A 124656-nucleotide genomic window follows, 5' to 3' on the forward strand; every position below is an offset into this window, starting at 1 on the left:
GCATGGGTGGAATTTGTATTAGCTGCAACCGAGCAGCTAGTATTGGTATTTTCCAAAAAAATATTAAAAAGCTTAATTTGCCATGCCATAGTAAGTGCTAGAGACATGACATTTTACACTGATAGATATCTGGATGCCAAGGCATCGCAACTAACACACCAATTGGCCAGATGGTGGCGCTAATAGTCAAAATATATAAGGCCACGGTATAACTTGTATGTCTGATTGACACTACACTTCATACACATATCCAGATACCCTGAATTTCCCCAAGGGGATTAATAAAGTATCTATCTAGCTATCCTTGATCTACAATTGACCCATCTCAAACTCTGCCCTGTTTTCTTGATCCATCAATCACAACTATGGGAGGATCAAGAAAAGAGGGCGGGATTTGAGATACATTTTGCATTGGGTACATTTTGCCACTAGATAAATGCATAAAGATGTCTAGACGTCTGGTTGAATCACATACCAAAGCAGCAAGTACCAGTAACAATAGGGGAGCTTCCTGTAGCCAGATTGATCGCAGTCTATCACTGCATGTTTATTCATATAGTTTGACCTTGAGTCAAACGTTTTCAAAGAAAATAGACAAATAGCATTTTGACATAAAAACACGAGGAAATGCAGTGTTTTGGCATGTATTTGTACGTAGTTATTCAATACATCCAAGAATATAACAAGATCAAAAAATATTTTTTCACTTCATGGGGTCTTTAAAAGACCCTTAAAAAAACAACAACATTTAGGCTTGAGGAAACCATACGAAAGTTCATCATATTAAATGACATCCAAACCCTAAATAGAAGTAAATTTGCATTTATTTCCATATTAAACAGTGTAATTATAAACATCTCATTCAATTACACTAAGCATGATCAAAATGAAGTAAAAATATTACAATTTTTTAAAATCTACAAGTTTAAAGGACAGCATGTATTTTCACATCTGCTTTTGTGTCTTAATTTATCTGCTCAGCTAATGACTGATATGTTGCTCTTTACATCGACTCAGCTTTAAATTACAAAATGAAACCTTATTACCTACAACTCAATTACATAATTTCCCATTTACAGACAAAAAAAATACATTTATATACATCAGTACAATTCAACATTAAGTTATACTTCTCAAATGTGCAAGATTTAGCAAATGTATACTGTAGTCGAGTAAAACATAAGGATTTCTTTAAATAAAATCGTTCAAGTTTAACTGAAGCACAGGCTGCTGGTTTTTCTTTTTTTTTCTCTTTTCTTTTTTTAAACAGAAGTTAACAATGTATAAGTAAGATACAGTGCCCACTGTAAGGGAGGAAAATGGCTGCCTATCCACAATGTGAATAGCAGCAGTTCAATAGATCACCAATGACAGAATTTCAAGGAGTCCTTGACAAGTCACTAAAACGGAGAGCTATACAGGTACTGCTGTGTATAACCCAGTGAGTCTGGAAGAACTGTTTTGTGATCAACTGTACATGAACATAAAATACATTGAGAAAACTCCTCTCTTTCATCTGTTACCCATTTGAATCATGTCACTTTACATAAATTGATCATGATACACACATACACCCCACCCACCCCTATTTTACAGTCGCCAATACAATGGTATGGTCTGCAAATTATATAAGATTGTTAGATAATGTCCACAATTGGGGGGGGGGGGGGGGGTAACTTATGCAGGGACACCGGTTTGACACAGTAAACAAAAACAAAAAAGTGAGCAGGCAAGTCTGCAGTGATAGTGAAATTAACTACAGTATAGCAGTTCTTTTTTGTTCTAGCAAATCCTTGCAGAGTTTAAAGTCTTTACTCTTTACCAAACAAATGCTGCCTTGATCACTACGACATCCTATGAACTCATACGCAAATCTCAACTCAACAGTGACATTGATTGCACATTTGTCTTACAAACACCTCAATTACATTTTCTTTTTTCAACATTCTGACACATTTCTCCTCTCACTTATTACACAATCTCAGTCACTAAATTTGTGGTTTTAAATTTTGTAGTGATATTGAACAGGGTGCAGTATCTTTACAGTAACATAGGCACTGTGAATAGTGCCCACTGATAAATAATTAGGACAATCCTGATACCATTAAAGCCACATGCAATATTGAAACCATGGCCTGTGGCACGTCTTATACATAAATAACTTATTTCTTTTCCACTGAATTTCCTTCTAAATGTATCTAGCGTGTAAGGCTGTTGACCATATTCCCACGGTGACCATTTTGCTCTAACGGCATACTCAGAATCCCATCCTGAGTATGACGTAAGAGCAAAATGGTCACTGTGTGAATGCTGAACCTTTCCGTGTCCTACAACACCTACCCGTCATTACAGAGAGATGTGGAAATGTTACAACTGTTCCTATAGCAACACACAGGAAGTGACATCAGTCAATTAAGATGCGTTATTAATTAAGTAAATGAGTGAATCATCCAATGACTGAATCGTCCAAATCGTTAAGTCTTACCCCTTTCATGGAAAAGCAGCTGTAGAAGCTCAATGTACAGACCAGGGCTGGGTAATGTGTTCGTTTGTATCAGTTATCTTCTAGCCGTGTTATTGCGCCAACATTTCCTTTTGGTATTTTGAGTTGTGATACACAATCCTGCCATCTATTTTGCTAAATTAATGATATAAAAAAAAGTGAATATTAAGTAAAAGTTCTCACAAAATAATTTCTGAAATATCAATTGAGTGCCAATTGAAAATGACAGTTTCAGTTTGATAATGCATCACACATCCAATTAATTGCAGTCCGATATGATGAACATATTGGAATATCCAACATGGGATTCTCATTACCCACGCAGATACTGTGATATAGTTAGCTATAGATAAAAAATTAAATGTCCCTCTGAATACCATGGTATTCATTATTCCATATTGCCCAGCCCTAGTAGTCTTCAGCTTATCTCCCAGTAGGAGATCGTGAAATACACCTGACAAGAGGGAAGGGATACAACAAATCAAAGTTCCAAAAAGGCAACTACCGTCATAATCGCACAACATTGTGAAAGAGCAAAAACAAACAAAGTTACAACCTCGGATCTTGAGTTTAGAGTTTTTAGGTCTGCAAAATGCAAAGAGCTTATTCCTATTTGGCTGCAGACACAAGCTTGCCAAGCCCACCATTTTGACTTCTGTTCAGTTCACTGGTTCAGGGCTTAAAAAAGTCTAGTCGTTGTCTCTTTTTCTTTTGTGGCGACACAAAAAATATCCTCTTGAGAAAGGAGTGCATTAACCAAGAAACAAACACAAACAGAAGAGGCAGCCAGACACTTGGAATGAGCTTGATGAGTCTTTAAAGCAAACATTAACTTAATAACTAAGAAGCTAGGTCCGTTTGCATTATGTTATGTCCGTTATGTTTTTCTTTTTTTCTCTCCACTGAATTGACCCATCCCAAACCCTGCCCTCATTTCTCCATCCTCCAATCACAACTGTTGCTTTCCCTCACTGAGGAAAGCAACGGTTGTGATTGGAGGATCAAGAAAAGAGGGCAGAGTTTGAGATGGGTCAATTGCACTGATAGGACACCACACTCGTCGATGTGGCGGGAGAGAGGCGATGGCTCAGAGACCAAGACCGGGCCGCGTCATCGTCGCTAGGAGGAGTTCTGTAGGTTTAGGGGAGAGTTGATGGCCATCTGTGTTATATAGTACAGTAGTCTTCTTCATGGCCACCTCCATGGGAGAAAAGAGCAGTTATGCCTGAGAGAAGCAAACCATGTCATCTGTCCTTAATTCAGCTACTACATTCCTGAACAGTGCGGAACACAGGTCCGTTCCTTGACAATTTGAAGGGGAAAGGTCCCTTCGCTGAGCAGGCTAGTCCTTCTCCCCATCTTCACTGCTCCCTGAGGGGGACACAAGAGGAAGAGGCAAAGAGTTAGGAGTAAATATGTCACCTGTGTGCGTCTAATACATACAGGAGTTTATTAAGTTAGTTAGTGGAGGAGATGGAGGATTACATAAAATGTGAAACTGTAAAATATACAATGTATAACTCAAGAAAAGAGGGCGCGGCTTGATAGGTCAATTGTATTTATGTTATTATACTGTTATGATGACATTATAACAAGCAAAGAATAAACATATGACACAATATTTTGTCCGTTTCGCCCCGCGCCCTACTCTAGAGAATGTTGGATGTGTCTGGAAGCTCTGCTTGCCTCCTTGTTCAATGTCAGAGTCTGTGACATGTGTGAGGGAGAAGCTGGCGATGCTGGCCGGGGAGATGGAGAAGCGGGAGTAGTTGGAGGAGGCGCTGGTCCAGCTGGGCTCCGTGCTGCGGCCCGTGGCGAGCGGAGGAGAGAAGAAGGTTGCAGACGAGGACATGGCCTTGGACAACGCCAGGTCCTTCGCCGCCTTGGACAGGAAGGAGGGCTCAGGGGAGGTGAAGTCATCGTCCCACTCAAAGCCTCCGCCTGTAGAGGGAGCAGCGAGAGCTTGTTCATTTAGCTGAACGCTTTTATCCAAAGCAAGTTCTGTACAACAGGTCAGCAAAAGGGTACAACTCTGGCAGCTAAGTAACATTGTTCATCAAACAGTGTTAAACTTGGGTGCTACAGTGTTGAGTGCATAGTAGTATAAAACGATTAGCATAGTAGGTAGTAATATATGCATGATAGTAAAAGACAATATATATATACTTTTTTTTTTCATTTCAGATATTGATTAAAGAAGTGTGTTTTTAGTCGACGGCGGAAAATTGGGCGTGTTTCGGCTGTCCTAACTGTGGTGAGAAGTTAATTCCATCATTGTGGAGCGAGGACAGAGAATAGCCTGCTTCTCTTTGATGATCCCCCGCAGCTCGGATAGGAGTGGGTCTGAGGTGGCCAGAAGATGTAGAGCGGATGGGTCTTGAGGGTGTGTAGTTAGAGATCATTGACCGGAGGTAGGAGGGAGTCATTCTCCTCACTGCACGGTATGAATGGGTCAACTATACAATGAGTGATGCACACTGTTGTCACTTGCTCAATAGAGTTTTAAATACGTTTTGGTCTCAGGCCTTCAAGCGCAAAGGTCCTGACTCATCATAGGCTGATTTACTCCACCAGCGCACGTGTCACAAAGATATTTATTCAGGTGTGCAAGAGACTTCTGATGACCCGTCAACTTGAAATGGCGCAGATGGAAAAAAGCAATATGGATATTAGGGGTGTAACGGTACACAAAAACCACGGTTCGGTACGTACCTCGGTTTTGAAGTCACGGTTCGGTACGGGTTTTCGGTACAGTGGGGGAAAGTTTGTCTTTCCATGTTCCACTCAGGGGTGATGTAGTGTGCAGTAACTGTTAGGTTAGGTAGGGCTGTCAACGAATATTCTATAGTCAAATGAATAACTTGTAAAAATGTGTAAAATTATAATAATATTAGATTGTGAAAAAAAACAGCCCCCGGTGGGCGTGGCCTGAATGCGCTGCATGACGGATAGGAGATACGCGACATCATTGAGCTGAACAACGTGCGCGTTTAATGAACAACAACAACCGCAACCATTGGTCGCAAAGACAGTGATTTGCACTCTGAGCATCTCAAGCCCCAGTTGGAAATACTTCAGATTTTGATTAACTTGTGGAACCTCGAGACAGTTTTATGCAAGCTACAGTATGTAAACTACAGCTGGCCTACCTTATTTTTTATGCTAACGCTATTTTGAGAGTTCTAGCGTCAAGAATGTAGCCTACTTTTTACTACTAATTGTAAATCATCCCTCAGGGTAAAACTTTATTGAATAGAGACAGAAGCGTCATGCAGGTCCCTAATGGTTTCATTACTATTTCCCGTTTCATGCCAAGGAAAATATATTGTTTCATGTTTATCACACCTTATTCTAAGGCGTATTGCTGTGTATGAATGTCCGTTCTATATGCCATAAACTACCATTATTAATTTGATCTCCAAGAGACAGCCCCTTCTCAATCTAGCACCAATTCCACTTCACGCAGAGAGAGAGAGAGAGAGAGAGAGAGAGAGAGAGAGAGAGGGTGTGTGTGTGTGTGTGTGTGTGTGTGTGTGTGTGTGTGTGTGTGTGTGTGTGTGTGTGTGTGTGTGTGTGTGTGTGTGTGTGTGATGCTATGCTAAATTACAGGTAATCTCTCAGTGTGTTCTGCATGTGCGAACCAAAGGTCCAGTACTGAAACTGTTCGGTATGGAATACGTGTACCGTTACACCCCTAATTGGATATGTGTGAGATGCATACTAAGTCCCAGATATTTCCCTAAACAATGGTATATGGGCACAGTGCTACTATGACTCACCGCCACCTAGTTACGACTCGACACCATCTTCTCTGGAAAAGTCTGCATTGTATTTTGATGAAGTACCTCTTTAAGTTTTACAATTACCTTCTTCATCTGTAGAGCTTTCAGAGTTGGTGAACCTGTTCAGATAGCTGGCAGTGGGCACTGGGCTGCTGAACTCTGATACCTGGCTATTCGAGCCTGAGTGGTCTCCTAGTTCCTTGGTTGGGGTCTCCTGAAATTAGAAAGAGTTAGTTGGTTAGTGAAACTGCACAATGTGAGATGGAACAATCTTGATTCACCACAAAGAAAGGCAAACTACTTCATACTAGCTATAGCCTACATAGAAGATAAGTCTGATGGGTGTCTTGACATAGACAATACTGTACCTGGTCAAACAGATAAACAGTGACATCATCGAAGAAGGACACAGCTCTTCGGGAGTTGTCTGCGTCTGCACCTGCGGGTGACAGGGTGGGTCTCGCTGCGATGTCCAGGGAGGTGGGCTTCAACAGGCTCTTCAGATTCTTTGCGCTGCTGTCTTCCGAGACAATGAGTGGCACCGGGTGCACGGCATCGTCATCGCTGTCCTCGCTGGAGCTGTGTAGCTGGTACGCCCGCATGTCATCGTCGGAGTCATCGCTGTTCTCGTCCTCTTCGTCGGCGTCCATCCCATCCTCCAGTCCGTCTGTCCCCGAGCCATCCCGCCTCCCCAGATAACGCCCTTCCATGTCTGGCTCTTTCATTTTGGGACCGTCGCTGGCGTAGGTCCTTGTTAGTTTAGCATGGAGCATGTGTTCTGGCAGTTTTGCTGAGGTAGCAGAAGAAGGTGGAGCCGAGGGTTCCTGATCTTGTGACTGTTGACTGGGCTCTGGTTGAGCAGAGGAAGCAAAGTCATGGAAGAATTCCAGTGTGTCCGTTTCTTCCTTGTGGTCAGCAATAGACTCTGGCATCTCCTTCTCAGAGATCTCATCAGTAGTTAAAACCAGCTCTGGCAAAATGCTCCCATCTTGGGGAACAGGCGTTTCATTTACATCAACCAGTGCTTCGGGAACTACATGAGATTCCTGCTGAGAAACCAAGGAATCCAACACTCCTTCCACTGAAACCTCAGCTGATGGAGCTCCAGTGTCCCCACGGGCCTCGTCATTAGAGTTCCTCGTCCACGAGACTTCAGCAGAACTTCCCACGTTAGCCTCTTCAGACTTCTTCTCGGGTTCCGATTCATTGTCCGAGAAGTAGGCAGAGTCTCTGTAGTTACCACCCATGAAGGGTTCCTCACCGGGAGCTATAGGCTCTGGCTCTTGGTCTTCCTCGTTCTCCTCCTCCTGGGCATTCAGCCCACTCTCCACTTCAGAGACTACGATTTCTGGTGGAACCAGTATCGTCGTGGTTGTGGGCTCCCCCATTTCCTCTTCTTCCACAACACGTGTGCCATTTTCCACCAAGGAGTGGTCTGTGTCGATGGGCTGGGAGTTCCACTCAGGAGACTCTAGGTTCTCCGTCTCATATCCACTGTCTGCTATTTTGTACGGAGGCTGGAGCTTGTGCGGAGCTCCTGGAGTGCTCAGCTCTTCTACCTGTGCTTCTAGCCTGTGGATGTCCAGAGAGTCCAGGGAGTCTGGGGTCTCAGCAGAGTTCTCAATTGTGGGCAAAGTGGTGGAGACACTGTCTTCCAGTAGGCTGTCCTGGCTGATCTGGTCCATCGATGGCCCCGAAACCATCAGTGAAGACACGGCAGGAGGAATGCCATCATCATCCACAATGGATTCTTCGTGGTCAGAGAGGGCAGTTTCAATTTCAATCTCTGCATCGTCAATCAGTTCACTGAATGGATCATTGCTTGTTAGGCCTTCACTGTGGCCATTGTCTGGAGGGGATGCATGCACTTCAAAGTCAGCAAGCTCTTCGATTTGCACAGGCTGTACACTATCCTTTGAGGTTCCAAGGTCATCTTCAAGGCAGGGGATTTTGGCATCTGTGCACAGAGAGTCTGTTATGGCACTTTCAGAAAGCATGGGGGATTGGTTACTACTAGTTGTATTGACAGGAACCTCGATTCTCTCTGAGGCAGAGTCAAAAGCAGAGTCTATCCCAGTGTCTGAGGAATGCGGCAGACCAAGGTCTTCACTGAAAGAACTATTTCTAACTGGCAGCTGGTTGTCTGAGAATTCTTCTGTAACCAGTGTAATGGAAGGCACCAGTGTTTTGTTTTCCACCAGAGGTTGACGGAACTCCCCCAAGAAGTCCACAAGTTCCACTTTTGGGGATGTACTACTTGCTACAGGTTTTAAGTGGGTTTCTGCTATGTTTAATCGGTCTAAGTTCTCCAGATTGTCCCACGAGCTCATTTTGAAGCTTTCCTCTGGAACATGGGCTAGCCCAGGCGAAAGGAAGTTCTGCTGTAGACTCATACTTTTCCCTGATAAACTAGAGTCATCTTTCATCAAGTTATTCTCTTTGAGGAACAGGAAGTTGTCAGATAGTTTCTCAGTGTTCAGAAGCCTCCTCATGTCTACCTTCTTCTCCTCCAGACGAGTGGCTTCTGAACGTACCCCTAAAAAAGAGTCCCCTAAGTTTTTCTCTGTATCTACCTCATGGGCTTCTAAAGATGCACCCTGCTGGAAAGGGTTCCCATTGCGTTCCGGGAGCTCCATGAAGCTTGTTCTCCAGGAAGGAGTATCTTCCTGTTTGGAGTCACCCTCGCTGAAGATGTTGGTATGGTAAGGACTGTCGTTCTCCAGAGATGACCAGACGTGGCTGTCCGGTAAGAAGGAGTCCTTGGAGTCAATACTTTGGTGGAAGAAATCTGCATCGGTGCTAGACTCGTCAAGGCGGACATCTTGAAGGACAACAAACTGCTGCCTGTCTGATGTCGTGTCGACGTCCAATCCTCTGTTCTCGTTTCCCGTGACAGTGCTCTCCCCTTGCTCTTCTAGCTGGATGTAATACTCATTCCCATTGGAGGGTTTCTGAGCATCAAATACAGGCAAGATCCCGGGAATTCCCGAAGGAGTGCTCCCAGTTTGTGTGCCCCCCGTTTTGGCGACAGGATCTGGGAAATGGGCCTGGATGTCCTCACTGGAAGCTGGGAAGAACATACTGTGGTAGTTCAGCGTGGTATCCATAGCCGAACGTCCGTGGCTGCTGTCATAGTGGTCATGCTTGGCTGCCTCCCAGACATACTCAAAGCTGAGGCCTCTGCTGGTTTCAGTGACAGTGAGAACCTCGTCGATCTCGGGTCGCAGGGCATCTTCGGCGAACTGCTCCAGGATGGGGTAAGAGGAGTGGCTGACTGTGGTCTGGCGGTTGGCGGGGTTAGGCTTGAGAGCGTCCCAGCGTTGCTCGAAGTCCTCCTCCATGTCCTTCTGGCCCTGCATGCGCAGGTAGGTGAGCAGTCGATGGACTTCCTCCGCCGTGGCCCGCTTGTCAGGGGACAGCCAGCAAAACTGAAGCACCTCATACCTGCAGTTACAAGAACGAAGACAGTAACATACTTTTACAATGCACTAGTAGGCACAACATCAATCACTATGCACTTAATAGAACCTATACATACATTTCGGGATACAATTCTATGTTCGAATTTCATTTAAGCCAGAGGATCGTGGTTGGAAAGAGTCTCACCATCTGTCCGAATAGGGAAGCTCCAGCTGTGGCTTGAAGAGTTTGATCTGCTGCTCCCTGATCACATGGTTGAGAACCTCACGGTTAGACATGTGTGGATAGGGCTGGGCCGCACTTTCAAACAGCTCCCAAAGCGTCACCCCCAGTGCCCTGCACACAGCCCAGAGGAACACAGCTGTTATGGTTCATTGGAAGTTTCTCTCATCAGTGAATGTGTAAATCAAAATTGTCTGCACAAAAATGTGGTTAATTTACTTCCAAACTCTGAATGGGAAATCGTGTTACTTTGCAATTGAAACGACGTGATTCATAAAACAAATGATAAACGGCGGTCATAACAGGTGCCAAACATTTTAATATTCTCGAAGCGAAAGGCGAGTCACTGCTTACATAAGGAACACTCTTGACAATTAAACATATCCTTATTCAGGGGTAAATCTGGTCTAACTAGACATCCCTTATGTAAGCTTGTGATTTACGACTGGGAGACATAAGGGCACTGAGCCATGAGCTCATCAGGGAGGGGTTGCAGGGAGTGTACAGTGCGGGGGAGATGCCTGCAGTGTCAGGGTCTTTTTCCCCCTCTTCAGACGATAGCCTTACCAATGGGATTTACAGCCTAAAAGAGAAAGCAGTTTGAGGTATCAGCAAAGAGGGCTCATTTTCAAAGACGCTTGTAACTTCTCCAGCAATAGGCCAGGAGGTTTACTGCAGGGCCATTACTGTAGTGTTCCGACGAGGGTTCCTTCTATGTATAGATGAAATTACTTGGGCTGGAATATCCCTTACGCCTCGCAATGTGCAATAAAAGCGGTGTGAATATTCGTGGTATTTAAGCTCAGTGTGGATTATCCTGCCTCTGCTCCGAGTACCTTCATTCAGAGGAGGCATGGGAGCTTATTTTATGTTCACATACGAGAGATCTTGTATGAGTTCACGGCAGCATATTTCTTTTCCCCCTCATTCCACCACTGCTACTGTAGCTCTTTGTGTATGCCGGTCGTCAGTGATGAGATGTAGGCGTGTACCCACCACACATTGCCAGGCTTGGTTTGCTCCATGGTTATCACGCCCCCGTGGCGCTCACCCACCAGCTCGGGGGCCAACCAGCGCAGGGGTGCGGACACATCATCCTCCGTGATAATGTAATCCTCCTGCGAGGACGAGAGAAGGGATTCCAGTCAAGCATTGTAAGATACCACTTTTACATACTATGGAACTTTCAGACACATGTTAGAAATTCACACACGGCCTGCAAAATCTCCACCTCATTACAGGATGCTTTAGAACCGGATCAGCATCAGAAATAGACGCATGCGTGTGCATGCACCGACACACACATTCTAATGTGGGCCACAAATAGAAGTGTTTGGTGACCTTATCTTATGAACATAACGTTTAGCCAAATTGACCTCAAAGTATCTCAAACTCTGCCCTCTTTTCTTGATCCTCGACAGTCATGATTGGAGAATCAAGAAAGGAGGGCGGCGATTGAGATTGGTCCATTTAGACGTCAGCATTATTTGAGGAATGCTGTGGGGCAGAACTGCCTTAGCTCGTATGCCACGTTTTAAGTTACACTTTGGTTAGGTCTTAATTCTTCAGCAAACTATGTCAGGGGTCAAAGACCACTGACTGTACACCGCCCCTCCCCACCCCCACCCCCACACACTGGATAATGCACATCTCCTCTCTGCTAGCTGCTCTGGTCTTTAAAAGGTTAAGCTAAAGCCCCTCCGGCATGGGACAAAATACACAGATCCAAACTCATATGATAACAATAATAATAATAATAATAATAATAATAATAATAATAATAATAATAATAATAATAATAATAATAATAATAATAGCAACAATAATAATAATAATAATAATAATAATAATAATAATAATAATAATAATAATAATAATAATAATAATAATAATAATAATAGCAACAACTATGTATTGTAAACATAGTTTGAATTAGAAATGATCCTCTTACTTTGTATCTGTAGGGTCCAATCCCATAGTCCCCCACTTTGACAGTAAAATCCGCTGTTAGATAGCAGTTCCTCAAGGCCAAATCACTGCGAGAGGAGAGAGAAGCAGGCAGAGGCATGAGACGTCGGGATATTTATAGCAAAGGGGAGGTTAGGGATTCACGGTGCTAAATCTGTGCCACCATCTTGAATTGATTATCACTTTGGTTATAAACCTATGATAATTATTGGCAAAGGCACACTTTCCTGATGTTTTCATGTCCACCAACAGCACCAAGAACAACAAACAAGTTGTCTTTGTTTAGTCAGCTGTGGTCGACTATGTGCTGCCCTCCAGTGGTCGTTCACTGGAACTGCATTTTGGACGAGGGGACCGGGGCTATGCGACCCTACAGGTTTCAACAAGGTCCATTGTTTGATTGTTTCCAATCTTGCAAACATCAACAAGGGGTTTTAAACCTCTCGTCATTGATCTCAAAGGCCACGAACAAGAGCCCGGGAACAAGACACCCGAACAAGGGTCACAAAATGGAATCAACCAAATGGAATCGCGACAACAGGTGTTTTCAGTCGCTTCTGCTCTCCCCCTTGCAACGAAATCACGGATGTTGGAGTTTTTCCCAACTCACTCACACAGCAGCAGGATATGCTACTCTGGGAGAAGCCCTGGCTGGACAGACTACTAGTGGCAGGCTGGCCAGGAGGGGGCGTGGGGAGGTATTGGGACCATATGGTAGCTCATTCACACCGAGGGAGCGGTAGGCTCCGGTTTCCCCATGGCCCAGTGGCATTCCCTGTGCATGAGTCTCAAGAGTGTGTCGCTCTCTCTCCCCCCTCATGTCCGTGGACATCGCTGACACTAGTGGTCTTGCTTGCAGACGGCCGAGCTACTGTCAGGCCTACTGAAACCCCTGCAAGATAAATGGAGAGATATTTTAAACTCTCCTGTCCCCGGTCCTCAGCTATTGGCAAAGAGCCCAACATCCAGTAACACTGGTGGGTCACTGAGAATCGTGTCCAAGATCTTAACCCTACAAGGCAAATCTGTGGCGAGGCAGCGACACCAGTCACGGACTGAATGCTCTTTGGTGCTTTTTGTGCAAGCAGATTCTTGGCCTCTTTCGGCCACTAAGAACAAATGAAAATAGCCCACTCTCGTACAGTTATTTAGAATTATACGACTCCAATTCAAATTAACTCTAATTAATTAGGCTCAACTCTAATAAATACAATACATTTTCACAGCATTAAAGAATATCTGAGACGGAACAAAGCAGGAATTCCCTGAGACATCAGTATTGTGGTACTGAAGGGGACACAGGGTTATTCTGTCTGAAGCTGCATCTGGGTATCCTCTCTGAAACTAGACAGCTTTATGCGCACAGTCATGGCAAACGACATGGGATCATTGCACCACTCAAAACTATCAAAACAAAATCATGCACAAACAAAACCTGCCAGAGGGGTGTAATCCACCATTATTATTACATACATGGATGACTCGTCCTTCTATCAATCTTGACTTTCACTTTCGCTTTTGAAATGTGTATTGTGTGTAAGTAGGGGCTTCAATTACGACATGGCGACGTGCCATTAAGAGAGGGCATGAATTTGCTGGGTACTGAATTACTGAGTGAGTTAGTGATGGTGTGTGGCCCTGTGAGATACAAGCTGATCTGTCATTGGACACAGCCCCCAATGGCCCTGTGAGATACAAGCTGAGCTGTCATTGGACACAGCCCCCAAAGGTCCTGTGAGATACAAGCTGAGCTGTCATTGGACACAGCCCCCAATGGCCCTGTGAGATACAAGCTGAGCTGTCATTGGACAAAGCCCCCAAAGGTCCTGTGAGATACAAGCTGAGCTGTCATTGGACAAAGCCCCCAAAGGTCCTGTGAGATACAAGCTGAGCTGTCATTGGACAAAGCCCACAAAGGTCCTGTGAGATACAAGCTGAGCTGTCATTGGACAAAGCCCCCAAAGGTCCTGTGAGATACAAGCTGAGCTGTCATTGGACACAGCCCCCAAAGGTCCTGTGAGATACAAGCTGAGCTGTCATTGGACACAGCCCCCAATGGCCCTGTGAGATACAAGCTGAGCTGTCATTGGACACAGCCCCCAATGGCCCTGTGAGATACAAGCTGAGCTGTCATTGGACACAGCCCCCAATGGCCCTGTGAGATACAAGCTGAGCTGTCATTGGACACAGCCCCCAAAGGTCCTGTGAGATACAAGCTGAGCTGTCATTGGACACAGCCCCCAATGGCCCTGTGAGATACAAGCTGAGCGGTCATTGGACAAAGCCCCCAATGGCCCTGTGAGATACAAGCTGAGCGGTCATTGGACAAAGCCCCCAATGGCCCTGTGAGATACAAGCTGAGCTGTCATTGGACACAGCCCCCGAAGGCCTTGTCTACACTTGCATAATTTCTAAGGGTCTTGTTTTGCAAAAGAAAAATGTTGTCGAGTGGTTTTCAAAACCTTTGATGTGACCTGTACAAAATGTATGTTAACGTACAAGGTACAAAAACCACAAAGAGCTGATCATTGGAACGTTAACAATGACGCCCCAGAATGCGCATTCATAGCAACAGCAACTAGTCCATCTGAGAATTACAATCCATATCGATCCTTCCTCAATGCTAAGCTAGTTGAAAACTTCACACCCATCAATACATGAATTCACATGAATATGGCGACCGCGACAGATTAGCTTTAGAGATGAGTTTGGACAACTTTTTGCAACAGCATTTTTGGACAATTGTTGCAACCTACACACCCGCAGGTGCAGCTAAACCCCTTCAATAGTGTCCTAAAGGTATCCGGATCCACCTCCTGGACGGTTCAAAGGAAAATGTTACACAACGCCTCAAAATGGTTCAAAGTGTAAGTGGTTATAGCGCCAAAGAAACTCACAACCATGTTTTCGGGACAAGCTTCGTCAAAACTGGGCTGACAAATTGGAATTATAACTGGACCCGTGTGTGTGTGTGTGTGTGTGTGTGTGTGTGTGTGTGTGTGTGTGTGTGTGTGTGTGTGTGTGTGTTCTTCTGGATCCCCCCCCCCCCACACACACACATTGCTAAGCTAAGACCTCAGCTTTGGAGTTTGGCCAGATTCACACTACCCAGAGTCCCAGAGGGCTTTGCGCTCACTGCACCATCCACAGCTTCCCTGTGGGCGTAGCCAAAGGGCTGCCAAAAGGTAAATCAATTTGTGCGTTCCTCAAGGAAAGTGCCACAGTAATACTTTTACGGTGGTCATTTGGAAGCTTTTGTACAGTACAGTGACATGGATAAAAAACCTTCAATATGAGGCTATCCACTTACAGTCAAAGAGCAGAATCATCATATCCCTGTAGCAGGTGACAGCTGATACCCAGGCAATGCGTGGGAGCTGTGTAATTGGAACCCCTGGGGCTTATTCTGAGCATGCAAAACAGAGCCCATGAGCTGAGCGTCGTATGTTACAGAATCCTCCCGTTCCCAACCCCCAACCCACCGGCCCGCTGGCCGCTGGTAGCGAGACACCCGCTAGGGGTAAAAATTCAAACGGAGCCCTTTTGCCGCACACCCCTTTTTTGGAGAAAGTCCTGAGATTGGTTGGACAGTATAGACAAAACATAAACACAGTAGGCAGAGGGCTTTCCAACTATATATACCATAACATTTAATTTAAAGGCTGAGTCCCAATTAAAAGGCAGAGTCCCTTTTACTCGCCAGATATGCCTACATGTTTTGACAAATAAACACCGGTCTATTTTAGCCGTTTAGAAGGTCTAAACTAATTGTTTTTCCAGTTACAACGGGTATAGTTTTGTGTTTCTTTTGCAATCATACGTCCAAAAATGTGCGACGGTGGCTCAGGAGGTAGAACAATCGCCTGGTAATCTGAAGGTTCCCGAAATCTCCTCCCGGCAGTGTGTCGAAGTGTCCTTGAGCAAGACACTTGACTCCTAACTGCCGATGAGCAGGTTGGCACCTTGTGTGGTTGCCTCCACCGTCGGTGTGTGAATGTGAGGCATAAGTTGTAAAGCACTTTGGATAAAAGCGCTATATGAATGCAGTCTATTTACCAAATACAGCAGCAAGACATTTCTCTCTCCAGTACGCTCTGTATATCCCTCTCTCTCTTAACACGCTTACAATACAAAACAAATCCATCTACCGTGCACCCGCACAGTGTACATGTAGAGCCATCATCCATGATTTAACACTGATCCTCATCATCACAACACAATGCGTGCTAGTGTATATTTAATGTTAACTCAAAAGATATAGCGTGCCTGCATGACAACTGTCATTTTACTCACCATTAGTGACAACATTTATACAGAGTGAAACTTTCAGAGAACATCTCCACTCCTCCCGACTGGTCTCTCTCCATCTCTCTCTCCCTCAGATTGCGTGAGGTTGACGCTACAAGGAGAATTATCTGTCTCTATCTCCCTCTCGCTCTCTCAAATGAATGATTTGCAATTGATATGCAATTCATTTTCATACAGGTAATATTCATACCTATTTAAATAAACAATATGATAGTATTTCTCATCTTTTGTGAGTTTTGGGTGAAATTAATTAAAGGCTGGCTATATATATATATAGCTACACAACAGGTTTAAGATTGGCCTAAAGTATTCATTCAATAAGATTTAATCTGTTGATGTCAATCTTACTTGAGTATTAATTTAGTTAAATATCAATAGAATATCTAGAAATGTGATTTCATTGGATGTGCACTGACAACTAATGCTTGTATATCTTATCGTGTGTTGTCATGTTTGTTTATGTGTTTGTTTAAAAAATAATAAAAAAATAAAATACAAAAAAAGAATATCTAGAATTGTTCAGTGGGCAAGGCGCTCACCACGAATACTGGAGACGCTGGGTTCGCCTGTTCGAGCCCAGCGCTCCACATTGCTTTCAGTTTAGCTGGTTGTCCGTACTAATACACATTGGCAGTATTAGGGGGTGGGAAACTGATGGGTGGGGATCGGGCGTTGTGGACAGCGACTCCTACAGGTCGGTTGGTGCGCCTGCGCAGTAGAATCAGGAAGCGATGGGGGCGGCGCCCCTCCAAAGCACAGACCCCTGACGCTGAAAGATCGCGCCGCGCAGGTGAAAAGATGAGACTGCTGTTACCTCGAGTATCGGAGGGGATTTGTGCTATGCATGACTTAGTCCACATTGCAGCCGGCTTGTGGGAGGCAAGAAACAGCGTTCGAGACAGGGGAGGGTTGAATTGGATGATACGAAATTGGGATGGGAGAAAAATAGAAAATGGGAGAAAAAGTGGATAAAAAAAATATATATATATCTAGAATTATCACAAATATATGATTCCTTAAATAGGTGTAACCCAACCCACCAAACAAACAAAAGCCAGGACATAATCATTTACTTCATGGTATCAGCACATTTGATACGCAATCAATCAAACAACCATACGACCAAACAACATTGTTTGCGAATTTTCGGTCTGGAAAAAGTCATAAAAATGTCAGCACCATGACAACAACTATCAAGTACTAGAACTAATGTTCTACTGTACTGACGTCATCCTTCCATGTGTAATTGTGTGTGTGTGCGTGTGCGCACGTGTGTGTGATGACTTGTCGTACAGAACAACACAACTCATTAAGTCTGCATTTGTACCTCATTGTCTTTCACTGTACTTAGGTTGTACTTTAGTTTGTATATTGTATTGTATATTGTATATATTGTATAGTGTTATTCCTCCTTTACTTTTTTTTACTGTATGAAGCACATTCTCAGGGGCTCATACAGAACAAAGCATTTCACTGTGAAGTACATGTACGTTTACAAATAAAAACAAACTTGAAACTTGAACTTGTAAGTCGCATTGGATAAAAGCGTCAGCTAAATGACTAAATGTAAATGTAAAATGTGTGAAAGGGGGTGTTGGCATGCAGGAGTAAAACAGAGCAGAGAGCGCCTGTCGTCATACCCAGCCGGAGCATTGCTCTGACGAGAGCTGCATTATTCAACAAATTACAGGGTAGGTACTTTAGACAAACATCATATACTGCTTAACTGTGGGCCTAGCTAAGTCCCCAGCAAACTGCCAGGGGAGTGTTGCAGGTGTGAAATGCTACCTGTGCAGGAAGTTGTGTTTGTGGAGGTGAGTGACACCGGCAGCGATTTCACAGGCCATCTTCTGCAGCTGCAGCAGCTCAGCATTTCTGAACATCCAATCCTGCTGAGACAGGTAGCTCCGCAGGTCGCCCTGGAAGAAACACACAAATGAAGAGTCCACCCGTCTAGAGAAGAAACCACAAACAATATCAAACATTTAGCAAATGGTCATTCTAGTACAATTGTGTTAGTGTGCCCAGTACTAAAAAAATAAACAGCAGCATTGGCTAAACTAATGTAAACATGCAGTGTGCAAAGGCTGCCACACAGGGGCAGTCAACTCTCTCTGCCACTCTCGTCTCTTCAGCGCTTCTCTTACTGCTGATAGGGGAGAGCACCAAATAAGGGTAAGGCTGTTTCATAGACCTCTATGCTGTGTCACAGATATTTATAAATACAAACAGCCCAGCTCAGGTCAGTGGAAGAGAATCGTGCCTCGCTACTGGGTCAGGAGTCCGGGGCCATGATCCAAAGCCTAGTTTGGGATGGGGGTGATGGGAACAGGCGGTGTCGTGAAGAAACATCTTAATTGTGCCCTGACCAAATGCTCACACAGTGTGAGATAGAGGAGCTAGTCCCCATGCCAGGATGGAACCAACACACTGACGAAGTCCGTACACAGATAGCTTCATCTCTATTCAGATCGGAGGCCGTCCGGTACACAGTGGTGACCGACTCCTGAGGGAATGCACGTTTTGCATTGCAACAGTGGTCTCAGCTGTGCGTGGGATCATGCAGACCAGACTGAGCGCCTTTGAAAAAAAAAACTATATAAATCCGATGTATTATTAAATAGGTGTGCATTGTGCAGCAGGAAACGCAAAATGCACTGCTATCGTCGGGCTCACCGCTGGGTAGAGTAGCCGTAATCCTAAAGCGTTCTAACATGACTCAGAATCAGAATCAGAAAGGTCTTTATTTGCCAAGTACCGGTAGTTTTCACATACAAGGAATTTGCTTTGGTCGTTTTCGGTGCGACATTAGTGGACAGACATTAACAGACAGATAATACAATAAAGAGGTGGAGTAGGATCAAATGAAATAATGAACTAAGTTGAGCACAATAGAATATAATATAATTATGAAATAAAATAAAATATAGGCCAGGCACCAACCCAGAGTTGAGCTGCATTTTGGCGGTGCGTCAAAGTGGAAGACGTGGTTTACAGGTAGTGAGTGGTACATCAGAAAGACACGTAGCCCCACCTAGTAATAATCTCAAAAGGGGACAAAGCTTTGCATCTGAAGATCATGCTTCTGATTGACTCCTCAGTCCTCCCTAGTGAATCTGTGTATGTATGTGTGTGCGTGTGTGTGCGTGTGTGTATGTGTGTGCGTGTGTATGCATGTGTGTGTATGTGTGTGCGTGTGTGTGTGTGTGTGTGTGTGTGTGTGCGTGCGTGCGTGTGTGCGTGTGTGTGCGTGTGTGTGCGTGCATGTGTGTGTCAGTGAGTGAAGGACCAGGTACTGCAGGAGCACCTCAGGGATCATGTTCATCCCCACGGGGGCTGGTCCCAGGAGACTCCCCCCGTCCCCCGGAGCAGAGAGCTCCCATGTGGAATGTGCTCGTAAAAACACACACACACTCCACAGGGTCTCACATAGTATATGAGTCGCTTTCGGTAAAAGTGTCAAAGCCACATGACTCAAAAGTTAGAGTGTGGGTGTGTATGTGTATGTGCAGGGGTGTAAAAAGTACCCAGAAATTATACTTAAGTGAAAGTAAGGGTACCGTCTCAAAATCTTATTCAAGTAAAAGTATCTGGCTAAACTTTAAACTCTAAACTTTTTTTTATTCCGGGGCAATGCAATGTTCCGTTTCGTCCTGTTTAATCAAATATCCCCGATTTCTAGTCTTGCACAAGGACCAATCAGCATGGGTATGGGCGGGTTAATTTTCCATTGATGGGGATTTGATTGGCTGTTTTTAAATAAAGTGCGGCCGCAGGATTAATAACGTAACACATATAATAATTAAAATTGTTGGACCTGCGAGATTTGTACTTTGTAGGTCTGCATTTTAAATGTAAGGAGTAAAACGTATGTTTTTTTTCTCTCTTACTCAATGTAATTGAGTAAAAGTACAAGTATACAAACCTAATAATACTTGAGTAAAGTACAAATCCCCAAAAACAGTACTTAAGTATTGTAACGAAGTACAATTACTCAAGTACTTACACCCCTGTGTGTGTATGCGTGCATGCGCGTGTGTGTGTGTGTGTGTGTGTGTGTGTGTGTGTGTGTGCAACGTGAACGGGTGCTTATGTGTATTTACAAAGGGCTCACTCCCCCCCCCCCCCCCTGGCTATGTAGCGGCTTAGGACAGTTCTGACGTAAGCACTATTAACTCCAGTTTCTAACCACGCTCGCTTGCTAACCCCCCCCCCCTGTCCCAAGTCCCTGTCCCAAACGAGAAACACACAGCTCTGAGAAGGGTTCTTCATAGAAGAGCTATAATAACGCATGCGGTAAGTGATATGCTTGGCCTGTCTTGTTCCTGAAGACTCCACAGCAGCTGGCTCAATCTTGCCCTAAGGGGAGGATCCCCCTTGTTAACCAAACAAACAGCGTCCGTAGGTACGAGGCCAAAACAATTAAACCTTCCGACTTAAGTGGCGGACAAGCATATTAAAATACTTCCCTCTCTCTCCCGGCTCCGTTGGATTAGTTAAAAGGGGAATGATACCCGTTTTTTATTACTCGCATAATGTTCTTCCCGTACCCCGGGACAGTTCAGTCAGTATTCGTGAATATGGACCTCTTTCTCCTAAAGCTATAGGCATCAGAGGGAGTATCCTCAGATTGGTGATGGGACTAGGGTGTCAAATCTGGGAATGCTCCATAGACAATGAATGGGGCTCTGACTTTATGAGGCTATAAAATATTATTATTAATAATAATAATAATAATAATAATAATAATAATAATAATAATAATAATAATAATAATAATAATAATAATAATAATAATATTGAATACATTAGGTTTGAATGATGGTTCAGACCTTCTAGCAATGATTGAATATGAACCTCATTTGGGTGTTAGAGCTCACACAAACATTTATGGCCACATAAAAGTCAAGAGCTCCATTCATCGTCTATGGGGGAGCCACAGATTTTACATCACAGGTTGGAGGGTTCTTTCTCTGACTCTCTCCGATTTTGAGCTTCAGGAGAGAGTGGTGTGTCTTCACAAATACTGAACTGTCCTGGGGCACAGGAAGAACATAATATGGATTCTTAAAATGGGTGTCATTCCCCTTTAAGATGCTTGGCTTTTTGATCCTTTGATCTCGTACGGCTCAACCACGTCTAATCTAACTGTAAAAGTAGGAATCTCTGCGTGTCTGTGGTATGGTCTGTCTGTTTATATCTCTGGAACGCTTTGTGCTACCGCAACCACATTTGGTGGACATATATATGTAGATATGATGCCTGAGTGACCATGACACATCTGGTGCCATTTGACCAATAGGTGGCGCTGTAGCAGCATCATAGGTTTAAATGCTCGTGTCTGCACCTTTTGAACGCAACACTGCCAGCAGCACTTCCTGAGGCCGAGCGGTCGGTCTACTTCTGAACCACGCTTTGAACGGGCACTCGTTACTACTCAATTATATAAATACCGTCTGGACTGGACTGTATAGGACTGTGAAGCTCTGTATCCCCCCCATGCTGCTTTGACACCTGAATTTCCCCAGGAGGATTAATAAATCATCTTATCTTATCTTAAAAGGTTTTCAAAATAAGCTGTTAATTTGTGGCCCTATGATAGATGGTGATACTAACTAAGGTTATAGATATTGATGTGGAAAAAGGATATCATGATTTGGTAAATTATTTTGGGACACAAAGGGACCTTTTCTGAATATGATACTGACAAGATACACTACATGACTAAGATACCCATGTACATGTCAAAATACTTCCCAAAGGTCAGTGAATACCACGATCACAACACCAGAGGGAGCTCCACAAATCATGTTAAACCCAGATTGGGCTCAAACAAGGGACTAAACACTTTTCGCAATTATGCCACATCAATGTGGAATGCCCTACCCAAAGCTGTAAAGGAATGTGAATCACTACCCACTTTCAAAACCACTCTCAAAGAACACCTACGGGAGACTGCAATTCGAAACTGGCCCCTGTAAATGTCCTAACCCAACCCCCTCCATTGTACAGTAAATGACCTAACCCAAGAATACACGAGACCCTCTTCTTAGAACCTAGTATGGTTGTCGATATTCCAATGTACAGTTTTGCTTGTACAGTTGTACAGTTTCCCCCACCCACCCCGCCATGTTAGTATGATGGCCGGCTCACATGTAAGATTTTAATTTATTTTTGAAGCTTGCTACACCTCTTATGTCACGTATGTCACTTGGAAGATAATTCCATGCCCCGATAGCCCTAAATAAAACTGTCCATTGCATACTGTTAGTATTTGCATGGGGTAGAATAATCTGCCCTCTACTTGCCCCTCTGGTAAAATGCATGTGCACATTTGAGCTGTAAATTATTTTATCCGTGATATATTTAGGACTGTGGGTTGTGATCACTTTATGAAAACAAATTAATAAGTTGGCAGAAAGTCTTTTCTCAACACTCCGCCAACTAAGACGTTCATGCATTTGAACAACACTAGTCCTATATGAACAACCAAGAACGAGTCTTGCTGCCTTATTTTGTACCACTTGTAACCTATTTAGCAACTGTTTTGAAGCAGAAGCCCATACTACAGAGCAGTAATCCAAGTGGCACAAAACCAAAGCACAAACAATCTGATTAAACAATGCAAATGGAAGGAATGGTGCACATTGCCTGGCAGTAGCAACAGCTCTACCCATTTTAAAAACAGCTTTGTTTATGTGATCAGACCATGATAAAGTACTATCAAGCCAAAGGCCTAGAAGCTTAGTTTTTTCAACCTGCTGTATAGGTTGACCTGCAATTTGTAGAACCAATGTAGGTTTACGTGCCAATCTTTGATTGGTCCCAAAAAAGCATACAAACCGTTTTTGATATGTTAAGCACCAGCTTATTTGTTTTCATCCAGTCATATAAAATGTCCAATTCACCAGCCAAAACCTGATTAAGCTCAGAGTTTGTAGCTGCAGCATAATAAAGGGTTGAATCATCAGCATATAAAGTCAGACTAGCCTGATGAATAGAAAAAGGCATATCATTAGTAAAAATAGAGAATAAGAGGGGCCCCAGGCAACTCCCCTGTGGGACACAGCATTCTAACCCTCTGCTGCCTGACAAAGCACCATTAAAATAGACCCTCTGAGACCTCGAGGACAAATAACTCCTGAAAAATAAAATTGCTAAGTTATTAAAACCATAGCAGATGAGTTTTTGTATTAAAAGATTGTGATCGATCACATCAAATGCGGCACTGAAGTCTAACATAATAGCACCCACCAGCATTGAACTATCGATAGCTGAAAGCCAACTATCAGACATTTGTGTCAAAGCAGTACTGGTCGAATGACCGGCCCTGTATGCATGTTGGTGTACAGTTGTTATGTCATTAGCTGAAAAGTAGGCCTGGACTTGCTCAGACACAATCTTTTCCAGTAATTTACTGAGAACAGGTAAAATGCTAATAGGCCTACTGTTGGGACCTCCAAAAGGTAATTTAGCATCTTTAGGAAGTGGAATGATCTTTCCCTCCTTCCATAACAAAGGACACATGCCACTGATTAAACACCTATTAAAAATGTGACAGATTGGTGCACAGACCCGGCGCCATGGGCGGGCATTAGGGGGCCGGGCCCGCCCACTGAGTCAACTGTGCCCACCATGGTAAAAAAAAAGAAGAAAAAAAATTGTCAATCAAAGTCGACGATCCAAATCCTTAGTCGGGGACAGCCCTAGTGGGCACTGATGTCAACAACAACACTACTGAAGCTAGCACGGCACTCTGTGAGAATTCGTTTTCTACCCTCAAGAACGTCTTTACAGAACATCGCCTTACTATGCTTCATCGACGCAAGGCCAATTTAATTCAGTTGGCATTTGAGAAGGACTTAACAAAAAAGTTCAGGAATGAGTGGAGAGGGGCAGTGTTTTAAGAAGATTTCACTCTGTCCCCAAACGCCACTTGCCGCTCTACTAATGATGGTGAGTAGCCTGTGGAGGAATTTTGTTTGCTTTTTTATGCACCTTATTTTTGTCAGTTCAGTTTGTCAGTGAATTCAGAAGTGTTGAATAAATGGAGACTTTTCAAAGATATAGAATAGAATAGAAATGTATTATCCTGAGGGAAATTTTACACTGCAAATCACTCAACATTAAACAGAACAAGTCACGAATAAGAATAACAAAACAAATGGCCTAAGAATAGAATAAAATGAAATAGAATAAAAGATACAGTAAATAAATACAGTAAAAATATACTGAAGTCTACAGTAGGTGTAATATTGCACAGTGCTGGAAGATGAAAACTGTCACTCTGTGCTCAGTGATGCAGTGAGGCACAGTGATGCATTGTATAGTCTGATGGCTGTCGGAATGAAGGACTTCCTGTGCCGTTCAGTGCTGCATTTAGGTAGTGTGAGCCTATAACATGCTCCTCCTGTCAGCCAAGTCTGTGTATAGTGGGTGGGAGGGGTTTTCCCTGATGGCCTGGAGCTTAGCAAGGCTTCTCCTCTCCGCCACCCTCGCTAGAGTCCAGCTCCACCCCAACCACGCTACTGGCCTTCCTGACCATCTTATCCAGCCTGTTTGTGTCCCCTGCTCTCAGTCCACTGCCCCAGCAGGTCTGTTATATATATCCGTTCAGTCTGTTTTTGTATAAGTGAATGTTCTTAAGATAGAGAGAAATTAGATTTTTCAATTGCCTCTCTGCTGTTTAGTTCAGCACCGTGGGCAGCGCCAAGCAAGCCACAGTGCCGTTGTCCCAGCTGAAACGTATAAAAGGAAACTTGTGTTGAAAAACCATTGTGCCCCCCGAGAACATTTTATGCCCCCCCACTAATTTGTTTCTGCAGCCTGGTCTGTTGGTGCAGAGATATGAGACGCAGCTATTCTCAACAATTTGCTATCCAGGTGGTCATTACCAGTGGATTAGATAGAGACTGGTAGAGAGCGCAATAGCCTATCCACAGTCACAATATCCACCTGTTGGAATTCAAAAACACAGTTTTTATCCTAATGTTCTTTTATCAACACCTCAGAGTTGTTAGACAATATTATCCATTCCCTGCCTAAGCTTGGACACCTTGTTTACAAAATAGTCATTAAAATAATCAGCAATGTGAAGAGGCTTAGTCAGATAAATACCACCATCTGATCTGATCCCACAAACGAAGCCAGGGCAGATTTTTTACCCATGATTTCATTCAGTATATTCCAGAGTTTTTTACTGTCCCTACTGCTTTCTGAGATTTTCTGCTTATAATAGGTTCTCTTACTTAATCTGTTAATTTTAGTAACCTGGTTTCTTAATTTACAGTAATGATTTCTATCTTCAATTAGACCTGATAAAAACGAAATCTTCTTGGCCTCATCTCTTTGCAACATTAAGTCCTTTAAAGAGTTATCAATCCAAGGAGCACATTTAGCTTTGACAGTGAACTTTTTTAAAGGGGCATGTTTGTTCACAATTTTCATTAAATAATCCATAAATATATTTAGAGCTACTAGTGGCGAGCGCCTTGCCCACTGCGCCACTCAGCCGCCTTCCAATGTACAGTTTCTACGTCAAATATATACTCTATTTCTTTTACTCTTTTTGTATCACAAACAGTACTGTATTTGCAAATCTGGTATGTCATAAATGTATAGATGTAGCAGTACTGTCTATCTGTATGTCATATGTTATGATGAATTGAAAATGGGGGACCCTTATGTAAACAAGGTCTTTCTCTGGTCTGCATCCCCTTAACAATTGTGTGTATTGAGCTGTACTGTACTGTACCCATTCTGCAATCTGTTAATAAAGTTTTCAATCAATCAATCAATCAATCAAACTAGGCCTAAATAGTGTGAGTAAAAGAGAATCCTAACAAGGATGTAGGTATCTTACATGAAAATAGTATATTGTCTTTGAAGTACTTTGTTAATTAAGAGGTACACAGGCACCATCCATACAAGTATATGCATGTATTATTATAATTTCTTTAAATTTTTTAATTATTATTATATTTATTTTACAGCTGACTTTTAACACTTTCAGTGCCACTCACAAGTTTTCTCGGGTTTCCGATAGTTATGTTGAAAGCCACTCACGAGATTTCTCTGATTTTTTTTTATTTTTATTTTTTAGCGATCTGAAATCATATTGCATCACGCGAGCCTACCCTAGTATACCCGAGCGCCGCCGGCGATCAGATGTGGAAAAAAGCGCCCCCTATCGTCTCCCAGATGACATAAGGGATTTTGGAATGGACTCAATGAAAATGGATGGGGGAAAAAATCCTGTACTCCATATTTTCCAGTCCACTGATGCAGCCGGGGTTATCACAGTTCATTCTGGAGCCTCTGAGACCCGCGGAATCATGTACTGCACTGTACACACTTTGGATCCATACACTTATCGATTTTTTCGAATGGTGATCAGGAATTGGAATATACCAGTTGGATACCATCTGATGTCAGGTAAGGAATCTATGTTATCAGTGTTAGGATAATCAGACTCATTTTTATGAAGATATAAGCTGTTTTGTGAAATGAGCTCTATCGGTTTCACTGTAAAGATCCAAGAGGAAATTAACACGGCGATTATCCGTGCGCGGCTCTAATGTGCCTGAGTGCACGTATAATATTGATCATCTAGCGTTTATTTGAAAACGATTCATAAATAGGCCGACAAATATCAACGTTCTGGAATATTCCAGTAAAAGACGATTATCATAGAATGTCCAGAATGGACTGTTTTTTACCTCAAAACAGGTGCTTTTTAAAATGCTCTCAAACGGAAATGAAGCGATAAAAAACCAATCTGCCTTGACAGCACTGACTGGAAAAGGATTCTTTGATAAGCGACAGGCAGATTAGACACATAGCCATAATTTAAAACATAGATTAGGCGATATTAAGCGTAACATTGGCACCGATGGTGGCATTCAAGAGCTAACTCTGGCACCACCTCGTGGCACTGAAAGTGTTAAAAGTAGAGGTGGGCATAGATTAATGTTTTTAATCTAGATTAATCTATCTGCAATCCTGGATTTAATCTAGATTAATCTAGATTAAAATGGCAAAAAAAAAAAAAAACTTCAAAATATGTGTGTTCTACCCAAATAATGACCCTTACTTAATGAGTCCTTACTTTTTCTTTCCTCCTTATGTTTCTCAGGCCAGGTGGCCCATTACACCATGAGCCCATCTCCCGTTTCCAAAATGCATTACAGACTGTTTGAAAAAGCTGTTTTGCTATGATAATTGGTAATGAAATATCAAAATAATGTTCAATAAGATGTACTTGTGTTTAATAAGTTGTTTTATTCAGAAGTTAACACAAATAAATAATATTACCAGTACAGTACAGTATCTAGCACACTCTCAGGAGCAAAACAGAAAGAATCATTTCAAACTTGAACTATGTGACATGGCTTGAATCAACTGCTCCAGTGGAGTTGCTCAGTGGCCAATGGTGTCAACTGTGGTTGTACTGGGCAGCTCCCAGGTATGAATGGAACTGTGTGAATGTGAAGCAGGGTGTTCCTGAAAAAGAGCATCTGTGCTCAGCGAACCTACCCTGGGTAAATAAAGGTAAAAAAAAAAGAAAAGGTATAAAAAAAAAAAAAAAAAAAAAAAAAAAAATTAGATTAATGCGTTAATTATATTATCGCGCAATACTAGTATAGCGTTAATGCAGCACGTTAACGCCGTTAACGGCCCAGCTCTAGTTAAAAGACTCCATTTGAATAGAATCTGGCAGACTGAAGTTAGATTTGAAGGCAGGTATGATGGTTCTGATAATTAACTGCTAGTCATAATGTAAGAAACCCGTTGGTGAGACACTAACCAGTGGCACTGCTGTGTATACTGAGGACACACAACAGCCCATTGGGCGCCTCTCTCTTATCTAGAAATATAGACAAGAGCCTAGCTTTGGGCTGACAGCCACCCCACAAGCATGCCAGGGTAGGGCTGGGCGATATAACGATAACGATAAATATCGCGATTGTTGTGAAGGGCCAGATTAAAAGCTGAGAATCTACATTTATTGTTTTATATACCTTGTATATTATTTATATATACACGTTATATCCCTTTAAGCCTGCGTTTGAATCCCAGTAATATTCACTTTCCTCATTGGATAACGTTCTCGGCGCCAGGCGGTGAGCCCCCAAAGTCAGGTTCAAAGGCGAGTCCATGTTGGAACATGCCTGGAGACGGCGCATTGATTCGAGACGAGAACTGAGGTTCGGCACTAGAAAGCCACTTAAGTATATATATCGCGGCAGGTGCGAACAGTAGCTGTTCATCAAGTTCAGTGTGATTCTAATGTAGTGAGAAGCAGTTCGTCTAACAGAGCGTTGAGAACCACGTGCGAAGTGAATAGTAAAAGTGTCAGATTTAATGCAATAACGTCAAGTTCGACTTAGCTTAATGTGAAGTAAAGAGTCGTTATTTATTGTGTATCGTGCCAACAGCAGTTCGTTCGTGTGCAGCATTACCCAGCAGTTCGTTCGTTTAGCTAGTGGAACCTTAGCCAGTGTGCGTGGACTAAATACATTGGTGCCAGTACACGAGGAGGGCCTAGTCGGAGAACTTACTGGACATGTGCATATTGGAACCGACGGCGGCGATTGCAGAACCAGTATTGGTTGGATTATAGTGATTGTGAAACGTACTACCCTTGGAGAAGAGCATCGTTAATACCCACTGTCGTTTGGATTTAACCACGTGAGGATCTACTTCGGGCTGGCTTCGTGGACCGCAGCTAGCTGGCTATCATCATTGCTATCGTGCAATTGGATTACAGTTATTGCTTTGTTGCTGAGCATTTGGATTACAAGGACTGGATTCTGTACGTGAACCCCCTTCTTCTTCAATTGAACAGACTGAGTATCCGAACATTCTTCTTCCCTCCAGAGCTTACATCTCTGGGAGGAAACCCCTTGTATCCAGCGGTACTAGCGTTTCCCCCTATAATTGCCATCCTACGCCAGGCGGCGTTAGCCTAGTACCCCATCGTAGGAATTATTCTATTCCCACTGACTTTTGCTACTGACTGACTTATGCATATTCTTCGCCATACAAGCGCGACCTTAATTCTCATATCTGTACAATTTGCTGCATAATAATAAATACCCTCAATGATATTTCTTTGTCACCGTGCCGTGTTATTATGAGTGTCTGCCATAATTAGTTGTACTGTCTGGCAAGTAATACTAAGTACATAATTAGCAGTGGTTTAATCTATCACAATCTTTAATACAGTCAGGGTTTTGTAACCCCTCAGTTACAGCGATATATTTTAATAATCGATATCGAATATCGAAAAGAAAAAAAAATCGATATTTTATATATATATATATATATATATATATATATATATATATATATATATATATTTTACCTGCAACAGGGCAGTTTTAAAACCAGAGACAGTGGACAGACTTGTCTTTCTTGCCTGCAACTTAAAGTAATGGCTTTGCTTGTCCAAATGACAATACTGACCAAATTGAGATTTATTTTTCTCGTCCATTTATTTTGTTTGCTTTCTAATTTAAAATACAGTTTGAAACCGTCTGTACACAGTAGGCTATGTGTGCTAGCAGAACTAGACTCCAGTCACGAGTCACGGTGCACATGTGCGGTGGTTTGTCCACCAAAAAAGCGCCAAAAGATCGAAAATAAACTAGCAGAGCCTCCCCTGGAGCCACAGCCAGCAGAGAAGCCGGTTTACTTTCGCTTTTAAACCAGCTGCAGTCTGAGAACTGGAGTGTGAGGGGATGTAACACTAAAGATGGCGGCAATGACAAAGAATTGCTGCAAAATAAACATACATATGTTGTTAAAAAAAAAAAAAAATTATACTTATAACAATTCGATAATTATCGATATCGAGAAATATGATAACATTATCATATCGTTATTGCGATATGATTTTTTTCCATATCGCCCAGCCCTATGCCAGGGTACAGGTTCGTAGCGAGCCTGCCAGTCATGCTTTTTTTTTTTTTATTGGTCTTTTTCCCCCTCCATTTTCCTCCAATTTTCTCCCATCCCAATGTTAGTCGTATGCCAATTCCCAATCCCTTCCTGGTCGCTGCGCACTTACCCCCCACAGTCAGATCATCTAAGAGAGTGGAGGCTATCACGTGCTTCCTCCGACACACGTCCAGCCAATCACCGCTTCTTTTCACCTGGCAGCGCGGATTCTCACTGAGAGGGTGTAGCGTGTGGGAGGACCACACTATCCCCCTCAGGTCCTATCCGCGCTTAGCAGGCGCCCCGACCGAACTGTAGGAGTCGCTGTTTACAACGACCCGGACCCACCCCGCCAGCTTCTCCCACCCTCTAATACAGCCAATTGTATTAGTGCGGACGGCCAGCCAAGCTGGTGACAACCCCGGAGCTGTGAGCTGGATTCGAACAGACGAACGCAATCTCCGCTCGGCCACCTAACCGCCTCGCCTGCCAGTCATGCTAAACCGATGGAGCCTGCCAATCCCTATACCTTTCCTAACCATGCTGGGTCCCTCCCCCATCAGGCTCCCCACTCCTCTCTTTCCATCTATATCCCTAACCCGGTATATTGAATCAGAGTATGTTACATAATTTATGATCGTTGCGATCGATGTGAAATCATTATTGGATCAAAGTAAGATTGATGTCATATAGTCCTTACCTTTACTAGGACGTATCCCAAAATGAATATTCCAATCGCGATTTCCAGTATTGATGTCCATCGGGTCCCTGACATGCATTGTCACAAAATATGCATCAAGTGTGTTCCAAGCGTTCCAAGTTGCTCGAATGAACCGTTTCACTTGCCCGAAGCCAAATTCTCCGCCCGGATCATATAAGATGTAACACACAGTGTGAAATAAGGTTTCAAAGGGTAGGCGATACTGCCACCTAGGAGGATCCGGCCGGTATTGCACTCTCTGGGTCTCAGAATGAGTTCCAATGGTAACACCGAGGTCCGCGAGAGAGTATAGCATATTAAAATCGAATAAAAACAATCTAAAAACGTAATATTACATTTTTGGCGCTCAACGGTTGGCGAGCAAACACGTAATATTACGTGATTGGCCGTGAATGAGTTAAACGAGGCTTCACCCCCTAATTTTAGTAGCTCTCATATGACACGCACTTCCAAAAAAGGAGGCTGAGTTGCTCTGATTTACAACTCCAAACTCAACTTTCTCCTACATGAGCAGTCATATTAACACCTCCACTGTCCCAACTCTTGTTAAATGCCTCCCAGACACCCTCTCTCCCTTCCTCTTACTCTGGCCCCCTTGATCTCTTCACAGATAAACGTAATGCCGCCCTTCGTAGCACGCTCGACAATGTTTCTCCCCTTAACACAATGGGGACCAGCCACGTATATACACGGCTTTCGGTGCCATGCGTTGTGGACCAGAGGCACGTACATAGCCGTGGCAAGTTGTTATTGTTTTATTCCATATTAATAACCAGATCAAGGGCGGCTACGTGGCGTAGTCGGCAAGGCGCTCGCCACGAATGACGGCGACGCTGGGCTTGCCTGTTCGAGCCCAGCGCTCCACATTGCTTTCAGTTTAGCTGGTTGTTCATACTAATACACATTGGCCGTATTAGGGGGTGGGAAACTGATGGGTGGGGATCGGGCGTTGTGGACAGCGACTCCTACAGGTCGGTTGGTGCGCCTGCGCAGTAGAATCAGGAAGTGTCGGGGGCAGCGTGAGCCTCCCACGCGTTACTCCTCGCCACTGAGAGATCGAGCTGCGCAGGTGAAAAGATGCGACTGCTGTTACCTCAAGTACCGGAGGGGACTTGTGCTATGTATGACTTAGTCCACATTGCAGCCGGCTTGTGGGAGGCAAGAAACAGCGTTCGTGACAGGGGAGGGTTGAATTGGATGATACGAAATTGGGATGGGAGAAAAATTGACTCTGCAGATCTACCCTCCTCTGTGGAATCGGCAACATGCAATACCGGCCAGATCCTCTTAGGGGCGCCATCGCTCCACTGCAGTATCATTGTGGGCGAATGGAATTTTTTTTTTACCTTTCAGTGGAGGATCAAACCAACAGCATGCACACCGTGTATCACGTTTCGAAGCAGAGATTTCACCATGGAATAAGGGGATTTATCATCAACCAATGGACATATCGATCTACCAGATGCCGATCGATAACGGGGAAATGCTGCCGGGTATCACACGGGCTGGCGGTAAGACCTTTATCACCTAATTTACAGCCGGATTGGAGTTTGCTGTGCAACGCAAGCAGTCAATCTGTGAATGTGGCTACTTACACGGACACTGTATTGGTAATCAATAATACTAATCGACGTCCCCCGCCGCCCCCCTTTCATCCATAGATGCTCTGGGATAGTCCGGATCATAAGCAGTTTGTGTTATTTCATTAGCATATATAAAACGGAAATGCCGTTGAATATAACGTTAGTAGCCTTTAGCTCCATAACTAGCTTCCCAGAAAATATATGAGACGAAATCTGCGATAAAGCTTATATTCACGGCGCTATAAAATGATAACCTACCGATGGATTTTTTTTCTTCTTTAAGCCATTTTGAAGGGACGGTTTATGCACTCAATTGATAATGAGAATGGACAGATAGCAACACTATAAAGTATAGATATAGCTGTTACAAAACCCACATGTTTGTTTACATTCCCTGGTCCTCTAGCCACTAATTAGACTAAGCCCATCGGTCGTCAAAGTGTGAAAGGAAAACTTCAACATTTTGGGAAATTAGCTTTATTTGCCATCTACCCTGGAGTTAAGACAAGAAGATACATACTTTTTTCTTCTCTGTGCGTGCATTAGGCTTAGGGAACAGCCGCTCCGTTAGCGTAGCTTAGCTTCATCACTGGAAGTGGGTCAGACTTGTACCCTGACGTTCCCTACAGTGCCCTACAGTCACGAAATACACTCCAAATACAACTCCAAAATGTTCCTGTAAACATGTTGTGACCTGTGTATTTACCACGTGGAGAAATAAAAAATAATTGAATTAGACAATTACGTTTTCTAAGCAAATATACGCGGAACTATTTATTGCCGAACCACTCCTCTCGGGGCGCAGTCAGTGATTTCAACGTGACGCTGTGTTTGTTTACACTCATTTTATTCAAAGGATCCGAACCGATTGAAGTTTATGGATACCATGACTTAAAATCCTCTTACCTTGACGATTAAAAGCCTCCCCAATTTAGAAAACAGTATTCCCATGGCTGATCTTGATATGCTGCTAGCTAACGGAGCTAACCAACAAACACAGAACCGGGCGGACACTAAAGCAAATAACGAGGGCAATGACTTCCGGTCGGGGGGATTTCAAAATAAAAGAGCGACGTCTATCACCCCTTCCTGACAGGGAGCGACGCGAGCGAGCGTGATTGCGAAAATGATTAAATGTATTCGTTTCAATCAGACTATCCTGACCTACCGTGAGCGACAGCGAACTGAGCGGCGATGTCGCTCCCCCCTCAAATATTCGCTCGCTGTGTCTCTAGTTGAGCGATTACGCGGCCGAGTCCCGCCCCTAAACACTTTTTATTGGTCGAGAATCGCAGGCTGCTTTGCCCCTGTGCTTCCAGGTAAATACACACACACAGACACACTCGGACAAGCGCTGCGTCATATCAGGACAGTGTCGCGCGCGATTTCGTCTCCAGTTTGCTCGCTCGCTGCCTGTCAGGAACCGGTGTAAAGCAGCGGAAATACATTTATTTTGTACATTATCTAACGTTACAACTAACCTAAACTAATTTTAGGTTAGTTGTAACGTTAGATAATGTACAAAATAAACGTATTTCCGCTGCTATAGACGAATAAACGAATTAATTAAATTCTTTACCAAGAAAATGTATCTCATAAGAGATGAAATTGTTGGCTTACTCAACAATCAGAGTCCCTCCCAACCTCTGATGGGCCTTCCCTCCGACTTTGAATCCAGCCATACGCTATGCTGCATTGAAAACATCTCACTTAAGTGTCCTCTCTAAATTGGTTGGTGCGGCTAGTTTCAAGTTTCTTTATTAGTTGTCATACAGAAATACAGAATACTTTTATATTAAATGCTTTTTTCTGTTTTGCTCCCGAGAGTGTGCTAGATAAAAATAGATAAAGTATAAAATAGAAAGTAAAAAGTACATAAACAAAGTGTAAACAAACGTGTTCATCAATATACATATATACAATATACTGTACAATACAGAGTAGAAAAAAATTTGTAACTGAGTTACAGTACAATGCAGAAATGGGATGAGGTACAACTTAGGGTAAGGTGCAATGAGGTATGGATTGTAGTGCAAATCTCTTTACCAATAAATATAAAGTGTGTTAAAGTGTGAAACTCTTCCCAACTCTAGGCCCTGCCCTACTCAATATCTTCAACACCTCTGTCTACTGGTGTGATGCCCTTGGCCTTTAAATCAGCAGTCATTAAACCACTACTTAAAAAACCAAACTTTGACCCTCTAATCTTGAAAAACTACAGACCTATCTCCAATCTTCCGTTCCTATCCAAAATATTAGAACGGATTGTCGCAACACAACTTACTGACCATCTATCAAATAACAATCTTCATGAATCTTTTCAATCTAGCTTTAGAGCCTTCCACTCCACCGAAACAGAGCTTACCAAAGTCACAAATGACTTACTGCTCTCTCTCAATTCAAACCTAACTTCTGTGCTCTTATTGCTTGATCTCAGTGCAACCTTTGACACTGTCGACCATTCGATTCTTCCGAGTCGGCTCTAGAATCATGTTGGCATTCAGGGTCACGCACTCGCTTGGTTTAAATCTTATTTAACTGATAGAACACACTGCGTGGCAGGGATCGAAATTAATGGGGGCTTAGGGCAAAATGCCCTCGAAAATTTACCAAATGCCCTCGGAAATCAGTTAAGGGGGGCAAAAAAAGCAGTTTACTAATTATATATATGCTCTACAGTGCGAGCATTTCACTCGCATTTGCCCCTAAAAATATGTGTGCGCGAACCGGAAAAACTATTTACTCGCACAGTGTGCGAGTGAAGATTACAACCTCAGTAGTGCTTTTTTCTCTCTGCTAATCGTTCAAAAACTACAAGTCCCACATTCCACAAGCCGCATAAACGTTCCAATCACAGTAGTTTCTTCTAGTGGTGACGCGACTGGTTTCATGCGAGAGAAAGGAAACGAGAACACCGTACATGCTGGAAAAGAAAAGTCACGGTACCATAGGCAAGTTATACATTCAGACAACGCTAAAAATTCAGCCAGCCATGAAGCCCATTCATTTTTATTTTGAGCGAAAGAGAGACGAGGAGAAAGAGGAATCCGGCGAGGCAGCTAATGTTACTGAGGCGGATAACGTTATATTGACAGCTGATAACGCTAGCGAAGTTAGCACACGCATATACACACTGTGGGCCAGCCAGTGACTTTGGTGGTGTGTGCTATTGCACAGATGTGTGTCCCGTTCCCACACGCACATACATTACACACACGCACACAGTAAGCCATCACTGGGAACGCTCAGAGGCATAGTGAGGGAAGGGGGGGCTGAGAATCTCTGTCTATCTGTGTGTGTGTCTCGCTCTCTCTCCCTCCCCTTTCATTCAAAAGGAAGATATTGATAGACAGTAGCTATAGTATAAATTATAGCTTGTAGCTGTAACAGAATAATTGTATTAACTATTAATTAACTATTATTCAATAGCGTTTCAATTATAATGAATTAAATAATTGTATAAAGAATTTTCAATGTTCTGTCATCTAATAATATATTCCATTGCCTTTCCTATCTGTATCAAAGTCAAAATGTTGGTATCATAACAACACTACAACATACAAAAGCAGCTTGACAACCGATATCCTTTGCGTCTAGTAGGCATTGGCCAATTTGTGATTTTGGTGGTATGTGCTATTTGCACAGATGTTTAGCCCTTGAATTAATGAATTAATGAAAACTTTATTTAACAGATTGCAGAATGGGTACAATACAGTACGGCTCAATACACACAATTGTTAAGGGGATGCAGACCAGAGAAAGACTTTAGTCTTGTTTACATCAGGGTCCCCCATTTTCAATTCATAGTGTGCACACGCACAGTATAATATGCATGTGATAAATAGTTTGTTAATAAACTCTGTGTTACTTGAACAATTTTCACTGTGCTCCTAAATTCCTTTGTGTGCGCCTACATTTTTATTTAGATTTGATTTATTAACATTTTATTTAGGAGCACATGTGCTCCTTGGGAAAAAGGTTAGCGTAGAGCCCTATATATGGAGACATTAACATTACGTTATCAAACATAGGGACGAAGACTGTAAAAAAAAGTGTCAACAATGTTTTATAATCTTTGTTAATTTTCATCATAAAAATTCTGTGCCCCCGAAATACAAAAAATTACACATATATGTACATGCTTACCAACTGTTTCGCCTGTTTTATAGCAACACTACTATCACTGACATCTAAGAAGGGGGATCCCCCCTTGAATGGCCCTTCTAAGGTCTCTCCCCTGCACATTGCCTGCGGTGCTTTTTTCCTATTGCTAGGTGAGTTTTTCCTTACCTTCGCATGGGGTATGTCTGAGAGTGTTGCATTATTTTATTTTGGATTTCATGGCGTTTTTGTTTTGTTCTTGATTTATTGTGATGCATCTTCTTGACTTGTTTAAAGAAGATGTGTCCATTCAAATTACAAATACATTTTATTTTATTTTATTTTATTCATTGTAAGTCGGTAGAAAGGCTGACTGTGGAAGCTCAGCTCACGTTCTGCCTCCCCACAGCCGTCCTTCTCATTGTCCTTCCTGTTGGCTGGGTACAAAGTGCTCTCCGCACACACATTCCCAGTGCAACGGATCTAACTAACCAATGTCCTTGGTGAATTATATTGCATTTATGATGAGGTCAATAACCTTTATGCCCGCTTTTGATGGGGACAACCAGGAGGTGCCCACCAAGGCAGCCCTCCCTGCTAACCTCAAACCCCTCCTCACTCTCTTATATAAATGCAGTACCCATACAGAGCAATACCCATGTGAGAATGCTTTTCATCTACTTCAGCTCAGCATTAAACACCATCGTCCCCTCCGAACAGTGGTGGGGCTCATCAAAAACAACGACGAGTCGGCCTACAGGGAGGAGGTCCAGCACATGGCAGCGTGGTGCACCGACAATAACCCTCAACACCAAGAAAACCAAGGAGCTTCTTTCTACAAAGACTGAAAGTCTCCTCAGATTCTGGTGAACTTTTACCGCCATAGAAAGCATACTCACCAACTGCAACTGGTATGGCAACTGCACTGCCATAGACCGGAAAGCACTGCAGAGGGTGGTGAAAACCTCCCAACGCATCACCAGTACATCACTCCCTGCAATTGAGTCTATTCATCACAAACGGTGCCTGAGGAAGGCATGCAGCATTGTCAAGGACACCGCTCATTCCAACACCCAACCCCCCCATACCATATAAACTCTGAACTCCATTGCATATTCCCTAGGCTGTTACTCATACTGCACAAACTTTGAATTCAATCATAACTACTACCTACCTCATACTCTAGTCTACTCATACAACTCTGTATGATAGCATGTACAACAGTGCTATCATACATACATATATTATATATATATATGTATATATGTATTATTACCGTATATATATCTATCCAAATCTGTCTGTACATACAGTACCTGCATAAAATCCTTTTTACATATCTGTAGATACCACATCTATATCTGTACATATCCCTTACCAACTCTTACAAGTTACATTGCTGGCCAGTATGACTTACTACCATACTGTCTTTATACCTGTATCACTGTACATATTAATACTACAACTCTGTACATACATCTGATTAGCACTATTACTCAGTAGTACTAAGTTATACATCTTAGTATATAGTATAGTATATAGTATAGTATATAGTATAGTATATACATTGTATACATTGTATATGTATAGTATATAGTATATATATATATATATATATATATATAGTATATAGTATAGTATAGTATATAGTATAGTATATAGTATATAGTATAGTATATACATTGTATATATAATATTTTACTATTGCACTTTGGATGCCAAACTTATTTCCGTTGTACTGTACTTGTGCTGTATAATGACAATACATTTGAATCTACTCTAATCTCATTTACTTTGAGAGTTCTCATCCGCAGATATAGGATGTAATATGCTAGATTCTCGAAGACACTCTGATGTCACGAGACCGCCGCCATCTTGGTATAGGGGGACCATACGGATTTCTACCATCAAATCCATGCATTGAGCTCCGTTTTTATTACATGTTTAATCACATTCTTGTTCATTTCATAACATTTTCATACGATTTGTTTTGAAAATATTGAGGCCAACATGGCATTTCACTATTTCGAAAGCCTTTCTGGTGATTCTAAGGCGAGATATGAGTCAAAGATCTCCCCCTGATTGACTTGACATAATGTCCATACAAAACACAGTCTGCAGACATGGCCATCTCTCGAATACCCAAATTGAAGCTGCTGTGTTACGTTTTGTACTAATAACGAACACAGAAATCCAAATCGCAAGTTTTATATAATACCAGCTGATGCATCACGGAGGAAAAAGTGGCTGGTGGCTAACGTTCGGCTAACTCGCTCTGTGTTGTGGTCGTGGTAGCTACATGCTAAGCTAACGTTAATTACATAATATCGATCCGATAGGAGCTTATCTTATCTAATCTTACGTGGTGGTACCACGTGTGCCACTACCCGATCAAACATCCACGTAAGATTAGATAAGATAAGCTCCTATCGGTTCGATATTATGTAATTAACGTTAGCTTAGCATGTAGCTACCACGACCACAACACAGAGCGAGTTAGCTGAACGTTAGCCACCAGCCACTTTTTCCTCCGTAATGGTATAAAACTTGCGATTTGGATTTCTGTTTTTGTCATTAGTACAACGCGTAACACAGCAGCTCTTTGGCATTGTGAAGGACTGAAGAAAATTCCGCTTGATAGTCTTTAATTTGACGCTTTAACGATCCGTTTCTGCACTAAATGAACCGTACACAATGTACGAGGCGGGGCAGTTACCCCCCACGCTGCAGTTGCCTAGCAACAACAGGCAGGAAGTTGACTTCGAGAATAGCCATTAGCAAGTCAACAAGGACAGAAAGTGGGAAAAGGACAACTTGGCCCACAAGGTCTATTATCATGGTTGACAAATGATGGCCTCTGTGCCGTTGTTGGTAATTCACTAAATAACATGACAACATGACGAATGTTGCTTGGGTTTTGCCTGGACTGTGGCGTTAAGTTTCCACACAGAACGTTTGAGCTCAACTGTAGTAGGTGTGGGAAGATACATCGATCCAGATCGATATATCGATCTATTATCAATGATCCAATAGGATCGATGCAACGTAAAAAGATAAGTTCATATTGCGATACTCTTATTTTGAAAATCCTGTGGAGTCGTATCTGCTCAACAGCACAGCAGTAGCGTCTGAAACGCGGACATTACAACAGAGCAAGGCTACATAGTGTGCCTATTTTGCGACCCAAAACAAGTCCCTGCTGTTTTTCAAATGCATCTAACATGCTTTGCAATCCTTGCCATTCCTTTATGCCCATGTTGCGTTAAAGACCGAAATTAACGTTACGTTAGCATAAGCTAACAGGCTAACACTGATCAGAGCCATATACTTAGAGAGAACAGCAGAGTGGTGACTGGGGAAGGGGGGGGAGCATTCTACCTTTCTGTGTGTGTGTGCGTGCATGTGCATTTGGAAAGACCAGATGAAGTCAGACGAGTATATTATATTGATAGTAAATTTACTGAGGATGGACAGATAATGTTGATATTTAAACATAAAAAATACAATACATAATAAATGTATTCATGATTATCATGCAACATAAAACAATTGTAGGAACGGGTTGGGAGAGGAAGGGGTTTTAGGTTGCGTGTTGAGTTCCAAAAATTTTTACTTAAAGTGGCACTTTACAGTGAACAGGAGGTCTATTTGTATTAAAAAAAATAGATTGTTTTTCATTTAAATGTCTGGAAGAGCTCAAAAATAAAAATGTCAAATGATATTTCCGTTGCCTTTTTTGAGTTGATCTAAATGTTAGCGATTGTGTTAAATGGGCATATAATATCGTCTCGTATCGATCGCAGGCATCTGAATCGAATCGTATCGTGGCAGACTGTGATATCGGCCAATATCGTATCATTGTCCAAATAATCTATATCGTATCGTATCGTATCGTGATGAAACTGGTGATTCCCACCCCGGTCCACGAAACCTGGCAGGCCGACCAGCAGAGAGGCACAGAAGAGGCTGTCACTCACACCTCTGAAACCTGGCAGGCCGACCAGCAGAGAGGCACAGAAGAGGCTGTCACTCACACCTCTGAAACCTGGCAGGCCGACCAGCAGAGACACACAGAAGAGGCTGTCACTCACACCTCTGAAACCTGGCAGGCCGACCAGCAGAGACGCACAGAAGAGGCTGTCACTCACACCTCTGAAACCTGGCAGGCCGACCAGCAGAGACGCACAGAAGAGGCTGTCACTCACACCTCTGAAACCTGGCAAGCCGACCAGCAGAGAGGCACAGAAGAGGCTGTCACTCACACCTCTGAAACCTGGCAAGCCGACCAGCAGAGACATACAGAAGAGGCTGTCACTCACACCTCTGAAACCTGGCAGGCCGACCAGCAGAGACGCACAGAAGAGGCTGTCACTCACACCTCTGAAACCTGGCAAGCCGACCAGCAGAGACGCACAGAAGAGGCTGTCACTCACACCTCTGAAACCTGGCAGGCCGACCAGCAGAGACGTACAGAAGAGGCTGTCACTCACACCTCTGAAACCTGGCAGGCCGACCAGCAGAGACGCACAGAAGAGGCTGTCACTCACACCTCTGAAACCTGGCAGGCCAACCAGCAGAGACGCACAGAAGAGGCTGTCACTGACACCTCTGAAACCTGGCAGGCCGACCAGCAGAGAGGTACAGAAGAGGCTGTCACTCACACCTCTGAAACCTGGCAGGCCGACCAGCAGAGAGGCACAGAAGAGGCTGTCACTCACACCTCTGAAACCTGGCAGGGCGACCAGCAGAGAGGCACAGAAGAGGCTGTCACTCACACCTCTGAAACCTGGCAGGCCGACCAGCAGAGAGGCACAGAAGAGGCTGTCACTCACACCTCTGAAACCTGGCAGGCCGACCAGCAGAGAGGTACAGAAGAGGCTGTCACTCACACCTCTGAAACCTGGCAGGCCGACCAGCAGAGAGGTACAGAAGAGGCTGTCACTCACACCTCTGACGGATGGCCTTTTGCAACCCCTGCTCCAGTTGCCTGCTGTATTTTTGTGTTTAAAATGCTGCGAGTCAGGGTTACTAGGCAGAGCGATAGGGGGGGGGGGGGGGGGGGGGGGGGGGCGGGAAACAAAACAGCCATAAATCACGGGCTGTCGAAGGACACACTACTATACACTGGTCCTGAGGTGCACCGTGTCCACTGGGCAGTGGCCGTGTCAGATTTCTAGAGTGGAGGTGCTGAACGTCCACGCAGACGACTGACGTGACCTCTAAAAATAAAGGGTCTACGGTTTTGCTGTGACAGCTGCTTACAGTGATCGTTCACAGAAAAATAACACCTCGTGCTGAACTAGCGGATGGGCCCGTCACTTGCTACTCTTTGATTCACGTTCTGGTTATAAATCTCAAGTCAATCTCAAGTGTCCATAATGCGAGTAAGTCAACGACAAAGGAAAGTAAGAGGTGTTGTTTAAAATAAAACACAAGATACTTGTGTCCTAATGATAAGGATAAGCCTCAATGAAGAAACCCACTCCCAAAAGAAAGTCTAACATGCCTATAAATGATTATACTATGGAATTACACACTACAAATATATTACATGGCCCATAATGCAGCAAACAGCATTGCCAACTTCCAACACGTGCCCCATTGTGCAAGCTCCAAGAAATAACTAGGCTTGTCCAAGGAAAGCAACAGTTGTGATCGGAGGATCAAGAAAAGAGGGTAAATTATTCTCAAACGGTTCTGCAGATCACTTTTGGATTAAGTCCTTAAGGTTAACCACCAGAGCCCGGTGCCACTAATACCCAACACACATACATCAGCCGGACTACACCAACACATTACCATTTACAACCAACAGGATAAACTTCTCCGTATACTGGCCTTCCAGTCACGACCCTCTAACACCAGTGATAAGTATCCACCCTGCTCGTCTCCATCTCCTGTCAAGAGACACTCACTAGTGCTGGGCTAAGACCACAATGCCAGGACACCTGCCAGGCCCAGCCGACAATAGGCCAAACGGCACGGTGACGCAAAGCCCGGCAAGATGAGCTCAACAGAAACCCTGTAACTAGCCACCAGAGTGGCGAGTGTCAGCGCAAATTGGGAGTCATGCTCCGCAGTTCCTCACAGCCCACACTCCTAGCCCAGCCCATAGCACCCCCTGGGCAGTGTTACCTGAATGTCAGACAGGTGGCTCATTCCTTTAGCTGCTAATGGAAGGAGGCTTAGTGGCTCAGCAGGGCGGGCTGCTGTTCTGGGCACAGGGCTCCGCTAACATGTCCTAGCCACAGGAGGGACTGAATAAACGTCTAATAGTTTTACCGGTGCCAAGGGAATCTCTATGTGGCCTTTAGCCGGGAAGTCTTTTTGTGCTACCGGGCTTTGATCACAAAGGCCTGTGCACGTTTTCACATGGACTACTTATGCCATCAACTGACCCCAATATATGATTTCATAACCCTCTGTGAATTCAGTTCTATAATACGTGTGAATTCACAGTTAATGGTGGAGGGGGCGTGCACTGCAGCCCTCTCTGCTGCGAGTGCTATAAAAAGGGGCATTCTGAAGCTTACATCAAGTAGTAAATCAGGTGAGTGGAGGTCTGCAGCCAGACTGCATGGATGGAGCTGTGCCCAGTCACCCCTTCACTCACCCAGACAAACATACACACCCCCCCCCCCCCCCCCCTTCCCACACACACACACACACACCTGGGACTGATCCACTCTCTCTGGCTGATTTATAGCAGCCAGATCTGGGTGAGGGTCATTCCAGTTAGACTACTGGAGCACGTGCAAATAAGCAGACAAGGAAGAGGAAGATAGAGGTGCACCAAGGACAAGATGAGGATTCAGGACATTATGGGGAAAGACATATCTGTTAGGAATGAAAAAGTACTGCATCCAAAGTTACAAAGAATGTCCCTGGTGAAAGGCAATATGCCAAATGATCTCTCTTAAAAACACTATACAGAAATATACACATGTATTCAAGCACACACAAATATACACAAACACACACAAGCACACACAAACATATACAATGAGTGTACATTTGCAACACAAAACTCAATGTGAGAGTCGACAACAAGCTTATTATGCTACAGTAGGCTATAGTCTATTTAAATTGACATACATTTTATGATGGGCTTTCCTGGTTTTAATCTTTGAGTAAGTGTTAATTTCATATGGTCTTATTTGGGTTCTGGTATTTTAAAGACGTTAAATAGTTTCACACTAACGTGGATTCGCTAAAGATAATAATGATGGACTTGTACATGTTTGGCTATTTCACCCCTTTCGTTGTACCATGAGACAGCTGTTTCCCTGAGTAGCTGTTCAGCTGGATCAAGCAAAGTGGATAACAGCTGCGTCTCTGGGAAACACACAAAGTTATGTTGCTGTTGTTTTTTATTCATCGTTTTAACCCATTTAGACCTAAAACGCATTCTAATAATGCATTATATAGCCTGAATATACACACACATGTTTCCCGGTTTCAATGGGTTAAGCAGATTTATCAATGCCGTTTCAAGCTGATCTAATGTTTTTATTGTAAAATCATACAGGCTCCATTCTAAAGTATAGGAGCTTTTTGTTGTGTTTGCGTGCTTAGTTTTAGTCCAGGTCGCTACACAGACGCAATATTGCCGTATAGTAGTTCAAACCTGGCACTGCAGAAGGGGAAGATGCCATCTGCATGCCTGCCTTACAGTCTGTCACCTCAAAACAGATTCAGGCATTACACAGAGCTAGGAGAGGAAGAGGAGTACAAAATACACACACACAAACACATGGACACACACACACACATATGCACACACATGAACGCACGCACACACACACAAGCACACTCCACTCCTGTATTGAATCCTTTAAAGATGCACTACAATGAAAAGCATGTTTTTCAATCTTGCATTCAATCTTGCATCAGCTGAAGGTAAAGAACTGTTGTTGTTGTTGTGAAAAAAATGACTAAAGCCCTTTGATATCTATCCCCCTGTATATATATATATATATATATAATAAACTGGACTTTTTGAAGAAGTCTTTATTCATCATGCAGTGACACGCACATGCGATGGGTGGCACACACAGGAACACACACATGCAACTTTTTGGGTCGCCGATAAAATTGAGTCTCTGCGCTTGACCCATCCCGTCGTCCTTCCCCCCAAGGGCAGCCGGGAGCAGATAGGGGCTGCGGTGTGGGGCCGCGCCCTGGGGACCAATCCATGTGCTCCTGTCCATCTTCGTCGGGGAACGCGACAGCGTTAGCGATCTGTTGTGTATGTTTTTCCATTGGGTTTATCTTATCGGGAGGGGGAACCCTTGCAAGCACCTGGGAAGAACATGCAAATTCCACACAGAAAGGCCTGGGAGGATGACGGTCGGATGGCGTGAGTAAGTAAGTAAGTTTATTTATATAGCACTTTTCACAGAGGAGATTGCGCTCGTCACCAATGCAAGAGGCTGCGGTCTCGACTCCCGGAGTCAGCATTGCCTGCGGCTTGGGCCGATCGTCATACTAACTCGTTTGGCTGAGTTAGCGGGAGGGAAGTCGAGGGTGGTAATCTGGCGTTGTGGACAGCGACGCCTACAGGTCAGGTCTGAGCGCCTGCTCAGCGAAAGGCAGGAAATGGTGAAGGCAGCGTGACCTCAAACGTGTTACGCTTCACCAATGAGAGTCCTCACTGCCAGGTGAAAAGAGAGCCACTGGCTGTCTCCACATGTGTCGGAGGAAGCATGTGGTAGACTTCAGGGTTCCCTTGTACCGACCAGTAGGAGGAACATGCGCACAACAACCAGGTAGGGGAGGGGGGGAATTGGCATAACGACTAAATTGGGATGGGGAGAAAAATTGAAAAAATCAGGCGGAGAAAAAGAGGATAAAAAAAAAAAGGCCTGGGAGACCTGGAAACCTGGCAATACGGAAACCTGGTCCCCAAGCGGGAATCAAACCCTGGACCTTCTAGCTGTGAGGCGACAGTGTTAACCACTACACCACCATGTAGTCTGTATATCAACAGAATCAAACCCTTTCAGATATCCAATCTGCTTCCTTGAAGATATTATATAATGTACTCAGGTTACTCTGATTGGCCCATTGGTCAAATCTTGCTGAGTGGTGTAAGGAACAGTGAGCCAAGCATCTAGAATGTGTAGGAACAGGAGGCCACGTACCCTCAGCATCTATAGAGTGTATAGGAACAGGAGGCAGCGCCTCCTCAGCATCTATAGTGCGTGTAGGAACAGGAGGTCACGCCCCCTCAGCATCTATAGTGTGTAGGAACAGGAGGTCACGCCCCCTCAGCATCTATAGTGTGTAGGAACAGGAGGCCACGCCCCCTCAGCATCTATAGTGTGTAGGAACAGGAGGCCACGCCCCCTCAGCATCTATAGTGTGTAGGAACAGGAGGCCACGCCCCCCAGCATCTATAGTGTGTAGGAACAGGAGGCCACGCCCCTCAGCCAGTTTTTAAGCTCTAGAGACCCTTTGTTTGCAAAAGCCGGCGTAGCGCAGCAGAGTGGCCAGGCGGAGACGAAATGGAAATGATGACGCGGACGCCTACTTTCGCTTCCAAAACAAGCAACACCGTGCGCAGCGTGCCAACAGGAAATATTGTTGAAAAACATTTCCAAGATGTTCTAAAACTGGGAAGCTCACATCAAAGCAACAAGCAGGAATAACGCACTGCAGTATGGACATCAGTGCTACAATAATAATAATAATTAATTTAATTTGTATAGCACTTCTCAAGAACCCGAAGTCGCTGACAGTAGGCAGAGAAAAAAAGAAACAAAACATAACATAAAGCCACAGTAACAAACATCAAAACGGGGGGGGGGGGGGTTATGGGTGGGGAAGGTTGAAGGCTAGGGAGAGCAGGTGGGTTTTGAGGCGGGATTTAAAGGTGGAGAGTGTGGGGGAGTCTCTGATGGTCTGAGGGAGGGAGTTCCAGAGTCGGGGTGCAGAGCGTGAGAAGGCCCGATCACCAACGTTTTTTAGTTTGGATGACGGGACAGTGAGGGAAGCAGTGGAGGAGGACCGGAGGGAATGGGTGGGGCGGTAAGGAAGAAGGAGATCAGTCAGGTAATACTGTGGTGCTGGACATCAGCGCTACAATATTGTGGTGCTGGACATCAGCACTACAATACTGTGGTGCTGATATTGTTTTGGCAGCCTCTAAATGGAGAGCTACAATATAGGCTGGTCACGCTGGTGCTGAAATAGGTTTGGCTGTCCGGAGCTGAAATACTGTAGGTTTTGGCATCCTCTAAATGGAGCACTAGAATACTGTCTGTGGTGCTGAAATAGTTTTGGCAGCCTGTAAATGGAGCACTAGAATACTGTCTGTGGTGCTGAAATAGTTTTGGCAGCCTGTAAATGGAGTGCTACGATGCCGTCTGTCAACCCAGGCACACGCATGCCCTGTGTATATGAACGGTATTGTGATATGCATTTTCAGGAGAGCTAGTATGGACAGAGATCTTTTCTGGGACGGTGCTAAAAATGCTTGTGTAGACAGAGATCATTTTCCTCCTGAGAGTTGGCTGTGCCAACTGTGAGGGTGCACTAAAACACTCAACAAATCAAATGAAGCATCTGAAGCTGAAACTAATTATACTCATGACAGTAACAGTCCACAATAAGCAGTTTATGACTGAATTCAAACATCAATGTATTGGATCTTTCAGATTTACAGTAGATTATTGGATTCCTCATTACTGTAGCTGTTAGCAAGGAATTATCAAGGAATACCAAGGAAAGCAGAGACATGGTCATTTCCAATACATTTGAAAGGGATTTTAAATGTGTCAGGTGGACCCTCCATCAGATTACAGGACACTGCATGGAATATACTTATGAGTTATACTTATGGTTTACTTGGCCGTCAAAGTCCAGTCCCTGAGGTTTCAAGGAAATATATAAAGCATAATCTTTCACTATTACTACAAAAACACAGAGAAGTGCAATTCCAGTGAGTCTTTCCATTGACTTCTTTAAAAACTTTAAGTCAAGAATGGGAAAGGAATGACACTATATTTGCATATAGAGTGATGAGCGATGATTTAGGTGTTGCTTTGGCATAGAAATGTAGGTGAAAAGCCATTCATAAATCAACCACATATCCTGTAACATGGTTGAGTGTTGTGATGGGGGGTGGGGTCAATCCTACAGCTTTACGCCCCATGAAGATATACTGAAAGGACCTGGTCTCTTTGATAGCAACATGACATACGACGTGACATATAGTAGCGACATGCATTATGAAATGTTTAACACATTTATTTTTACCAGTGTGGTAATTTTACTCAAATGAACCTGTTCCACCCCACGGGGACGGTACCGACCCCTTTTTGACATTATTATCATATATTAATATTTTTATGAGTGATGCAATAAATTAACGTTTTTAAAATCAAACGTTTTCAAGTATTATTATCACTACTATGTCACAAATACATGTAGAATGTAAAACGTTAGGTTGGCAATAGTTTAGCAATAGGTTAAAAGTGAGTTTATATAATTTTAAGTTTTTATTTTTCAGTCGCGTTTTTGACGCGGAAGCGGAAATGGAAATGTTGAACCATGGGAATTGTAGTTTTTTTTGAAGATCGCCTCGCCAGCTATCTGCCAGTGTCGGAATTTCTCAAAACTACACTTCCTGTGGCCCGCTATGTTCGTTCAAAGTTCATCGTTCTGAAGGAATCATATCAATAATTGTTATGATTCGCGATAATAAGCTACAAAAGGTAACGTTTTTGACAAATATTGAAACGCAGTCAGTTTCTCCACACTATTGTAATCATGTAGGAATAATTAGATCTGAAATGAGTTACAGAATGATTACACTGTGGGAGAAATAAAAAAGTACAGTCGATTACATTAAATATCTGTATATGTTATTATGCATGCCTGGTGATACTATATCCAAATTGAACTCGGCCATTTGAAAGATACTATATGTATATATATATAAATGTGCGAATTGGCTATAATAAGGTAATGTATAAGCATATATTCTATATTCTATAATAATATTTCAAATTGCATTGGTCCGGATGGGAGAATTCAGTACTGTATATACAAAACCTTCAATTTTATCATCTTCCCTTTATTAATTTCCTTAGATCTTTTGTACACATGATCTCAAGAGGGTACTGAATTAGCTCAGTGGCAGTTTTTTAAGTTTGGTCATTATTATCATGGTTTTATTCACTGTCAAAGATGAAAAGAAAAATCATAATTCATATTTTCCTTTGTTTAATCAGAATTTAAGCAAGCCTAGTAATAGACACAATATTTCTGACACTGAGAATACATTCATTGAGGTCCATAGATGTTCCTAGATACCAAGAATATGCAAATAGCCCTTGTAGAAGTGGCGCAATATTCCATTTACCTAGGTATACATTTTATGCAGATTTTCACCTGGGGTGGAACAGTTTAAGCAAAACTACCTTAACAACTTGTGAAAACTAGATTTATCTTTTATTTTGTTCCTTACATTTCTAGAATTTACTTTTCACTTGGATAAAACAAAAGTATTCTGTCAGAAGTCAAGGAGGTTTCTCTGCCAAACAAAGAGTGATCAGTGATGCTTACATTTGTTTTATCTTTCCTTAAAGGAAAACTCCAACATTTTGGGAAATTAGCTTATTTGGCATCTACCCTGGAGTTAGACAAGAAGATACATACCCTTTTTCTTCTCTGTGCATGCAGTAGGAGTAGGAAGACGTGCACCGTTAGCCTAGCTTAGCATCAGTCACTGGAAGTAGGTTCCTCCATTAGCCTAGTTCCCAACGTCTTCCTACTCCTACTGCATGCACAGAGAAGAAAAAGGTATGTATCTTCTTGTCTAACTCCAGGGTAGATGGCAAATAAGCTAATTTCCCAAAATGTTGGAGTTTTCCTTTAACATATGGAATAAATAATGTTATATTAAATGTTCCCTCTATCTTTTCGATTCTACTTCAGAAATACAAACCACAAATAGTTCATGTCACAGTATCTGTGCTCCCATGTTTAGTCACTTGTGTCCATGGAAACTACAATGAACGTTACTATTAACACATTGAGTGCCACGCCCCTTTGACCATATATGGGCTAGAATGCCAGTAAGGAAGTCAATGGGAGGTCGGGGAAATTTGCGAAGGCTTAAACTATATCTTAAATTATGGCTATGGGTCTAAAACACCCCTCGCTTATCAATGACTTGCAGTCAACATGTACGAAACAGATTTTTTTTTCATTGGTACATTTCCGTTTTATACCGTTTTGAATACAAGTATAGTTTGAGAGTTCTAGTAATTCCAGAGAAATTCCGCGATAATAGCTCTTTAGTGGAATACACAAAACACATTTTTCGGTTGATTTATGAATCGTTTTCAAATAAACGCTAGATTATCGATAGTATATGTGTACTTATGCACGCTAGAGAAGCGGGCTGAAAAATCTATTATCCATGACCTGGTCAGCACTAACGTCATACACACACACACACACACAGACACGCTACGATGGCTGAGAAAAAAACATCTGATTAACCCAATACTGGTAAAATAGTCCTTACCTCACATCAGATGTTCTGCAAAAAGATTGATCCAATTCCTGATCGCCATTCCAAATATTTATCGTGTTTATTGATCCAATGTTATAGTCCAAAACACATAATCGAAAGCTGCTCCCAGCCTCCCCAGTGAATGTGGTAACAGATACTGCTTGCCAGAGAAGGGAAAACCCTGGACCAGACTTTCTTTCTGGTGCACATGCCCACCCAATCCAATCCAATGATGTGCCATACCATCCGGGAGACGATAGGCGCGGTATTTTCCCTTTTCGAGCTCAGACCCATTCTCAATGATAACGTCAGGCTGGATGGATGAAAAATTAATGGATATTGCTAATAAAAGCAAAAACGAAAAAAAGACGAGAAAACTCGTCATTGGCACTCAACGCATGGCGAGTTAACACAACTAATCTCGTCGTTGGCACTCAATGTGTTAAACGAACACACCAACTTTTTGGGAAATTAGCTTATTTGCCATCTACCCTGGAGTTAGACAAGCAGATACATACCCGTTTCTGCTCTGTGCATGCATTAGGCTTAGGAAACAGCCGCACCGTTAGCCTAGCTTAGCGTCTTGTATCAACTCAGAAATGTTGATACAAGCTTAATATTTGGCTATTTCTTTGTGCAACTTTGTATAAATGCAATTCAAAGTTATTGCCGCATTTTCGTTCAAACTAATTTGGTTACAGAGTTTATAGTTTAGTTATGGGGCACTTGGGGCAAAGCTGTTTTAGCCTGTGTGTGACGTACATACATAGAGGCAACTGTAGTGAGTGTGTATAACAGTAAACTACAACATAAAAATCATATACATTTATTACTATCGGATGATCTTGTCAGCAGGATGGCGAAATAAAAACCCTTCAGCTTTGCTAGGGGAGGAGATGATAATTGGAGGCAAAGTATTCTATTGTAAAAAGGTTACAGAAGAACGCTTTCCTTTTCATAATGTTCGTTCTATGTTAAGGAAGTACCAGTAGACCTGTACTGGTCCTTCTTGTGTCAATGATTCTGGAAATGTGTGGTGAATATTTTAAGTGAAAGACATATTTGCATTGTTTCTAACAGTTACAAGTAAGCTAAAAAAGATTTGTTGTTTGAAAACAATCTACAGACAATCTGGAATTGAAAGACAATTGGTAACATGTATAATAACGTGTTCTTACCAATATAGAGCTTCCCTTGCAGCTGAAGCTATTAAAGCCATGCTATCCAGGTAGTTCAGTGAAGGAGCTGAAGTTGGCAGAGGGAAGTGTTCTCCTTTTGAACTCTTTCACAAGTTCTATTTCATTATGGCTGCCGCTCAGCATCATTCTGCGCGCACTGAATAAAAAATTCCACAATGTACCTTTACATCCCAACATTCGTCTGGCCACACCCCTATCCGCTTACCTTCATAAGCAGGTGTGTGGTCACCTACTCGCCTCCTTCTTCACTTTCACCACAAGGAAGTGCCTTCGGTAGATCCCACACTTGACGAGGTTGTTAGCTGAAGAAAGTTGAGACGCGTTTAAATTTTTTCTTGTTTTTTTCTTCTCTCATATATTCGAAAGAAAAAAGCTAAGTCATAATGTCTACTTCGGAGGGTCGCGCTCGCAACGCCACTCTTCACCAGCGGTTCTCCATTGCCGCCTCTGCCGTGCGTCTTGGAGCGGGGTTGAGGCCTCTCTCGTGGTTGGCAGCCACGCCCGGTAGGCGTCCGATGGGTAGTTTGCCTCTCCAAGGAGCTGGTGCACCAGTGCCGTCTCCTGTGCGATGGCCTGGTTCCGGCTCTGGTTCCTCTGCTTCCGGGGAGTCGTCCGCTGTTGGGCGGCCGACTCCTTTGGTTGCGGGGGGTTTGAGACGCAAACTTTTTGCGTCGGCTCGCTCCCGTCGCAAGATGGTGGCTTGCAGACGCGAATGGCCTGGTTTTGGTGAGTTGCTGGAGCCAGATGAGGATGCGTCGGTCTCTACATGCCCGATGGAGACAGAGGACTACATGATAGAGGCGGACGGGTTCTTGTTTGAAGGCCCGGTGGAGACGTGTCCCCTGCCTGTCCAGGTAACACTGGAGGGGGGGGGGGATGTCTCCTTGGGGTTCCCCGCCCGCAGATGTTGGGTTAGAACCTCCGACTCGGCGGCGGGATGCCCTGCTATCAGCCACATCAGAATGTGGCTCCTTGACCAGTAGTCTGCTGTATGTGAGGGACGCGGGCTCGGAGGAGGAAAGTATGCAGGGGGAACTGCGTGCTTTGTTTCCCGAGCTCATGGCGGCGGCGGCAGTCGCAAACGGCGTGCCGCTGCCGCAGCCACTGCCTGTTCCTGTCCCTGATGATCTCATAGGTCATCTATGGCAACGTCGCTCTGTGAGAGGGGTGGACGTTGTCTACCCATTTTTCCCCTCAATGGCAGCCTATGTCCGTCAGGGCCAGGTGGTCTCCCACATCATGGGCCTTACTCCTGCCTACGTGCAAGTCACGCGGGTGGCGGGTTTGGTCAACGGCATGAAGGAGAGCGTGCCACGGCTTGATAGGCCGATGGTGGCGCTCCTTTGTCCGGAGGTGGTGTGGGAGCCGTTACGGAAGCCGGTTCCCCAAGGGAAATCGGCGAGGCGGTTGGCATATTGGAGCGACCAGTCATTTATCACCGGAACACAATCTCTAGCTGCCCCGTCTAACATCGCGCAGCTGGCGAGATTCATGTCCGGGATATTGACGGGCGGCACGGAGCTGACTGATTTACAGCATGATCAGCTCGCCCAGTCGGCAGGAGCCATCCTGCATCTGACTCAGCCGCAGGCTATAGCCGCTGGGAAAGTGCGCGCCCTGGCCACTCTGATCCAGCGCCACCTTTGGCTGGAGCAGGCGCGTGTGCCGGAGAAGAAGAGGACTCCACTTCTGACGGCACCCCTCTCCGATGCTGGACTATTCGGGACGGCACTGCAGCTGATGACCTCAACCTGCAGGGAGATGCAGGAGGAACGCTCCGTGCTCCAGCCTCATTTCCCCCCGCCCGATGTTGCCGGTGGAGTCAGACGGCCGCCGCGTCGTCGAGGTTCCTCCGCCGTGGCCGCCGCTGCCACCACCGCCACTGCTGGACCTTCAGCGAAGAAGGCCAGGAGGAGAGAGGGCGCCTCCGCCACTGCAGCCGGCCCATCTACGCCCCGGAGGTGACGGTAGGGATCGTCGAGACCAGCCGCCGATCGTTTACCGTCCCTCCGGGGCTCCACGGGGTGGGAAGCCCTGAGCGGCTCGTGGCAGGCGTCGCTAAGACCCAGTGACTTTTTCACTCTGTGGTCCCCCCCTGTTTCCCTTCCCGGCCCCGCTATGATTTTGTTCGAAAATAAAGAGTCCCCTCTAAAGGGGGACTGTATTTTTTGTTAACAAACTGTGTTTATTCACCAAACATATGATGGGGTTGCAACGTGTGAATCTTTCGCTAGTATGGGTTGATAGGAGGGCTAGATGTTACATTCATGTTAGAGCTTAAGCAAGGCCTGCAGCCTACACTCGGTTGAAAAAGGTTTTTTTTCTGCCTCGACCTGAATCTCCACATAAAGGTTAGTTGTGTGCTCTGTTGCTTACACAGTGATATTGAGCTGCAACACTATTGTGTTGGGTTTGCAGTAATGCTCGTATGAAAACGTACCGCGGCTCAGCCGCTCTCTCTCTCTATCAATGTTTTTCTGTGTTACAACATGGATGCGGGTGTAGGATTCACACACACACACAACTTGGTCTTGCTATAAACCCTGTTCACAGATGTGTCTGTGGTTAGCGTGCATTGTATTAGCTTGCGCTATTCATTGGCATTGCTACTAAAGGTATCATATGGCTACTGTTGTTGTATGCAAGGGTTGGGCTTGTGAGGGGGTGCCGGATAAACCCCTCCTTCCCTCTTCTGATTGGTCAGGGGGTTTATTGGCCTCTCTTTTTCGTTCAGTCAGGGCCAAGCTGTTAGGCGGCTTGGCAGGGAGGGGGGGGGGGGGGGGGGGGAGGGTTTCCCAGACTCTGCACCCATCACAGGCGTTTGAGTCTTGGGTTTCCCCCCGTCATAGCACACGTCACTAGGCACGTTGCTATTGGACGATGACTTCCGTGAGTTTAGACCCGTATGTAGGGTCTGTTGTTGTCAAGTGTCGGGGTAGAGCGTAGGAACTTAATGTTCTACTATGCTCAATATACACGTAACTTGAGTCGGTTGGTCACATGACTCAATGATACCGTGGCTTTTCAATCTATGGCTCACGTGGGAAGTCTCTCTGAGGAGTTCCGTCTCTCCTCTGTGGTAGGGATGACGGGATATAAAAATGTAAAAAAAAAATTACCCTCGGCTGCGTCAAGTGGGATTCATGTCAGTCTGTGTTTCTTTCTTTTTTAATAAAAAAGTGTGGAGAATGTGAAGCATGACAACCTTCTTGTCGTTCTCCCAGGCGCCTTGAAGGATCAATGTGGGGTCTGTTAGACTGTCCATTGATATGTTTTGGGTCCCGACGCATACATAGTGCTGGCTTGGGGTGTTTCTATTCAGAATCATGCGGGTGGCTAGTACGCCTTGGTTACTTGTTATTAAAACAGCGTTTTTATAAAGCAACTGGGATGGGGGATTTTTTCCTCTTCCGAGAGCCTGTTACTGGGTCTCGACGGATTCTCGTTCATATCTGGGGGATGTTAACGGAATAGATCGGAACATAGGTAGAGGGGTCTCACGCCCTTGGTGTGGGCCACCAAGCGCGGTGTAAACAGGACCGTCTGGGTGGCGCCCTCTTTTCATGTTTTAGATCAACACGCATATCTGCCCCTTCTCCTGGAGTAGGCATGTCGGCGTGGTTAGGGCACGGGACTGGTTCTGGTCACGCTGGTCCAGGTCAGTTAACCCGTTGTCCGCCGGGGATGCAGATCTGCTGTTCTGGTACCCTGAGGGACTTGGGCTTTTTTCAGGGGGAAGAATGCCGGGTCGGCCCGGGTGTCACGGGGTTAGGCGTTATGGAGACCCTTTGTTGGGTACATGTTGTACCTGGCACTATTGTAAGGGGCTGGTTCTCCTTCTTTTGCTCCTCTCTCACGCATGGCGAAGAGGGGGCTGTTGGGGTGGTCTTCGGGACCTCCTCTGGTAACCCTGTGTGCTTCCCGAGCCGCCGGGCCGGGTCCGAAGTAATGTTTCGTTGAAACCGTAGGCCTGGGATAACCCTTTTTTTGGAAACTAAAACACTTGTGCTGCGGTATAGCTGGTGTATACCCGCAGGTGTGTTTGAGTTTTTCTTGAGGGGTTATAGGAACAACCACCGTCTGTGTACCGAGAGGGTGGTTGATTCCCTGGTGTGTTGGAGCAGAGTCAACTCCCGGGTTACCCGGTTGAGTGTGCCCCTGCACGTTCATGACGTCTGCCAATCGTGTCAGCCTTCTCTGCCTCGACCCCTCTGGGTGGTTTTTTTTTGATGGAGGCTTTTGTCATGGTGCTCAACAACGCCAGCATACGCCCCTTCCGCAGGGGGGGCTGTTTTCAGTTGCCCCCTTTTGGCGCCTGTCTCGTCCGCAGTGCTCCAGGCTCAGGTCTCCAGCCTGCTGCCTGGTATCCCCGGTAGGGATGGGAATTGATACGATTTTATCGATACGATTCCATTATCGATTCTGCTTATCGATCCGATTCTTTATTGATTCCATTATCGATTCCTGATACATTTATGATTTAAATAAATAAATTGGAAATGCAACAGAACTGAGCTGGTTAGAATAACAACATGCAACTTGAGATTTCTGATTATCATTTATTGTTGAGCCCCCATGTCAGAAAAATACAAAAACTGTAAAAAATAAATTAACTATACACTTAAATAAAATAATGTATTTGAGAACTAATGTATTCTATTGAACTGTAGTTGCATTCAACAGGTCGTTATTGCAAAAGAGAATTTGTTAGCAATAACCTACCTGTATAAATAAAGGCCAGCTCAGTGTTCTCTCTCCGTCTCTCTCTGCAATGAGCATGGCTATTTAGCTAGCTAGCGGCTAACGTTACTTTACCATGTAAATGAATGACTAGGATGCAAAGCACTTTCACTTTTCACTGCACACACAAAACGGTCGCAATATCGAGCCCTTTAGGTTTTCCTAGTCAAGGAATCAAATAGTCTTCTATGGCTGCATGCATGGCGCTAACGTTATTGTTTTTAAATGCGCAACTGTCGGAAAAACATGGCATCGATAAGAGGAATCGATAGTCATGGAGGCATGCGATTCCAGGAATCGGACAATTAGGAACCGGTTCCCAATTGATTCCGATTCTCGATTCCCATCCCTAATCCCCGGTGCGCTGCCTGCTTCCGTTGGTTAACCTTTTTTGAGTGCTTTACGGCCATGCTGACTGCCTGTTCTGCAGGGTCAGTGTGCCAGGCGGTGTACTATTGGGGGGTAAGGGCCCGCTCTTGGAGGGGCTCTATCCGAATACGCTGGCGATGTGGGGGGCGGTGTCACTAAGTGACCGCCTGGTGGGGTCTTGATGCCTGGCGTCATTGACCTCTCCGGGCCCCCTTTTTCCAGGGGATCCAGTCCCTTCAGTGGGTCTGGGTCTTCCTTCGCGCTCCGCTGCTACGGCCTTGCCACGGGGTTGGGTTTGCTCTATTGGGTTTGCTTTATTTTGTACATTATCTAACGTTAACACGAACCTAAACTAACTATAGGTTAGTTGTAACGTTAGTTTAGGTTCGTGTTAACGTTAGATAATGTACAAAATAAACGTTTTCCGCTGCTATAAACGTCGCACTTTTATTTTGAAACCCCAGAAAGGAAGTCATTATATATGCTTTACCATCCTGATCTGTGTTAGCTCCGGTTAGCTCAGAGCGTCCGGTATAACAATACCAGCCATTGGAGTACTGTTTTCTAAATTGGGGAGGCTTTTAATCGTCAAGGTAAGAGGATTTTAAGTCATGGTATCCATAAACTTCAATCGGTTCGGATCCTTTGAATGAATGAGAATGTCAACAATCACGACGACACATTGAAATCACTGGCTGCACTCAGAGAGCAGTGGTTAGGCAAAAAATAGTTCAGAGTATATTTGCTTATAAAACGTAATTATCTAATTCAATTATTTTTTATTTCTCCACGTGGTGAATACACAGGTCACAACATGTTTACATGAACGTTTTGGAGTTGTATTTGGAGTGTATTCTGCAATCTGTTAATAAACTTTTCAATCAATCAATCAAACTATACACTGTGAGGGAACGTCAGGCTCCGGCCCCGCCTCACTTCCAGTGATGAAGCTAAGCTATGCTAACGGAGCGACTGTTCCCTAAGCCTAATGCATGCACAGAGACAAAAAAGGTATGCATCTTCTTGTCTAACTCCAGGGAAGATGTTAAATAAGCTAATTTCCCAAAATGTTGGAGTTTTCCTTTAAGCCTGACGAGACCGGTACCGGTCCCAAAATGACATCACGTCATAAATCAATCTCTCCAGACTGTTTAATAATTGTTAGACTAGAAGTATTTATTTGTCATGTAGTTTTAACACACACGCAAGATGGGCGACCCACAGGAACACACACACACATGCACTGAGTCGCTGATGAAATGTCTCTTTGCACTTTTCCCATCCCGTTGTCCTTCCCCCCATGGGCAGCCGGGAGCAGATAGGGCGTCAACGTGAGCCACGCCCCGGGGACCAATCAAAGTGCTCCTGTCCGTCTTCGTCAAGGACGCCACAGCGTTAGCGATCTGTTGTGCATGTTTTTCCATTGGGTTTATCTTATCGGGGGGAAACCCTTGCGAGCACGGGGAGAACATGCAAAGTCCACACAGAAAGGCCTGGGAGATCCCCCACCTGAGTACCTGGCATCATGGAAACCTGGTCCCCAAGCGGGAATCGAACCCTGGACCTTCTTGCTGTGAGGCGACAGTGTTAACCACTACACCACCGTGCCGTTTGACAGAAGTATCGTTTTATTTTTCAAACGTATTCAAGTATAAACATCATAACCATGTCACAACAGCAGTTATAATGTATATTATCATCAATACGTTAGTTTACCAATAGGTTAAAGTGTTATTAGATAGATTTTCGTTTTCATTTAGCTGTTTAGTTCGCGAAAGTCGACCATTTTGGAAAAATTGAACGTCGGGAATTGTAGTTTTTTTTTTATGCCATTTTGAAGAGGACACGAGAGCTTTCGATGAGCATTGGAATTTTTCCGAATGACACTTCCCAAAGGCCTCTATGGGGTTTCAAGCTAATTACTTCTGTATGAATTTTTTTAATATCTCTTATTACTCGGGATAATAAACCACAAAACTCAACGTTATTGCCCTATTTTTAGCATGTAGCAACAATTAGATTTGAAATTTGTTTAAAAATGGTGGCACCCTGGCAAAAAAAAAAAAAGCTACTGTACATACAGTAGATTTCATTATCTGTTCTTATGCACGCCTGGTGATACTAAATTGAACTCGGGCATTTGAAATATAAGATTTGGCACAATCCATAAATGTGCGAATTGGCTATAATAAGGTAATTTATAAGCCTGCTATTCTATATTCTATAATAATATTTAAAATTGCATTGGTCCGGATGGGAGAATTCAGTACTGTATCTACAAAACCTTCTGTTTAATCATCTTCCCTTTATTAATTTCCTTCGATTTTTTTGTACACATGATCTCAAGAAGGTACTGAACGAGATCAGTGGCAGTTTTTCATGTCTGGTCATTTTTAGCATGGTGTTATTCACTGTCAAAGATGCAAAGAAAAATCATAATTCATATTCTCCTTTGTTTCATCACAATTTAAGCAAGCCTAGTAATAGACACAATATTTCTGGGAATACATTCACTGAGGTCCATAAATGTCCCTAGATACCAAGAATATGCAAATGGTCCTTGTAGAAGTGGAGCAATATTCCATTTACTTGGTATGTATTTTAGGTGGATTTTCAGAAAATAGGGCTCCGGATTTAAGAGGTTAAGCAGACGACCCCCTGGTGCCATTCAGAATGCCTTGCGTCATGTTTTTTTATTAGCGTGACTTTTTGGTTGTTCGCTGCCATTTTGAGCGACAGGGTTAGGGTTTAGTTTTCACGGGCCATAGCGGCCTCCAGCATACACTCATCACTGTCCATAAGAATGCACCAACACAGCAAGTCGTGAGACTGACACCGATGTGTGGGGGGTAAACGGAGCCTGTTGCTTTACTGGGCGAGGTGGGAATGTGAGAAGTCCCAGGCTGAGGCTTGCTATGCCCCCCCCGCCTCCCCCCGGGGAGATGGGGCAGTGGGGAGGTGGGGGTGAGGGGCTGAAAAAGGGGCTTCTTGGCAAGGGCAGTGGTCACCCAGAATAGATCAAGAAAAACAGTGAATAAATCAGCTACCATGATCAAGCCCATTAACAGGACATCAGAGCAGAGTGGCCTCAGTGAGTGGATCTGAATGGAGGAAGCTAATTCGGGAAGCCAGACTGGGGTCTCTGAGCCCAGATGATGGGAAAGGTGACTTATGCCTTGCTTGCTGGAGATCTCCCCACATACACACATGACTGACCGGAAATAATTCCCTGTTTTCATCTCTTCCGACGAAGGACGAAGAGCATCCTGGCTGCTAACTAGCATCCAGTGAACAAATCATTATCTAATCAGTTATTTGAGCATTAACCAATAATAGGCCTCTTAGTAACTGCTGGGATATTGTCAGCACATGAACAGTGCTATGCATGCAGGCGTGTGGTCACTCACCATCTCACAGTACTCGAAAACCAGCAAGAAAGGGATGGCCTCCACACACTGGCCCAGACACTGCAGGATGTTAGGGTGTTGCAGCACTCTGTGAGGTGACAACAACATGGACCCTGCTGTTACTGCCATCTAATAAGATGGCCATACATTCAATACAAAAAAAACATAATCTATAACATTTAATGAGGCACTAATGCAGTGTCTTTTAAAGAAAGGTAGAGGGTGCTGCTAGATATGTTTGTACATAATCCAATTTAACACCTTGTTCAAAGAGAGAGAAAAAAAAAAGGATTTCTACGCTACCAACTATAAAAGGAAGAGTCATTACGTCAGAACACCAGCATTCTATGCTCTGTTCGGTATCAGTTCTATTGAAGCCTATGGGAGATGCATGGAGAAGCAAAATATAGCTATCTGAGGAAATCAAATATCAACCAATATATCAAACATTAGTTAACAAGGCAACAAATTGCAGATGATTCTGACATTCGAAGTAATAACGTGTTTAAATGACAGGTCATAAATGAGGAGATGGCTGATCCCATTCAACTCAATGTCGGCAGAACTGTACGTTTCCACCCTTCTTTCTTTTATAGTTTCCTTGCTACAAACAAGGTAAGGAGAAGAAAAAAACACTACCAAGTCAAGTCCAAAACCAAGGATGAGGGCAATTTAAGTGCAAAAGCTCACCGTCAGCCTATTCCCCAGTGGCCACTCACCTGTACGGATCGCCCTGCTGGAGGAAGTCATTCTGCTCCTTGGCGCTGGCGTTGGCTTTCAGCTCCTTCACCACCACTCTGGCTGCTCCTGGGTCTGTGTATATCTCACTCAGCAGCACCTAGTAACACATTGACACGTTCGTTAAGACACAGCGTTAACACAGTAGGGATGCAGCCATGCTACTTTTAGATTTAAATTTCATTATCGGCCGATACACCAAGTACTGATCCAATCCATCGCTTTTGCTAAACAGTATAGACTTAGACAAGAATGATATACTACATTTTTCTCCATTACAAAGATTTTATATATACTGGACGCAATCCTGGAGATGAAACCTGAGCTTAAGGGAACAATGTCTAGGCTTTATATGGATGTATTTGAGATGGAGGACATGTCACTCAATAATTATAATTTTTTTTCCATTTCATTTGTTAGAGATGAATGGTTTGTTTTTGTTTTATATTGTTTGTATTTACAAGATTTCAAATCAAATCAAATATGCGTCAATAATTTGAAAATGTTGCTTTGATTTCTGATATGTTCCACATGGTTCTTGGTATGATGTTTCTAGTACTGGAGAAATGATCAGATATTGATACCCTAATTTAGCTTAGTATCAGACTGATCCAATACCGCTATCAGCATCAGTGCATCCCTAATTAACAGCCAATATTAGCCTTTCAAATATATCCATATCACTGTAAAAACAGTGTTGTTATACTAATTAAACATACCTACTAGACATGTTGATATATAGTATCTCACTTTTTATTCAAATGGAACATACATACTAGACATATTAATATATAATATCTAACTAACTTTATATTGTAATTGAAAATACATATTTATAGTGTTTGTTTGAACCAGAAATAATGTCCTTATTTGGTTACGGTAAAAACAAAATTAAAGAAACATTTTCTTTTAGTTCAATCTTTACAAATGTTTCTTTCAAGTTAAAAAGCAAGCTCATTTTAAATGTTCATATGGTCTTAAAGATAAAAAGTATGTGGGCAAATATTGGTTATTTAAAATGTAATCGGTATATAGCCTCAGATAAGCCATAATGTGCATCTTATTATCTACATTTGAGGGAAGATTTAGAGTTCCCAACTGGTTTTTAGGTTATTTGGGGTTGATATTATTTGTCATGATGGCAGACTGTTGGTGATATAATTTGTCATGATGGCAGACTGGTAGTGATATCATTTGAAATGATGGCAGGCTAGTAGTGATATAATTTGTCATGATGGCAGACTGGTAGTGATATAATTTGTCATGATGGCAGACTGGTAGTGATATTATGGTAAATGGCTGCTTTTTTATATAGCGCTTTTATATAAAGCGATTTACAATTTGTTACTCACATTTTACCCATTCACTCACACATTCACACACCGACGGCGGAGGCAACCATGCAAGGTGCCAACCTGCTCATCGGGAGCAATTAGGGGTTAAGTGTCTTGCTCAAGGACACATCGACACGCTGGCCAGGAGGAGCGGGAATCGAACCGGGAACCTCCGGATTGCCAGACGACTGCTCTACCTCCTGAGCCACTGTCGCCCACTTATCTATCCAGCTCTGGAGCACACTATGTAGCACACTATCTATCCATCTCTGTAGCACACTATCCATCTCTGTAGCACACTCGGTACCAAAGAAACCCTCCCCAGCAGGTCTCAATGACTACAGACCGGTGGCACTCACCTCTGTGGCCATGAAATGTTTCGAGAGGCTGGTCAAGGATCACATTTGTGCCTCCCTCCCCAGCGATATGGACCCTATGCAATTTGCATACCGGCCAAACAGGTCCACTGACGATGCAGTCTCCCAAGTACTGCACAGCACCCTCTCTCACCTGGACCGTCAGAAGGGGGGCTATGTGAGACTGTTGTTCATTGACTACAGCTCAGCGTTCAACACCATAGTCCCCACCAGACTGGTGGACAAGCTGATCGAGCTGGGTCTGAGCTCCGCTCTGAGCGCCTGGGTACTGGACTTTCTGAGTGAAAGACCCCAGGCGGTCAGGGTGGGGGGTCAGACCTCAAACACCATCACCCTGAGCATCGGGTCCCCCCAGGGCTGTGTTCTGAGCCCTCTGCTGTACTCACTATACACACACGACTGTGTGGCCAAGTTCAGCTCCAACTCCATAGTGAAGTTTGCAGACGACACGGTGGTGGTGGGGCTGATCTCGGACAACGACGAGAAGGCCTACCGGGAGGAGGTTGAGGTACTGGAACGCTGGTGCCAGGACAACAGCCTGCTCCTGAACATTGGTAAAACCAAGGAGCTGATCGTGGATTATAGGAGAGGACAGCAGGAGACACACACACCACTGAGGATAAACGGGGCCACCGTGGACAGGGTGAGCAGCTTTAAGTACCTGGGGGTCCACATCTCAGAGGATCTGACATGGTCAACACACATAGACTCAGTTGTAAAAAAGGCGAAGCAGCGCCTCTACCACCTGAGACAGTTAAGGAAGTTCAGAGTATCGGGGAAGATACTCCAGTCCTTCTACTCCGGAGCTGTAGAGAGCATCTTGACTGGAAACATCACTGCCTGGTATGGCAACAGCACGGCACAGGACAAGAAGGCCCTACAGAGAGTGGTGCGCTCTGCCGAGCGTACCACGGGTATTGCACTACCTCCCCTGCAGGTTCTATACAACAAGAGGTGCAAATCCAGAGCCTGCAGAATAATGAAAGACCCTCACCACCCCAATAACAGCCTGTTCCAGCTGCTGAGGTCAGGCAGACGCCTGCGAACACCAGCTACTAGGACAGAGAGGCTTCGGCTCAGCTTCTTCCCCCAGGCCATCAGAGCCTTGAACAATGAACACTGAGGGTCACAGAACACTGAACCCTACACACACAAGCACACATTAGCACACACACGACACACATGCTGTGCACGCTCGCACACTAGCAGCCACTTTAACATGAGAAAGCACTCACTCATGCTGCACACGCCCACACTTATGGCCACAAAGGGAAAAAAAATAGAATAGTAACAGTGTATTGCACTACCAAGGGACCTAGCATGTCCTTCATGCTCTGTAAATAACTATGTACAAATACCGTGATGTCCCACTGTTACCTGTTTATTGCACAATGTTGTCTATTGGATTCTATTATATGTTGTACTACTGTATTGCACATCGTTGCGGGCAAGACCACCCGCATTTCATTGTATACTTGTATGCCGTGACAAATAAAACTCTTGACTTGACTTGACACTATGTAGCACACTATCTATCTCTGTAGCACACTATCTATCTATCTATCTATCTATCTATCTATCTATCTATCTATCTATCTATCTATCTATCTATCTATCTATCTCTGTAGCACACCATCTATCTATCTATCTCTGTAGCACACTATGTAGCACACTATCTATCCATCTCTGTAGCACACTATCTTTGTAGCACACTATCTATCTCTGTAGCACACTATCTATCTATCTATCTATCTCTGTAGCACACTATGTAGCACACTATCTATCTATCTCTGTAGCACAGTATCTATCTATCTATCTCTGTAGCATCACTATGTAGCACACTATCTATCCATCTCTGTAGCACACTATATAGCACACTATCTATCCATCTCTGTAGCACACTATGTAGCACACTATCTATCCATCTCTAGGGATGGGTACCGTTAACATTTGAACCGATACGCCGGTACCGGTACTGGTACCTGTGAATCGATAAATTAGGGTAATGGTACCTTTTTTCTGTACTTTCTGTACTGTTTTCGGCTTGCCATTGCCCCGACTGCTTTGTTGTTGAATCAAGTCAAATCCTAGGTAAGCGTATTGTGCGTGTGAACATTGATATGAAAAGAAAAGTTAAAAAAAAAATTATTTTATTTTTTAACAGTACCGACAACGGTATCTCACGTGAATCGATACTCCGTAGTACCGACGTGTTTCGGTAAGTACCTTTAAAAGTAGGCCTGCCGTGATAAGCAATAAATCGATTAATCGAATCGAAATGAATGCAATGATTTTGACGGGCGCAATTAATTGCTATTTGCGCGTTTGTTTTAATGAGGCGGAACCAGTACCCCTCGTCAGTCACTCTCCGTGTGGGGGGCCGCTGGCCTTACTACAGAGTACAGCACGGGAGCTCCGTGGGGCACTAGCAACGCCACATAGCTTAACTACATTTCTCAATAGTGTTGCTCCTTTTAACCAAGTAGCGTTCTTTGTAGTGTAACGTTAGCTATTTTTAGACCCAAGTAGTTACTCGCTACTGCCCGGAGAAACTGGACTGCTAAATAAAGATTAAAGATCTAGCGTTGATGCTATTCAATGCTAACAACATTAGCTAAATAGCTAACAAACGAAATACAACGTATAGCATAGCTACAACACAGAATAACGTTAATAGTTAATACAATTACATGCATCATTGTTTACAATGAACGGGTGGGGCTAGTCAAAGGACTGGACACGGGGACAAGTTAAACATGAAATAATTTATTATAACAGGTAGTTTCGAGTCGTGCCTACGCACCACAGGGCTACTATTCTATTATATACGGCTTTGACGCTTCCTCCTCATCGTTGATTGCCTGTAGTAGCTGCATCTAACGTTAGTAGCTAACGTTAAAACTAACCTAAAGTTAGTTGTTCACCAACAATCTCAACATTTGTTTTATCATTAGCTCAAAAACACAGAACCGGACAAGACAAGTTGTCCGCTCAATACGTTCTGCTAGGATAATAACAACAATACTTCCGCTCCGGACCGGTGGGTGGGTTTCAAAATAAAAGTCTAAAACACCGGAAAATACGTTTATTTTGTACAGCGTTTTCCTCCACGAGTACTCAAGTACATCATGTGATCAATCGATCTGGATTATTTTTGCCCATCCCTAGTTTATCCTGTGCTGAAGTCTCCATTCCAATAGAGATAGTATATATTTTGGTCTTTATTTGATTATTGTTTCACTGCCTTTTTATTTATTACATTTCCAGTTTTTTCCTCACACTTTATTAACATTTTGTACATGGTACCACAAGGTACATTAATAATACATGTACATGTTAAAAGGATGACACAAAAAGCCAGACAGAGGGCTTGTTTCCAGTTTCAGTTTGTTTTATAATAAACAATCAAACTGAGAATTTTTTTTATTTAGGATATTTAAAATGTCTTTCAATGTTAAATAAAGGTTTATTGCACTTTGAAACGGTTTCCTTGCATTATTATGCTATTATTATATTAGTAAAAAAAAAATAAAAAAGGTTAATTGAAAACTTTTGGGAAATACATTTCTCAAAAAAGAAATCTCTCAAAACCGCAATAATATAGCTTATCGCAATATTTTCTGGGACAATTAATTGCCCAGCAAAATGTGTTATCGTGACAGGCCTATTTAAAAGTACCGAATTCGGTACCCATCCCTATCTATCTCTGTAGCACACTACAGTATGTAACACAATATCCATCTCTGTAGCACACTACAGTATGTAACACACTATCTATCTATCTCTGTAGCACACTACAGTATGTAGGGATGCACGATATTGATTTTTTGACACCGATACCGATAACTTTATGCTCCTCAAGCCGATAACCGATATCGATAACCGATATTTATTGTATTATAAATTTTTTTTAAATGTATATATATATATTTTTTTTTTATCAAATAATTTTTTTTAGTATTTATAAGCTCCGACGTCATCGGTACTGCTATCGGTACTCGAGAAATTATTTTGAGGAATTTAAACGTCGCAAACTAATCTTGTTGGCCGTTTGTCTCTGCCTGCACGAGGAGCGGGCTGTGCTCACACACACACACTCACTCACACACACACACGGGTGCTGCAGAGTACAGACAGCTCTGCTCTCATCATGGCGGACAGAACGAAACGTTCAAAAGTCTGGGTCTATTTTACTAAAGTCGATGCTGACAACGCTCGTTGCCACAAGTGCAACAAGACATTTGCCAGTAATGTATAAGCGCTGGTACTTGTCAATGTGGCTGGCGGGGAGCTAACGTTATTAGCCTGAGCTCCGAGTAGAATAATGGCCGACAATCCGGAGGTAAATAAACGAACGAGAGCTTCTGATTGGTGGTAAGAAGAAGAGGTGGGTGCAAGCGGTGGGACGTAATTGGCAGATCGACTGTCTGCCTCCGAATGTAACGTGACTACGTCACAGCCAAGAAAGGGAGCGCTGGATTTGTGAAAAACTCCCTGTTCCTAAACCACACGCTGTCAGTCGTACCACAGTACTGGCAAAACGGGAGGCTATAATAAAAACAAGCGCCCTTCATCCAAATCCACCCACACCGGATTTCTTTTAACCAAAAAATTTATTATATATTATCAGAGCTATCAATAACGTTATCGGGTTTATCGGGATGACGTCATAATTGCTGATATCGGCCCGATAATTATCGCCCCGATAATTATCGTGCATCCCTAACAGTATGTAGCACACTATCTATCTCTGTAGCAAACTATCTATCCATCTATGTAGCACACTATCTATCCATCTATGTAGCACACTATCTATCTCTGTAGCAAACTATCTATCCATCTATGTAGCACACCATCTATCCATCCATGTAGCACACTATCTATCCATCTATGTAGCACACTATCTATCCATCCATGTAGCACACCATCTATCTCTGTAGCAAACTATATATCCATCTATGTAGCACACTATCTCTGTAGCAAACTATCTATCCATCTATGTAGCACACTATCTATCCATCTATGTAGCACACTATCTATCCATCCATGTAGCACACTATCTATCTCTGTAGCAAACTATCTATCCATCTATGTAGCACACTATCCATCCATGTAGCACACTATCTCTGTAGCAAACTATCTATCCATCTATGTAGCACACTATCTATCCATCCATGTAGCACACTATATTTCTGTAGCAAACTATCTATCCATCTATGTAGAACACTATCTATCCATCTATGTAGCACACTGTCCATCTATGTAGCACACTATCCATCTCTGTAGCACACTATGTAGCACACTATCTATCCATCTCTGTAGCACACTATCTATCTATCTCTGTAGCACACTATTCATCTATGTAGCATCACTATCTATCTATCTATCTCTGTAGCACACTATCCATCTATGTAGCACACTTTCTATCCATCTATGTAGCACACTTTCTATCCATCTATGTAGCACACTATCTATCCATCTCAGTAGCACACTATCTATCTATCCATCTCTGTAGCACACTATCTATATAGGTCTCTCTGTAGCACACTATCTATCCATCTCTCTCCCCCTACCTCACCTTCTCACAGAGAGAAAATAATAAGATGCACAACTGTGCAAGAGGCCCCGGGATGTAATGTGGTCAAGTTTAGCGTGTTAAATAATGAACAAGCTTGAACGTGAGCAGCTGGCTGTTTTCGCCTTGACGCTGAGCCAATTTTAGCAAGGCAAGACATGCATAATTAGGGAGGGGCAAACTCAGGCAGAAAGAAAATGTCTCTCTTTATCGCTTTAAAGAATTTGAGGCATGACACCTCAGCCGTTGAAAGGTCACATTAATATTAATCATACAGATTAGAGGCCATGCTTCAATCCAGAACCCCACCCCCTTTTTTTCCCATGCTTTTTCCAGTCCGCCAATTTTTTTCGTTATGCCAATTCCCTCCTGGTCGTTGTGCTTCCCTACTGTCGGTCTGGGAAGAGTGTAGACTACATGTGGAGACTACGGCAGCCGCTTCTTCTCACCTAACAGCAAGGGGTTTCACTGGGAGAGGGTAACTCGCACAGAGGTTCACGCTATCTCCCCCAGATCCCCTCTCTGCTGAACAGCCTGCTCCCGGACCGAACAGTAAGAGTTGCTGTTGCAACGACCAGGACTCGTACCCCATCGGCATTACACCCGCGAACACTGCCAATTCACAAATTCTCAACAAGCCATCATGACAAATAATATCACCTCCAGTCTGTCATCATGACAAATAATAGCACTACCAGTCTGGCATAATGATAAATAATATCACTACCAGTCTGGCATAATGATAAATAATATCTGCTATGAGACCTTATCTTTCTCTTGTCATTTAACTTTTTTTCTTTTTTTTTTTTTTTTTTTTAAGGCAGTCTTGAACGCTGTCAGAGAGCAGCTCAGACTGTATGGCACAGCATTTTGGAGAGTGAATGAATGAATGAATGAAAACTTTATTTAACAGATTGCAGAATGGGTACAATACAGTACGGCTCAATACACACAATTGTTAAGGGGATGCAGACCAGAGAAAGACGTTTGTCTTGTTTACATCAGGGTCCCCCATTTTCAATTCATAGTGACATTTATGACATACACAAAATATATGACATCATGATATGTCAGTGAAGCGCTCAGTGGTGAAAGAGACATGGACAAGATCAATGCTGTTCCATAATGGGTGCCTGAAGAAAATCCACATAATATAGTAGATACAACTGGTTGCAATAGTGTGGTCCTCAAAATAAAACTGGTTACAATAGTTGGTCCTAAAACTAAAACTGTTTACAATAGTGTGATCCTCAAAATAAAACTATTTACAATAGTGTGGTCCTCAAAATAAAACTGGTTACAATAGTGTGGTCCTCAAAATAAAACTGGTTGCAATAGTAGTGTACAATAAAATGCTGGTGGTTCGGATGGCTATTAATATAATTAATCAGAAATTGATCTTACATGGGGTAAAGGCACAGAGAGTAGCTAAAGACTGGGCTGAATGGCATTGGATCATCGAAGCCTTATTTCCCAACCGAGAAGAAGAGGACTAAGTAATTAAGTAGGGACGCCTTGGGAGTAGAGACTAGAGCCATATGGAATCCGCGATCACGGAATCGCGGACGGAATCGCGGAATTGAGCAATAAAAATGGAATCAACTATAAAAAAAAAAAATTATTATGTTGTGGGACTTGTACAGCACTTTGTTCAAATTTGTCAGTGCTGTAAAGTTTAAACCTTTTTAAATCTTAGACAAACAAAACACTTTGCTTTCATGAAATATTGCAAGCCGTCATTTGAGGCTTTATAAAAGCAGCACAATGAACACAAATCTGTCAGTGCCGAGTCCGACCTCATCTTAAATAACAAACAGCATTGCTTGTTGTAGTCAACAAAGAGAGGCAGAGTTGCTTTTGCAAAAATATATATACTTTTTTTTTTTTTTTTTTTTTTTTTTTTTTTTTTTAATAATCTAATTTTATTTTCATATTCGAATCCCATGCCCATCGAACGAAGCTTCGAAGTATTTAAGACAGCCCTATTAAATGGACTGTTATATCTTATTAAATTGTGGACATTTATTCATTCCCACTTATTAGACACTATTTCTGATGGTAAAATGAGCGTACAAAGCAAAATACAGAATTCTGAAATATTAAAATGGAAAAAACGGAATTTGGAAAAAAATAAAATGGAATTTGGAAAAAAATAAAACGGATTTCATATGGCTCTAGTAGAGACACAGAGAGAGTGTTGTGGGATTGAATCCTAGGCCAGCAGGGGAACATGAGCTTCAGCTCTGAGTTTCCACCCTATCTAAAGAATGTATCCCCCCCCCCCCCCCCCCCTCTCGGTTTAAATAATAGTGCGGGAAACGCTGAACAGTAAAACCAGTGGCACCGAGAGATCCTACCTTGCCGAACCAGCCATTGCCGATCTCCTGGATGTAGCTGAGACTGTGGCGAGCCACCTGGGAGCCTGTGGATCCTTCTGCGAGACCAAAAGGAAAACACAGGGTTAATCGGTGCGTGTGACTGCAAGACGTGTGTGTCTGGATCAGGGTAGGGATTCTAACAGTGGCTCTGGGCAAAACAAAACACTCCTGCGATGGAGATCCCCTATGCAAAAAAAAACACCCCTGTATGTCTATGTTTAAAGGATCCCCATTAGAGACACATGAAAGAGGCTCTAGTCTTCCTGGGGTCCTGGACAAAATAAATACAACACATGTACAACTAATCAAACAAAACACATACATTTAAAATTAATACAAATACACAGTATAAAATCTAACATTTCAGTCAAATAAAAAAAAATACACAGATAACAGTTACATACTTGACAAGTTTGCAAGATATCTCTTAACTCATTCAGCGCCACCGCTTAATCAATGAGATGGTGCTAGTGCGCCACCGCTCTAAGGTCGCTTTCACACAGGGGCTGTTTGGTCCGGACTTTCGGACCAGAATTCGATAGTCCGGTTTTTCGGGTTTGTGTGAATGCGTGTCGAACTCGGTTCGCGGACCCCAAACAGGCGAACTCTGGTCCGCCTGAAAACGTCGTCTCGGTTCGGCTTCATCGAACCAAACGCGAACCAAATATAGGAAGTGATTATTCTTACCACTGCTCGCAGCACTCACTGCAAAACAAGCACACTGCATCTAATCTCTCTATCTATCTCTATATATCTAACTGTGCATCTTGGGAAGAAGGAAGAAAAAACGCGGCTTATTATTATTACCGAGGCGCACGGCATTGGATCAATGGATCAATGCCACGTCAATACTATTATTACCTTACCACTGCTCGCAGCATTCATTCACTGCAAAACAAGCACACTGCATCTATCTATCTATCTATCTATATATCTATATATCTGTGCATCTTGGGAAGAAGGAAGAAAAAACGCGGCTTATTATATATTATTAATAAAACAGCTACTTGTGGGCACTCATAAAAACACAGTGGTCTACAAGTTGTTTAGCGAGAGGATGGTGGTAATGTGCTTCAATAGAACAATGGATCAATGCCATGTCAAAATTCGCTCCGCTGATCTGGAGGACTCGCAGTCCACACACAGACACGCGCGCGCACGCGCGCACACACGGGCTCGCAGCCACACACACATTTCCACTGTCCATATAGACAAGCGCCCTTTTCGACCACGTGACATTGTTCAGAAGGTTCGGTGCGCCTCACAGATTTATATGTGAACGCAGGCGAACCAAATGAAGAATGCAACAATGTTGCAACTTCACCCCCAGAACCGCACCGAGTCCACCAAAACTATATGTGAAAGCGACCTAAGTCAATGGGGGGACTATGAAAATTGTGAGTCCTTAAGTTAAAAAAAAATATATCTTAAAGTATAGCTATGGGTCTAATACACCCGTCGATTATCAGTTAGTTGCATCCAGTCAACATGTACAAAACGGATTGTTTTTTCATCTGTACATTTCCGTTTTTATAGCCTTTTGAATATGAGTATAACTTTGGGTGCCTCTGAGTAATTAGAGAGAAAGACGGATAATAGCGTTTTAGTGGAATACACTAAACAAACACGTTGTAATTTATCGCCTGATTATCGTATCTTCCTGAAATCAACGCTAGATTATCAGTATTATCCTTCCTCGTGCAACCATGAAAAGAGCATTGGACCGCGGGGCTCCGCCGCAGCCTCCTCAACACACACACAGCCACACACACACGATCGCGGTAGAAAGACATATCAGATCAACTATCAAATTTATATAGTTTTCTTACCTTGTATCTGATGTAATGCAAAAGAAATAATCCAATTATCTCATCGCCATTTGAAGTACTGGGCGCGGCGGTCCGTGCCACGTTCAACAGCGTTGCATATTGAGGGGGGGGGGGGGGGGAGGCTCGCAGATGCATCAGTGTATCTGCCTACCTCGCCTGAGTATTTAAACCACGCCCGCACGGCTTGGATTGTCCCAGAAAAGAAACTAGACCATTCCCAATGGGGTGCAATACCAACTGGAAGGTATAGGCGGCGGTATTTGCCCTTTTGCAAGCTCAGACCCATTCCCAATGATAACATCAGGCTGGATGGATGAAAATGAATGGATATCGCTAATAAAAGAAATAACCCGACTATACTCGGGTCTGGCGCTCAAGCGATGGCGAGTTAACCCGACTATCATCGTGACTGGCGCTGAATGAGTTAATATATTTTTTTGAAAGTAATTTTGTTATGTACTGTATTGTGGATAAGATGTTTTTCGGCAGAGCATTCCAGAGTACTATTGACCTATATATGCCAGTGAGTTTGAGAAATTTTGGTGCCGTTTTTGTTCTGATTAATTAGTTTAATCATGGATTTAAAAAATTAAATAAAAGAAAAAAAGGAATAGGAAAATCAGTTTCTCTGCTTATTGTATTCACCTTAACACTTTCCGTGCCAGCAGGGGGTGCCAGAAATAGGCGCTTGAGTGCCAACGCAGTAGTCAATGGAGGGCGGTCATATTTGCGCATAAACTATATCTTAAATTATGGTGTCTAATATGCAATATTGGATATAACAATATAATATTGTCGAAAAGGATATTTTTTTTTGTCATTTCCGTTTTATACCATTTTGAAAAACGCTAGTTTTTTTTAACTTTCAGAAGAAGAAAAAAGATTCTGCCCTGCAGGAATCGCGCTTTACTGAAATACACAAAACACATTGTCATTTTTCTGCCTATTTATGAATCGTTTTCAAATAAACGCTAGATTATCGATATAGTATATGTGTACTTATGCACGCTATAGAAGCGGGCTGAAAAATCGATTCTCTTATTTCCTGATCAGCACACACACACACTCACAGCCACACACACACATATGGGGCACGCTGATATATAGGTGAAAATAGCTCTGATTATCCCAAGACTGGTCAAATAGATTCCTTACCTCAGATCAGATGTTCTCCAAAAAGATTATTCCAATCCTGATCGCCATTCCAAATATAGATCGCGTTTATTGATCCAACGCTGGGTGGTCGAAAGACATATTCCACGCTGTTCTGATGGTGGGCAATGAATGGGATCGGCTCGGATTACATGCCTGACAGTAAAATGTGGAATCCGGACTCTTTTTTTCCCATCCATTTCATTCAGTCCAATCCAATGGGGTGCAATACCATCCGGAGAGACGATAGGGGGCGGTATTTTCCCTGTTCGAGCTCAGACAGATCCCCACTGGTAACGTGAGGCTAGATTGATGAAAAATGTATGGAAATCGATAATTACAAAAATAACGATTAAAAACGAGATTTCTCGTCGGTTGGCACTCAACGCATGGCATAAACTAACGAGATTTCTCGTGGCTGGCACTCAGTGTTAAGTGACTTCTCTGTTTGCCTGGATACTATACATCCAACTGTCATTCTTCTTGTAACAAGGATATCAGTGAGGAAAAAGAACAAGGGGTATGGCGTTTTTCATTAAAAAAAATTACGGACCCCGAAGGATACCTTTCTAGATCCAGTGTCCTGCACACACATGGGAAATATGAACGAGACTAGGTGGCAGCGCCCTTGTTGCCTTCAAAACATGAGGTGAACGCAAACTAAATGTTTAAATTCTCACCAGTTATCTACATTATCTAGGCCCATTTATCACTAGAAACTAGAGTTAGGATGTAATGACACCATATAAATGTTTATAGTTCCGTACAGAAAAAAGTTAATTTACTTTTAAATTAAAGGGTTAACCGTCTGTACTGTGGCAGTGAAAGGGTTAACACTTTGTCGTAACAGTCTGTAGTGTGATAGTAAAAGGTTAACCTTATGTACTGTGGCAGTGAAACGGTTAAGAGAATATCTCTACATTCTGACAGCTTGGTAAGATTTCTTGAAATAAGTTAAAATATCTAGGGTTCTCTCTCCTGATAGGATAAATCACTCTATATCAGTGATGGTTATTGGAATGTAGAGCTATTTAACACATTAAAATACCACTTACAGCACCTTTAAGTGTGTGGGTAGTTTGTATGTGTCTGCATATTATATTTCTGGACTTTCATTCACAGCACTCTGGAGACAGGCCAAGCCAATTTATACAAGGAGTTGCATTTTTATATCAGGAATATCAGTCTACTATTATTGTTTTTCTAGCAGCCTGAGCCTTGGCTACAATGACTATAACTTTATTCAGATAGTCAACACATACAAAGGTGTATTTACTCAAAGGCAAGAGTGTCACACATCCTGAGGTATGTGCATATGCATACACCAACTTTTGCCTGGAGCCTATGCGTCTAGCACATTTGCGTCAATCAACAGGCTTCCAATCACAGGTCAGCAGTCAATCTACTTTAAAATGTCTTACGTGAAGCAAAGGGCTCCGTTAAAAGTGCCTTATCCAATTAAACCGGAGCACCATTTGAAGTTGCGCTGCATTTGCCTACATAATCAGATCAACAAACAAGATTTAGGTAACACTTGATGTATATTTATTGGGAATTAAAAGGTATTGCAGAGTACAAAAGTCCAAATGTAAATATAAATGTCCAAAAGAACACTTTCTCTCAATTTAACTAGTTTCAGTCAAGTCATACCCATTCTATCCGTCTATAGCCTATAGGTGTTAACCTTGTGAAACAAGTGCAAGAAGTCATGAATAAGCTGCTTAGGCATTTGCATAAACCATTGCAGTTGAACATGATATAATCTCTTACGTAGAATTACTACTACTACTATAACAGAAACTGTCTTTGTTCCACTGCAGTTCTGGACGCACCAATACAAGGTACTGGCTGATGCCCATTTATTTACAATATATTACTTTTACTCCACTCATCCTAACTATTTAGGAGCAGTGGGCAGCCACACAGTGCAGTGCCCGAGGACCAACTCCAGTTGTAATGCCAGTACATTAGTCAATGGCAGGAAACCTAGCATGCATATATTTTTGGTGGTAAGACAACAATGACTGAGATATCATTTATCCATTTTATTACATATTTTTATTTATTTATTATTAAAAGTAATATATATATATATATATATATATATATATATATATATATATATATATATATATATATATATATATATATATATATATATATATATATATAGGTATTAGTTATCTGACATCCAATGGACAAAGTTTGTCAGAGGAAAGCAACAGTTGTGACTGGAGGATCAAGAAAAGAGGGTGGGGTTTGAGAGAAGGACAGAACATCAAGTGTCTTTGCTTTGATTTTTAACACATGGTATTGTATTTTAGTTTTATTCTTTTAGTTTAGCTTAGTTTGTTTAATCATATTTAATTATCTGACAAAATAACCAGAATTAATCCATAATTGTAGCCTTTTTAGAGAACTAAAGGACCAGTTCACACTACACTACAACAGGTTTGGTCACGGGTAGGGCTGCTGCAATTCTTATTTTGTGTGATTGAAATGATTGTTTTATTGACCTCTTTAGAATTGTTCCTCCTCCATAAAAAGCTGATCACATCCTGGTCCGCACGTCTTCCATGCTCTCCCCTCAGGGAAGAGACTGTGGACCGTGACGACTAGAACAACGAGACACAGGAACAGTTTTCCCCCTAGAGCTGTGGCCCTCATTAACAACTGAACTGTCCTCCCCTCCTCCCCTCCTCCCCTCCTCACTCCCCTCCTCCCCTCCTCCCCTCCTCCACACGACAGCCCTCTCACCCTACAACTGCTACCTCTGTGTATATTCTGTAAAGAACTCTCACTTCACCACATCCTCAAGTGATATAGCAAAAGCTATTTCTCCCACCCACCCACCCACCCCTCCTAATGTACAGTCTCCTCCCCATCATATGTATATGTTTTCTGTTAGGATCTCTGGGTAACAGTACTGTATATTTGCATATCGTATATATGTCACAAATGTAACAGTACTATATACCTGTATGTCATGTATGTCCCTATGTCATGTATGTTGTGTATGTCATAAATGTCACTATGAATTGAAAATGGGGGACCCTGATGTAAACAAGACAAACGTCTTTCTCTGGTCTGCATCCCCTTAACACTTTGAGAGCCACTCACGGCTAATCTCGTGTTTACGATAGTTACGTTGAAAGCCATTCACGAGATTTCTCTGAATTATTATTATTATTTTTTTTTGCGATCATATTGCATCACGCGAGCCTACCCTAGCCTACCCAAGGGCCGCCGGCGATCAGATGTGAAAAAAGCGCCCCCTATCGTCTCCCAGATGGTAAATCACCCTTTTGGAATGGACTCAATGAAAATGGATGGGGGGAAAAAAATATTCCAGTCCACATTTCACTTCTCACCCATGCAGCCGGAGTACCAGAGTTCATTCAGGGGGCTCTGATCCCCGCGGATCATGAGTTCTACTGTATACACGTTAGATCTATACACTTATCGATTTTTTCGAATGGTGATCAGAAATTGGAATATACCAGTTGGATACCATCTGATGTCAGGTAAGGAATCTATGTTATCAGTGTTAGGATAATCAGACTCGTTTTGATGAAGATATAAGCTTTTTTGCGATATGTGCTCCAGCGGTTTCACTGTAAAATCGACGAGGAAATGAAAGCAGCTATTATCAGCGCGCGCCTCGAACGTGCGTGCACGTATACTATTGATCATCTAGCGTTTATTTGAAAACGATTCATAAATAGGCCGACAAATATCAACGTTCTGGAATATTCCAGTAAAAGGCGATTATCACAGAATGGGCTGTTTTTCACCTCAAAACGGGTGCTTTTCAAAATGCTCTCAAACGGAAATGAAGCGATAAAAAACCAATCTGCCTTCACAACACTGACTGGAAAATGATTCTTTGATAAGCGACGGGCAGATTAGACACATAGCCATAATTTAAAACATAGATTAGGCGATATTAACGTTAACATTGGCGCCGATGGTGGCATTCAAGCACTAAGTCGTGCGCCCCCTGGTGGCACTGAAAGTGTTAACAATTGTGTGTAGTGAGCCATACTGTATTGTACCCATTCTGCAATCTGTTAAATAAAGTTTTCATTCATGCATTCATTACAAAGACTGTGGGCTAGATCCACAAAGAATGGATTGCACGATGCTAATTGCACCCTTACTTACAATTCATTATGAATTGAAAATGGGGGACCCTGATGTAAACAAGAGGAAAGTCTTTCTCTGGTCTGCATCCCCTTAACACTTTGAGTGCCAGCGACGTGTTATGTCGTTATTTCATGCCCCCCGTTGAATGCCGACAACGCGAATTGTCTTTATTTTTTATTTATTAGCGATCTGAATTCATATTTCATCAACCGAGTCTCACGTTGGTACAGCAGCCCCTCTAGGAGCTCCGATGGGAAAATACCGCCCCCTATCGTCTATCCCTGTGTAACTGCAGGCCATTCGATTACACTGGTGGATGTGTGGTGGATGTGTGGGGGGGGGGGGGAGCCTACTGGCTCCACTATGCTGGCGAGCCGTCTGATGAAGAGGGAAGTGATCGCGAGATGGAAAGCAGCCTGGAATATATATTTACAGCAGCCAATAATCAATCAATAAACGCGATCGATATTTGGAATGGCGATCAGGAATTGGAATAATCTTTTTGGAGAACATCTGATCTAAGGTAAGGAATCTATGTTACCAGTCTTGGGGTAATCGGAGCTGTTTTGACCTATATCTCAGCGTGTCCCGTATGTGTATATGTGTGTGTGTGTGTGTGTGTGTGTGTGTGTGTGTGTGTGTGCTGTTGAGGAAATAAGAGAATCGATTTCTCAGCTCGCTTCTATAGCGTGCATAAGTACACATATACTATCGATAATCTAGCGTTTATTTGAAAACGATTCATAAATAGGCCGACAAATGACAACGTGTCTAGTGTATTTGTAAAAAAAAATACAAATAAAGTTATTATTATTCGAGAATATTCCAATAAATGCCGTTTATGACGGAATCTTTCTATTTTCCTGAAATTTTCGAGAAAACAATAGCTTTTCGAAATGCTATAAAAAGGATATGAACCGATTAAAAAACAATCCGTTTCGACAATGTTGACTGCAAACAAGTCATTGATAAGCGACGGGCAGATTAGACACATAGCCATAATTTAAAACATAGATTATGCGTTTTTAACGCTATCATTGAAGTGGGTGGTGGCATTCAACGGGGTAAATAGGAAACGGAGGCCGGCACTGAAAGTGTTAACAATTGTGTGTATTGAGCCGTAGTGTATTGTACCCATTCTGCAATCTGTTAAATAATATATAAGAAAATGCGCAGTGATTGATTGAATGAACATTTTATTAACAGATTTTGAGGTGATGAAATCACTGCGCCCAGGCAGCAGTGGTTCGGCAAAAAGAAATTCTGAGTATATGTATATCTGCTTAGAAAATGTCAAAAAAATTATAATAATCTCCACGTGGTAAATACACAGGTCACAACATGTTTACAGGGACGTTTTGGAGTTGTATTTGGAGTGTATTGGGGGTGACTTCCAGTGAATGACGTTAAGCTAGGCTAACAGTGGGGCTGTTCCCTAAGTTTAATGCATGCACAGAGAAGAAAATGGTATGTATCTGCTTGTCTAACTCCAGGGTAGATGGCAAATAACTAAGCTAATTACCCAAAAAGTTGGCATGTTCCTTTAAGTTGAACGAGAACATTTAATCGTTATCACAATTATTTGTGAGACAATAATCTTCATTACAAAATGTGGTGATTTGCAGCAGCTCTAATCAGAGGAGTGTGAGTAGAATCTGGGGAGCTGCCTGTCAGATGTGCAGTTGTCCTCAGGGACTCTGCACGCCAGCGCCCTAATTAAGACATAAAGAGCAGAGACGGAGTGGGATGGCACGTCCAAAGTGCACCTGTTCACCTGACACCATCCAGGAAGACTGCAGTATATTGTGGTATAGTGGGAAAATAATAAATGGAATTGTGTGTACGCGTACGCGTATCAGATGCATGGGGTCATGGCTTATGCTTATGATGTGTTGGTGCAAGTAAGACCTGTGTCCTACCTGAGATGTGGGGTGGAGGTTGGAGGTGTGGGGGTCCAGGCAGAGCCACAGGGGGTACAGCCAGGGTGTAAACCTCGGCCGGGGACTGCATGGAGGGGGTGTCCTCAGCCGGGGGGGTGAAGTCAATCTCATCGTCAAAGTGGTCCTCAAACTCCTGAGGCGGAGACCATATGGGTGGAACATATGTTATTCAAGGCAAAGATAAGACTTATGAGCTCACAGTTACAATACAGTTCAGTACACTCGTTAACAAGCTCTCTCTCTATATATATATATATATATATATGAGAGAGAGCTTGTTAACTGATTAAAAGTGTATATATATATATATATATATATATATATATATATATATATATATATATATATATATATATATATATATATATTAGAGGTGGGCATAGATAATTTTTTTTAATCTAGATTAATCTATCTGCAATCCTGGATTTAATCTAGATTAATCTAGATTAAAATGGCTCAAAAAAAATTAAATAAAAATCTACCCAAATAATGACCAGAAGTAAGTCCTTACTTTTTCTTTCCTCCTTATGTTTCTCAGGCCAGGTGGCCCATTACACCATGAGCCCATCTCCCGTTTCCAAAATGCATTACAGACTGTTTGAAAAAGCTGTTTTGATAATTGGTAATGAAATATCAAAATAATGTTAAATAAGATGTACTTGTGTTTAATAAGTTGTTTTATTCAGAAGTTAACACAAATAAATAATATTACCAGTACAGTACAGTATCTAGCACACTCTCAGGAGCAAAACAGAAAGAAGCATTTCAAACTTGAACTATGTGACATGGCTTGACTCAATCAGTCCAATCTCTATTTCTCCTTCTTCCACCAGTCACTCAGGCAGACCAGCTTGTTTTATGTAGCGGTGTCTACTTATAGTGCCTATAATATTTTTCCCGTTGGGTGCCAGACAGGGTCAAACCCTGCCAATGCAAATCAACTGCTCCAGTGGAGTTGCTCAGTGGCCAATGGTGTCAACTGTGGTTGTACTGGGCAGCTCCCAGGTGTGAATGGAACTGTGTGAATGTGAAGCAGGGCGTTCCTGAAAAAGAGCATCTGTGCTCAGCGAACCTACCCTGGGTAAATAAAGGGGGAAAAAATGTTAAAAAAAAAAGAAAAAGAAAAATGTAGATTAACTGCGTCAATTATATTATCGTGCAATAATAGTATCGCGTTAACGCCGTTGGCGGCCCAGCTCTAATATATATATATATATATATATATATGAGATATATATGAGACCATCGCCAAGAAGATCTTGCGGTCTTTATATAATGGTTGCAATATTGTAAGTGGTATTCTATTCTCAAAATTAAGACCACATTTATTTTTATAAAACATCAATTTTTTTCTTTTACTTCTAAGTCTCTCTGGTAATTAGCCTTTTTTCTCTCTCAAAGACATAAGTTATTAATTATTAATGATTCTACAAGTAGCTATTTTAACAACCTACTTATATAAAACCGAATGGCAAGGAATACAAAAAAAATGTAAAGTCAAACACTATACGATCGTCATGCCAAAACACTAAGCGTGAATATCACCCAAGCTTATATAACTTACTATTGTGCAGTAGCCTCTCTCACAAACACCTTATCATTCTTGACAACCATCTTCGCTTGATAATTCTACTCTGTCTTCACTAGATCTAGATCTACTAGATCTGTGTTGAGGACTGTATGTGCCAGTATCTCACCTTGAAGTTGATCTCCCGTTCCTTGCAGCAGGTCACGCAGTTCACCAGCACCACCACCAGGGCCACCAGGGCCGTCAGCGACACCAACGCAGACAGGTACACAGACACAGGCAGGGCCTCCCCGCTGCCAGCCGCCCCTGAAATGACAATTTACAATTTAAAGCATCTAGCCGACGCTTTTATCCAAAGCGACTTACAGGTTGTGAACAAGATGTCACCAGGAGGGGTACATCTCTGGCAGCTAAGGGTCAGTGGCATTGTTCGTCAAATAATATCCAGCTAGAGTGTTACACTCCGAGTGCATAGTAGACATATTAGCAAGATAGGTAGTAGTATGAGAATAGTAGCATAGTATTAGGGTACATATTATGTACATAGCCCATAGGGTACATAATATTATATATTATTCATATTATTTCAGATATTGTTTGAAGAGGTGTGTTTTTAGTCAACGGCAGAAAATGGGCCGGGCATCAGCTTTCCTGACTGTGATGGGGAGTTCATTCCGCCATTGTGGAGCGAGGAGTGAGAATAGCCTGCTTCATTTTGATGACCCCCCAGGATGGATAGGAGTGGGTCTGAGGTGACCAGAAGACGCAGACCGTAGGGGTCTTGAGGGTGTGTACTGTGTAGTTAGAGACCATTGACCGGGAGGCATTTCAAGCCAGGTGTACACTGGAAATGACTCTGGAGGAGGAAAGCCAGAGCGCTTGACTGCCGTGTCAAGATGCAGCATAAACATGGATTTGTTTGATATTAGTGATACAGTCACCAGTAGTAAAAGGCAAACCTAATATTGACACAACAAGTGTGTTTACCACCACATTCATAATTCCAATATTTGCTAATATCCCTGTTAAAAAGGGGAACTATGCCCCAATTTCAGAATTAATACATGCTATTCCTCTGGTCCAAGACAGTACAAAAATTGTAGTGAAAATGGGCAACTTTAGTGTTACATCCCCTCACACTCCAGTTCTCAGGCTGCAGCTGATTTAAAAGCGAAAGTAAACCGGCTTCTCTGCTGGCTGTGGCTCCAGGGGAGTTGAACAGTTCTGGCTCTGCTAGTTTATTTTTGATCTTTTGGCGCTTTTTTGGTGGCTCCGTGACTCGTGACTGGAGTCTAGCTCTGCTAGCACACATAGCCTACTGTGTACAGACGGTTTCAAACTGTATTTTAAATTAGAAAGCAAACAAAATAAATGGACAAGAGAAAAATAAATCTCCATTTGGTCAGTATTGTCATTTGGACAAGCAAAGCCATTACTTTAAGTTGCAGGCAAGAAAGACAAGTCTGTCCACTGTCTCTGGTTTTAAAACTGCCCTGTTGCAGGTCACAAAAAAATATATATATCGATTATTAAAATATATCGTGATATTTATCGTTATCGCCCAGCCCTAGTCAACGTAGTGTCTGATGTTAAATATCATACCCTCACTAGCTTATTAATTTGCCCTGTTGCCACATTTCAAAGGCCACTCCAAAAACAAGAGCAAGGCCCAGACAGGCCCATTTCCCCATCAGCTGATGGAGCAGTAGTAGGGGTTCTGGAAGTTGAACAGCTGACGGAGCAGTAGTAGGAAGAGGGGCTCTGGGGATAGGAAAGCTGGTGGAGCAGTAGTAAGAGGAGCGGTTCTAGCCTCTGGGTATAGGAAAGCTGACGGAGCAGTAGTAGGAGGAGGGGTTCTGAGTATAGGAAAGCTGACGGAGCAGTAGGAGGAGGGGTTCTGAGTATAGGAAAGCTGACGGAGCAGTAGTAGGAGGAGGGGTTCACTTCTGAGTATAGGAAAGCTGACGGAGCAGTAGTAGGAGGAGGGGTTCTGGCTGCGAGGCTGTGCTGGTGAGGATGCTGCCAGGACAGAGGTTCAGGTGTCAGAGTGCTGACAGCCTTCTAGTCGCCCCTGCTGGGCTCCTGCTCTGTCACCACTATACTATAATCTGGATCCTAACACTGAGGCTTCTTGTTTGTTAGGTTATACACAGCAAACGTCCCCTTGGCCTCTGCCATTTAACCTGGCTTTGAAATCAACACCAAACACATGCTGGAACATTTAGTCTCCGACTGGTCAGTTTGCACATAGCCAACCAGTTTTTTTCTATTCCGAGAACTGCTTTGGCAGCTAAGAAATTAGGTTGGCAGGTGGAATTCTAAATCCAGTGTCTGCTGCAGCTGGCTGATGAAAAGTTTCATTCCCTGCATTCATTCCCTGCATTTGCAAGGATCATAGTACCCATGTATCCAGCAGTTGAGCATGTTATGTAGGGGGTGGTGTGTACGTGTGCATGCGTCCCGACCCCTACCACCCACTCTCCCACTTCCTGTACACCCGGACCAGCCTGAGAGGGCCTCACCGCCTACAAACTCTCTCCCAGTGGTCCTCACCACAACACTTCCTGTACACCCGGACCAGCCCGAGAGGGCCTCACCGCCTACAAACTCTCTCCCAGTGGTCCTCACCACAACACTTCCTGTACACCCGGACCAGCCCGAGAGGGCCTCACCACCTACAAACTCTCTCCCAGTGGTCCTCACCACAACACTTCCTGTACACCCGGACCAGCCCGAGAGGGCCTCACCGCCTACAAACTCTCTCCCAGTGGTCCTCACCACAACACTTCCTGTACACCCGGACCAGCCCGAGAGGGCCTCACCGCCTACAAACTCTCTCCCAGTGGTCCTCACCACAACACTTCCTGTACACCCGGACCAGCCCGAGAGGGCCTCACCGCCTACAAACTCTCTCCCAGTGGTCCTCACCACAACACTTCCTGTACACCCGGACCAGCCCGAGAGGGCCTCACCGCCTACAAACTCTATCCCAGTGGTCCTCACCACAACACTTCCTGTATACCCGGACCAGCCTGAGAGGGCCTCACCGCCTACAAACTCTCTCCCCGGTAATTTATACTCTGACTGGTGAAAACCACTGACCTATGGTGCCGACTAGATGCCTACTGGGAGCCTACTTCCAGCTGTCTCCTGCTTTCACGTCAGTGTAGACAAGGGGAAGAAGAGGCATCTTGACAACTGCGAAGCAGGCGGTCCTGCCCTCTTTTGAAACGGTCTAGACTAGTATGGGCTGTTTACACCGGAGTATAGGCCTTAGCACCAGAAGCCTAGAGTATAACCAGACTAATTAGGGCCAATGTCTAATGCAGACTCCGCTTGTTAATGAAATCACCCTTTTAAATGAAATGGGCCCAGGGAAGAGCCACAAGACGTCTGGAAGAAAGTAGCGGACACAGTAGTAGCCCTACTGTGTGTGTAGTCTGGGGTGTGAAGACTGGGGAGGGTGTGTGGGGTAGGGGGGGGGGTGCTTGGTAGTATACAGACAGCCAGTCATTAGTCTGCCTCCTTGGGGAGCACTAGATGTGATCCTGTGTGTCAGACAGAATTTAGCAAAATGTTATCGCTGGCTTTGAGCGCCGCACACCCAGCCGATACTGATACAAACAGGCTGCTTAATCCAGTAAACAGCCCTTTTCCCTCCTGGTCAAAACAGAACTCACTCAAGCTGCAGATGTCATAACAATACCCTACTAGAAAATAGGTTTTGACTTTTGACTGATGTTTTTCTTTTAAGGTTGATACTAGTACTGACTACTGATACCAACATTTTTGGATTGATGCTGTTGATAACCAATGTTTTGTGGTGATACATTTGAATAGGCCTACAGTATAATGTAAACAGTTCTGAAAACATACAAGGCTCCACAACCGTGGGCATGGACTGCTGCCAAGAGTTGGAGAACTAACGACTGGAGAACTTGAGAGAAATGTTAGGGCAATGTGACTCTTTACTAAACACTGCAGTGCACGTGCAGTGTGCTACTGTCTACTATGTATTGTATACCATGTATACTATTATCAATAAGAGTATACATTGCGTAGTGTATTGCCATTTTATCATTATGTTCTATTCTATTATTATCATTGTTTCTATTATTCTCTTTTTCTTGTCTGTAACTCCCTTCCCCATGCTGCTATGACCCCTGCATTTCCCCAAGGGGATTCATAAAGGAACACTTGACTTGACATTAGCCTTTAACTCATTCACGGCCAACCACGACTATAGTCGGGTTATCTCGCCAACGGTTGAGCGCCAAAAGCCGAGTACAGTCGGGTTTTAGATTTTTTTATTCTATACAGTCTCACGGACCTCTGTGTTACCATTGGAACTCATTCTGAGACCCCGAGAGTGCAATACCGGCCGAATCCTGCTAGGTGGCAATATCGCCTACCCTTTGAAACCTTATTTCACACTGTGTGTTACATTGTATATGGTCCGGGCGGAGAATTTAGACCAAGCCAAGTGAATCGCTTCATCCGAGCACTTTGAAACGTGTTCAGCACACTTGAGGCATATCTTGTGCCACTTCATGTCAGGGACCCGATGGACATCAATACTGGAAATCACAATCAGACAATTGGAATATTCTTTTTGAGATACCTCCTAGTAAAGGTAAGGACAATATAACATCAACCCTACTTTGATCTAACAATGATTTCACATCGATCGCAACAATCATATCACGTACTCCAAAACATATGCCGTTGCTGACGATCAGAGCATCAAAAAATGACCCCCCCCCCCTTTGATGCATTCATGATGAAACATAATACCTATTATATACCTTTGATTTGGAAATAGTAACATGTCCAGGCGAGCAACGCGAACGCCTTTAGAAAAATTCACATAGCGCTCCATAACGCAGCTTCCAGGAATTAGCCAGGATCACTCTGAAACTATACAATATTCACCACGCACGGGATAACACGCAAACGTATACATGAAAGAATTAACTATTTTTTACATGTTGGACGAGAGATAGTGACTGTCAAATGAGCCATAGTATTGTCTCCATAGCTATAATATAGAATATATAGCCCTGCAAACATCGTGAGGCACAGTGAAAATCCCTATATTTTAAAACGTGGCCCATTGACTACAAGGATGGATAAAACGGCTGGCGCTGAAAGTGTTAAATGTAGAATTAAACTTTTTTTTAAATGTATTTATTTTTATACATTTCTTACATTTTAAATAAGGAAATAAATGTGAGCAAAAAGAAAGCAGAAAAAAAGTTAAAAAAAAAGCAATTGTCAGGTGGACGACAATGATTTCCAATATATATTATTTATATACTGTATATATATATAAAAGGTCAATATCAGTAATCATCACTACTTGAAAACACTCAATTGATACAGCTTAATATCATCAATCAACTCCATGTGTCTCACCAAGAACTTTAGTCCTCTCTGGTCCATGTGTGGGCAAAACCACAGGCAAATAGGGGAAATGCAAACAGGCCAGGGTCTCTCATAGGCAAATATCCATGTTGCCGTCTACTTATGGCTTTCTTCTACTCCTCCACTGCTTCTGTAGCCTATCCAATATCAACAATAACAGGCGTACAAAACTCAAAGACTTTAGAAATGTGTCAATCTTGTTACTGCAAACACAACAAGCACATTGGTAGAACATAGTGTTGACCCCATAGGACGGCGACAGAGCTATAGACCCAGAAGGCTACAGTGTCTCACAAGGACAAAGGCATCAGGCAAAGGCCAGGCTAGATACTAGACTATAGAACTCTGAGGTTCTATAGTGTAGTATCTCCACCAGTAGTGTTTTCATAGCCAGGTGGAAACGCAAACACTGGCTGTTAATGATTAGGTCTGACAAGCAAAAGAAAGCCGGTTGAACTTGACATCAGCTGACTGCAATACGTTAGTGAAGCCTTCTTTGTAATCTGCCTTACTTTAATTGGCCACCCAGTGCACCCACAGACCTAACCTGACTAGTGTGTCATAGTTTCACATACTCTGATTTCCGAACTCAATCATGCAGTGTGGTCAAGTTGCCACTTGCCAGTACATATCAGCTAACCTACAATCTCCTTGTCCCACTACTTCTTAAATTCTCTCTCTCTCTCTCTCTCCCCCTCTCTCTCCCTCTCCCTCTCCCTCTCCCTCTCCCTCTCCCTCTCCCTCTCCCCTTCAGTCAATAACTACTGCTTGCCTACCAGGTCAACCAGACCCGAGTCATACACTAGAAGAGCTGCTGCAGAACATCCCATGAACCAGCTACCGCTGTGATTTTCCATATGACTCGCAACTTACATAACCACACAGAGAAGGGGAGGCATTCCTCCGCTGCACTAAAAAGACGGCTGTAGAGAATCCGAGTCTGCTGTGAAATATTGATGGGGGAGGAATTAAAGATTCAAAGGACCCTGTGGTTCTGTACACTGGCCCAGTGGATGTTGCTTAAATGGAGATGTGTTCTACACATGAACAAAAAGTGTCCCCTGCCACCAAGGTCCACCTCGCACCACCACCTCCACCTGCTCCCCCACCTCCCTCCCCCACCTCGCTCTCCCACCTCCCTCCCCCACCTCGCTCTCCCACCTCCACCTCTCTCTCCCCCACCTCCACCTCGCTCTCCCAGTGACCTCCACCTCTACCTCTCTCTCCCACCACCACCTCCACCTGCTCCCCCACCTCCCTCCCCCACCTCGCTCTCCCACCTCCCTCCCCCACCTCGCTCTCCCACCTCCACCTCGCTCTCCCACCTCCACCTCTACCTCCCTCTCCCACCACCACCTCCACCTGCTCCCCCACCTCCCTCCCCCACCTCGCTCTCCCACCACCACCTCCACCTCCCTCCCCCACCTCGCTCTCCCACCTCCACCTCGCTCTCCCACCTCCACCTCTACCTCTCTCTCCCACCACCACCTCCACCTCGCTCTCCCACCTCCACCTCGCTCTCCCACCTCCACCTCGCTCTCCCACCTCCACCTCTACCTCTCTCTCCCACCTCCACCTGCTCCTCCACCTCCACCTCGCTCTCCCACCTCCACCTCGCTCTCCCACCTCCACCTCTCTCCCACCTCCACCTGCTCCCCCATATCCACATCTCTCTCCCACCTCCACCTGCTCCTCCACCTCCACCTCGCTCTCCCACCTCCACATCTCTCTCCCACCTCCACCTGCTCCCCCATCTCCACATCTCTCTCCCACCTCCACCTCGCTCTCCCACCTCCACCTCTACCTCTCTCTCCCACCTCCACCTCGCTCTCCCACCTCCACCTCGCTCTCCCACCACCACCTCCACCTGCTCCCCCACCTCCCTCCTCCACCTCTCTCCCCCACCTCCACCTCGCTCTCCCACCTCCACCTCTCTCCCACCACCACCTCCACCTCGCTCTCCCACCTCCACCTCCACATCTCTCTCCCACCTCCACATCTCTCCCCCACCTCCACCTCGCTCTCCCACCTCCACCTCTCTCCCACCACCACCTCCACCTCGCTCTCCCACCACCACCTCCACCTCGCTCTCCCACCTCCACCTCCACATCTCTCCCCCACCTCCCTCCCCCACCTCGCTCTCCCACCTCCACCTCTCTCCCACCTCCACATCTCTCTCCCACCTCCACCTCTCTCCCCCACCTCCACCTCGCTCTCCCACCTCCACCTCTCTCCCACCACCACCTCCACCTCGCTCTCCCACCACCACCTCCACCTCGCTCTCCCACCTCCACCTCCACATCTCTCCCCCACCTCCCACCTCCACCTCGCTCTCCCACCTCCACCTCTCTCCCACCTCCACCTCCACATCTCTCCCCCACCTCCCTCCCCCACCTCGCTCTCCCACCTCCACCTCTCTCTCCCACCTCCACCTCGCTCTCCCACCTCCACCTCTCTCTCCCACCTCCACCTCACTCCCCCATCTCCACATCTCTCTCCCACCTCCACCTCGCTCTCCCATCTCCACATCTCTCTCCCACCTCCACCTCTCTCTCCCACCTCCACCTCTCTCCCACCTCCACCTCTCTCCCACCTCCACCTCGCTCTCCCATCTCCACCTCCCTCCCACCTCCACCTCTCTCCCACCTCCACCTCGCTCTCCCACCTCCACCTCTCTCTCCCACCTCCACATCTCTCCCCCACCTCCACCTCGCTCTCCCTCCTCCAACTCGCTCTCCCACCTCCACCTCCCTCCCACCTCCACCTCTCTCCCACCTCCACCTCGCTCTCCCACCTCGCTCTCCCACCTCCACCTCTCTCCCACCTCCACCTCTCTATATCCCCCACATCGCTCTCCCACCTCCACCTGCTCCCCCACCTCCCTCCCCCACCTCACTCTCCCACCTCCACCTGCCTCCCCCACCTACCTACCTCCCTCTCCCACCTCCACCTCTTTCTCCCACCTCCACCTCTTCTATCCCCACATCGCTCTCCCACCTCCAGCCCTCACTCTTCTACCTCCACCTCCCTCCCCCACCTCCACCTCTCTCCCCCACCTCACTCTCCCACCTCCACCTCTCGCCCACCTCCACCTCTCTCTCCCACCTCCACCTCTCTCTATCCCCCACCTCTCTCTCCCACCTCCACCTCTCTCTATCCCCCACCTCTTAGTCTCCCCCCTCCACCTCTCTCTATCCCCCACCTCTCTCTCCCACCTCCACCTCTCGCCCACCTCCACCTCTCTCACACCCCCACCTCTCTCTCCCACCTCCACCTCTCTCTATCCCCCACCTCTCTCTATCCCCCACCTCTTAGTCTCCCACCTCCACCTCGCTCTATCCCCCACCTCTCTCCCACCTCCACCTCGCTCTATCCCCCACCTCTCTCCCACCTCCACCTCGCTCTATCCCCCACCTCGCTCTCCCACCTCCACCTCCACTTCTCCCTCCCACCTCCACCTCGCTCTCCCACCTCCACCTCCCTCCCACCTCCACCTCCCTCCCACCTCCACCTCGCTCTCCCACCTCCAGCTCGCTCTCCCACCTCCACCTCTCTCCCACATCCACCTCTCTCTCCCACCTCCACCTCTCTCCCACCTCCACCTCTCTCTCCCACCTCCACCTCTCTCTCCCACCATGAATTTTCTATCAGGATGAGGCCGTGGTGTGTAAACCTTTGATAATCCATTCAATCAGGAAACTATTAACACCTAATAACCCATGTAAACGTAGCCAATGAGTGGATTAGATGTGAATGAAAAGATAGGAGAACGGTTGGAGGATGTTTGCCTTTCATTGAGAAAAGACTGGCACTCAAAACACATCAGCAATCTATGGGCCTTTTTCTTTTTGTAACATAATATGCACCTAAAAATATATTCAGGCTACTTATAAGTTTGAAGAAGGAGTACATGTGCAGGTCAAGATTCAAACTATAGATGGGCCGCTTGTTTCAGAGTTCATGCTGCTACGTTTAATAGTCTTTACCTGCTCAACAGTAGGAGCCGTATGCTCCTTGGGGACAATGTCACGGTAAAGACCTGCATGTTGTTGATGTGGAAAGAAATCCGAAGACTAGATGTGACAGGTTTTATGATATATACTGTAAAGTCATGAGTTAGGCAACATTTTATGATGTAAGGTTATGAATTAGGCACCATCTAGCTTCATGGAGCCTGGGTTTGGCTAATCATATACTAGAACAAAATACACCTAAGCCACAGTTGTCTTTTAATGTGTCACATGTGTTTCCAGAAGCCATTTCCTCCTTCTGGGGTTACAGCCTAACCAAGAGAGTCCAGGCATCTCTGGTTACAGCTCGTCTGTGTGCTCAAGGGTTATTATGAATGTGCAAGGTAGTTGGTAGTTAATTGAAATAATGAAACCATGATTTAATTAATTCAAGTAACATTTGCCTGAGCAAGCATAGCTCTATAGATGTCCATTGTGTCACCTCTGCTGCTGGTGTTTCACCTGAGCCAGGGGTTCTAGGAGGAGAAATCAAATAGGTGCTGGTGTTTCACCTGAGCCAGGGGTTCTAGGAGGAGAAATCAAATAGGTGCTGGGGTTTCACCTGAGCCAGGGGTTCTAGGAGGAGAAATCAAATAGGTGCTGGACGTTTCACCTGAGCCAGGGGTTCTAGGAGGAGAAATCAAATAGGTGCTGGACGTTTCACCTGAGCCAGGGGTTCTAGGAGGAGAAATCAAATAGGTGCCGTTTCACCTGAGCCAGGGGTTCTAGGAGGAGAAATCAAATAGGTGCTGGGGTTTCACCTGAGCCAGGGGTTCTAGGAGGAGAAATCAAATAGGTGCTGGGGTTTCACCTGAGCCAGGGGTTCTAGTAGAGCCATATGAAATCCGTTTAATTTTTTTCCAAATTCCATAATTTTTTTTTCCAAATTCCGTTTTAATATTTCAGAATTCTGTATTTTGCTTTGTACGCTCATTTTACCATCAGAAATAGTGTCTAATAAGTGGGAATGAATAAATGTCCACAATTTAATAAGATATAACAGTCCATTTAATAGGGCTGTCTTAAATACTTCGAAGCTTCGTTCGATGGGCATGGGATTCGAATATGAAAATAAAATTCGATTATAAAAAAAAAAAAAAAAATTATATATATTTTGCAAAATCAACTCTGCCTCTCTTTGTTAACTACAACAAGCAATGCTGTTTGTTATTTAAGATGAGGTCGGACTCGGCACTGACAGATTTGTGTTCATTGTGCTGCTTTTATAAAGCCTCAAATGATGGCTTACAATATTTCATGAAAGCAAAGCAGGGAACAAAATAACTAGACGCCATTCGCCAAATGCGTGTAGATTTACCGTCTGGCATCTAAAAATAATAGTCTGCCGGCCAGCTGGCGTGTAGTTCATATCGATACTCTTATTTTGAAAATCCTGTGCGGGTCTCATTGCCGCCCCAAGCGCAGCTCCAGTCATAATATCTGGGCTCCGGCAGCTAGCAACGTTCAGGTTCATATGATACTCTTATTTTGAAAAACCCTTAGCAACTCCGCGAGTCATATGATATCCGCCCACTCCGTGTTGTTTCTTGAAAACAGAGCAGCAGCGTTAAACACACAGCAGCGTTAACACAGCAGTGCGCCTACAGACGCGAAATAAGTCTGTGATGTTTTTTCTTCTTCTCACAACGAGTCCAATGCAGCTACATGCTTTGCACCGTCGCCATTCCTTTATGCCCACATCGCCCGAAATTAACGTTTATGTACCAATCACTACAACGTTAACGTAAGCTAACAAGCTAATCCTGATGATCAGACGAGACAGAGCCATAGTGAACAGCACTGAGGAAAGGGAAATGGGGGGGGGGGGGGGGGGGCACTCTCCCTTTCCCTGTGTGTGTGTGTGCGTTTGGAAAGACGACGGAGTCACTAGTCAGGACTCAGGACAGGAGTATATTATAGTAAACTGAGGATTACTGAGGATGGACAGATAATGTTGATATTCAAATATAAAAAAGTTTCGAGAGGAGTGGAAGTTTGAAGACAGACTACAATATGATGCGGGGGTGGTGAGTTGAAACAGTGTGTGTGTGTGTGTGTCCCGACCCCACTTCTATGTTTCAATAAATTATTTGCATTTAAAACTATTAACGCTGACTCATTCCTTCAGTCCACTCAAAATTATGCTAATACATTTACATTTACATTTAGTCATTTAGCTGACGCTTTTATCCAAAGCGACTTACAAGTTCTGTGCGACAAGACAGCAAGAAGGGTATAACTCTATCAGCTGAGTAACAATGTTCATCAAAGTGTTGCGTGTTACAGTGTAGGTTAGTTTATTAGGACAAGTGCATGACATTAAGGTTAGTCGGGTTCGATTTTTTTTTTTTTTTTTTTTTTTTTTTTTTTATCATTTCAGATAATGGTTGAAGAAGTGAGTCTTTAGTCGACGGCGAAAGATTGGACGGGATTCGGCTGTCCTAACTGGGATGGGTAGTTCATTCCACCATTGTGGGGCAAGGACTGAGAATAGGCGGCTTCTCTTTGATGACCCTCCGGGAGCTTGGATAGGAGTAGATCTGAGGCGGCCAGAAGACGCAGAGCGTAGGGGTCTTGAGGGTGTGTAGTTAGAGACCATTGACCGGAGGTAGGCGGGAGCGGTTCCCTTTGCCGCACGGTATGCTAGGTCGAGGGCCTTGAAGCGGATACGTGCAGCAATGGGGAGCCAGTGCAGGTCCCTAAGAAGTGGGGTGACATGGGCTGACTTCGGTAGGTTTGAGATCAGGCGGGCCGCTGCATTTTGAATGAGTTGAAGAGGCTTGGTGGCAGTGGCCGGGAGGCCAGCTAGCAGTGCGTTGCAGTAGTCGAGGCGGGAGATGACTGTTGATTGGACGAGGAGTTGGGTGGCTTCTTTTGTCAGGAAGGGGCGTATCCTTCTGACGTTGCTCAGGAGGAATCTGCAGGTTCTGGTTGTCGCTGCGATGTGAGCAGAGAAGTTCAACTGGTCGTCGAGGACAACACCAAGGTTCTTGGCGGTCGGCGACGCGGTCACAGCTGCATTCTCGACTGTGATGGAGAGGTCGGTCAGGGGGGAGGATTTGGCCGGCAGGTGGAGCAATTCTGTTTTGCTTAGGTTCAGTTTGAGGTGGTTGGTCGTCATCCAGGCGGAGATGTCGGACAGACAGGCCGAGATCCGCTCAGAGACGTGGATATCTGAGGGAGGGAAGGAGAGGAAGAGTTGAGTATCATCGGCATAACAATGATATGAGAAGCCATGAGATGTGATAATGTTACCCAGTGATTTAGTGTAGAGGGAGAAGAGAAGGGGTCCTAGGACCGAGCCCTGGGGGACACCCGTCCGGAGGGGGCGGGTGGCCGACAGAGTCCCTCTCCATGACACTTGGTAGGAGCGGTCATTGAGGTATGATGTCAGCCATGTCAGCGCAGATCCAGCCACTCCCATTCCTGCGAGGGCCGCGAGGAGGATCTGATGGTTGACTGTGTCGAAGGCTGCAGATAGATCTAGGAGAATCAGGACAGAGGAGAGGCCTTTCGCTTTTGCTAAGTGAAGTGCCTCTGTGACCGCAATGAGTTGTCCTTATGTTGTTTATGATATTAATTGAAAATAGCATATGAGAGTATTATATGTAATAATAACACATGGCGATATACTAAAAAGCTATTTATAATTTTTGGCTGGTAAAAAATCTGCCCGGCTGGTACTTTTAAAAATCTACCAGCCAAATGGCTGGTAAGTCAAAAAGTTAAGTTTGTTCCCTGAGTGTTTTGTTTGTCTAAGATTTAAAAAGGTTTAAACTTTACAGCACTGACAAAGTTGAACAAAGTGCTGTACAAGTCCCACAACACAAAAAAAAAAGTATATTAAAAAAAAAAAAAAAAAAAAAAAAAAAAAAAAATTATAGTTGACTCCATTTGTATTGCTCAATTCCGCGATTCCGTCCGCGATTCCGTGATCGCGGATTCCATATGGCTCTAGGTTCTAGGAGGAGAAATTACACAGGTGCTGTGTGGGGGCAGCTCAGCATGGGTTCAGTTCTGCCTGTGTTCGGTCATGGGTTCATATGATGACTTAGTAGGCCCCACCAAATTATTCAACTGGTTTTCAGGACCAATACGTTTGAGAGCTGCCAGCTCTTATTTCAGTTCCCCTGCATATTTCAGTGATCTTTGTTCCAAGAGATCCATTTGCGCAGGTTTGGCCTGCCTGCGCGTGCACACAGCAGAGTGCTGTATGTATGGAGCTTATACAGAAGGGAGTAGGACGCCGTCTGGCTGCTTTGCATGCTGTGGGTTCTGTTGAGATAGGCTTCCCTATGATGAAACGCACTGCAAGGTAGTCAGCATCCCACAACCACATATTTATAGACTGCGGCGGGTGAACAAAATGAAGAGGCCAGGCGTCTCCTATTCTCATCATGTATGAGAGTTTGGAACTGTATGAGCATGAGATGCCTGATCTTATCTCTCAAGCTAACAATTTACAAAGAACAAACTCATTTATTTCTAGGAGCCATGACATACTGCTCGACTAGTCTAAATGTTGGCAGATTTTCAACACGTTTGGTCCCAACTCTACTGAATGGCAGATAGGCACACTTGTGATAACTTACTACCATTCCCATGCTTGAGTGACAGCACGAAATAGTGTAATCCACAAATCTGAAACTTGTTTTTATGAATCTTGTTTTAATTAACGTAATGCTCTTATAGGGAGTGGGGCCTACATTTAGACGAGGCACAGGATCCATTTCTGTCAATCTCAAGTCTCACTGACAACATGGAAATGGACATTAAAACCCTTTTGAGCCTAAGACTGAAAGTCCATTTGGGTATATGTAGTTGTTATTGCTGTGTAATTGTCAGAGAATGTGCTGTGAGTAAGTGTTTTTCACCCTTTTTCAGAACTTCTTCAGCTTTCAATGTCTGTTATAGTTTGAACTTACTGTATGTTTTGAGTGTGTATCAAACTGTTTTTAGACAAGGAAAACAAAAATCAGAATGGGATTTTTACAGGTTGCCCATGCATTTAGCTTATCACAGGTAAATGTTGAACATGAAACTATTATGCAACTGCAATAAAATATTTGAACCCTGGCCTTTTAGATTATGCTTTATAGGCTAATTCTTACTCACTTTTTTTAGGCGGAATTTTGACCTTAGTGATTGACCTTGAAGCAGGTAGAATTCTACTTGTGTTTACTTCCTCAATAACTCCCACCGTTTTTGGATTGCTGTAAAAGCCAATATATGTGAATAAAGCTCAGGTCCTTGTCTTTCAGACTGCACTGAGCTTTTTTCGATAGCGCAAATACTCAAAGAGTTACGGTACAGAGAATATTATTAGTGGTATTTGGGCCTCAGGAGGGGCCCGTAGGTTTAGAATAGTTAAAACAACAAGTTACAAGGGCACCTAAAAACCAGAGCATGCTTCCCTTGTGGCATCATTCTCCTTTAAAAAGTTAAGGGCGGTCGGGTGGCGTAGCGGAGATTGCGCTCGTCACCAATGCAAGAGGCTGCGGTCTCGACTCCCGGAGTCAGCATTGCCCTGCGGCTTGGGCCGGTCGTCATACTAACTCGTTTGGCTGAGTTAGCGGGAGGGAAGTCGTGGGTGGTAATCTGGCGTTGTGGACAGCGACACCTACAGGTCAGGTCTGGGCGCCTGCTCAGCAAAAGGCAGGAAGTGGTGAAGGCAGCATGACCTCCCACGCGTTACACTTCACCAATGAGAGTCCTCGCTGCCAGGTGAAAAGAGAGCCGACTGCCCACAGACATGATTTCAAGTCGGGAGCAGCACGGAGTCTCGAGGGACTTATTTTATTTGGAATATATTTAATGTGCAAAAGTAGCCTAGTTTTAAGTTAAAATATTATAAATCTACATGCCTTGAGGATGTCATTCTTTATATAGCTTGCCTATCAATTGTTTTTAAGCTCAATAAACTGACCGGAATTTCTCACATTTGTCCGGGAGCTTGAAATCTTCCAGGACATGGAGACCGGCCCCAGTATTTTCTAACGGAAACCCTGATGGAGACATTAACATTACATTTTGTTTCATTTATGTGAATAGTTTATTTACAAGTGAACCAAACTTCTCCTCCATTGCAAACACTGCAACGCTCTCAGCTGTGACACAATGTCACCCGTGCGCACTGACAGCTATATGCGTTCTCGGCTTCCATCATGTTAAGAGGGGCCAGGGGGGACAAAAAGCCCCAGACAGTTTACTAATGATATATATATATGGAGACATTATTAATGTCATTAACATTACATTATCAAACATAGTATAAAAATGTATATTACTATTTATTTAACTGACGAGTGAAAGACGTGATTTATTAAATCTGTTTTGATCAGACGCCGATGTCAACGTCACTCTCCCCACCCTCTCACATTAGCAGGTGAGCAGCTCTGCATTTGATGGCATTTTGAAGACAGACAAGATGGAGCGTTTTTTAAATAAAAAAATTTAAAGCGGAGTACGATGGAGTCGTGGGGATTAGACTGGGTAGGGGTTGAGGAGGATGCTACCAGTCAACATATCATTTATTGCAAAGTTTGTCGTGAGACTCCGGCTGCAAACACGGCTAGTGTTCGAGGAGCTTGTGTGGATCTTTTTGTCCGCGGGACGAAGACTGTCAAAAAATGTGGATGTAAGGATGTTTAATAACAGTTTATCATAAAAATTCAGTGCCCCCGAAATACAAAAAAAAGCCCCCGAAAATTAACCCATTCTCCGCCATTCACGTGTTAAGGCGGGTTTCTCCGCCATGCGTTGTCTGTCAATAACTCCGTAAGGCGTTTTTGAGATCAATATTTCATATTTTCGTCATGGTATTCATATTTCACCCACGGAGTCTTGGGTGATGCTGTCTGTCTGGGCCATCACAACTCTGCAACGCTTCAATACCGCCACCTCGTGGCCGATCGACGAGTTGCCAAACCGGAAGTGCCCGGAAGTGCTCGGTCCATCCCCTATTTTCGTCCGGCCACTCGCTTATCGTCCCGGGGCTCAATACAGACACCGTCGATATGAATCTTTGCCATAACTCAATAATCAACATGATTTGGACGTGTATTAGTAATATACACACCGGAAATGGATTGCATCGATCAACATCCCATAATAGCGATCTTTTTGCTCCAGTGTGATCGCCCAACGCTACGAGGAGACTGGGGTGAGTTTCAGCGTTTTTCTTTACCATTTTCGATACAAACTGCTCTGATCAATATATCACCCATACTACATGAATCATTTAACATCGGTCATTGAATTATAAACTACACCCCCCCCCCCCCCCCCTCCGTTCACCCGCAGATGACCAGTCATGACGTTTAGGACCATGTACAGTTGAAATTTTTAATATAACGTTGATCGGTATCAAACTGCATTTGATCATCTAATATATGCATTTATGCCTATATCTCACGTTCTATGAAATACTGCAGAAAACGATAAAAACATATTTATACTCTAGATGGTATTTTAGTATGAATGTGTGAATGAAAAAGTAAAGCGTTCCTACATCCTGAAGTTTCAAGTTTCAAGTTTCTTTAATAGTTGTCATACAGAAGTACAGAATACTTTTATACAAAATGCTTCTTACTGTTACGCTCCAGAGACTGTGCAAGACAAGATAAGTATGAAATAAAATAACATAGTATAGTATGTAAATTAGAAGTAAAAAAATTAGGTCACAGTGTTCAGTATAGACATATGTACAATGTTCGATGCAGAATAGACGTAACTGAGTTACCATATAATCAGTGTTGTGCTAGTTACTGAAAAATAGTAACTCAGTTACTTTACTAGTTACTTCATTTCAAAGTAACTTCGTTACTGTACTAGTTACTTACACCCAAAAGTAATGAGTTACTGTGAAAAGTAACTATTTAGTTATTTAAAAAAAAATAAAAAAAAAATTGCTCAAGTCCCATGCCCCATATACTCAAAATCGGTTGATCAACTTGACAGTTTCCATTCACATCACCGAACTCTGCTAAGCAATGTGGTCTAGAGCGTTTCATTATATATTCCCTCCCCGCTGTATGTATATTTCTCTCCCACCCACCCACCCCCTCCCTCCCCATCATATGTATATACTCTGTCAGGATCTAGGGGTAACAGTACTGTATATTTGAATACCGCTTATGTCACAAATGTATCAGTACTAAATACCTATATGTCCCTATGCCATAAATGTCATGTATGTTGTGTATGTCATAAATGTCTATATGAATTGAAAATGGGGGACCCTGATGGAAACAAGACAAACGTCTTTCTCAGGTCTGCATCCCCTTAACAATTGTATGTATTGAGCCGTACTGTATTGTACCCATTCTGCAATCTGTTAAATAAAGTTTTCATTCATTCATCCATTCATTAATTCATTCATAACCATCTTGCAGCGTTGTTTAAGATATCAATCAAAGCATTGCAACGTTAGAATAGTTAGGATATCAATTGTGCATGAAAGGACTATATTTATATTGTTTGATTAGTATTATGAGATTCCCTGGCAGATTTCGTACAGTCAAAATCCGTTGATCTTGAGTTTCAGTGAACACATTGCACTCACCGTCACCAGTCTGCGGTGGTCGAGATGTAACGTTAGTCCAGTTGACTCCAGCAGCCCTTCAAACATGTTCTTTATCTCGTTTCCATGTTGTATATTAATTATCTCTCCAAGTAGTTGCTAAATGGTTTGTTAGTTCGTTATTATTACTGCGTTCTTATTATGTAGATTCATAGCGAGCGTCCTCTTGTTGTTTACTGTAGAGAGCGTCTATTTCTTTCAGAACGTCAGTGGCCAATCAGAAGTGCGAAAACCAGAATGAGGCTACGGAAAGAAATAATAATAATAATAATACTTCGTCTTATAGCGCCTTTCAGTCTACAGTAAACAAAACAAACGCAGGCGAAATAAGGACGCTCGCTATGAATCTACATAAAAAGAACGCAGTAACGAACTAACAAACCATTCAGTAACGTAAGTAGCGTTACTGAATTTCAAAAGTAATGCGTTAGAGTACTAGTTGCGGCAAAAAGTAACTTCGTTTCTGTAACGCGTTACTTTGTAACGCGTTAGTCCCAACACTGCATATAATATACAATACTGTGCAGTGTACTAATATACAATACTATATAGTGCAAGGCAGAAATGGGATGAGGTGCAATTTAGGTACAATTTACAGTAGGTGTACGAGTTGTAGTGCAAATCCTTTATCAATAAATATAAAGTGTGTTTGTGTGATCTAAAGTGTGGAGAGTGGGTGCTGCAGTGTGTTGTTTGTTTAAGTGAGTGTGTGCGTGTGGGTGTGTGTGCTGTGTGCATTTGATGGTTGTTGCATAGTGTTTATTGTTCGTTTAGCAGCCTGATGGCCTGGGGATAGAAGCTTCTTCTGAGTCTTTCTGTGCTCGCCTTAAGACTCCGGTATCGCTTGCCTGACCGCAGCAGTTCAAAGAGGCAGTTGTTCGGGTGGCTCGAGTCCTTAATAATTCTCTTAGCCTTCCCCTTGCACCGCTTGTTGTAAATGTTCTGGAGGGTGGGAAGCCCCCCTCCAATTGTGCGTTCGGCTGAACGTGTCACTCTTTGTAGTCTGCTACGGTCTTGTGCAGTGCTATTCCCAAACCAGGAGGTGATGTTGCCAGTCAGGATGCTCTCTATTGTACATGAGTAGAAGTTCCTAAGGATCTTCTGACTGACTTGGAACTTCCTTAGGCGCCGGAGGAAGTAGAGGCGTTGTCGTGCCTTCTTCACAACACTGTCAATGTGTGTGGTCCATGTCAAATCCTCGGATATGTGGGCTCCGAGGTACTTGAAACTGTTCACTCTCTCAACCGGTGCCCCGTCGATGCTGAGGGGGCTGTAGTCCTTGACCCCCGACCTCCTGAAGTCCACAATCATCTCTTTTGTTTTGCTGACGTTCAGGGAGAGGCAGTTCTCCTGACACCACTGCGACAGGTTCTCTACCTCTTCCAGGTACAATAGAGAGCATCCTGACTGGCAACATCACCTCCTGGTTTGGGAATAGCACTGCACAAGACCGTAGCAGACTACAAAGAGTGACACGTTCAGCCGAACGCACAATTGGAGGGGGGCTTCCCACCCTCCAGAACATTTACAACAAGCGGTGCAGGGGGAAGGCTAAGAGAATTATTAAGGACTCGAGCCACCCGAACAACTGCCTCTTTGAACTGCTGCGGTCAGGCAAGCGATACCGGAGTCTTAAGGCGAGCACAGAAAGACTCAGAAGAAGCTTCTATCCCCAGGCCATCAGGCTGCTAAACGAACAATAAACACTATGCAACAACCATCAAATGCACACAGCACACACACCCACACGCACGCACTCACTTAAACAAACAACACACTGCAGCACCCACTCTCCACACTTTAGATCACACAAACACACTTTATATTTATTGATAAAGGATTTGCACTACAACTCGTACACCTACTGTAAATTGTACCTAAATTGCACCCAGGGAGCGAAATTAACTTTTTGACTCACCGGCCAGTGGCGGGTAGATGGGAAGAGTCTACCCGCCAAGCATATTTCTTACCTGCCAAAATATTTTTGATTAAAAATATATATATATAAAAATGTTTTAAATAAAATATATATTATATAATCATACTTGTAGTTGTATTATCTGCGAGACATCGCCACCACGCAATAAGTCAAAATGCTTGCTATCTGCAAACAGCTCCACTGTCTGTGTGTATACTTGAGTAGCCTCCAGCTCCAGCAAGGATTATCCGGCCCTGCAGCTAGACCCTATATTCAGCTAGACCCTACATTCAGCATGCAAGGATTCTCCGGCGATGCAGCTGGACCTATTTATAACGTTACCGTTCTTTTGTCAAATCACATTCAACATGCCCTCAGCTAGAATATGCATTCAATCAATGTTATAAGACATTGATATCAGGAGCTATCTGTAGCTACTGCTAGCCCGGTAGATAACGTTAAGACAATTTAGTTTACTGGGACAGATGGATCAACGTGAGCTAGCTAAGCTAGCTAACGAGGGACCGGAGGTATTATGCACTCGAGTAGACTATTGCTGGAGCATTTGTTGATATCAGCAGCTATCAGTAGCTAGCCAGCTAGATACCGTTAGACAATGCCTCGTCATGTATTAAACTAAAAGTGAATAGTTGACTGGGTCATTGTTTAAACAGTAACGTTAGCTCTTGGAGGTCCGATATACTAGAGCAGATGGAAGTAAACAAGCCAAATGATAGCTTCCGATTGGTCATTTGCTTTTTTTCTCATGAAACCAGTTACGTCACTCTACTGTGATTGGACCGTTGACTTGAGTGCGATGTGGGACTTGTCGTTTTTTAACGATCTTGCGGCGGAGAAAAAAAAGACGAGTGGCTATAATCTGTACTCGCACAAGAGTATCGTTATGAAGTTATGAACTACACGTCCACACGTCCACACGCCACACGGCGGGCAGCCCTCTAAGTGTCATGCGCCAAAGGTAAAAACAGCCCGCCCCTGGCGGGCGGCGGGCTTTAGTTTCGGTCCCTGATTGCACCTCATCCCATTTCTGCCTTGCACTATATAGTATTGTATATTAGTACACTGCATAGTATTGTATATTATATGGTAACTCAGTTACGTCTATTCTGCATCGAACATTGTACATATGTCTATACTGAACACTGTGACCTAATTTTTTTACTTCTAATTTACATACTATACTATGTTATTTTATTTCATACTTATCTTGTCTTGCACAGTCTCTGGAGCGTAACAGTAAGAAGCATTTTGTATAAAAGTATTCTGTACTTCTGTATGACAACTATTAAAGAAACTTGAAACTTGAGGTAGGCCCTTTCGTCGTTGGCAGAGATCAGAACGATAGATAATTGATGTTGAATGGGCCATAGTAATGTCAATTTAGCAAAACAATTTAAAAAGTTATAGCCCTGCAAAGAAGGTGAACATCTCCATAGACTTATAGCGCTGGCAGAGAGGGTACAATGATGGGTACAATGCCCGGCAGAGAATGGGTTAAGGGGGGCAAAAAAAGCCCTTGAAAAAAAATGTTAATTTCTAACCCTGAAGCATGTGGTAGACTTCAGGGTTCCCTTGTACCGACCAGTAGGGGGAACATGCGCACAACAACCAGGTAGGGGAGGGAGGGAATTGGCATAACGACTAAATTGGGATGGGGAGAAAAGCATAGAAAAATCAGGCGGGACTATTTGATAACTATGACGTGGAAATGGTACCCAATGCACTATCAGATCACTGTTATTTACTCCTAAAAGGATCATTTGGTATACTGTCATCCCGAGCCCCAAGATGGCGATTTAACTCGATATTGCTGAAAAACAAGGAATTCATTACACAATTCAAAGAAGCTCTTTCTGTATTCCTACTGGAGAATGCGAAATCGGTACAGGACCCCAGAATATTATGGATGTCGGTAAAGGGATTGATCAAGGATTTTACCAGGTACTTTTCCTCCAAAATACGCAAGAATCTTTGCTCAAAACTGGCAGAGCTGGAAACGCTTTACTCTACGTTATTTTCCTCTTTACAATACAACTACTTGGTTCGACTGGAAACTCAAATTAATGTGTTAAAAAAAGAGATTAATGCCATTTATAAACAACAATCTGAAGTTCAAATACGTAGCACAAGACAACAGCATTACTTTCAAGGTTCTAAACCAAGTCACCTACTACTAGCTATGCAGTTAAGACTCTTAAGAGCCAACGCAAAATTTGCAGATATAACTACCATTAAGGCACAGGAAGGACTTATTACAGACCCTAAAAAAATCAACGAGACATTCAAAGAGTTCTACTCCAACTTGTATAAATCAGAAACGGCCTTTGATCAAAACAAAATGGACACATATCTTAATCAAATTAACCTTCCTAAACTATCAGAGGATGACGCTAAATAGTTAGAAACACCCATCACACTAGATGAACTTAGGGAGGCCATATCTGAAATGCAAAGTGGTAGGGCTCCTAGAAGAGACGGTATCCCACCAGAAATGTACCTCTCATGTTGGGATGTAATTGGACCCCTATTACTTAATATGATTTTAAGTTAAGATGTTCTGGAAAGAAGTGTTCCAGCAATTATCAAATTTCTTAATTCTGAATATACCTGTACACCCCTCTGTATTGCTGTTGAATGATGTTTTTGAGTTTGCAGTCCCTATACAGCTAAAGAGATTAGTTTTATCTGGTATCACAGCGGCTAAAAAGCTGATAGCATCACGATGGTTTCAACCGGAAAAAATGTGTCGGAAGGTTTGGGTTCTTACATATCTCGATGTGATTTATCTAAAAATATCTACAGCAAGAATTTTAGGTGTCAGTGAAACCAAAATTGCAATGTGGTTAGAAGTGGTGGAGAGAATAAAAGCTAGCATATGAATTGTAGTGCCTGGTTAGGAGCGAATGATAATGGATGGATTATCCAAGTGGGGGTCCGGGGGGGGGGAGCGAGCGAGAGCATATGTATGTAGGGTATTAGATAGCAAGTATTAGGTGTATATCTCGTATACTACATTTATTTAAATGGTGATTTCATTGGATGTGTACTGTTAATTAATGCTTGTATATCTAATTTTATGTTATGTTTAAAAAAATAATAAAAAAAGAAAACAAAAAAAAGAAAATCAGGCGGAGAAAAAGAGGATTAAAAAAAAATATATATATATTATAATATAGGAATTGAGTCATGACCACCGGGAGAAAAAAACAATACTCCCATTTGGCTTTAATGAAGTGAAAACATCCTAAAGTGACATCCTAAAACAGTTCAGCATAGGGTTTGTAGCAATAACAAAACACTAGGCAGTGAGACCTTGGCCTGACAGCAGGGAAGATGCAAGGCTCACTGTTTGGAAAGGCAGCATCCCCCCATCGCCTGGAGGGACCGCTTGCTCATTGAATCAGTGAGCGGTGGGGTGGAAGGCCAGACCACAGAGGCCGGACTGACGAGAGCTACCTCTCAAATGCTAGGGACTCACTGTCGACCAGGAAAAGCTGACCTACCTCTCAAATAAGTAGATTCAAATAAATAAATAAAAAATTATAATTTTTTTAATAATGATAAACAATCTGTTCTAAAAGAATGCACTCAGTGCAGTAGTGTTGTCAAAAATATCGAAGTATCGATACATATCGATACTGAATATTTAAAAAGATTTCGATACCCATTTCCCGAAATACCGATACTTTCTGCAGTACCGATACCAGCTGGCTTGCTCCCGCAAGTTGTTGACAGACAGACGCGCTGCCAGAGCATGCTTGCCCTTCCGCCTCCTCCTCCTCCTCAGAGACCGGCAACAGACAAGCTGCTGCTGCAGCCTCCTCCCCCTCACAGCCGGGAGTGTTCAGCTTGTAAACAAAGCTATTATTAGCTAACGTTAGCTGTCGTTCCTCCGTTAGCTTATGCTAGCTAGCTGGCCACATTTATAATTACTTCATGGAAACGGAGTAACGTCAAGCCGAGCCCACCCACACTACACCAGTACAAGCATGAACTCGACACAACTACCCCGTTTCCAACGTTAGGTCGAGCGGAGCCCATCCTACACTAGTACACGCATGAACTCGACACAACGTTACCCCGCCTCCATGAAGTGTCCAATTAGCAGCAATGTTGTTGAAAATGTAACGTTAATAAATGCTCCGAGCATAGCTCCGGAGAAATCTCCCTCTCTCTCTCTCTCAAGTACCCTTGTTTTCGGGAAAGGTGCGCTCAGTAGACCTCAAATCTCCAGCAGCCACTCTCTCTTTCTCTCTCTCTCTCTCTCTCTCTCTCTCTCTCTCTCTCTGATCTAAAGATAAACAAAGGGTTTTAAAAGTGTTATATTTATCTTCTCTTATAGTACCAGAGAGAAGCTGAGGAGAATCAACCAGCAACAAAAGCTAAATTTGTTTAAAAAAAAATATATATATATATATATATTATTTTTTTTTGGTATCGAAATGGTATCGAAGTATCGATACTTTTCAAGGTATCGTATCGAAGTCGAAATTCCAGTATCGTGACAACACTACAGTGCAGTGCAGAGCTCTATATCCATCTTGTTTTAAGTTTGGCCTAATAGTGGAACGAGGGGTAAGGTCATGTGGTCAACAAAATCAACAGGGTTCTTCCTCTTGGAATCATGAATGTGCACAACAAATGTAATGGAATCCGGCCATTACTTTTTAAGATATGATGAGAACAGACACACACAAATGGAAGCGAAAACATAACCTCTTGCGAGGTAATAACACACAAGCAAATAATCCATTGGTGGTGTGTTCTTCTTAGCATTAATGTAAAGTGTGTGTGAAGAACACCCACTGTTTTGCACAATTTCCTTCCTTTGTCACTAGCAAACCAGCCGTATGTCTCAACTATCTCTTCCTCAGATGTGTGCACTCAGCCACTACTACTGTAGGGAAGCACCAACACACTTATGCTGCCATCTGATATTGAGCCAACCCAATATCAGGCTCAAATGGGGTAGTATCCATTCACACAGGTCACAGGTAGGTGGGAACTCTGTACTAATTTTCCACTGCTAGAGATGTTTAAGAAACACAAGTTACATTTTTCACTTCAGCCATCCAGTAGTTCCTTAGTTACCATGGCAACCACTCACTGTGCGATTCCTAGCCTTTTGGCAGAGAACGTTATTAATTTTTTTTGTATCCACTTTTTCACCATTTTCTATATTTTCTCCCATCCCAATTTCGTATCATCCAATTCAACCCTCCCCTGTCACGAATGCTGTTTCTTGCCTCCCACAAGCCGGCTGCAATGTGGACTAAGTCATACATAGCACAAGTCCCCTCCGGTACTTGAGGTAACAGCAGTCGCATCTTTTCACCTGCGCAGCTTGATCTCTCAGTGGCGAGGAGTAACGCGTGGGAGGCTCACGCTGCCCCCGACACTTCCTGATTCTACTGCGCAGGCGCACCAACCGACCTGTAGGAGTCGCTGTCCACAACGCCCGATCCCCACCCATCAGTTTCCCACCCCCTAATACGGCCAATGTGTATTAGTACGGACGACCAGCTAAACTGAAAGCAATGTGGAGCACTGGGCTCGAACAGGCGAGCCCAGCGTCTCCAGTATTCGTGGCGAGCGCCTTGCCCACTACGCCACGTAGCCGCCCTAGAACGTTATTAATTTTAAACATCTTTAAAACTCAGTTCACATTTAATTATTTTCTCAGAACATGTTTATTTAGCAATAAGTCGTTTTGTCATTGCCACCATCTTTGTCACAGATTTCCCCATTCAAAACCACAGTGATCCGTCTCATCATAGACTAGTTTCTGCCTGGATGCTGGGAGTTACCTGTACATGTGATGGAGGAGTACTGTGTATTGAGTGCACAGTGCAGAGTTTCAATTCAACTAAATTCCCTTTAAATGAGGATAGTTTAACTAAAACTAGCCACAAGACCTAGTACTGTCTTTATTATGTGCATTTCCCAAAAAGAATAAGTTCACTATTATAAGCAAAGTTGTTTACTACATGCCTAAACTAAACCTACATGCCTAAACACTTATCCTGACCTGAAGTAGGCTTGGGCGATATTGAAATTCCCCTACTGACAATATTGGTTTAAGAAAAACAATGAAGAATTATATTATCGTCCAAAAAAGATGAAAAGACGCATATGTCGCAACTTTTATCTTGAAAGATTTTGACCAGAAGTCTTATGCGTATGCTATGGAAGTCCCCGGCGGCTCCACTTTGTTGACTATAGGATAACCACCGGTTAATTCGCGATTATTGGTTTGTCATGACAAACCAATTACATAATCCAACATATGTATAAGAAACTAACATATTCCAGTTAACTAGGGCTGACCTTCGAAGCTTTTTTTGGCAATCGAAGCTTCGAAAAAAAATAAAAAAAAAATAAAAAAAAAATAAAAAAATATATTTTTTTTTAATTTTTTTTTTTTACTATTTTTTTTTTTTTTTTTTTTATCTTATGTTGTGGGACTTGTACAGCACTTTCGTAAACTTTGTTGTTTTTAAATGTGCTCTATAAAGTGGGTTGGATTAATTAATTAAGTAGCCCCTTTCGTGACTGTGACGCATCCAACAAGGTTTCACTCGGCTGTGTGATTTAATTCAAGGTGGATCGCTGTTGTCGTTTGAACAACTTCAGATTTCATGGGAACTACCAATCCCCCAAATCAAGAATGTTTAAGATGAATGAAGTAAGATTTTGATTATTTGAAATATGGCCTGTGTAGACTAAACTATGCACAGAATTATGTCAGTCTACAAGGTCCGGATTCTACATGGTCCGGCAATGTAGACCTTGTAGACTCCACTACAGACCAATTATCAGTGAATGTTCATGCATTTTTAAGAAGGGCAACTTCCACAAAAAAACAAAGAACTCACCAAAACATCTCAGTAGCACCTTATCTAAATGTTATATTTCATATATGGAGATTCATATTTATTTATGTATTGCATGCATTTCTACATTTTATTTCCTATTTTGTTTATTCATCCCAGTATCTTTCTTTCTTATGTGTGGAATTCTACAAGGCGCGCCCACACACACACACACACACTTACATTTAGTCATTTAGCTGACGCTTTTATCCAAAGCGACTTACAAGTTCTGTACGACAAGACAGCAAGAAGGGTACAACTCTATCAGCTGAGTAACAATGTTCATCAAGTGTTGCGTGTTACAGTGTAGGTTAGTTTATTAGGACAAGTGCATGACAGTAAGGTTAGTCACGGTTAGATTTTTTTTTTTTTTTTTTTTTTTTAAATCATTTCAGATAATGGTTGAAGAAGTGAGTCTTTAGTCGACGGCGAAAGATTGGACGGGATTCGGCTGTCCTAACTGGGATGGGTAGTACACACACACACACACACACACACACACACACACACACACACACACACACACACACACACACACACACACACACACACACACACACACACACACACACACACACACACACACACACACACACACACACACACACACACACACACACACACACACACACACACACACACACACACACACACACACACACACACACACACACACACACACACACACACACACACACACACACACACACACACACACACACACACACACACACACACACACATCGAAGTAAAAAAAAAAACTGAAAAAAAGTTTTGATTTTTTTTTTTTTTTTAACTTCGATTTTTTTTTAATGTTCGAATCTTGTGCCATCGAACGAAGCTTCGAAGCTTCGAAGTATTTAAGACAGCCCTACAGTTAACGGTATATTTTTTTAATGATTCGTTACGGCGAAATCAATACTTCCATTTGTATAAATTACGTTAACTGAGGATAGTAGAGCAGAACTAGGCGAGGCGGCAGCTACGTGGCGATTGGCGCAGAGAGAAACGCCAGTGGCCAATCAGATCACAGAACCCGAACGCGGAACTGCAAGTGTGTTGGTAAAAGACTACACGCATCCCGGACTGTCTTTTTCACATAGTAAATGGCTTAACATTAACGTTTGGTAAGTCATATTGTGAATCCAATATGTTGTATTTACTTAAACCTTGAATAAACCTTTTCAGTTGGTGATTGTTCTGTTAGAATATAGCCTCTGTTGTTTGTGCTTAATGGAGTTGTTTGTGCCTATGGTTTACCATATTTTACATTGCGCAGTTTGGAGAGCTAGGAGGCTACCGTAGGAGGGATACATTAGGTGCATTTGCATTATTTTGAGAGCCAAGATCATTCCAAAGTTTTCTCCACTAAGGTTAGGCTACATGCGGTAATGTTATATACAGGGTCAAAATGTAGTCTCACATAATGTTACCTTTTTTGATAGACAACAATGTCATGAAGCAAGTGAGAAAAGGAAAGAGAGAGAGACTGACATGTGGATTTAAGACCGACAGTAGGGCTGGGCGATAAAACGATAACGATAACTATCGCGATAAATTATTTCCTCGAAATAAACATGAAACGTGGTCGCAAAGTTTCGATATATCGATTTTCCAAGCTTGGCTCCGTTCAGCCTCGGCTCACCACACTCACTAACAACAACCAACGTTACGTGATGACGTGATTACGCACAACAGCTAACAACCAATCAGTGAAGGAGATGGCCAAGAGCGAAGTATACCCGGAAGGAGGTAGGACTCACTCAACAACAAGGCTTGCTAGGCTAATTAGCTTGCACGGCGATGTTTTATATATTTACGTGCCGAGTATGTGTGTGACGTGAATTCTGAGGCCACGTTTATAGTAGTGGGGGTATACAGTGGACGTCGTTTCAATATATTGTGGCGGAAGAGAGTATTTTAGTGTAATATTTAGCACATTGTCATGGAATACACCGCTTAGATACTACAGGCTTGCTAGGCTAATTAGCTTGCACGGTGATGTTTTATATATTTACGTGCCGAGTATGTGTGTGTTTTGAATTCTGAGGCCACGTTTATAGTAGTGTGGGGTATACAGTTCGTTTCAATATATTGTGGCGGAAGAGAGTATTTTAGTGTCATATTTATTGTCATGAGATACTCCGCTTGTCGGCTAACTACTAGCGTGCGCGGACTGATGACGACATCAACTCGACTTGAGACATTCGCAGCAGCATAAGAAGTCAATTAAACTTGACGGACATTATATCGACGATAATTATCGATATCGAATTATATGAAAATAATTTTATAATTTTATCGCGATAACGTTTTTGGTCATATCGCCCAGCCCTAACCGACAGACTCACTAAGTGGCATAAATGCTTTACCTCCAGGTCTGGCTTGCACACACACATGCAGCTAATCATATACAACAAAATTGCATCGGTACAGTAGCTACTGTACTTTATTCTAATAGCAAGGAAATAAAACTGAGGAGCATGGCCATTTATTGATCACACAGAACCTTCATGAAAGTTAGCTTTCCGCAGAAAGTTTGGATACAGTCATGCATTAAATGCTTTCCTCCATAATGTAATGTATGTGACATTTGATGTGCTGCGCAGTGCACAGCTTTTGCAAAGCTTCAAAATTCTAAACACAAAATGCACATGACAAGATTGAATTGCATATTGCTCAGTCAACCCCTCATATTTGTAATAAACATGCTAGGACAACTCTGAGTGACACATCTGGCCCCATAAACCCCTAACAGAATCAATGTAATTTTGCTTTTAATTATATTGTATTCTTGTGTTTCTGCATCCCTTCCAATAGCTGTATTAAGGTTGACATTTGCAAGGACATTCTACCCTTTTGCATTTTTTGCATGTGATTAAAGAAAGTAAGATTGAAAAGAGCCTTGCAGAAATGCTTATAGAATAAAATGTGAGTGATCACTGGTAAGTGATGGGAATTTGGGAATTTGAGATTTTGCTCAATTAAAAAGGAAAAATATTTGCTTATAACACTGAATACATTTTTTGGGAAAATACACATACATAAATACACATACATAAAAAGGCAATACTAGGGCCTGTGGCATGTTTTTGTTCAAATATCCCAATTGAATGGTTAATTCAGTTTAATTGCAACCCTGCACTGTGCATTCAATACACAGTGCACTCCTTAATCACACATGCAGGTAATAGTCAGCATCCAGATGACTATGAAAGATGACTAAACTCCTCACAACATAAAACATATTCAGAGAAAATTATTAAATGTGATGTGATTTAAAAATTAAAGAATAAAGTCAAATTGTAATTTGTTACATTTTGAGGTGAAATTTAGGGATGCACCGATACAGATTGTTCAACTAACACAATCGGCCGATACCGATACCGATATTTGTGGCAAAAATAAATAAATAAAAATTTGTAATATATATTTTTTTTGTATTTTTTTTTTAACTACTGTATATTTGTATGTCTCTAAATGTTTTGATGAATTGAAAATGGAGGACCCTCGTGTAAAAAAGCCGAAAGTCTTTTTCTGGTCTTCATCCTCCAGTCCACTGAGCTGTACTGTATTGTAACCATTCTGCAATCTGCCAATAAAGTTCTCAATCAATCAATCAGACAAATGCATAGAAAAGCTCCCACCATAACCATATAACAAAAAATTATATTATTGTTTATGACAATGTTTTAGCCCTATGCTTGACTATTATTTTAGCCATGGCAACAAATAAAATAATAATAATAAAATGAATAAATAAAATATTAAATAAATAAATAGGCTACACGTCTCTCTTTTTGTGTTACAAATTGTGCTCACCGATATGAACATAGGCCTCTTTACTTACTTAAAAAAAGGAAACATCAAGAAATATGTTTATGGTATTAATTCCACCATGCCATGGTGCACTATCTCTCTCTCTATGACTCTGCTCTCTACCAAAGCAATGCAACAGAACAATTTTGATTGACATGCAGTCGATTCTGCCAATTACGTCACACCGCTTGCACCCGCCTCCTGCTGTTCTTACCACCAATCGGCAAGCGCGTATTCGTTTTTTACTTCCGCGATGTCCGCCATTGATTTTGACGAGAGCTCACAACAAAGCTACTAACGTTAGCTCCCCGCGGCCAACGAGTAGATTACCAGCGCTCCGCAGGATGACTAAACGAGGGGAGGCATAATGATTTTACTGCAACAAATGTTATAATAAAAGCCTTTCCATACATCCGTCTGATTGAAAACTTTATTAACAGACCGCAGAATGGGTACAACTCAGCACGGGCTGAGATATGAATGAGCAATGCTTGCTATCTATCTAGGTCGTCCTCGGACGTTGCTATGGTTGGGTAAATACGCTGATGCTATTGAATGTGTAACTATATAACGTTAATGCCACAAAACGAATGCCTTTGTTAATCATAAGTAGTAACTTTGATGCAGTAGCGTGTGTGTGGGGGCAGGTTTGTGCAGGTCTCTTGACTGAAACTTTTCAAAGTTTGAACGTGTGGGCCAGATTGACGCGACACAAATTGATGGATATTTATCGGCTACTGCCATCGGCACATTTGAGCTTATCGGCCGATAGGCCGATGGCAGTCAACAAGGCACTTATCGGCCGATACAGATACCCGACCGATATATCGGTGCACCCCTAGTGAAATTTGTGTTTTAAAGATTTCTACAATTTTCACAGTGAGTAGTTGCCATGGTAACTAAGTAAGGACTCTGTGGCAGATCCACTGAATGGCATATGTAGAAGCAGGTCTGCACAAGAAGTGGGGAAAATGTGTTCTTCCATCACAAAATTGTCCTTTTTGACCAAATTAACCATGGTGTGTTGTCAGTAATTTACCAATATGTATGGCAGATCCTTAGGGTGTATTCACACCTGTGTCAGCTGTATGGGGTATATGTGTTGAGAAACCGTCTTATCCCCTTCATACACTACACCTGCACACAGGGCCGCCTCAGGGGGAGCAGTGCGGTCGCACAGGGCCTCGCGGGAAGGGGGGCCTCGCACAAATATTTTTTTCTTAAATTAAAAAAAAAAAAATTAAATTTGTAATTTTTTTATTGTTTTTTTTTTTTTTTTTTTTTTGGGGGCCCCCTTCCCGCAAAGCCCTTTTTCATCACAGACCTAAAATCTAGTTTTGCTTATATGCTTATATATTTCACATTAGACACGTTTGTAGAATGTGTCTGACTTGTTCCTGGCTCTGCGGCTCTGCAGATACACTATTGGAGCTCTGAGGCTCTGCAGCAGATATACTATTGGTTTCAACGAAGGGAGGGGTTACATGTGTACAGTCGGCCGGCGTGCGTCAGCTGCGTCTGACTATTTTGCGCATGCAGCATTGGAGGTTATGCCAGCCAAGACGAAGAGGACGGTCGTTCGGCAGATGGACTGAAGATGAAAGTTGTTGCATGTTAGAAAGTTCAGTCAGGCTAGCCATGTCGGCTTAGCTAAAGGCTAACGTGTGGTTCAGTCGGGATAGCCATGTCGGCTAGTAGCTTAGCTAAAGGCTAACTAGCGTTAGCTAACGCTAGCTATCGAGTGCTAACGTGTGGTTCAGTCGGGCTAGCCATGTCGGCTAGTAGCTTAGCTAAAGGATAACTAGCGTTAGCTACGTTAGCGAGTGCTAACGTGTGGTTCAGTCGGGCTAGCCATGTCGGCTAGTATCTTAGCTAAAGGCTAACTAGCGTTAGCTAACGCTAGCTATCGAGTGCTAACGTGTGGTTCAGTCGGGCTAGCCATGTCGGCTAGTAGCTTAGCTAAAGGCTAACTAGCGTTAGCTAACGCTAGCTAACTAGGCATGGCAACAACCAGGACCACCTGAAGCTTTTTAAGAAGGAGGTGATGAACTACAGACAGACGAGGCACGAGAACGTGGTCCTCTTCATGGCGGCCTGCATGGCTCCACCCCACCTGGCCATCACCAGGTGAGAGAGGGGAAAACAAACGCATGTCACAAATGATGGATTCAGTTCACCTCCAATTCTCTCTCTCTCTCTCTCTCTCTCTCTCTCTCTATAAACAAAAGAAATCAGTACATTACAGATGTCCTTTTCTTGTCACAGCAGCTCACAAATCTGGCTGCTGTGTTTGCACATTCTTGTATTTCTCCCAGTAGGTATGGGAGTTTTGAGTTATTGTCCATGTTTTCAAAGTCTCTTTGGGTGTTTGCAATTTGTGGGAAGTATATGTCTCTGATGTCTTGGTATAGTGGGCAGGTTGTTAAGAAGTGGAGCTCGGTTTCCACCTCATCTTATGTGCAGTGGGTGCAGGGACCGAAACTAAAGCCCGCCGCCCGCCAGGGGCGCTCAGTTTTTACCTTTGGCGCTTGACACTTAGAGGGCTGCCCGCCGTGTGGCGTGTAGACGTGTAGTTCATAACGATACTCTTATTTTGATTGTGCGAGTACAGATTATAGCCTCTCGTCTTTTCTTTCTCCGCCGCGAGATTGTTAAAAAACTACAAGTCCCACATTGCACTCAAGTCAACGGTCCAATCACAGTAGAGTGACGTGACTGGTTTCATGAGAAAGAAAGCAAATGACCAATCGGAAGCTCTCATTTGGCTTGTTTACTTCCTGAAACGCCACCATTGCGATATGCGGGCAGTCTGCTCTAGTCTATATCGGACCTCCATGAGCTACCGTTACTGTTTAAACAATGACCCAGTCAACTATTCACTTTTAGTTTAATACATGACGAGGCATTGTCTAACGGTATCTAGCTGGCTAGCTACTGATAGCTGCTGATATCAACAAATGCTCCAGCAATAGTCGACTCGAGTGCATAATACCTCCGTTCCCTCGTTAGCTAGCTCACGTTAGCTAGCTCACATTAGATCTATCTGTCCCAGTAAACTAAATTGTCTTAACGTTATCTACCGGGCTAGCAGTAGCTACAGATAGCTCCTGATAGCAATGTCTTATAACATTGATTGAATGCGTATTCTAGCTGAGGGCATGTTGAATGTGATTTGACAAAAGAACCGTAACGTTATACCAATAGGGTCCAGCTGCATCGCCGGAGAATCCTTGCATGCTGAATATAGGGTCTAGCTGCAGGGCCGGAGAATCCTTGCTGGAGCTGGAGGCTACTCAAGTATACACACAGACAGTGGAGCTGTTTGCAGATAGCGAGCATTTTGACTTATTGCGTGGTGGCGATGTCTCGCAGATAATACAACTACAAGTATGATTATATAATATATATTTTATTTTAAAAAAAAAGTTTTATATAAAATATATATATATTTTTTTTTAATCAAAAAAAATTTGGCAGGTAAGAAATATGCTTGGCGGGTAGATTCTTCCCATCTACCCGCCACTGGCCGGTGAGTCAAAAAGTTAATTTCGCTCCCTGAGTGGGTGCATAGTCTGTCTTCGCTTGGAAGCCAGGTCTGCCTATTGCTCGCTGAGTCTGTACCTAGTCCTGTGTTCTGAGCTGTGTGCTGAGCTGTGTTCTGCATGTGTTCTCTGTTCTGAGCCGTGTTCTGAGATGTGTTCTGAGCTGTGTTCTGAGCTGTGTTCTGAGCTGTGTGCTGAGCTGTGTTCTGTGTTCTGAGCTGTGTGCTGAGCTGTGTTCTGCATGTGTTCTGTGTTCTGAGGTGTCCTGTGTTCTGAGCTGTGTTCTGAGATGTGTTCTGAGCTGTGTTCTGTGCTGTGTTCTGAGATGTGTTCTGTGTTCTGAGCTGTGTTCTGAGCTGTGTTCTGTGCTGTGTTCTGAGATGTGTTCTGTGTTCTGAGCTGTGTTCTGAGATGTGTTCTGAGCTGTGTTCTGTGCTGTGTTCTGAGATGTGTTCTGTGTTCTGAGCTGTGTTCTGAGCTGTGTTCTGTGCTGTGTTCTGAGATGTGTTCTGTGTTCTGAGCTGTGTTCTAAGCTGTGTTGTGTTCTGAGCTTATATAGTGCTTTTACTAACTATATTATATTTCTCTCTCCTCTCAGGGGCATTGCCGGGTCTGTGCAGCGATAACACTGTATATTGACTGTAGAACGGGAGGTCTCTCTCTCTCTCTTGCTATATGTTGACTGTATCATGCCCAGCCTCGGGCAGCGCTATTATTTAAGAATATGTTGACTGTATAAAAAAAAATATATATATATATATATATATAATATAATTTTTGTTTTATTTTGTACCTTTAGGGGGGGGGCCTCGTGTTTAAATCTCGCACAGGGCCTCGCATTTCTCCCAGGCGGCCCTGCCTGCACATCATGGGAACCCAGAGTAAACGTACAAAACCAGGAACCCCAAGGCTGCATAAATGTGGTGTTGCTTCATTATTTCTGAGACCAGGAAGTGTCTGCGACATTTCACCCGATGTTCTGTCCAATGGACGAGCAACCGTTTCGACTGTGATATTTGTCCACAAATTGACAGCTTTTGAGCGTTGCCATGTGAACACAAACGATCCAAGGGATAAAACAACTGTATCATTTTAGACCCTGAATCGTAACAAAGCAAACGAGGTGTGAAAACATAGATATACACATGACCACAGGAAGAAAGGTACATAATCACATTATGTTATAGCCATGAGTAATAAATGTACGTCAGCAAGAAGAGTCCAAAGCAAACACCACGACTGGGAGTCAAACCAACACCGATTATGGTTGTGGGTGAGTGCTCTCACCAATAGACTAAGCCACACACACCTACCCTGATACACAGCAATACTATGATTATGCTTTGATTTAACATTTAACAGTTATGATTAAGATATAAAGTTAGGGTTAGGGTTCGACCGTTATGGTTAGTTAGTTAGGTAACAGTGTGATTACGGTTAGGGCTTGGGTGAGGCTATCGCAAAGGTGTTTTCTCTGTAGTCTTGAGGTAAAGGCACCTGCCTCCCATGCAAGCGCCCCGGGATCGTTCCCCTGCAGGGGAACTCAAAGGTTTTCAAAAAAAATTTAAATGTAGGGCGGCCGGAGACGGCTAAGTGGCGCAGTGGGCAAGGCGCTCGCCACTAACGCAGGAGATGCTGGGTTCGAGCCCAGCTCTTGGCGTTGCTTCTGGCTTGGCTGGTCGTTCATACTAATACAATTGCCAGTATTAGGGGGTGGGAAAGCCGGTGGGTGGGGATCGGACGTTGTGGACTGGACAGCGACTCCTACAGGTCGGTTGGTGCGCCTGTACAGCAGAATCAGGAAGTATCGGGGGCAGCGTGAGCCTCCCATGCGTTACTCCTTGCCACTGAGAGATCGCGCTGTACAGAAAAGATGCGACGGCTGCCTCCTCGTGTACCAGAGGGGACACGTGATGCAAGGCTTCGTCCACATTGCAGCCGACCAGTGGGAGGCATGGTCTAGCAACGTTCGAGACAGGGGAGGGAAGAATTGGATAATACGAAATTGGGATGGGAATTGGCATAACGACTAAAATTGGGATGGGAGGAAAATACAAGAAAAATAGGAGAAAAAGTGGATCAAAATTATTTTTTTAAATGTAATATATGTACTCATTTGTAATACGTACACATACATTGTACATTCTCGTAAAAATACATAAATATATTACTTATGGCTATAACATAACTGTGGTCCTGTATAGTAGGTCCTATAGACCCGTTCGCTGTCCACGTCAGACTCTGTGTGCGTGTGCATCAAGAGGGCAAAAAAGGAATGTAATCCTGGTCAGAACAACGAGGAAGACTACAATATATTTGCATTTGTTAGCCATGCTAGCGATCTAAACAATCAATCCATGCCAAACAAAGCTAGATATGTAAAAGGTGAAAGACACACACTCACAGCCATGCTGATTTGGCCAAATGACATCCAGCCGTTTTCGTTTTAACCAACTTTTAGTCAGGGGAGTGTCATGGTTTCTCCATAGAGCCCCGTCGTACTTTTTTTTAGCGCAGCAGCTCATGCAGGTAGGGTAAGGGGCAATTTAGTCACGTCACGTGACTCGGATGGTATTGCTGATTGGCTCGAACACGGTATGTTTGGTCTATATCCTGTGGTCAATTAGTACTTAATTTACATATTTTAAGCAAGATTGGGCTGATTGCATTCACAATGTCTGTGAAAATAATTGCAATGTGATATTTAGTCCATATCATTGAGCCCTGGCTGATTTTTTACCCAGGTCTGAGTCCAATGTGAAACGGGGTGGTGGGCGTGTCCAGTGGAAGATCGTCTAACTGGTACAAAGAATGGGTTGTTGCCAGGTAATAAAAGAATATCCAACGTATTGCTCAATCACTTCATTGTACACTTTAAAATAACTTGACAAACATCAATCTCCAGTTAATCATTCACTAGCGCCGATAAGACTGGAATGCATTATGGGTTATATATTACCAACCTCCTCTATGGCACTGTATTCACTTCAATCCCCAGTCGTTGCTAAATTGAGAGAGGCAAGAGCAATGGGGCCATTGTCACAGAGTGTCTTGTCTCTTGAAACTGCGCAAACCGTAGTGAAAACAGAGCCGCCATTCATTTGTTATCCTCTCGGCCAGCAGTTGTTCACCACATACATACGCTCTCTCCCCGTCACAACTAGTGCTGCTACTACACTGTTTCAGTGAAAGGCCACAGGCTCAATCACTTCCATTGTCTAATTCTAACATGAACAAGCACCAAGTCAGGATGTTTTCACATTACGTAAATCTTGCTTCGTACCCGTGCCTGAGTACGACTGCCCCCTCCTCTATATTTCCCCCGCTGGCCAGCTTTTACGCTAGTAATGTTGTTCCATACCCAAGTACATTTGAACTCAATGGCGAACCGTACCCAAATTGTACACGTGAACCGTACCCGAGACCACCTTTTCAAGTGGTCCTGGGGGCGGTCCGTTGATCCAATATGGTACACAATCAAAACAAACTGGACTTTGGGGTCAAGTGTACTCGGAGTACCTTAGTGTGAAAGCCCCCTTAGGCAAGCTGTGCAACTCAAATCAAATTGAACCAGTTGAATTTTGATGACGACGTTGATATACCACTAATATTCACTGTGATTTCATATAGGCTATTTTCTAACTACATGGACAAAGTAGCAAACTGATCTCTTCCAAATAGTGAGCATCCTAGAAGGATCAAACAAACTACAGCACCTGTAACTAGGCATGTGAAGGGAAAAGGGAAAAGAGACATGTACAGTAGATACCAGGATCAACATCAAAGAACAGGGGCAATTCAAAGCAAGAGGTAATATTCCATGCTGGTAAGAAAACAGTGCACATATGCTATTATTGCCCTATAAACTTAGATAGATGCTATTCACTGAACCAAGTCCACTCAAAGGTTGCCATTGCCTAACTGTCAATGACATAGGCCTACTACTGTAGCAGTACTGTCTATCTGTATGTCGTGTGTGTCATATATGTTATGATGAATTGAAAATGGGGGACCCTGGTGTAAACAAGATGAAAGTCTTTCTCTGGTCTGCATCCCCTTAACAAGTGTGTATTGAGCTGTACTGTACCCATTCTGCAATCTGTTAATAAAGTTTTCAATCAATCAATCAATCTACATAATTTAGTAGTTGTGCTAAATCTCAAACAGGATTTTGATTGGTAAGGCAGGATCTTGATTGGTAAGACCTATACATAATGCACAGACTGTGACCAATCTGACAGCACACGTAAATGAAAAGATCGAGGTGGTGGCCTATATGAGTCGTTCATGATATTATGCACTGAGTCGTGACAATGAAAGCGATGGTCAAAGGCCAGACAGACAGGGAGTAGCTGTGGTCCTTAGATTAGGTGGCTTTTTTAGCTCATTGACAAGCCAGTGAATAAAGTCAAGTTATATTTGGTAACGTTAGCTCACGTTTGCTCGTAGTCAGCTAACGTTAGTCGTTATTATCAGCAAAGCTATGCAGTCCTAACTAAGACTGCTGTGTTGTTGTTAGCTTTTTAGCTGTCAGCCAGCATTAGCCAGCTGCCGTAGCCAACTAACGTTAGCTTGCTAGTTAGCATTGGCAAGTAAATCATGTGGGTACTGGGTTGTAGGGGCATGTTGCTGAATAAACAATTGATTGTGTAGCCAACACCTCGCTGCAGTTAGCTGTGTTACCTGGTCTGTCGGGATACTGAAGAGGGGCACCGTCAGTCAGCGAAAATGCCGACAGAAGAATTCCAGTTGCCAGCAACAAAACAAATCCATGACGGTTCTCCATCCTTCTAGCTTAGCTAACAAAATAACGTTAGCTAATCAGAATCGTCGTCCGAAATTACAAAGGACTACTAAAAAACTAAATAAAATGCTAGATTCATTGACAGCTGGTTTTATATCACTACAGGCTGCATACACAGAACAAGCATGTTTCTGCCTGTTAGTGTTTAGCGATATCCTACATTTCCTAACCAGCTAGCTTTAGCTAACATGCTAACGCTGATGCTAACAGGTCCAGCTTCCGACAGCAACACTGCTATCAATGACTTTAAAATTGCCGGCCCATTGTCCATAAATATATAGAACGGAACTATTACCTTTCACAAATAATCATACTTCGATATATGTACAACGACGGCATTTAAATATAAAAGTATTCAAAGTAAATAATTGCCCAATAGCCCGAACTGTCAGACAACACCTCTACTCCAGAGCGCCATGTTCCTGTAAAACGTCACATCATGGAATGGGGGCGTGAATATTCACTGTACAAAAGTCATCCACAATTAAAAAATATTTTATATTGTACACACAAGGCCAATCGACAACGTCCTTCATATCCACTAGTCAGTGCTTTGTGTCAAAGCAAAAAAAATTATTTGTTTACATCAACAATCAGTCACTTGCCAGCCATGCACATATGGAATGTTTATTCCTGGCTTTAAAGCTATAAACCACAAACCTGTCTGATTTTATAGGTGGACAGGCTACAGCTTTATTTAGCCCTTATTTTAGATTAGTAATGACTGATGACGAGTGGTAGGCTATCAGATGTGGTCGTCGTCGTCCCCCTACTGAATGCATCATCAACCTTTCACAAGCTAAGGGCTGAATAGTGTGTGTCACTGACTGACAGTTGACCTTTTACACAGTGCCTCTTAGAAAACGTTTATTTTCATGATTGTATTCATTTAAAAATAATGAAACATAGCATAAACACTATAATGAAATACATAGCCTATAGAAACAGTACATACAATCAGACCAACAGGCACACATTAAATCATTACATATTAGTAAATAGTATGTACAATAAGATCTGAAATGTCAGAGGACAGAGATGTCAACCATTCAAGTGTAAAGGCTTAGCTTTGTTTAGTATGGCAGTCTAAGGACAAGGAAACATTTCTAGGAAATATGGTGTTTTGAAATTTGAGATACCATTTAAAGCAATACACCTTAAGAAGGCAATAGTCTATTACATGCCAATAACCCTTTCACTGCCAGACTACAGAAGGTTAACTGTATGTAGTGTGGTAGTGAAAGGTTAACCTTCTGTAGTGTGGTAGTAAAACGGTTAACCGTCTGTAGTGTGGTAGTGAACGGTTAACCTTCTGTAGTGTTAGTAGTGAAAAGGTTAACCCTTTGTAGTGTGGTAGTGAGAGGGTTAACCTTCAGTAGTGAAAGGGTTAACCCTTTATAGTGTGGTAGTGACTTAAAAACAAAAGCCCAGGCCCTATTTGGTGTTGACTAGTACAGGCTTCCCCCCCTGTTCGACCTGTTGCCATCGGGCAGGCGTTACAGGTGCATCAGAACAGGCTCAGAGACCGTTTCTTCCCCAGAGCCATCACCACCTTGACTCTAATATGCACCAATAACTCACCCCTCCTCCCACACTGTGCAACATCCTACCTGTTGTGAAGGGCCAGATTAAAGCTGAGAATCTACATTTTTATTGTTTTATATACATTGTATATTATTTATATATACACGGTATATCCCATTAAGCCTGCGTTCGAATCATAGTAATATTCGCTTTCCTTATTGGATAACGCCCTCGGCGCCAGACCGCAAGCCCCCAAAGTCAGGTTCAAAGACGAGCCCGGGCATGTCGTAACATGCCCGGAGACAGCGTATTGATTCGAGACGAGAACTGAGGTTCGGGACTAGATAACCACTTAAGTATATATGCTGCGGCAGGTGCGAACAGTAGCTGTTTCATCCCGATTCAACGTGTGACTCTAATGTAGTGAGAAGCAGTGCGTCTAACAGAGCGTTGAGAACCATGTGCGAATTGAATAGTAAAGTGTCAGATTTAATGCAGTAACGTCAAGTTCGACTTAGTTTAATGTGAAGTAAATAGTCATTAATTTATTGTGTATCGTGCCAACCACAGTTCGTTCGTGTGTAGCATTACCCAGCGGTTCGTTCGTTTAGCTAGTGGACCTTAGCCAGTGCACGTGGACTAAATACATTGGTGCCAGCACACAAGGAGGCCTAGTCGGAGAACCTGCTGGACATGTGCACAGGAGAACCAGCGGCGGCGATTGCAGAACCATTACTGGTTGGATTATATTGATTGTGGAACGTATTACCCGGAGAAGAGCATCGTTAATCTCTACTGTCGTTTGGGATTTAACCTCGTGAGGATCTACATTCGGGCTGGCCTCATGGACCGAGGCTAGCTGGCTATCATCGTTTGCTATCGAGCATTTGGATTACAGTTATTGCTTTTGTTGCTGATTGTTGGATTACAAGGACTGGCTTCTGTACGTGAATCCCCTTCTTCTTCAATTGATCAGACTGAGTATCCGAACATTCCTCTCTCCTCCAGACCTTACAACTCTGGGAGGAACCCATTGTCTCCAGGCGGTACCAGCGTTGCCCTCTATAATTGCTATTATACGCCAGGCGGCGTTAGCCTAGTACCCATCGTAGGAATCATTCTATTCCCAGTGACTTATGCTACTGACTGACTTTATGCCTATTCTTCGCCATACAAGCCTAATTCTCATATCTGTAACCAATTATTGCATAATAATAAATACCCTCAAATACTATTTCTTTGTCAATGCCGTGTTATTATGAGTGTCCACCATATATTCGATGTACTGTCTGGCCAGTAATTAAAGTACATACCTAGCAGTGGTTTAATCTATCACAATCTTTAATACAGTCAGGGTTTTGTAACCCCTCAGTTACACTACCCCTCAAGTGCAATATCCACAGTGCAATACCCACCCACTATCATCTGACACTGTGATTGTTATTTTGTATATTGTTATTTTGTATAATTATTGTTGTTATTTTGTATATTGTACAGTATTGTAACATTGTTTTATTGTATAGTATTTTATGTTTCTCTTTTATTACTCGTGTGATTTTATATTTGCTTCCACTACTGCACCTTAAGTTTGAGTCCCAAATGTCGTTGTATGCAAATATAATGACAATAAAGTACAATCTAATCTAAACAATCTAATCCACAGGCCATAATTTCACTGATTACTTTAGCATTGAGAACCATAGCACTGTGCCGCATCATCTCACCAGGCTCCATAAGATCCTATGTGGATCGACAATCCTCCGGAGGAAATGATTGCAAACCATATATTGTATCAAAAGTTATAATGAATTTCATATGGGCAATTAAGATAGCTCAAGGCCTATGTAACTCTTTCTAATGAATATATGATGTACAGTTTGCAACCATTCCCTCAGTAAAACATAGTGTGAAGACACATCTGATTATATTGCTATTTTAGATAATTACATGGCTGACACATTGGCTCCATTGGATTGGATTAGAGCCTGGTGAGAGGTTGCAGCACAGTGTTATGTTTCAGTGTATGTATCAGTGAAATGATGGCCTGTACTACTCATTATCAAGATGTTTTATTTGTTTTCCTTTTATGTAAATTAACACATCCTTTAAGTGTTATGCTTTAACAAATGACACTAATTCAAGAATGCCTAAAACATGAAATCACAGTAGTGCTTTGTCATGTTTACATTTGATAACTGGCAAGCCCACATCATTTCAATTTTGCTATCTGACCGGCTAAGACTCTATGTCATAATTACATAACACCATTATGCCCACACACAGTCTGCTACCATCTATGGTTAAAATGTATTACACACATTGATTTCGGTGGACAGCAATGACATTCATTCATTGGGTCTGCAGAATGAGAATGTGCTTTTCCAAGGAAACTACAATAAGTATATTTCTACGCCTGACAAAAATCATCATGGAAAGGGTGACAGCGGAATACACAAGAAAGGAAAATACAGTGGACGGCTGGGTGGCGCAGCGGACATTGCGCTCGTCACCAATGCACGAGACACCGGTATCGAATCCGGCTATCGGCGTTGCCTCCGGCTTAGGCCGGCCGTCATACTAACTCAATTGGCAGAGTTAGCGGGTGGGAAGTCGATGGGTGGCAATCTGGACGTTGTAAACAGCGACTCCTACAGGTCGGTTGGGGTGTCTGCACAGCAGAGACAGGAAAATGGCGGGGGTAGTGTGAGCCTCCTACACGTTACTCCTCGCCAAATGAGAGTCCGCGCTGGCAGGTGAAAAGATGCGACTGGCTGCCTACACCCCTGCCTATCGGAGGGGACATGCGATGGGCTTCTATCCTCCCTACAACCGGCCAGTGGGGGGCACATGCGAGCAACGTTCAAGACAGGGGAGGGGAGAATTGGCATGGCTAAATTGAAATGGGAGAAAAATTTAAAAAGAGGAGAAAAAGTGGATAAAAAAAAAGGAAAATACAAATATATTACATTATTTTGGATTATTTTAACTGTCAATAATATAATATAATGACCACATTTAAGATAATGATGTTACATTCTTTCCCTGGAGGATAATAGTTGGGAGGGGGGGATTCTATGCTCTGATGAACTGATGCAGGGGGAGGAGGAGGCATTTGGCGGCGTGGGGGGGGGGGCATCTCCCAGGGTTTGAGGACAGAGACGTCAGGTTGCTTCTTGCACTCTGGATCACAAAGCTGCAAGAGGGTGGTGTTGGCTTATAGACACAAAGCTCGAGAGGCAGAGATCTGCACATCACAGGCTTGGAGAGCTCAAACCTCGACCCCCACGACAAACGGTTAGTACCAGCCTAATTCATGTGCATGGCGATGCTTACTTCTCATGATAGTCTCTATTTG

The 124656-nt window shown here is 43.3% G+C and overlaps 1 protein-coding gene across 1 annotated transcript; it reads right to left on the reverse strand.

Annotated features, from left to right (window-relative positions):
- Positions 1-806: 806 nt before the first annotated feature.
- On the reverse strand, positions 807-120183 carry lmtk2 (lemur tyrosine kinase 2). Its single transcript, XM_084329517.1, has 14 exons — positions 119657-120183; positions 80956-81092; positions 79238-79391; positions 70171-70247; positions 60509-60627; positions 59790-59877; positions 17992-18122; positions 11879-11963; positions 10924-11045; positions 9892-10041; positions 6654-9729; positions 6370-6499; positions 4190-4444; positions 807-3874 (listed from the first exon to the last, which is right to left on the reverse strand). The coding sequence occupies exons 1-14, from the start codon at positions 119757-119759 to the stop codon at positions 3846-3848; spliced, it is 4656 nt and encodes a 1551-aa protein (XP_084185643.1). The 5' UTR covers positions 119760-120183; the 3' UTR covers positions 807-3845.
- Positions 120184-124656: the final 4473 nt, after the last annotated feature.

This window comes from Notolepis coatsorum (assembly GCF_963971535.1).
Source record: "Notolepis coatsorum genome assembly, chromosome: 14".
Lineage (NCBI taxonomy): Eukaryota > Metazoa > Chordata > Actinopteri > Aulopiformes > Paralepididae > Notolepis > Notolepis coatsorum.

Excerpts from the sequence above, each read along its gene's own strand:
- lmtk2 (XM_084329517.1), bottom strand. The coding sequence starts at position 119,759 with ATGGAGAACCGTCATGGATTTGTTTTGTTGCTGGCAACTGGAATTCTT. Across the intron at positions 60,628-70,170 it reads GCAATGGCTGGTTCGGCAAG|GTGCTGCTGAGTGAGATATA; the intron begins GTAGGATCTCTC and ends ATGTGTTACTAG. Across the intron at positions 10,042-10,923 it reads ACCAAGCCTGGCAATGTGTG|GGCACTGGGGGTGACGCTTT; the intron begins GTGGGTACACGC and ends GGCTGTGTGCAG.